The sequence below is a fragment of the Phalacrocorax aristotelis genome, chromosome Z (genome assembly GCF_949628215.1).
Source record: "Phalacrocorax aristotelis chromosome Z, bGulAri2.1, whole genome shotgun sequence".
In the NCBI taxonomy this organism is placed as follows: Eukaryota; Metazoa; Chordata; class Aves; order Suliformes; family Phalacrocoracidae; genus Phalacrocorax; species Phalacrocorax aristotelis.
Window position 1 is genome coordinate 13,189,434 of NC_134311.1, and position 121,728 is coordinate 13,311,161.

Genomic DNA, 121,728 nt, shown 5'->3' on the forward strand with positions numbered 1-121,728 from the left:
AACTCTTGTCAGTACTGACATAGAGGTACAGCCATATGAGCATTAAAATATCATCAGAAAAGCATTTGTCTTCTGACAGCATCTGCAGTTCCTGTGTGTATGGCAGGGGTGGAGGCAAACATTGCTTGTTGGCAGATTGGAGAGAGATCAGTGCAAGGCCATGGAGATGGTCAGTGGGGCTGGAGCACCTGATGTACGGAGAAGAGATGGAGGCAACCAGGCTTCACCAGTCTGGAGAAGAGGTGACTCAGGGAAGACCTAATTGCGGATGTCCACTGCCCCACAACTGGTTACCAACCTCCTCTCAGAAGTGCATAGGGATGTCCTGTCTTAAAAAGTCCCTTGTCATAAGGGACGAAAGGGACACATTACAGCATGGGAAATTCTGGTTGCACATAAGGGGAAAAACTCCTTCCCACAAGAGTGGTGCAGCCCTGGGACAGGGCCAAGAGAGATGGTGGGGTCTCCACTGTTGGACATGTTCAAAACTTAGCTGGATAAGGCCCTGACCAACCTGACCCCACTTTGAAGTCAGCTGAGCTTGGAGAGGGGGTTTGAAGACCTCTGGATGGACCTCCCCACCTGAAGGTTTCTGTGATTCTGTATGCAAAGCCTGCAGCTCCCAGTCATGTGTTAGCCATGTCTTAAAAATTAAGTTCTGAGTAATCCTGAGGATTATTTATGTGACTCTGGGACTTACTCACATGAGTTCCAACCATAGGACTTGGTCTTAATTGAAGAGCTAAACGTAAGTCAGCAGCCCAACAGGATTATTTAGCCTGGAAGAGTATCTGGCAGATAGGCACACATGCTTTGCATCCATTCTCTCTCAGATGTTGCTCTGATATAGCATTTTCTCCAATGATGTGTAGCTACATAGGAGAATGATTCAAATAGGCAGGCAATTATCCATGTGTCCCTGGTAGGAAAAAAGGTCATCTGCCAAACCCAAACTGCCATTTTTGAGTGCCTTCAGGTCTATTTGCAGTGTGTTTCAGTTTTGTTTCACTTCTGTCTGGCTAGAGAAGTTCTAGAAATGAAGTTTTACATCCTTGACATCCTGTTGATCTCTGTGTTATCCAAATGTGTGGAGGCAGCCACAGGAATCCCTAGTTCACCTTTACCAAGGACTCAGTGCTTTGTGATTTCTTGGGAGTGGGTCTTCTCAGCTCCTCTGTGACTGGTTGATCTGCCTCAGCTCTTATGGAGCAGGAAAGCCACTTTAATTTTAAGCAAAGCTGGTTCCACTCACTCTTACTCATTCACAGATTTCCCCTACCCGCTCACATCAATATGCTCACAGACAGAGAGAGCTGTATACCCAAGCAGTCTGGCCAAGACCACTTGGGGTGACATAGTGGATGAGGGATGCCAGGTATCAAGTTCTCATCCGGCCTCCTGGGCCCCTCTTCATTGATGATGGTAAGCCGTTTTTTGGGCAGGTCTTGTGTACTCTCTAGGTTCCAAGGGTTATTACAGAATGATCATTTTGCCTCAGACCTCTGCTTACTTCAGCATCATTTCTCCTTGGTTTGGGTTTCTTGAGGTATCGGAAGGAGGAAAGGCAAAAGTGTGTCCTGGGATCTTGTGGCCATCCTGCTGTTGTCAGACCATATGGTCTCCTGTTGGTAAGTCACCACCTAATCTCAGCACAGGTCTCCTAGGCATGGCATAAGGAGCTGCATTCAGTCAAAACAAATTCTCCATCTCAACTCTAGTCCTGCTACAAGAGTCCTGTGAAATGTAATTCATGGAGCTCAGAAAAATTTAGATTGGAAGGCATCTCTGGAGGTCCCTAATCCAACCACCTGATCCAAGCAGGTTGGACCACAAAGCTAGACCAGGTTATCTCCAAGAACGGAGATCCCACCACTTCTCTGGGCCTTGTTCCCAGGGCTGCACCATTGTTCTGGGAAGTTTTGTCTATTTTCTCAAAACTTGTCTTGGACTGGATGTCCCAAAATTGGACTTAATTCTGGGTCCTGCCCGATGAATGCCTTGTAGTGGTGGAGAAGCCCTTCCCTCCACTGGCTTGCAGGGACCACCCAGGCCCTGGTCAGCCACCGAAGCCACAGGGCCCCTAGCTGATCCTTGTGTCCCTTGCTGTTCACCAGGACCACAGAACTGCTCTCCAGCCCACGGGTCTCATCCTGCACTACTGCTGGGCTCCTCGCAGCCAGGGGCAGGACACAGCATTTGCCCAGGCTGTGCTCCGGGGGGTTCCTGGCAGGCCATTTCTTCAGCCTGCTGAGGCCCCTCTGAAGGGCTGCACTCCCCTCCAGCTGCTCTCTCAGTGTGGTACCATCCTCAGTGCCCTACATCCCTTCTTATGGGTTGTTGATAAAGATGTTAAAAAATATCAGCCTGGTATTGACCCCTGAGAAATGGCACTTGTAACTGCCTGACAGCTACATTTTGAAGGATGGACCACTATCCTTGAACCTGATGGTCCATCCAGTTTTCCATCCAATTTGCAATTCACTTGTAAAATCCATAATTTCATCAGTTTAGCTGCAAAAGTGATGCTCGAAAACTCAAAAATAGTTCTTGCAAAAAGATTTCCCTTCCTAAACATCATCATTTGCAGACAGAAACCTTTCTTTTTTATCAATTTGATGCTTTCGTGTTGGTCCAACCTTGGAATCAGCATGTCAGTATTGTGCCTGCTGTTCTGAATACCCTGTTATTGTAACAAAGAACACCCATGCATAATTTCATACTGGCACCAGCAAAAAGGTTTTGTCATATGTGAAAACTAGCAGGGAAATCCATCTTTTGTAAACCCCTAGAGTTAGAAAGTTCATGTATTGTTGACCAGACAATAAAACAGATAGCACGAAGGAAATGGACTGACAGTGCCTTGTAAACATAGTTTCACTGATCAGAAAAAAAGGAGTATTGATGCTTTTGTTATCTTGGGACAAAAAAGTGAGCCACTGGAACAAGTTGCATGCAGCAAAGAAACCTGGCTTTATCTGTAGGTTGGGTGTGCTTTAATCTGACATCCTGACAAAGCTGTATTGTGAGTAATACCTAGAGTATGCCTGCCAAAGTTCTGCAGCCAAAGCACGACTTTACCTGTCACTCCAAAAAGGCCCAAACGAATAGCAGGTTGCTAATCCCTAGGGCACCTCATAGCCTGCAGCATCTGGCTGCTACAGTAGGGAGCAGATGATGCTTCCTTTTAGATTACTACAGGTGTGGAGCTCACACACACAAACAGACAAATGTGCGGGTGCTCTTTCCTTGGGGTTTGCTAAAGTTCTGTTATGGAAACTAACATGCTGAAACTCCCAGGGCGCTTGCAGTTCACTGCCCGCCGTAGAGTTTCAGAACAAAAACGGACTCAACCTTCTCTGGATGAACCCACACCTCCATGCATTTCAAAGTTCATTTTGCCATCATGAAGTTTTAGGTGGGAAATTTAGACGTTCTTTTTCTGCATGTTTCTCTAAAGCTCAGGTTTCAGTGCTTTGCTATTTTCTTAAGAAAAAACATTATACTGACAAATGCATGAGTAGCTCATATAACTCGTGAAAGCAGTAAGTTATTAGATCTGAACCAAGAAACGCCTTTTCTAAGTGAAATATATGGTAACTTTTATTTTACTTTACAGGAAATGTATCCAGAATTGTTCTGACAACACAATAAAGCTTAAGAGAAGAGGTTACCTCTGTACCTGGTTCTTTCTGTAGGTCACCATAAAGTTCATACTGGTGCTTATTGGGCAGGGGATCCTCTCGATCAGCATTTCAGAGAATCTTTCCCAGAAGATCCTGACAAGACCCAGCACCACCTTCCTCCTGGAGGGGTCCTTCAACTGGGCTTTTTCTATCAACTTCTCACTTCTGTCACCTTTATTTCCTTAACTAGCTGTTAGCACTCTGTGCACTACGTGAATAGCTAGGTATCTCTGCTAGTAGCTAAAGGCCGTGGATTTCACCTATTTTAAAAGACAACTACATTTAATCATACCTAGACTGACTCCACTGCAAACTAAACAACAAACACAAGCTCTTGCCTGTGGGAACTTTCTGAGTTGTGTCACCATAGATACAGTATTGTTGTACCGTTCTCACTGCCGAGAAAAGCAGATTTCCATTTTGAAGAAGTGTGCACAGACTGATGAAATGATTGGCTCGGTTACTGCATGGGTACAATAGATTTCAAATCTATTGCATAGCGACAGCTGCTGGGAGCTTTCCTGCAATTGCTCTCAGGAAAAAAGTAATTTTAGTGTGGAGTCAAGTTTGGATCTCTTCTTCTTCCACTGCCTGGAATGGCAGGACCGCTTGGATCATTTGCTAACTGTCATGTACAGGACAGAAGAAAAAAGGTGCCTTTCTGGTGTGCTAAGGCACATATTTTAAATGGAGTCATTTTTACTACCAAATCAGTTAAGCATATATGCTATCACAGTGCAAAACATTTCAGTGAAAAGGATGAGGGAGGAACATTGCATCTGTCATCAGGATGGGCCTCCCTGACTTGCTTTCCTCCCCAACCAACCCCACATCTCAGGCGTACAAAAAAATTTGTACCATGTTTTTAGGGTTACAGATTTGAGGTCTGCTGGTTCAGATCCCAGAGGTGCAAGAGGTGTAAAGTTAAGAGTCAGCTGCAGGACACAGACCTTGAGCAGCTTACCCCTACTGAATCAAAAGGTCTCTCTGTTGAATACTTATTTAGTAGACATTAGACAGCAGGGTACAAAGACTTTACTAGTTAGAAGTCACATTCAAACTCCACCCTGAAACCAGAAGCACGCTATGGTGTCATGTGCATGCAGAAGAATACTCAGCTTAGCAAGGAACTGCCGTATCCTGCCCTAACTTCACCTTTCAGGCTGATTTAAGGTGGAGCTCCTGTGGAGTGACTGTGATGTTGAATCTCCAGGTGATAACTGCACTGCTGATGAAAAGCAGTGTCAGCATCTGAAAGCTGTGGCTGTGGTCTCCTGGCCAGTAGGAAGGAGAAGAAAGTCCCACTGGTCTCACTGCTACTCAGTCCTCCAGGAACACCAAGGAACCCAGCTCCTTCACCTGGAGAGAGCTGCAGCTGCAAATGCAGACACCCCTTGGCTACAAAGCAGATATGCTTTATCCCCATCTACCAGGAGCCAGCCAACACCCCTTGTATCGCAGCCAGATTAAGCTTTGACTTGTTTTTCTCTTCTAGGCCCCAAGCTCATCCCTGTGTGGGGAAGAACACTGAACTGCCTTGCCTGTGTTTGGGAGCCATGGTAGAGGTTGGCACAGCTGGTAAAACCTGAGACGGTGCATGCCATGGAGAGTGAAAAGTGAAGTGATAAGGGGAGAGAGGCAGCGGCAGCCTAGAGCTGCTTCACAGTAACTCCCCATGCTAGCAAGCTCCTCCTAACAGACATCCCATCAGCTCCTCCACCCAAGAAAAGGCATGACAAGTCTTCAGTTATGGACCCCTTGCAGACCAGTGGGCTGCAGCTCCTGCTGGTTTCAGCTGAGATGTGGGCTCTCCCACATGCCTGGTGACTAGAAGCAAGGAATTCCTTGCTGGGCATTCAAAAGCAGGAGATGCAAAACCAGATCTTGCTGGCCTTAGTGATCCTGTGTGTGCGAGCTGCTATCAGGGAAGTGATTCATGCAAAAGTGTCCAGAGATCATAGAGGGATCCAGATCCCAGCCAGATTCTGCACTTGGGCTGTGATAACTTTTGGGGGTACATTAACCATACCACATTCAACAGGTTTAATTGTTGTAGTGGAAATATCTCTTTTGCATGTCTTTGGAAGCATTCCTCTCCCCCTCACTGCGTTTTGAAGGCTTGGGTTTCAAGTTCACATCTATCAGAACAGAAAGTAGCAGGATATGCCCTATCATGTCCTGAACACCCTAAGCCAAAAATAAGGGAGCTGCACCCTTTTCCCCCCATCCAGATTCTTTTACATGCACTTAAAATGTGCACATAAAGCTTTATCACACCCAAACCATTTCCGAAGCAAAGATCAGTCACATTAACTACAAGAATTTTGAAGGACTGTAATTCCAGGGCAATTTTACCACTCCCTCTGACAGTCTTTTGTATTCATGATACTATGTATTTCTCATAAACAAAACAGCACAGAACATATCAATCAAATTATCAGCATAGAGAGGATGACTTAGGCAGGCACTTGCAATTTGGTCTGCACTCCTGGTGAGTCCAGAACAGCAGGTAGCCCATCTTACTCCCTAATAGGATCAACACTGATGGAAAAAGTGTTAGCAGCTTTCTGGTGTACCTATAACGCACTTCTCCTATTAACTCAGAGATGCATAAAATAACAGATATTTAAGTTAGATATGTATTTTTAAAAAATAATCTTGGAGTAACTAAACCTATTCTTCATGTAAACTCCAAAGTTCGAGCTGAAACGGTGTTTTCCCTTGAGCAGTCTTCAGGACAGTATGCTAATACAGTTTGTGAGCCTGGAAGTTTTACTCCTCCCTGTTTTTTTCTGCCAGAAAAATGTTTTATTTTGGTGTATCATGGACCATTCCTTAAAATGAGCAATAGCTTTGAGGCTCAGCACTTCTGGAAAGGCTGTTTTGGGTGCCCACAGGATCTCAAGCACCAGGGGATTCAGTTCTTCTTGAATTTTGCAGTCACAATGCAGGTGAGCAATTCCAGGAGCTAAATAGTTGTAACCAAACAGATGGAACTTAGCTTTTGCCTGTTTGTCCTCAGGCATGTAGATGTGAGCACTTTCACAGCAATGAAATTAAGCTGAGACAAAAAGTCACAAAGACCTAGTGATTATTGAATAGTTACAGGCACGAGCCAAGCACTACCTTCCTCTCTGTCTCCAAGCAAAATCTAATAGAAAAAACTCAGTGAATATTTTCTTAGAACACGCCTCCAATGTTGCTAAACACAGGTACCATACCCAGCAACAGAAGCATGTTCCTGGACTGAGAAGTAATCTTCATGTCCAGAAGAGCCCACAAGGCTCTACTGAGGTCCCTCTAATAATGTCATTATAGTATTTCCACCAGACTGCTATGGCAGAAAGGCATGAGGAAATAAATTTCTTGATCCTGTAGCAAACATCGTCTTTGGGGTAAAGCTTTATGGGTATTTGACACTGATCTGGGAAGTTCAATCAAACAGCAGCAAGATTTTCCTTAACTTGCAGAATCCAGAATGCAAAACTCAGAGCAAGAAGCATCAAAGAACAGTTCATGACTCCCCTTTCGCTTTCACCTTTGCCTTTCTCAGTAAGTGATTGGTGTTGCAGGTCAGCCCCTTTCCTGCTGAAGACCTGAGAACTTTGTGTATTGTGTCACCAGCACTGCATATCCATTCTCTCCCCAAGGGGATTTCTGCACCTGGGGAAGGACAGGGATGACACTGATGGTTATGGCCTGACCCTGACTGCAGGCAGAATCACTTGCAAATGATGTCTTCTCACAGGTCTCCCTGTGCGCTGGCGCACCTCTCACAAGTTGAGTGACTCTCAGTGGGGGTCAGTTCATTTTAGCACCTAACCACCAAATATGCTGCAGTGTTGTGGCAGCCAGCACGTGGGGCGTGTGCTGCCACAAGCTCTGTTGGATTTCTCAGAGTCTTACATTGCTCCACACTTTTCTAAAAAACCATGCTTCCATAGATATAGGATTATATGAGGATCTTAGCTTTCAGCTAGAACAACAGCAGTAATGGTGGTAGGGAAAATATGTGACACTTGAACCCAAAGGTCTGGGAAAAAAGGAATTTAACTTTCATTATTCATTAAAAATGTGCTATTACAGGACAACACCTTGCTTTTCAATTTGTTAATACTTCATGGAAGACAATACTGGGCATAATGCCACAATCAGATATGGCTGTGTATGCATTACATTACAAAGTGAAGACACACACCTCCAATTTAACTACAAGCAATTACATTATGTATAAGTGGCCACTCTGCTTGGAAGATGCACAGATGTGGAGTTCACCCTAGATGCCTTTGCTGTTTATTTCTGAAGCCTGCCTATATAGAAATGAACTACCCCAAACACACAAGCATATCTTGACAGGACTGTCTTCTGGGCATCTGATCTGTTCCTGGCATTTTAAAGTCATTCAGAGACACAACACACTGTCAAAGCATAATGAAGCAAAAGAATCAACATGTTATATATTCGTAATACATGAGCTTCTGGGATTTCAGCCATTCCTGAAATCTGTTTAACAAGAACAGATGAGTAATCTGCTATTTTGACTACCGAAAAGCTTGAAAATAACCCAGAAGTCATTAATTTCCAAAAGGTGAAATAAAGGTGCTCCTAAACTCTGCCTGCTTTGTGCAATTCTGGAAAAAGCCTTGGATGCAAGGAAATATACATCAACTTTAATACTGGAGAGCTCAGCAAGATCACTTCCAATCACCTCTGGGGAAATGCAAACTTGCATTGCAGTGTACAGAATTTTGTCAGCTAGCAGCTTACAGGAGCAGCTTCTGGTTTTGGAGGATCACAAGTGATGAGTCAAATCTCTTCGCTATTTTTGTTAGAAAATAATTTTCTGCATTAAAAAAAATCTTTCTGGTAGATGGAAAGAGTGGAGCAGGAAGGCTGTACAAGAGACTTGATCCTTTTTGGGTTTTTTTGTTTCTGCTCTCTTACTTCCCAGTGACAGCTGAATCTTCTGGAACCTTGTCTCTTCCCTGCCTTGTACTACTGCAGAAACAGGAGCAAACAGAAAGCTGTATGAGAAGGCAAGACCCCTCTACAGAGGCTGTTTTAACCTCTTCCAACAAACTGTTTGTCACAACATAGTAAAGCAGAAAGACCATCTTTCCTAGACACAGGTTAAAGAGGCAGCTATGTCTGTGTAAAACCTGTGCCATAAACAAAATGCCTAATATTGGTACAGCATCTGTTGCCTTAACAGAAGGTTGACCACTCAAATGCTTGGGGTGCTCTGCAGCCTCAAGTTGTATTCCTCCAAGGAATACCAGCCCAAGTGAAAGCTGGGAACAAACTCCAGTGCACTGTACCACTGTGCCTATAAAGAGTCAGAGAAACTTGACTGCGTACTCAGAAAAGTATATCCCACACTACAGCAGCTAAAACTAGTGGGAAACAGAAAAATGTAGGTGCAGCTATTTCTTCCCCACAATCTTTCCTAATTAAGTCTAAAAATGTCTGTAAGGTGAGCCCTGCCCCATCTTTCTGAAACCAGTCACTACATGTGCTTGTCAAAAGTACTTCTTGCACTCTGTTCTGTAAATAAATGCCAGCTAGAAATTGCAAGAACATAGAGTGAAATGATGAAAATATCAAATAATACAAAGCCTTTAAGGAATATTTCCAAACACGGGGCAGTGGAAATATGTCAGGCATATTGCACTTCCACTGAGGATTTCTAAAAACAGTATTAGTTCTTGTATGAATCTGTCAGATGGAATAAATTAATCGGGCAAGCAGTATAGCCCTGTGCACCTAGAGGTTTGGACAGGACTCTCAAAATGCATACAGCAAATAATGAGAGCTCTGAGCCAGTCTTGTGCTACTGTACATGAGCATACTCCACTGTCCCCAAGTAATCTAGGCAGTTTCCAGCAGCTGTGAAGACAGGCCATCACTTTCTGCACACTTCTAGACCCGGCAAGAGAAGATGGTGTGAGCACACATCTTGAAAACTGGCGAGCATGGAGCATATCCAAACCTTGCAGAGAGCGACTGTGCTGAGCAGGCTCAGCACATCTGGAGTTTTGAGACAAGTTTTGGGTTTCCCAGGACAGGAGGGATGTTGTTAAACTGAAGAGTTCAAACACAGGCTCACAGAGATGTTGTGGGGAAGAGAGTGCAGGACACTATGGGAAGAAGCAGAGGGAACCAGGCTTGTTCAGCCTGAAGACAAGGATCCAGTGGGATCTGTTTGCAGTCAGCCGTTGCCTGCTTGAGCAAGACAAAAGGCAGAGATAGATTCTTCTCTGAGGTGCACAAGGAAATGGCAAGAGACAACTGGCATTGGTTGCAAGAGGGGAAATTCCAGCTGGATATAAGTAAAAAAATCCTCCCCGTTAGTGGTGCAGACAAGGCCCAGATAAGAGCTGGTGGGACCTATGTCCTGGAAGATATTCTGGGTTTGACAGGACAAGGCCCTGAGCAACCTGGCCTTGCTTTGGTGAGCCCAGCTTTGAGCAGAGCGTCGAACCAGGGGCCTCCACATGTTCCTCTTCTAATCTATACTTTTTCCAATGTTTTTATGACCCTCAGGTGTGGATTTTACAGTTGTTTCATTTAGGGATGTAAGGAGGCTTTCAGCATTTCTGAGCTTCATAGCTTTTGGAGGAATTGAAACAGGGCTTGTTTTACACATCTGTGAACTCACCTGGGTTCTGACTGTCCCTCGTGAGCCACATCTCATGATGGTGGTATCACGGTTTGCCATGAGACTTTCAGAGCCAGAACTTAAAGAGCAATTCTGGACATGAGATACAAGTCTAAAAGACCTCAGCTCACTCTTTCCACTAACAGCACTAAAAAACCTGAGTTGTTTGCCCTCCTCTAATGTTTCCTTAGCTGCAGTCCCTACCTTCTGCAGTGGCCCTCTACACCTCAGTCTGCCACCAGACCCAGAGCCTGTCCTGAGCCACTCTGGCAGCAGGCTCAGCTGGGGCAGGGACAGGGACACGGACCCTCATGTTGCCTCTCACACCGGTGCACCCCATCCCAGTGGCTCATTGGTGGGGCAGGACAGAGGTGCACCGCAGGGCAGTGCCATACCTCCTGGCCCCCTCTCCAGCCCCATTGCTGCAGGGCATCTGCTAACAAACCTGGGCTGAGGAGCTGCTTTGGGCTGCCCAGGGAGTGACAGTGTCTGGGAGAGGGGAGCTGGTGCTGGGAAGACAGTATTTCTCTCAGTCTTTGTAATCCATGCCTTCACCCAGGCCTTTCCCTTTCCCTTCTTTCAGCCCCTCTCATGTATTTCCCTGCCCTGCTGCAGCAGAGGCACCCCCTAAGCTGTTTTCCAAAAAACCAAAGTGCAATCCATCCTTCGGCTTGTTAAGCTTGTTAACTCACTTAACAGCATCACTGAAAGGGGATTGAAAATGAAGGTCTGGAAGGGAAATACTTCTTCCACTCATTTGTAACTGAAGTTTTTTCAACTAAAACTTCAGGCACGTGCTAGTCTCACTCTTCCTTGTTTAATGCAAAGTGAAGAGTTGGAACAAGCTGGTAGGATGAGCTGCAGGAGGCTCAGGGGCACAGCCACTGGCCAGAAAGGTTTGGTTTCATAGGTGTGTTTCTTTGACTTGAAACATTATTATTATTCTGGATGGGTTGACAAAGCAAACAAGCACAATTTCTCCGTAGGCAGTCAGTACGGATGCTGAAAGCAGAGTCCTTTTGCCCATCCCTTCCCTCGACAGCTAGTGCTTTCCTGCAACGTTCCCAGCACAGAGCTCGCCTAACACGTTATTTTGTATGAAGAGTTCAGCCAAATGAACTGTGAAGCAATGAGACAGGCAGAAATGAAACAAGTACAAACCATGCCCACAGCAGCAATCAGGCAGGTTGAGAACTGTCTGCTTCTCCTTCATGGACACCGTGACGAAGACCCGGCTTCACCAGTGCTGTAGAAGGACTCTCATGAAGGTTTTTCTCACCAGGAGCAAAGAGCAGAATATAAAAAAATTAATTATCCTTGTCAGCCCTTCTTCCTTGCTGGCGCAAGCTCCCTCCCTTTTTGGTTTCCAGCTCCGTTCTCTTTGCTGGGCACAGCTGAAGAGCATCATTGCCTGCTTGAGCAGCCAGATGGCACCTGCCCTGGGCCAGTGCTGGACAGTGCCATTCCTGCTGTTTAGAGGGTTGTTGGGGCCCCACAACAGGACTGGCAATACAGACAAGCCTGTTATCAGTATCATTAACTTACTCTTAAGTTTCCCGCATACTGCTGCAAGCTGGGGCACATGGCAGAAGAGCTAAAGATGTCTGGGAGCTGGATCATTTGTGTGGCAACTCTTATGTCTACAGAAGGCACCAAAGCTGTCCTTACCTGGGCAAGGCCATGGAGGCTCCAGATTCTTTTCCCTTTGGTGGCTGCACCCCCTGTGATGCACAGCAGGTTGAGAGGTAGCAGGGAGAGAGGCACTCAGCCAGCTCCAGTGGATACCCCCAGAGGAACACCACAGTGGGCCGTGCTGCTTCTGTGTTATTGCACATTGGTGTAGGTCTGTTCCCCACAGCCCTGCCAGAAACACATCCTAGCTCCTACATGGTGCTCCAAGTGACATGTCACCCAAATATGTATAGACAATCGTACTGTCTGCTTAGTCAGTGTGCTGCTCAGGAATTTGGGCTGGCTTCAGTCATTGAAACAAAAGGTGAAGGAAAAATTATGCCCAAGGCCCAGAAGTGCAGGTGGTCTGGTGGGACAGCTCTGTGATTGGGACCTTACGTGTACTTGAACTTGGCCTGACTTTGAAGGGATGCAGGTGAGGATGGTTACAGAAGTTCCCCAAAGGATCCAGGACCATTCTATGTCATGGAGGCCAACCAGCGCAGCTCTACCCATGTCTGCATGGTTACATCCCCACTGCACCAGATGGCCACATCTAAGCTGCACATCGGGAAATGGTCCCGGGCCTGGGGATTGTTTGGGAGTATCTGAGCTGAAGCAGCAGCAAGGACAGTGATGATCACTGAACTGAAGTCCAGGTCTTGTTTAACTGACCAGCGCAAATATACCTTGGTGTTCTTGTCTTGACACAGCCACTGCATCTTCCTGTCCATTTTCTCAGCAGTGCTGTATACCACAGTGTAAAACATCCATACCCCAAAGAGTATGGCTTCTTCTCCCTTCCTATACAAAAGCTGAAAAAAAGCTGGCAAAGCTGTTACAACACATGGTCAGATACATATCTATACAGATGCAGAGGCTGTATGAATGATATCTCCCTGCACCAGCCAGCTCTCCTCCGCCCCTGGGAGTCTGGATGCCACCTACCCCACTGTTTTTTCTCATGGCAAGTTTCAGAAGCAGCTTTATCCTGCCAGGACTTTGAAAGGAGGTTCACCTCCAGTGACTCTTTGAACAGGAAAACAACCTGATTCCTCCAGTGGGCATGTGTTTGCTGCAAGAAATAACAGGAGAGCACAAGACCTCTGCCCATCTACATTTGTTAAAAGGCTTTCTTGAATATGCAGCAAGAGGAAGAAGTTCTCCTATGTACAAGATCCCCTGCAGGATTTGATGGAAGTTAAAAAAGCAAAGAGATGTTACTTAGGTGAAGATTTGGGTCATGAAGCAGAACTGGGGCATAGGGAAGGACAGATGCCATGGAATTTAAGGCCAAAGCAGCATACATGTCATGTCTTCTCTTATCGCAAGTGATGCAGGTCTCAAGGCATTACAGAGCTGCCCATTGTTGTATGTGTATCTAAAGCATCACTGTCCGTAATCGTTGTGCCTTGAACTGTGTGGACGACTCATGGGCAAGGAGACTAGGAACAATGGTTTAAAAAAATAGTTTGCAAAAATCCATTCTTTGCTGCTCTCTGGGCTATTCTTAAAGCAGCATTTTTGCTTTTGAGCTGTATTTTATGACTTGGAAGGAGAAAATACTCCAACAGCAAGAAAGGATGATTCTGTAAAAAGCACAGGGCATCTCACTAGCATATAATTCCTAGTAGAAATGTAGTAGAAAAGCAGTACAGACTACTGTGTCATCTGTTCTTCTGCTGCCCCCCTGAGTGTCTGTTGCTTCCTTTAGGACAGCCACATCTGCACAAAGAGCAGGTCTTGCTCTGGCTGCTACAAGCCCTGCAAAATAAGCTTCTGATATCTGGGCTGTGCTAGCAAAAATGGGGGCTGACTCTAGGCCAAACCCAGACCCATGTATTTAAAAATGCTGAAAGCAGAATCCTGCCAGCCTTCCCCCATCTACAACCATGAGTGTTTTTCAGCCTGAGCTGAGATTTAACACTCCTCTCCCCAAACACACATACACGCCTCCCATAGCTATTTCCTCTGCAGAAGGCAAATCAGAAAATAAAATAGCTCCATTTCTTCCAGGCATGTCTGAGAAGCTGTTTCCTAATAGTAAAACCAACAGGTTCAGCTGCCTTAATAACTGTGGTATTAGCTTGACCTGAATTGCTTTCAGGGCTTGAGGATTCTGCTGTGACCCTCACACATGAAACTGCTTGCAGGGGAGTGACTCCATTGTTACCTGATGTGGGGCCCCCAGGGTCCATTGCAAGTCACTGCAAGAACCCTCTTCTGCCAGATGTTTCTCCAGCAGCCTCACTTCATGGGTCACATCATCTCTGAAGGGTCTCCTCTGCTTCCTAGTCTTCCTAGTCCCATTGTAGACTTGTGGGTGCCTCTGCCTTAGAGGCCATCACTGAAATGCCCTGTCTTGTCTCAACACCTGGACCTGACACAGCCATTTCCACAGGCAGGATTGGTCTGGATTATGAAAGCAGCCCCAGCAACAAATATGGGAGACATCACCAGATTACATCTGTGGGGCACTTGTGGTACAATATGTGTTCACCTCCCCACAGCAAAAGAGTGAGAGTGAGAGTGAGTTTTAAGTTGCCACCTTGAAACAGTAGCTTTTGGTCATTGTAGACAGAAGAGAAAAAAGGGGAATGAAATAAAAGGAACAGTTTTTCTTCAAAAACGCTCTCATAAGAATACAGTTCTCATCCTTTGAGTGGGGGAAGGGACTGCCTCTGTTTTCAAATGCATCTTGGCAGGCAGCAAATTAGGCAACATAGAAGTGTTTACAACACCACTGGGACCCTTGCTGAAGATGCCTTAAGGACCAGGGCCTGGACAAAGGAGAACGCGACAGTCATGCTGGTAAGATCTTGTCCAGGTCATAATTTTTGCCTACATCACTGAGAAGCCTTCAGGCAACCAGAGAAAACATTATCTAAACAACCAGCAACTGGCCAATTCTCTCCTCCCTGCTAAACATATACAAACATCTCCTTTTAAGTCTCCTCTTTCACACATCTCATACAATGCCACTGGAGTAATACTTAACCTTTATCTCCCTAGCTCAGAAAGGAGATGGAACAATTGGAAAAGGACAGAAAGATATTGAGAGGATGATGAGAGGAAAGGAAGAGCTTCTTCATGAGCGCACTATATCAAGACACATTGGTCTAGAAAAGAGATGACTAGAGTGAAAGTAGATCTCATCAGTGGTGAGAGGCAAGGGGAAGGTCAATAAGCAATAACTACTCATGTGTCTCTCAGTACGAGAACAGAGGCAACAAATGAAACTAGCAGGTGGCAGCTTCATATTCAGCCAGAGGAGGTATTTCTTCTTAATGTATACAATCCAGCTGTGTGACCTATTACCATTACTTATTGTAGATCCAGCAGTTTTGCCTGGCTCAAACCCCCACAAGATGAACTCACAGAAGTGGATGGTCAAAGTAACAGGAGAAGAGAAAAGCCACCAAATCAAATATTGCTGCTGTCAGGAGGAACACACCTGACCCAGCAAATGGGGCCAAACTGTGATGTGGAGTAAGGAGGAGCATGAGGCCCTCTCTTGCGGAAGCCAACAGTGGCAAACCATTCAGAGAGGATTACACCTCCCTGTTGCCCTGCCTCATCCTCATGCATCATTAAATCACTACTATCTTCATTAAAAACTGGCCACAGTGACTTCCAATCAGCATGTTGCCTCATGCCATCTAAAGAAAATGTGCCCTGCCTTCATGCTGCCTGTTGCCAGCTCCTGACCGGAGACTAATGTTTTCTTGATGGTGTTAAAAAGATATTCTTGGCTGAAGCCATTCTGCAAAACATAGTTAATGACTTATATGAAGACAAGTTTGCTTAGTGTGGAAAGGAGACAGCTGAGTGGAATCCTCAGTACAGTCTCCTACTGCCTGAAGGGCATTACAGGAAGACAGAGCAAGACTCCTCTCAGAGGTGCCCTGTGACAGGCCCCAGGGCACAGGTTGCAGGGGGTTGGATATGAGGACAAAACTGTTCCCATGAGAGCAGTGCAGCCCTGGGACAGGCACCAGAGAGGTGGTGGGATCTCTGCCCTTTAAGAGATTGAGCACTCAACCAGATGAGAGCCTGAGCTACCTCACGTAGCATTGTGGTGAGCCCTGCTGGGCGCACAGGGTTGGATTGGAAACTTCCAGAGATGCCTTTTGACATAAATCTTTGTCAGATTCTGGGAACCATATCTCATCCAGTGTAACCAACCTTGCAAGCCAGGACTGATAATCCATGTTTAATGAAACACCTAAGTGTTTTTGACAGAGGAACAACATCCTCCATGCACGATTGAAACACCAACCCACGGACTTCTTGGGTCATTCAGTCCTCAGCCATCAGTTCTCTGACTCACACAGTATCTCTGCACTGCTGCCTGCCCTGCAGTACTGGAAAGGATTTGCATGAGGGAAGAGCTGTACCTGATCAGATCTGAAGTACCTTCAGCCACTTTTCTGACTATCTCATTGAAGGATTGTCTGTAATATCAATTCCCACAAATCACACAGGTGTTGCCTTGTCCATTGTTAAGGGTAGGAAGCTCTCAAGAGTCATTCATAGGATCCTGCATGTAGCAGCCTTCATGTGGTGCCCTCTGGGGAATATGTGAAAGTTTTAAAGAAAACAGAACCCATCTGGTTTGTTTCTAATTACTCTTTAAACTAAAGTATCACCTACCAGCTCTACCCAAGCTCAGTGCCCCATTGAGCCAGGTATGCTAGGCTCTACAGCACCAGCTCCATTGCCCTGAGGAACTGCTGTCCAGGTAGAAAAGGTGGGAACAGGCAATGACACTACACCTGTCGTCCCACGTGGGATCAGGTGGATACTGAAAAATGGTTCACTTTAACCCTAAAGGAGAGAAACAGGCAGCTGCTGTGATTCAGCCCTTCCTAAGACACAAAGTCCAAACCATCTGTAGCAGTCTCCCAAGCATTCCAGTTAATGTTATGGACAGTTTAATGGACCAGCTTAGATGAGAAGCCTGAATTTTTGCATAGCTTCAAGAGGTGAGCAAAATCATTACTCAGAGAGACACTTATTAGAGCTAACAGAAGAGGTACGGTATGCACATGAGAGCTCAGATCTGCAGCCTTAGCTGAATGCCCTCATGAAAATGTCCTTTATCCTCTCAGTAATAACAACAATATTATTTTTCTCTTTCCTACTGTCTCCCCATTCTGTCCGTAATTTGCTCTTCTTGGTGGAAGGGAAGGGAAGGATAAATTTTTGCACTGACAAGATCTGAATAGCATCTTCTGCTAACCTTCACAAAAAGAACATACATCTGACAGAGCTTTGCAGAATCTGGAGGCACTATCCATGTGCTTGTTTACTGACTGAAAAGATAAGCATTAAAAGCAATTCAAAGCATGTTGCTTTTTTTTACCTCACTTATTTCTCCAGTTTCTGGCACATCTCAGGTGTTTACTAAGCAAATTCACAATTGTTTAGCACTGAAATCACTGAGGTGAGCCAGATCTAACTACTCAAGCAGGCAAACTCTAATTCACCTTTGCCTTGTCCCTTTTGCAACCAAAGAACTCAAATCACTTGCTCTATCTGTGCACCGGGAGGGCCCAGAAGTAATAGAAACTGACACAGCAATGTATAGACCGCAGTGGTCAAATGTTATATTGTGAAAGATTCTTTACACGTTGTGGCTGGAGGCAAAATGCCTCAAGCAGAAATTTTACATAGGATTTTTCATCCTGAATCAGACTCTCAGATGGGGTGATGACATAATAATCACTAGTACTTTTGTATAAGGCTCCCATATTTCTACCAGATGATGTCTCAATGCATATGTGTTGCACCAGCAGTTCCACCACGAGCACTATGTACGCACACTGGATTTATGGCTGTGCCCAGGACACCTAGGGCAGGTTGAGCACAAGCAGGTTGACCACAGAAATAATAGATTAAGATTTTGAAGCTTTCAGATCCTTTTGGATTCACTGGTTGTACACAGACAAAATAGGTCTGTGCGTGTGTTGTGTTTTCCTTTCAGGATGTCTGGATATTGACCGCACATTCAGAGAGTTATTGCTGCATTGCACAGCACTACTCTTTCAATAGACTAGCAGACTCTCACAAATACTACTAAACCAGCCCAGATTCTGTATTTTGGCCTAGGCAAAATTTCTGCATGGGAAAAAGGGGACTTGCTCAGGAATCCTGCTTCTAGAGTGACTCCCCAGATACTGAGGTTTCCAAAATCTAAGAAAGGCTACACTTATTTAGCTCATCCCCTTGTCCTCCCTAGCTGGACTATGCATTGCTAATCAACAGCATTACTGTATGAAGGGAGAAAAATTATGCATGACAATCCACTGGGAAGCCACTTTCTATAGAAGTCAGCTTTAATGTAAGGATTCCAAGTGCTTTTAAGATCCTGTGAGCCAGCAGGAGGACACCTGGAGCAGTCTCTGTTTAATTAATTGGTCCCTTGCGTCTGACGGGTGTCCAGAGATTTTTACTAGAAGTCTGCTCCTAATCCTTTATGTGATCTTGTACCATCTCGCTAGCAGCTGTCTTCACCAGTGGTGCTAGATACACCTCTGATAGAGAGCCCACTGAAGAGATATCACTGGGGGCTTGAGGACACTTTAACATGTGCCCACACTTACACATGACTTTTATGCTGACTGAGAGTCACATTAAATACAGAGTACACCACTGTTTGCCCTGGGGAGTGCACAGAAAGGATGCACTTTTCTTAGGTGTTTGCCTTAAAGACCTGTATTTTAATCATTACTAAGGAAGTCTAGGAAACATGCTTCACAAACTACTGCTGAAATGAACAAAAAGTACCAATTTCAGTAAGTGGACATTTTGAAGTAGCGTCAGGTCAGCAGGGGCACCTCTAACATGGCAGAGCAACTCTGCACTGCTCGCCCCAGCACAGACATGGCCGCTCCCGGCAGAGGCACCCTGGAGCCCCCTTGTAAGGATGGGGCAGATCCTTCACTGCACTGCCATGCCGGGTGGCAGTTCTAGCATGCAGGCAAGCCCCTGGGACTTCTGATTCCAGGGGGACATAGCTGTGGTTTGGGTTAATTCAGCAGTACAGCAGCTTTCTCCTCAGTTGCTGTGCCTCTCAGGGCTGCCTCCTTTCAGTTTCACAGAAAGAGAAAAAAGAATCAGCCAGAAGCTGGCTGCTTCATTCAAAACTGCACAGTGTGACTTACAGCGGGAGTAAATCTCATCAGCTTCAGCGACGACAGAGGCAAAATTCCCTCCTCTAGCCTCGATGCTCTTTTGTCAGCAGTGTGAACGCACAGAAAACTGAATGTTGCTACCATTATTTGCACCTATTGTTCTATAAACGACAGATTCAGAGGAACAGGATTTAAAAAAAAAAAAAAAGAGAGGAAACAACCCAAAGGTCTGTCAATTGTGTAAAAAACATTCCTGCACCGCAGGGTGGGTGGTCTGCTTGGAAGTTGTTATGGTGTCAGCACAAACCGCCACAAAAGATTAGTGATGTGTGTGCAAATACAGCAGTCTGATCAGCGCATTTGAAACCAGGTTAGCCAAGTGGCTTACCTGTGTACTGAATCATGTTTAACACATGTACTTCAGTACGTGGCGGTCAAGTGGGAAATGCCGCTCTAACATTGCATCCGCTCTCTGTTAGGAACGTAAGCAGCGTTTTAAAACCAAGATGGATCCACTTTCATTTTACACACAGGGAAACAGAGGCATAAAACTCACCAAAAATGATACATTCTGGGACGTGGAAAACGACATGTCTCTGAAAACAAAGCAGTAAGTTACTTGTCCAGCTTCACTGAATAAATCACTAACAAGATGGAAAGTAAAACCGATTCCTTTTGCAGAAGTTCATCCAGGTCAAAAACTTGATGGCAGTATTTGTAGTACAAACCACTGAAATTCTTTTTCTTTTTGGAAAAGAGCTATCAACTTTTGTAACAAACACAAAACATTTTAGTATATACTTTGTAGGTGTGAGACATAACTAAAGTAAACAAAAATTCTTGTTAATCTTACGGATGTGTTAATGCAAAAAAACCCACAATGCATTGAAGTGAAGCTGTGTTACAGAAGATATTGTCCAGCTTAGTGTCAAGTTAGAGGAAAGCGAATTTGGGTGGGGATTATACAACCAAGCATTATGGCTGATTTTAAATACCTTAGCATGGTTCCAGTTATTACGAATTCACTTAAATTTTTATAGTGTTAAAACGAGTTGTCCCTTTAGCTCTGCGGATGGAAGTCCAACGGCGTTCCTGGAACAATAATAAGAGCACCCTCTAGTGGTCTTTATCACAGATATTAATTAAACCTTTGAAAGTTAGCCGTTAGTGTATCTGCTTTGTCATGCAAACAGGGTACCCGGAAAGTTTATTAAAATATGCACGTGAACACGCTGTATGTTATTCATGCTATGTCTGTCCAACAGACTCAACGGCAAGGTTTTATCTTGTTTATTCACCAAAAATGCTACACGTTTAATAAAAATATTTTTAAACTTTCTGTAGCTTAGGGCAAAATAATTCTTTTATTTGTAGTTTTCAAAATTGCCAAGGAAACCCTCAGGAAGTATACAAAAAAAATGACAGAGCAGTAAGTTTGGTCTCTATACCAGAGACCTTAGTAGAAACTATAACAAAGAATGGAATTAATGTACAGCTGCATAAAGACGAGCTGTTGAGAAGAAAGCAATGTGGCATACGTAAAAGGGAGTAATGATTTACTGATCTTTACAGATCTGTTGCAGTTCTCTGAAGCAATGATGGAACATGTAGACTCCTCGTTTAATCATAACTTTTTAAAGACGCCTAAGTACAGAATTTAGTGTAAGATAATATAGAAATTAGTATCTGATAATCATTAAGCATAAAAAGGAATCAGAAGGTAAGTACTAGGCTGGAATGTATGAGTAACCTACCAGCAGCTTCAGTCTCAAGTTAGCTTTAGTTAGACTAAGCAGGAGTAACAGCATCAGAAACTGTCAAAGGTAAGGGGCAGACGGATTGAGTCTTTCCAGAAGCAAAAGATTAGGAAGAATAGCTTGAATGCCAAGTAGCCAGCAAGCATGCTTTGTCTGCATTTATTTTCCAAGCACACCTCCTAGGCATGTACCACAGCACAAGAATTTGCCATATCATATCAGTATCACACTGGTCTTCATTTAATCATTATACTGCATGATTAAGTTAGTAAGTAAAGTTCTTGTTATCTGTTACTCTGCTTACTGGGTGAGCCCTCTGTGATTTGCCACGTAAACATATGAGTCAAGAGAACTGATGTCCTCTGTGAGGAACTCTGCAACCAGGATCCTGCCTAAGTTAAGATGATTTTATGTTGTATAGACATTTGCTGCAGTGTGTAATTCTGAGTGATCACTTTGGGAAAAGCAAAAAAGCAAGTTTCATCAAGTGAATTAATGAAATTATGAAAGAAAAAAGGGAAAGTGTTTAAATTATCAGGGTATTAGGGCAGAAACTGAGGTTGTACCTCACAGCACTAAAATATTCCAGAAGACCACTCCTATAGACAACAAGGGGGACAGAGTCAGAAAATAAAGAAATTGGGATACATCATCCCAGTGCTTTTGGATCTACCATGACAAATTACATTGCTCAGAGAAGAGATGGAGTGGCTACTGCAGATAAACAGTCCAAGACCATGGATGTTTGAGGCGATTTGTACAGGCACTTTCAGACTTCAGTAGACACCAAGCTAAAAGTTAATGAATCCATGAGATGTTACTGGGGTTTCACCAACTCTGTTTTTCTTGTCTTGTCAGAAAAGCCAAAATAAAAAAATGTAGTTGAAACTCTTAAAAATACCTCAAACATAACCTAGGAAAATGTGCAACATTCAGAACTTCATGCAAATCTGAGGGGAAAAAAAACACAAAACCCGCCAAAACTGGAAAAATAAAAGTGAAAAAATGTGACATGAGGAAGATCCAAACTTTGATAGATCAAAATCCAAGCTGGGTGAGTTTAACACTAACCACGCTGACACACCGTAGAGAGACAGAGCACGTCTAGACTCATGAAAAAGCAATACCTCCCTCCACCATGGGACTGCACTGGTGGTGCATTGGCTGCAACAGCTGGCAGCTATGTGTATCCGGTCTCCAGCCAGAGAAGGGCCACACGCTACACAGGATGCTTTCCTAGACAGGTGAGGATGATTTAACTCAATGGTGAACCATTCCATTGCCTCCAAATTCAAAGAGGATGCTGAAAACAGGGAGGCTTTGACCTCTGTTGTAATTAAAGCTCTGGCTGAGCAAAAACCAAGGAAGTGTAGTCTCCTGCAACAAAAGCGCTGTGTCACTGGATCACTAGATCCCATACTGGGTCAGGAAGACAAAAAAACTTTTTTTCCCTTTTTTAAAAATTTTTCTTCACAAATTACTTCCCAAAGTCCAGGCAATAACTGGACGTACCATGCTCTTCAGCAAAAAAGTTCCAGCAAATACCAAAACTCGGTGTACCTGTAGAACAAAGAAAATCAATTCTGAAAGAGAGCAAACCAATCTCAAAAATAAATTGAAGGATCTGGCTTTACCTTGCTGCTGCTATGCAAGAGTTTGATTTGAACAGATTAACCAGGAACATTTGGATGAAGGGGAAGCAACACTCGAATGTTGCTGACTGGGGCTAAACCACGACAAGTATATGTCTCGAACCTGAAAGAAAGGAGTTAGAGACATCAGGAACTCTTTTAATTTTCCTTCACTCATAAACAGTTTCAGCTAAATTAGGGATGTTAGAACCTTTGGAAGCCATTTTCCCTTGTTCCAAGAGAGAAATCAATTAATGTTGCATGTTAAATTGCTATGGTCACTGCTACTTTCTGGCCTGGCAATGCAGTTTTCCCCTAGGGAAAAAAAAAAAACAAAACCAGAACTAAGACAACAAAATCAACTAGCTGAATGAATCCAGGCAGCAAGTGAAGACCCTGAACAGAAATTACTTTCTGGTCAGGCTGAGAGGATACATTTAGATTATGTTCAAGACTCAAATACTGTGGCCGGCATAGTCCCTCAGAAGCACCTCCCACTGGTCCTGCATTCCGATAATACTTAAGCCATATGTCGACTCTGTATTTCTCTCACAAGTAGGTTGCTGTGAACCTAAAATGCATGGTCCAGACAGAGAGATAAATTCCACATCCTCTTCCTCCTGAGCTTCCGTGCACTGAACTGGCCACAGTTCCTGGTGGCATCTGTCCTGAAGAGCAGGGCAGAGGCCTTAGAGGTGCACGTGGCTAGCGCTGTGAGATGAACTTCTCATCACGTGTTTGGGAATTACATTAGGAAACAAAATTCTGAAAAAAAATCTGATCAAACCTGTGGACAATGGCACAAAAATGTTTTGTGGAGATTGGCAAGTACCAAAAGAGATTAATTTTGCTTAAATCCTGGTAACTGGGACATGATATTTTTGCTACAGCAGACTTTGTCAGCTGTTTTGTGGTTTTCTGTTCCAGCTACTCTGCACACAGGAAGAAGTCAGGCTGACTTGGAAGCAATCATAAAAAGAATATCTTTATGGTATGACTTAAAAAGAAAACATGTATAATACATTGAATGATATAAAGCAGAAATTTTAATAATTTCTTTTAAAGCACTTACAGTCTCAATCTCCTTAAATACTTCAAGAAGACCAGAATTTTATACTTCTCTCCAGTATGCTCAGCCTTTCACCATCAATACAGCTAGATCTCATGTCTTGGAGATTAGTATAACAGATGATGTACCGATTTTCTGTCACAGAAATACCTGAGATCCTCTTAATAGAAAGAAAAAGTGACTAAAGCATTAGACAGTTTCTTAACATTTCTAAGTTGCTACAGGAAAGGCTCTTGCATGGATTAAATAACTGACCAGATAGGAATATTGAGAGGAGGAAAAAATCTGCCAGTACACACATCCCTTTTACGTGACATGCGAATACCCCTAAACATGAAAAGCTCTGCATGTTTGGAAACATGCCCCCCCTCCCAAAAGCTGAAAAGTTTGACTTCATGACAGTTGAGACAGGTCTTCAAACCTATTTCCATAGCATCTCCTCCACCAGCCATTGGTGGAGCAAGAAAAAGCTCCCAGTACCATAGTTTCAGAGAAAAAAAAAAAAAGGTAGTTTCCTACTTTGCAACAATGTTTTTATTCTTTGTATTGAAGATATCAAATCGTCAAAGGCCACGCTGCTGCAGTTACAGCACATATTTGTTGTTTTGCCACAGTTTCCCATTCTTTATGTGCATGGAAGAGAGATGATTTTCCTGGTAAAATAGAGAAAGGATTTCTCTTTCTGGGTTGCCAGTCAACAACAAAAGTGTGCAGTCAGCTTTGTGGTGATCTCTGAAACAGTGAAAACCAGCATTTTTTCATCATGCCTTGACATTTTCCTGTTCACAGATGTGAAACCAGTGTTTTCCATTGATATTAAAAGCAAACATATTAAAGTCCTATTCAGTAAAAGTAATAAAACAGAAAAGTCATGTACAATGCTAGCAAATAAAAGAGATTTACATTGTAATTTCACATTCTGTCATCTTCTGTAACAAGAAAATAATAACAAACTTGCATTAAGATCTCCTGTTAGGGAAGAATGCCAATTTTTGTCTTTAAACATTTGCACTTCAATTCTTGCTTACCTGTTCTTTTCAGATCTGTTGCTCAAGCATTCAACACTTTACATGTTTCCTCCATTATCTACCAGTTCAACTGAGATTATATAGATCACCTGGAAGATGATAAATGGAGTGTGAAGATGGGTCACATTACTATGAAAATCCCCTCCTACAGGTAGTGAGCAAATGAGAAAATCTCAAAGAGAGATGACAAACTTAATTTACTCTCCGTGTCCCATTCTGTCCAACAGGATGATTCACTGCTTATCTCTGATCCGTGAGCTATGGCATAGGTGAATTCGGAAAGAGAACATACAGATCCAAGCAGGTGCACTCTCTGGTTTTAACAAGTTCCCTTCATTTTTCATAGGTCACATGCTTCTTTTTCACCAAGAAGCAAGCAATACTTCAACATTTATTTATTTAAGGTCACGTAAGAAAAGGGTGTATCAAACTAAAAACCCGATGGAAATATAATCACAGAGGGCATGGCATTTTTTTGTGTTACATCCCTAAGGATGCAATTGAGCTGTTCTCTCCCATAAAAGCATTTGAAGTCATTGGACAAAATCCAATGCCTTAGTCATGCTAAGAGGCAGCAGCCAACAGCCTGCGTGTATTGGCTGGTCAGTTGCTGGCTACAGAATTCAAATATGGCTAAAATTGATGCTACCACCTGAACGGCTAAACAGAGGGAGAGGGAGAGGGAGAGGGAGAGGGGGGAGGGGGAGGGAGAGGGAGAGGGAGAGGAAGGGGGAGGGGGAGGGAGAGGGAGAGGGAGAGGAAGGGGGAGGGGGAGGGGGAGGAAGAGGGGGAGGGGACGGGGCAGGGGAGAGGGAGAGGGAGAGGGGGGGAGGGGGAGGGAAGGGGGAGAGAGGGAGAGGGGGAGGGGGAGGGGGCAGGGTAGAGGGAGAGGGAGGGGGAGGGAGAGGAAGGGGGAGGGGGAGAGGGAGAGGAGGGCGACTGGTAGAGGGATTTTTCTCCACAGCCACTCCCTTCAGAAGACAAACCCATAGAAAAGTAAAACTTTGTTACATCTGTCTCTCATGGAATGAATACTTTTACTGAGCAGGACAAAAAGGTGTTTTGGCTGTAGGTATGCAACTGCAAGGTAACTGTATGCAGATTGCTATTAAGACTTTTGGACACATAGAAGTAAGTATATCGTGAAGCAAAATGGAAAGACATGGCACAGCACCTGCTTCGTAAGGAACTTCTGGTACAGATGAACACTGAATCTGGTTTGAAAGACCCCCATGTCACAGGCTTGCTGTTGTGTGGCTCCAGGTGTATAAGCATCAGTTACAGCATGATTCTCCGTGAATACAGAGGAAGAGGTGTCCTGCCTCAGATGAAGAACCTGTTCAGTCCAACATCCTGTTTCCACCACAGGCCACAGGCAAACATCAAGGGAAGAGGAAAAACAAGGCAAAGATATGATATCTCCTCTGAAACAGTCCTATAGCCTTCAACTGCTTTCAGTGCTGGGAATTTCCTGAGCCTGAGGGGCTGTTTGTTCACCAACTCTCAGCATAGCCCTCTTCCAAATACTTGGCCAATCTCCCCTGCACCCCAGAGAAACACCCTGTACCAAGTGTGCCATTCAGAAAGGCACTGCGCACATCCTCCCCCGTGTGACCATGTGGAGAACCATCTCCTCTTGCTTGTTTAGAGCCTGGCTCCCACTGCCACAAATTTGATGGTTTGTACTTAAGATGTCTATTGCTGTCCACCCTCTCCAAATTACTTAGGATGTGACAGGCCTCAGGCATATCCTCCCTAAGTAACCTCTTTTGAGTGAAAACTCTGAGCCTACTCAATTGTTCCTTTCAAGGGACATGAAGCCAGACAGCTGAGTGTCATTCTTATCCTTTTCCAGTTCTAGTATTTCCTTTCCAAGAAGCAGGAAACTCAGCCGGGCACAGTGCTCACGGTGCGAGCTCACCACAGATTTGTGGAGTGCCATAAATATGCCCCCTGTTTTGTCCTCCGTCCCTTTCCTTAAAATGAGCCTTGCACTTCCAAACATCAAGCTGGTGTTTATGCAGGCCACACATACTCAAAGTCTCACTCCTGAGTGGCAGCAACCAATTCAGACATTGCTATTGTTCATGTAAAGTCAGGACTAGGTTTCTGCACCTACCTCATCTTGCATTTGTCTGCCCCACATTTAATCTACTTTTTTACTGGCTACTCACCCACAATTCTTTAGGGATGACCCTCACCCCTGCAAACTTAAAAACATTTTGTATAGTCAGCAAACATTCTTATCTCACTGCTCACCCTTTTCTCCAAGGGAGTAATGAGTTGACAAGCACTGCCTAGCTGCCTCCCTGCACTCAGCTCCTCACTGACACTGTTCTCTGTGGCTATGAAATAATGCATGTCTACACTTGCCAATTAATGACAGCTACTTTTTAATACATGGCTACCAGCAGCCAAGTAATATCAAGTATTACTTGGCATACGGTACACAAAGAACTATCTGAAACACAGATACCATTAGCATTGTTAACTCACATACACCCATTAAGCCATGTGTGTTTTAAACATGAGTATTATCATATAAGATAGTTTGTAACCCCTTGCTAAGGCATAACTAATAGTTCTATTACCTTCTCATGACTGTGAAAATTAGGACCACTGTATCTGATTCATCCTGGTCAGAAGCAGAGCTGTAGAGAATATTCTGCTGTGAGTGCCCAGTCAGATTGGGCTCGAGAAAAAGAAAAAAAAAAACCTCTAGTATGTGTTTCTAAAACAGTTTCACTAGCTGCATTGCACGGACAGTTGTGGCCTACAGCCAATTTTGTTTGAGTGCTTTGCCTCTGAATTTGCTTTTGTTTATATCTTCTGATTTCCTTTTAACCCTAATTCCAGTTTGGTTGCATAACAATGTCCTCCTGCCCTTAAACCCCTTACACCGGGTCCCAGACTTGGCCACTTTAACGCAGTTTTGGTTTGTGAATGACACAGGACTATTTGTTAACCTCCAGGCACAACTCAAAAGTTCACTCTTCCCTAAATTTCTACTCCCACAGACCAAGGGAGAAAAGAGTGACATCAGAATAAAATAAGGAATCCAAACAGACCTGTGTTTGCTTTTTGAGCAAACAATTCCACTTCTAAGCCATCTAGTAAACACTTTGCTTCAAACTACTTTTATTTTACTTATTTGTAATATATTTATTTGCCTCTCTGTAAGTCCACCGCCAGTCAGTCCAACGGAGAGAGTAATGAGGCTGGCGAAATGTATGCTCATACGGTACCATTCCATAAGCTGCTTCCTGCAAGCCAGGATTACAACTCACATTTTCATCTATTAAATAGCTTGTGTTATAGACCCTTCTCCTTGTCGGCGAAAGGTATTTGGACACGTTCGTTGTGGCACTTTTCCAACTTTATACAAACACTGAAAAGCAATCTTGCTGAAAGCGGACAGTTTAGTATGACTTGGCTATTAATTTTTAAGGAAGAGATTCTGTGATCTGTGACGAGAGAAGCATTTTAACTGATGGGAGGAACCATCTACCACTCATGCAAATATCTGAACCACTTAAAATGTCTTCATCTGCGTTTAAATATATGTGTGTGTGTATATATATACACACAGAGATGTATAAAAAAAAATTTCCCAGAAGCAGGACGTTCTTTTCACAGCATTTACAGCACACTCTGCTGGCTATCGTTGAAAGTTAATACCAAGCACGGACGACATGCAAAAAAAGAAATAAAATGTTTTTCGACACAGCAGAAACAGAGTCTATGCAGGTAATTACCGAATTACCGTGGGTATTTAGGACTGGAATGGAGAGGCAATGGGGATACATTCTGAGGGCAGGGGGGAGGGTTAGCAGGAAATTCGTGTAAGTTTTGTGGGAGAGAGACCTTTGGGGAAGGAAGACTTTTTTCTGCGCCGTAAGGTCATACCAATTCGGTATGGAGGCTGAAAGCAACCCCTCTACCAGCGTCTTCACTTCTGTTGCTTCAAGGACAGGGCAGGCACTGCCTAATGGAAAGGCGAGGATCACCGGCTATTCAGTATTAAGCTGGCTTTATATGAAAGTGGCTTAGAGCCACATTTGCATGACAAAGCCTTTTACGTGTATCTCATCAACAAGGAAGGCTATGGGGCTCCATTTATTCTCCCTTCGCTCTCGCGCGTGGATCACGCGCTACCAGTGAAGGCAGCAAGTTGGTGGTGGGGGGAATTTTGCTCGGAAAGCAAACGTGCTCACACACCGACCGTGGTTTGTGTCACCCGGGGCTGTGAACGGCCACGGTGCTGCTGGTGGTGAGGAATCATTTTCTTGGCGGAAACGTGGTGGCGGCTGTTTCGCAGGCCGGCCGAGGCGGGGTACGGATGATTCCCCCCCCCGCCGGCACTGCTCCCCCTTTACTGCTTGGGTGCAAGCGGGTCGGCGCAGCAGGACCGTGCCTTTCCCGGGTGGGAGGCACCCAGAGGGGTGCCCAGGTACCCTCGCCCGCCCGGGAAGGGTACAAGAACCACGTTGTAAAACCACCCCGCAGTGCTCTGGCAGGGCCAGGTTGCGGAAACGGCACCGCGTGGGGCCGCGTCTCCCCTGGACAAAAGGGGCATTTGCTGGGTGACGCTGTGAAGGAATTCCTGCTGCCGCGCGGGGTGGTGGGTTGGGTTTTATTCTTTGGGGGGAGGGGGTTCTTTTTTTTTTTATTTTTTCCACAGGGTTGCTCAAGACCGAAGGGGAGGTTTGGTGCAGAAAGCGCTCGAAACGCGGCACACGCGGCTCAGCGCGGAAATCGCAGGGTCATCGCCTCCCCTCCCCCCACCCCCCCGCCCCACCAGGATCATATCCCCGCTCCCAGCCCCACCGCGCCGGGACAACCCCCCCTCCCCCGACCTCCCCCCATCCCCACCGGCGGCCGTGCCCCCCCCCGCGGTGCGGGCGGCGCCCCCCGCCCACCGTGGCCGGGCGCCACGCAGCCCCCGCCCCCCCCCCCCCGTTCCGCTCCCCCCCCCCCGCTCCCCGCCGTTTCCCGGCACCCCAAGCGCGGCGGCGAGGCGGGGAGGCGAGGCGGCGGGTGCGCGCATGCGAGGGGGGCCTCGCCCCTCTCGCCCCCTCCCCCGCCTCCCTCTCTACGCAGGCGCAGTGCGGCGGCGGCGAGGCGAGGGGAAGGGCGAGTCGCCACTGCTGGAGCGGGGGGGATCCGCGGGGCTCCGCTGCTCCGCCGCCGCCATGGCGGGCGCGGCCCCGGCCCCGGCCCCGGCCCCCGCCCCGACTGAGGAGAAGGAGAAGGAGAAGGAGAAGGAGAAGGAGGAGGAGGAGGAGGAGGAGGAGGAGGAGGAGACGGAGGAGAAGAAGGAGGAGGAAGAAGGAGGAGAGGAGGAAGAAAAGGCTTCGTCCGCGGCGAGCAGACGGCTGCCTCTCTCGTCGGCGGCGCTGTCGAGGATCGAGAGGAACCGACAGCGGGCGCTGGCACTGCGGCAGGCGCGGCTGGCGGCCCGGCCCTACCCTGCCGCAGGTCGGATGGCGGCGGCGGTGGCGGCGGGGCCCGGCCGCGACGGGCGGCGCCCCGCGCCCTTTCTTTTTTTTCGGGAAGGGGGTCGGGGGGTGCGCCGCGCTGCCGTTGGGCGCGAGGCGGGGGGGGAAGGGGGAGCGGGAAAGCCGGGGGGGGGGGGGGGGAAGCTGGCGCCGCGGCGCGCGAGAGGGCCCCCCCCCCTCCCCCCACGTGCGGGGGGGGGGAGGGGGGGGCCCTCGCGCGGGCGCGAGCGAGCGCGGCGCGGCCCCCCGCCTCGCGCCGCGGGGGAGAGAGCACGCGCCCGTTCGCGCGCCCCCTGGCGGCGGCGGCGGTAACGCGGCGTCTCGTTTGTCTTGTGCAGGCGGCGTGCGGGCGCGCGGCCCCCCCAAGGTCGTCGATACGGGAGGGGGCTTCTTCCTGGAGGAGGAGGAGGAGGTGGCGGCGGAGGAAGAGCCCGGCGCCGCCGAGAAGATCGTGCATCCCCCCGGTAACGAGAAAAAAAAAGCAAAAAAAACCCCACCCCAATTCCCCTCCAAAAAAAAAAAAAAATCCCTGAAGCCCCCGGTGGCGGGAGCGGCGGCGGGCGGGGCGCGGGGGGCGGCGCCGCGCGGAGCGGGGGGGGGGGGAGGGCAGGAAGGCGCGGGGGCGACAGCGAGCCCGGCCCGGCCCGGCGGCGGGGCGGGAGGCAGGCATAGGCGCCTTTTTTTTTTTTTTTTTTTTTCCCGGGCTTTTTTTTCCCCCCCTTTCTTCCTCCCCCCTCCCCCACCCCCCTCCCCCACCCCCTCCTCCTCCTCCTAACGCGTCTTTCTGGATGTGCTCGATTTCTGGCGCGTCCGATTCTTTCAGCATTAAAGAGGCTAGCAAATACGCGGTAATTAAAAATGGAAGAATTTTAAGCCTCGGAAGTGGGACACAGTCAGTGCCCTTGGGTATATCCGCTTTTTTCTTTTTTTGTTTTCTCTCTTTCCCCGATAAACGTTATTTACACGATTTCTTTCGGGAATTTGAATTTTAAAACGAAAATAAGCGTTTTAATCGGCGTGGCTTCGTCGGTTCTGGGAATTTCGAGGTTGATACCGTTAATGCCAAGATTAGAGCACTGCTGCAGTGCCAGCTTTTGTCGTTATAAAACGTACTGACGCCAAGTTGCTGATCGTTTGGTGGAGGATTTCGACATATTGGCTTGTGATATTCTCCCTCCAAAAAGCAAATGGAGAAGTAAGGATCCCAAAATAGATTCACTTTCTTCTCTGGGATTGCCTTTGTCTTGCTTTGTTCGGCTCTGAATCAGCTGCAGGGCTGTTGGTGCAGTGTATCTCTTTGTTAGATATCGCCACCAGATTTCGTTAAAGAGCGTAAACAACTAGCAGCCCTACTTCTTTTTGGGGGCTAATGTTTAAATTAATGTTTAAACTAAGCAGATCTGGGGTGCCTTTGTGCTGGGGCTATTTTTGCTGTGTAATTCATAATGTCATTGTGTTAATAAAATGTCGTTATGTTCGGGAGTACTGCCTTAAATGATGAAATGTGACGTGAGAGCATGGCTATGTGGAGTACCGAGCATCCCACTGTCGCTAGCAGGACTGAGTTGGCATAAAATGTCGTCTTTGCTAGATCGAGCCTGCTATAAATGCAAACGCAATTAAAAATGTATGGTGCTGCATGTCAAGCATTAATCTTCTGTTTCAGATATTGTTAATGTTCTGCAGCATTACCTCACTTTTAGCTTATGAAACTGTATAAAAATGTTGATTTTCTGCTAGAATTACAATGTTACTGTTAAAGGACTATTCCCTATAGCTGCGTTACCTGAATCGGTGTTTCTTGGTGTCACATGGAACATAAAGCAGATGGCGATGACGTTGGAGGTGATCTACCCGGCGAGGATGCGGCCAGAAGTGATGGCCGGCAGTGGGATGAGTCTGGGCTTGGAGCAGTGCTGAGAGGGCTTGGGGAGAGGATTGTAGTGGAGCTCCATCCCCATTCCACTCCTAGCAGCTCTCTGGCCATCCACCTCCATGTCTGCCGGCTGCAGTGGACCCAGAGCCTTGCCAACCACCTCAGGCCTCCGTTGAGCTCATTTAGGGAGAGGCAGGTGTGGCTGAGCCTGGAAAAAAACAGGAGCAGAGCTGAGAGGACTATGATGCCAGTGCAGCTCCTGTATGCTTCCTGCTCTAGCCACCCTCTTCGAACCGCATGCCCTTCCCTGCTTCCTCCTGTCCCTGCCCGCACGTCCTCTTAAATCAGGATGTAGCTCTGAGGGCCGGGACGGAGGAAGCTGTAGGAGGGGATATGAAGCACTTTATGGGGAAACGTGGAGAATTTTTTTTTTTTTTAAACAATGGCTAAGTCGAAACAAATGTGTGCATTTGAATGTTGAAATCCAATACTTAATGCAGTGAACCTTCTAGCAAGAACAGAAATATAAAAGCAGAGATGGGTTGCGTGATAACGGGTTTGAATTTGTACTGTATCTTTGTGGAAAACTTAATAGAGGAGCGAAACTAGTCTGTAACAAATACTATGAGAACTCTAATGTAAATTTTAGTAAAATTGATTGTCATACCAATTCCAGATGCTTGTTTTTAACGTGGTAGTTCCTTAAAAAAAATTTCTTTCCATTAGCACCTGTCCTAGAATTTGACTATCTCATCTGTGGAGACTGTGGCAAAGAATTCATGGATTCCTACCTTATGCAGCACTTTGATTGGGCAACATGTGATAATTGCAGGTACTACAAATCAGGAGAGGGAAGCTTTATTTTATGTGAAGATTGCTGGCTATAATTTAGTTAATTACAATCATTCTGTTTAATTAAAAAAGCTGTCAGCAAAGAGACATTTTTCAGTAGCATGAGAGTTTACTGAAAAAGTAAATGGAAGTTGAGTGGTAATCTCTGTATTTTCCGTTACGGAAGCAAAGAACAGTGGCATTGTCTGGTGAGCCTGACTTGGGGTAGGGGACGTCAGTAGATTTTTACGTAACATTCCGGAAACATGTCTTGAGAGCAGTTGGGGTGTTAGTCAGCGTGGAATTGGGTGTCTGGTTGCAGACTAGAGCTATTCGATGGAACACAGAGTACCTGCTGTCTGGAGTGGGGCGGGGATCCAGGAGTGTTTGCTGAATTACCCCAGTGAAGTTAGTACTTTGGCCGAGCGAGTGGGCCGGCGGTGTGGCAGCAAAGGGCAGAACCCTTGCGGCAGGCTACCGGCTGACCTGCAGGCTAAGCAGGAGTTTGACCTTGAGAGGAAGGCAGTCTCTACACTCTTACCTTTAACACAGAAAATGCTCCGAAAGCCATCAAAATAACCAGGGCAATGAAACCAGCTCTGGAGCAGCCAGCCACCCCTAAGAGCGAGGGTGAATGGGTGGTGGGGGAGGGAAAGCTCACAGCTAGGAGTTAGAATCTTGAGAGCTTCCTGGCTTGCCCCAGGGAGCAGCCGGGGGCGTGCACATGCTGTAGGGCGTTCACAGTCTTCAGGGGCAAAGTGCTGTCTCGGGGAGGCAAGGTGGGTGGAAAAAAGGGTGTTACGGAGAAGGCTTGAGCCTTCATGGTTTTTCTAAGTAGCTCTTGCAGCTGAACGTTTGGAGCTCCTTGGCATGTTAGCTTTTACTGTGAACTTTGAATTGTAGTAAAGCTGCATTTGCAGCAGTACTTCCTTGATGGTGGTTGTTAGCACTTGCTGTTTGGCAGATCGTTCCAGCTCAAGTAATTCAAGTTACACTTCAGTCAGGATTGCGTAAATGTAATTTTTTTTTTTATTAACTTATGAAGGCTGCTGTGGTTACACAGTTTTTCGTTATCTGGTAAAAGTTACAGTTTTTCAAGGTCTTTACTTTGCGGTTTGTCTGCCTACTGCCTTGCATTTAGAAATAAGTGCTCTGTCGGTTGCTAATCTGTTTCTGGGATCTGGAAGCATATGGAGTGTGTATATTCTCAGGTGATCTGACCTATCTCACATTACACATTCTTTCTGTCTTGACCATGTGTCAGGCTTGTACTTTTGTCCTCTTTAGTTGCATCTGGGTTAGGTGAATACCTAAAATGACGCATACTCCTTTTAAGTTTCAGTTACTCCCTCTTCTAAGAATATAGAAGAAAAGCCCTTCTAGAAAAACAGGCTTTTCAGCCTGTGTTTGCTCAAATGGGAGAATTTTTAAACTTAACTTCAGTAAACCTGTCTCAAAGTTTAGCTAGATAGAGTCCAAAGCTACTTGCATGCATTAAAGACTGGGAGGATGAGGGCTGCCTGTATTTCAGGAATGTTAGAAGCGATGGGGACTTAGATGTTAATAATGTGGTTTTTCAGGTCTAGCTTTCTCATAGTTGTTTTACATCTTCCAGAGATGCTGAAGATAAACATAAGCTTATAACAAGGACAGAAGCAAAAGAACAGTATCTTCTTAAAGACTGTGACCTAGACAAGAGGGAACCAGTGCTCAGATTCATTGTGAAGAAAAACCCTCATAATTCACGGTGGGGTGACATGAAACTTTATTTAAAACTACAGGTATAGAAACTGTTAGCGTATTTCAGACCTCTTTTTACCTTCATAGAACTTCGGTAGCCAAAGTGGTGTGACTTTGGTTCTGATCTCTGAACGATTTTTGTCAAGTATGTTATGCATAGCTGTGTAAATTTTCTGTGTAGTTAGAGAGCTGTAGTCCAAATTAATTAAAATATCTGTGTTTAAGAGCATTTAAAAGATATTCATGGACCATGACCCCAGTGGTTTGCCCAATTACAGGTCACAAAGTGCATGGCCTTTCAGCGCTTCTCTGAAACGTGTGGGGCAGATGCTGCTGTGCGTGGCCCTTTGTAGCTGTGGCCTTGTGTTCGCAGCTCTGCCCTCAGAGGCAGCAGGAAAAGCAAGTAGGTTTTCCAGGGCTTTTGTCATTTCTTGTTTGCTACTTTTATAGGAATGCTGCTGCTTTTGTGGAATATGCACAAAATGAGAGCCGGGTTTGACTTCACTGAGTATTGTTAGATCTAGCTGATACTAAAGATCAGTGTTATCTCTTTCTGTGAAAGGAATGCCATGTTTGCTGGTCAGGAGCAGAGAACAGATGGGGGGCAGAAGCAAGATTGGGTTGACTTGTGTGTGTGTAGGGAAAAAATTAAATTAGCGAGTTAGAATGGTTCATTTTTATTGATTCAGGGATAAAAAGAAACACCTTTATGTCCATCCTGTAGGTAATCAAGCGTTCTCTTGAAGTCTGGGGTAGTGAAGAATCATTGCAAGAAGCAAGGGACCTCCGCCGTGACAGCCGGGAGAAGATGAAGCAGAAGAAGTTTGATAAGAAAGTCAAAGGTAAAGGGTTAAACTTGGATACTGCAGTTACCTAAAGTACAGTATGGTCCTGTTTGAATTTGTTGCCGCATCTGATTGAAGTATTCAGAAAATCTTCAGTGTGGCAAAATGGAGGTTTTCAGGAGCTGTGTGGGTAAGCCTGGAGCAGTCTGGTCTGACCTCACAGCTGACTTATTTTGGGCAGAGGGTTGGACTGGAGATCTGAGGTCCCTTCCAACCTGAACTGCCCCGTTGTCCTATGGGCGTGATGTAAGTGACAGAAATCAGTTATGACAGTTTATGATGGTGTTTCTTAAACTTTTTGGTATGACCCAGAATGTGCCATAGATTGTTCCCGATACTTTTCCTGACTTGGAGAGGAACACAGATTTTTGTGGCAGTGGGTTATAATTCTGTTGTCCATGTGCCTTTGGGTGGGGTAACCGTAAATGGAGGTAGAAAATGTGTTTTCCCACTGTTCACAGTATTCCCAGCTGCTCTTGCTACTGCTCGTTTTTCTTGTTTTTTTCCTGATAAATTAGGACAGTGTTCAATGTGTAGAACTTTTGGAAAACACCTCCAGCACAGACATGCTAGTAATTTTAAAACAGACTGTATGGTTGTTTCTTGGCGAGAGCTGTGGCTTACCAAGCTGTCTGTGCTGCCCAAGCATCCGTGCTTCACTTCAGGTCAGCATTCAGAGGGGCAGTAAACTGAAGCTGGGTGTCCCAGGGTTGTCTGGAGGAGGCAGAACATGAGGCTTGAGCTGATAACCCCTGCCTTGGCCATTTTGGTGTGCACCGCACAGGAGGACTGGCAGCACCCTGTAGCTGAGATGCCAGAGTTCAGTGCAAGTACAGGCCTTAACGTGATGAAGTTTGTGGCCTCAATGGCTTGGCTCAAAGCGTGACTAGGTTTGCTGTTTGGTATGCTTGCCACCCACTTGCAACATTGGGATAATATCTTGGGCTGAACTGCCAGCCTGTGCTCTCTTGAAAACGCGCTGACTTCACTGCGGCTGCTGCAGAGGCAACTCACGTTATTGGGCGTAAAGCTTAGAGAATGCCAAGTCATTTGGGAGGTTTACTGTGACCTGAATGAAAAGTACTCTCTCTTGGTCATGTAAAACAATGAGGTGTTTTATAAAAACTTTCTCTCTGCATTCCACCTACCCCCTTTAGATACCTTTGAATGGCTTTGTGAAAAAAGGCAGTGGGCAACGCATACTTAGTCCAGATGGAGAATCTTCTCCTGTGAGATTGCACGTCTGTGTGGTTCTTACCCTTTAAATTATGCAAACAAGGTGAAGATTGCAGGGCAAGTCAAAGCTTGTTCTTGCAACAGCAGGTTCTCACTAAAAATGTGTGGAAGACTGGCCATAAGCAGATTGATGTCTGTAGTCCTCAGAAAGGGGTTTAGCTTGAGTTTTGTTCACCATGATTTAAGATCTATTAAAATCTTAAAATTTTTCTTTTATTATTTCTTATCAGAACTCCGCCGTGCTGTGAGGAGTAGTTTGTGGAAGAAAGCAGCTAGTATCCATGAACATGAGTATGGACCAGAAGAAAACATTGATGAAGATACATATAAAAAGACCTGTACTGTATGTGGCCATGAATTAACTTATGAGAAGATGTAGCGCTTATCTGGTTTTTTTTATTTCATTATCTTTTAAAAGGTATTCTGTAATAAAGTGAAATAAATGGTAATTATGAACAAGCTGTTGTCATATTTGGTGAAGAATGATGTTCCTTGGTTGTAAGAAACTCTGCAGAACAATAAGCTTTGGCTTTTAAGCTAGATCTTAGGGTAGAATATAATGCATTTTTAACAGTTCAGGCCAGAAGGTAAGTTGGTAGCATTCTGCTTCATCCACTGATGAAATGGAGGTGAACTCGCCCCTACTTGTCTGCTTTCCTTAAAGGGAAGTTGCTGTTATTGGTCATGGGTGGGCAGATAGAACCCTTCTGGAGGTTGGAGGCTGCGTCATGAAGCAGGTTTTCCTGCTTGGACTGAGACAATTGTGTCTCAAAAAGAGAGCTACGTGCTCCTGGGGAGGGTCCTTACATGTGCCCTCCAGTGCCATTTCTCCCAAGTTTTGGCCCAGAGACCAAAGTGACTTACACCACCACCTCAACGTTTTCATTTACAAATTTCTAAAAAATACCTGTCCTTGGGGGTGGGGCAAAGTAGCCCCTCTCCCCAGGGTAGATTTAAGTGTGCCCAAATGACATCTACTTTCAGTGGAGGATGGATTTACTTTAAAGTTCCAATTTCAACTCTGCTTCTTAGAGGTGTTGGGGAAATGGCTGAAGGAAGGTGCTTGAGGCAGCAGCTCTGCCTGTTTGCCATCAGTAATAGGGCAGAGCTTAAAGTATGGAGAGCCTTAGGGGAGTGTGGGCTGTGTAGAACTGAAATGTGACAGGAGAGGTGTCTGGGAGGGTGGATGACTGTTCCGCTCACAGCCCTTCAGTTCTCCAGCACTCTCCCATGGCCACAGCCCCCCTGGCCTACCCTCCCACCAAGCACAGAGGGCTCAGGGCACGTGGTGTTGGCTGGAAGGCATAGTCTTGGCAGAGGTTTTGGATCCAGTTGTCCAGGTTGTGGTTCTGACCTGGTGGTATCTTGGGTCCCAAAGCTTCCCCTCCCAGGCAGCTGGGTGGTGCATCAGCCACTGTGTATCACTTACCTGCAGGCAGGCTGCGGCAGCCACCCCTCTGAGCACAGTGGGCACACCCTACCTCGCCACTGCCCAGAGGACAGGAGCTGGCAAGGGAGAGGGAGAATTTCCACACCAGCTGCCTCGCAGCACGCATGCGTGCCTCGCTTGGCTGTGCAGGTGGAGGCAGCGTGTTAGCTCAGCCCGCAGCGCAAGGCAGCAAAGGCTTGTGTTAGTCAGGGCAGCAGCAACAGTGCAGGGGAAATGAAACTGCTCCAAACCTGACTGCTCTACCACTGGCACAGCCCTGACATGACTGCTTTGGTTCAGTGGCCGCCAAAATAGGTAGGACAAACACTCACAGTAGTAACCTGCTTCACCTTCATTTATTTTTGCCTTTAATTGTGCATCTTTTTCCAACCACATCACATTTCTACAGCATCTTTACACTATCTGCCACCTCAGGCTTCAGCAGTTCCACGTTTCTCCAGTTAACTGCTGGTATCGCTACGCGAGCGTCTCATTCTCTTCCCTACAGCTCCAACCAGTCTCCCAGTCAAGTCAGGTGTACGCCACGTACAACGAGGGGAAGGTTTCCAACAGACCCAAGAAATGTAATCAAAACCCACACGCACCACGGAAGTCCAATCAATTTTCAAAGACATTGCTATTTGGTTTTAAATCGTAGGATTATTACACTCAGGCATTTGCAACTGTATCCCCAGCACCTCTATTTGTCAAGGCTCAGAGGAAGTTACACGTTTCCAAGTTTTAACTGCGTTATCAGTTTTACACAAGTCACATTTATAGCCAGATCCCCACCATCAGTTAATATCAGAACTCTGATATTGATACGAGCCAGTGAAAAAAAACTATTAAAATTCAATTAAAACCTCTACAGTATTAAATGTTTCTTAAAAAATAAAAAAAAAAATCAACAAACTAAACCAACTATTTGATTCTCAAGAGCATTAACAGTGAAAGATTTGAAGCAGAACTCTGCGCATAACTGACAAAATCCTTGCATAAAGCAAATTTACAACAATTAACAGTATACCCTGAAAGAATGGAGGGATCAGTCAAACCAGAAAGGGTAAGCAGAGAAAGCAGAAGTAACAGATCTAAGTCTATGAGGATATATCGGATTGCTACAGGCCACACACAAACTTAGGTCAACACTCAAAGTATAAAGTTCCATTTTTAACCCTCCTCTCTTGATCAGGAGGTCAATTGGTCAACGTATGGATGAAATGCATTACTAGGTCTAACACTTGAAAAAATAGTTTGTACAGGAACAAAATTACCCAAAGCTCATCACTTCCTAAGCTTAAACCAAATACCACTGTGTATAAAGTTCTTTAAACATTTATCTGCAAAATGAAGAGACCATAAAGAGCCTGGAAATACACTGCACACTGACAGACCTGAGCACTGAAGGCAGTGTCTTTGCCACTCATCGCTGCTTATCTTAACACAGACCACTCCGGTTTGGCGTTTATGTACGTAATGTTATTTGTGTAACTCAAAACTAAGGCTACTCTATTTTCAGGTTGTGTTTTCCCAGTCTAAATCTCCCGTGAGATATTAGTTAATTGAGCACTGAAATGCTTTCTGAAGACATGGGAGCCACATGCTGTTGTCATATTTTAAAGCAAGGGAAGGGTAGCAGATGCAGCCACCGCAAAGCAGTTGTTACTAAGTCAGATGAGGTGAGGGCACCGGGTTCCTCCACCATCACTAGCAAAAGATCTCTGGCATCGCTGCAGGCCTGCAGGTCCAGCCCAGCACAAGCTCAGCAACCCAGCTAGCTACAGGCTGAAATAAAGGAACAAGCTGAGCACTGCCCTGCCCTCTCTCCTGGCATCCGGGGCGGGAGCTCCCACACCCTGGTAAAGTTTGCAGCACGCCAGTCAAAAGTTCGTTCCACTCCCACTCTTGCTTACTGTCCCCATTTACCACTGAAGATTACTGCCAGGAGCAGCTCATGATTCTTCAACTATACTGCAAAAAGGATTGCATTTTTCAGAAGTTGTCCATGAAGTTCCTCTACCGATTGTTTATAGCTACTGTTGTAAGACACTAGACAATACATTTTTTTTTTAAAAAAAGCATATTTCAATTGTATTACAACCATGTTCTTTCAAAATGTGAAAACCTAGCTGGCTTGGTAATAAATCCATATGCTCTATGCTACTTTAAAAGCTTAACTCAAATGTTTCGCATGCCCAAAGTTCAGACACTTTTCCTGTGCCATACTAGAGAGCTTACCACACCGTTCACTGAAAAGGTGCATTCCCTTTCATACTCACAAAACACTATGAACTGTTTCTCATTTCTGCAATTCCTTTGATTTAAGGGCCAGGCAGAGGTAACAAATTCTCCTGTTTGGGGTTTTTTGTTTGTTTTTTGCCTGATTTTTATTTTATATGAACAACAGGGGAGAAACCAAAAATACCGTCATGAAGTCAAGAGTCAAACCAAATTAAAATACAATGAAAATAATTAATACTTTACTTTGTGGCTATCCCCTATCAGTCATATCTTGTAAGGCTTATGATGCTTACACAGTTTGCCCTTGGTTAGAGTACTGTACTGTTTTACATAGGAGCACATGAAAGCCAGTTTTAGTCAAAAATTTCTTCCATCCCCATGTCAAGTTCTCCCATTAAAAAATAAAAAAAATTAAATTTATTGAAGTCCTGCAGACAAGACTCTGCCTGTGAATAATCCTCAGGCCTGCAGAGCACAGAACTGCTGAAACACAGCCAGTATGTGGTGGTCCAGTTCAGCTGTAAACAGGAGGTTCTCTAGGGTCACCATGTACTGCTGGATTATCTGGTGGTGCTGGCAGATAAAAAACAAAAACAAAACCATAAATCTTTATTGGTTTATCTTTATATAAGAACAGGCAGAGAAGTCAAGACATGGAAGAATCACAGGTCAAATGCTTTGATCAAACTTGTCAAGCACATCTCATTTCCACAACACAGTGGCCACTGACAAGAAAAGCCACTACTGGCTGCAAAAAGGAAGCATGTGCTGAAATCCCATCTTGAGAAGCACTGTGATCCCTGTAGCTCTCCACTCCTGGACCCTGAGTTGTGTGCAGGATACCATGCAGCTGCAGAGATATCCTAGAAGAATCATGACACTTGCTTTCCTCTGAAGCCACATCTACTACCAGGAGAGAGTTCAGCCCAGGGCAGAATTGTACCACCACTCCCATTCTTCAACACATCTTCTGCTCACACAGGTATAATTTTCTATTACTATCTCTTTCATCCAGCCACCTGTGCTTGTAACCTGATTTACTACTGAGCCAAGAATTCAAAAATTATTTTTAATAGGTATTTATGCATCTTGTTAAAAAGAATTCTGCAGTATTTTAATCCACTTATTTAAAAGACATCTATTTTAGTATTCTCGTTCACTCACAAGTTTGCCCTTGCTATAAACAGACAATTAAGGGGAGCTCAGCAAAGTTCCTAATCACATCTCGGTATTTTTTTGCAGTATGCTTACAGTGCAGGAATTAACCAGGGACCAGTTACTCCACCAGTCTGTGGCAGAGATGTGGCCCCAACCAGAGTTATGCCCCAGCCCCACACTAGCCGTCAGAGAAGCCATGCTGCTACCACCTACTGCTGCTCCCAAGGTGTGCTCAGTCCTCCAGCCACAAAGCTTCTCTATCCAGCATGTCCCTGCCCACAGCCTTCCAAACCGAGACACGAAACTTACCTGTAGGAAGATCTGCTGCAACCTCTCTATACAGCTCTTGTACCAAGGTGTAAATACATCAATTCCACCAGTTTCACAGCGCACTAAGTGCTCAGTTAACAACATAATGAAACGCTGCAGGAGAGGAAAACACAATACTTTTTCAGTCTCGTCAAATGAAAGCAGGATCCTAACCTCAGATGAGAGGATCTAGCGGACAGAAGCCTTGAACAGCAATGTGAGAATAATTATTTTGTTTGGCAAACACTGAATTTAGTAAGCAAATAAAATCCAGTTACCTTCTGGTTGTTCAGGAAACTGTATGCTAGCAGAACTCTGCTGTTCCTGAGCACTTGAAACTGAACAGAACCTGCTCAGAAGGAACCTTTGCAGTGGGATGACCTAGACTGACTCTAACCGATAGCAAACCCACCAACCCTTTCCCGCCGTCCAAGAGGATGTCTGAAATACAGGTGCCCCTGAAAGCTCATAAATCCAGTCACTTTAAAACCTGAAAGTGAGGAGAGACTTTGCCCATCGTTACCTGGAATATAACAAGGAAGAGATTCTTTTGCTCGCTCTGGGCTGACTCTACTTTCTCCTGCAAGCGCTCTATCTGCTCCTCTAGCGGTCCATCTTCCCGATCGCTGCTTCGGTCATCGTCGTCGTCATCATCATCACTGTCTCGCTGTAAGTGACAACACCACAAGGGTAACTAACAACCTGGCTACCTGTGGGTACTGTTAATGCCCTCTGGTTCCGCACATGAAAAGGCCTGCAGAGCAACTAAAGAGCAGCAACGGAAGCTGCTCTGTAGCTTGGCAAGTATTTTGAAGGACATTTACTTTGAACATAGGTCAGGAAAGAAATTTTGAATGAAAAATGCCAATATAGGAAAGCCCCGGGGGGAGGGGGACACACACACTAACACAAAACCCCACAAGGTTCCAGAGAAACCAGTGCAAGCTTAAAGGTTTTTTACTAGCTTTTTTTTAGTAAAAACACATTAAAAAGTAATACCCCCGCTGACTTTATCATTACCAGATAATAAACCACTTTTTTTTTTTTAAAAAAAAAAAACCAGTGTAGATTTTTAAAAATTGTATCCACTGCAGCAGGGCAGGTAATTAATTCAGCGAACAATTCTGAAACCTCATGGCCAAAAAAAATAAAGCACTTCTGTACAAGAACTCAGGTGAATCTGGCTGGTTAGCACAAAAGGAAGACTAGAGACTGTAGCCCATGGTGTTAAAGTGGGGACTCCCTATATTCACGATCAAAACGGATGCTCTCAGACTAGAACAGATCAGCAAGGAAACCAAACTCCTAACTAGGAACACTGCGGGTCCTCATTGCCTCAAAACTGAAACAAAACAACACAGCAACCACCAAAACCACAAAATACCCGTAAGTACTAGTCTTGAGAGCTCAGGTAATGAAGTCTTACACAAGACTAGAATGTATACAGGAGGAAAGGCAGGATCTGATGGATTACGGTACGCTCAAATACAGATGTTGCTTCAGTCTCATAGGATTGATTCTGTGCCAAAATTACCCAAAAATTAACAGCTCAAAACTTCAAATATTTGTGAAAGGAGCATGTGCAGCTTGTGACAAATATAGGGCCATGTGTTAACTCACCTACCACATAACAAATGAAACTCACAATTGGAACGTAGTTACAGCTCTGAATGAGCATAAAAAATAAAAATGATTTACCAAAGCAAGTGAGAATTTAATTTTATTCTCTCTATAGGAATTTGCTTCTTCCCCATCTACATGTTTCCTGAACTCAAAATGCTAAAGGACCAACAGAACTTAAGAGAAATCATGTAAGCCTTGGACTCATTCTGTAGTAAGGCAATCCACTTCCTGATGGGGACACCAAAATTTGACAGCTTACTTCCTCTAAAAGGAATGGTCATGCAGCAGAGCAACAGCCTGCAGAACTACTCACTGTTGCATCCAAATGTTTCTTCCTGGCACAATACTCATTTAAAGTACCCGGTAATAAAGAACTGCAGCAAGAGACAAGTACAGAAATGAAAACACTGGTATATTTGTTTAGAGACGCCAGAGATGCTCTTTGCCTCACAGTAAGATCAATGACTGCATCTAGGTCTTCAATAATCACAGGCATTTATTAACTGCTGATCAATGTAAATTGAGGATGTAAGCAACTTGGATGGCTGTTGCTGGGAATGAAGGAAACAAGATGAAGGGGCTGGGATGAACTGACACTGGCAAACAGTGAGGTATTTGTGATCTCTCAACAGAAGCTTCTGGAAAAATGACTGACTTGTGCAGGTTTCTTCAAAAACCATCAGCAGCCTCTGTGCCATGTGCCAGATTCTGACATGGACTTTGACCAAAGTTTTGGAGCTAGACTACATACAAAGAGTGAAATACTCTCTTGCTCTCTGCAACTCTCAACATGTTCATAAGCCCCACCTTTTGCAGCTGCCACAGAAGACACTCTCACACCCTATTCTACTGTCCCACTCAGGACAACTGAACACAACAGCAGCTGCTTGCTGGTCAGTTTGTTGTATATAGTAACCCAGATCATGCAGAGGTGTTCTGAAAAATAAGCTGGAAGAAGGAAGTGACAGATGCCAGTGTCAGAATCCAGCAGCATCCATCAGAAGAACAGTAACAGCCAAATTTTCAATAGCAAATAGCTGTTTCCGTGCACTTCTGCATGGAAGCCACAAGAGTACTCTTTAACAGAACTTACTGTAAATAATTCGTAACTTTTCTTATTGTTATATAATCAGGTAATCGGAATTCAGATTGGAAGGCAAGTGGAAGACATACTCATATTGGAAGAGAAAACTGTGAGAGAGAGCTTGAACAGAACAAACACATATGAATTCCCTTAAAAGATTTTACTGAATTCTTCGGTTATAGCTACCATTAGAAAGGTAGACTGAGAACAGGCATCCAGTTTTTGATGTCTTAGTGCTACAGACAACCACATGTCTGCAGACGTGTTTCCTGATAAATGTATTTGTTCAGACCTTCCCAAAACCAACCACGTGCCAGTCTGACAGCATGCTGGTTTGTATAACTTAGCTTGAAATAATAAAAATTACCAACAAATTACTCACTCTTTTGTGCTGCCTGGCCAGTCTTGCCTTAGTCTCCTCCAGTTCTTTGTGAATCTTCAGAACATGCTTATTCATCTTACGAATTGTGGAATGTAAGATCTCCCAGATATAAAACCTAGGAAAGACATAAAGCTCAAAACACTACATTACATGCTAGTCCAAGATATAAAACTATATATTGTTTCTTACAGAAAAAAATTCTCTGGGAGAATTAAAAGAAAAACAACTTAATATCATCTAAGACACCTACTAGAGTGAGCAAACACTTGGCATATAGGAAAGCATACCTGTAATGTAATAAAGCTTAACAACCATTTCTACCCTTTTTTTTTGCAGTACGTTTACAAACCAGCATTGTATTTCTTACTCTTACTGCAAGACTACCAACCTCAAATTGACTTCTCAGACCAAACACTTCTCCTGTTCTCAGTAAGCAATGCATCAATAGTGGCACAAGTTACACACCTCAAGCAAAGACCAGCACCACACTAAGCCAGCAACTATTTAACACACAGCAACAGACTTTGTCAAGAAATAGTTCCAGTGTTGTTCTGCTTTGGCAGGCTTAGAGACTACTTGCAAAATGACATACTAGCAACATTCTTGCACTGCCATGTAAACATTCATACCTCAACTCAGAAAGAAAAATGTTGAAGTACATATTTTGTAGAAGGAGCAAAAGCTTAATTGTACCTTTTGCTTCCACTGCGCAGTTTTCATAGATTAAACTATGTACTGGCCACTTAAAATAGTAATTCAGAGACAAATAACAACTCAAGACAAATTCTTGTTACCTAGTAAAATCATGTGCAAGCTCTGAAGAGAAGATCCAATTTGCTACTGCAGCACAGTCAACAATTTGTGTCCGAATCATCTTGTCCACAAGCACAGCAATCATCTATATTTTGTGAAAGACATGTTAGTAATTCAAAATAAGAAAAGGGCTTGCACACACAATGTGTAAAGTATTCTAGCCTCAGATAAAACCATAGATGGTTTGGTGCAACTCTTCGTTAGTGATATTACTGGGTAATTTCACATACTTTAGGAAGCTGGGTAGTCTAGTCTAAAACTGCTCAAATTAGGGTTTCTATATTGATTACATAAAGTATTTTGATTTTGTTTAACAATGTTTTTTACTTCTTGTGAAAGTGATGTGTCACTCTTTGTTAACATATATACTTCCATACAAAAGCAAAATATACAAGCAGCATAGCTGGAAGTGAGGCCTTAGAGACACAAGTCCTAGTATTTGACATCAAAGTGCTCAAACCAGAGCATATACACCTGTTGGATCACCATAATGAAGGAGCTACTGTTAGCTTACTCTCCTTGAAATGCAACAGTCTTCAAACATGACAGTAAGCTCTTCTCCACAGGAACTATTCATTTCAGGACAGAGCTAGTGCTGTGTAGTCAATGGAGGTGCCTACTTGCTAAAGGCACTGCCATGATTCTTGGGGGGCGTTGCAAGCAATCTAGCAGGCAACTGCAGAGAGGAGTTACTGACTGAAGCAGTTGCAAGCTGTTCAGAAAAAAGGCTTATCTTAGTTCCTCCTGTGCTTGAATGCCACAGTATCTAAGAACTACAGCCTGCACTGTATTTATCCTTACAACCACCCATTGTCAAATAAGGAAGTGCAACAAAGCTCCTTTTAAGGAAGGAAAATTAAAATAACTGAATGAATCATACAGAAGATTCAGCACTGAACTTTCAAGTCCCAGGATAGCATCCTATGCTCTATTTGTCTTTCTGTATTGCCAGGAAGAATTTCTGATTACTGAGGCTGATCTTCCAAGAAACACAGACCTAGGGCTTTGGGAAAAACATTTAATCTCTATGTTAAAGTTTCTCTTTATGAAGTCACCACCACAACCTTACTTATAGGTCCAGGGACTGCTGACTCCTATTGCTAAATCACTACCTGCAGCATAGATCGCTCATTAGCACAATCTGCCTTCCGAATACTGCTGATAGACTGAACCAAATCAAAGGGCATTCCCATAGATGTGGTAGTAGGGCAAGCGGCATGAAAACAGACTCTGGACAAGTTTCCTGCTGTCCAGGAACATTTCTTCTGTGTGCTTAGGAGGCTGGGGACTCAGGAAAAAGAAGTGCTTGGCCAGAAGCAAAAGACTAATGGCAATAATGCAAGAGAGGAAAATTTAAGTTCCATGATCAAGTAGAACCACAGACCTCCATAACTTTTGCACTTGATATTTTTAAAGCATCTGAATTTATTAATAAAAATCTAACATGACTGTTTAGCTTGGGTTTGAAACTTCCATCTCAGTTCAGTCATGCTGCAATACAAAGGCATGGAGAGGAAGAGGATACGGATATTAGACTGCAGTAATGTAATTTCTTCTGATCCAGTAAAATGGCAGTAAGAAGTAGGTCAGACTGTAATCGTCACATTTTCAAGGCCAGTAATTTGGGTAGGAAGTTTAATATATTAAAAAATCTTGCTTTTTGGATGTTTTTACTCTACTTAGAAGAGAGATGACATCTTGCATAGGTATCTTCTAGGTGTCCAGCTTTTCCCCTAGGGAATGGGCCACAGGTCCAGTAGCAGATGCAAGGATTACCTCTCGTTCTCAGTGGCATCGCTTCTGAAAGTCTTGCCTATTCAGCTGTGAGGTACAGTTCACTTTCAAGCACAACAAAGTGCAACACAAATACACCAGTAAGGAATACGTGAAATAATTAATGCAGACAAATTCAGCTAGAGTTCCTTATCGATTTCTATTTATAGAAGAATGACAGCTGAGGGAGAAAACAACTGCTGTGAAGAAACCGAACAGCTTAAACAACAGAAGCATTTTTCATAGGTCTTTCAGGGTGTTATTTCCTCTGGCTCAAGAATGAACATAATCATGGCACTGTCAGACTGATCTGTTCTGAATAGCCACTGACTGCAAGCTCTACTCAGTCTGCCCACACCCAACAGTGACTCCAACATGAGCTTTGTGGAATAACTGTATGGCTTTCACTAGCAATTGAAAAAAAAAAAAAAAAAAAGCCCCCAAACCCCCCAGGTTTCTCCATTTCTAAGAATGTTGCTTTTGATGAGATCTACACCTTATTTCAATTTTCACATGTACACTGCTTCCCAATTTTGAGCAGAAACATGATTTTAGCAAAAGTTTTTTCTCTTGTATGACAAACAGCATAGTATGAATCTGAGTCAGAATGACAGCCTTTGTCTTTCCACAATGAACTCTGAGGAAGAGGAGGCCTCACTGATGGTATATATTTTATGTCCAGCCTTCATTTTAGGCACTTATAACAACAGTAAATACAATTTAAACCTTCCTTCAAATATGTTAACAACAGACAAGTTATTTTTTAATTATATAAAGCAAACTGTAATGTCTTTTATTAAATATGACCTCTGTGAGTTGAAGCTCACAAAGATACTTGACATTGCAACCTCTCACCTGTGGATGATTCTTCCAAACCTCATATACAACCCTCAGAACATGGAGTTTCCCCTCATCACTTTCAGCAAGCGTTTTGAAGACTTCATGAAACCTTTTAATAGATACAAGTAGTCAGTGGTAGGGTTGGGATCAAGTCAAAAGAGCAGCAGACACAAGGCCAGTGGTTTATATTGTCCAAAAGAAAATTTTGTGACTGTGCAGCAATACTCGAACAACTATTCCCTGGAATACATAACCATCCTGAGCTAAAACAGGCTACAAAGGCATGACAGCTCCTCAAAGCAACTTAAATCTTAGTGGTGAACCTACTCCCTGAAGCTGGGCTACATTTCTTATACTCTTAAAAGCAGGAGGCACTTTCATGCTTCGTGCTGATCTATACACAGCTGGAGCAAAATTTGCTGCCTTTGGAGCCTTAGACCTTCTTCCTCTGGATATGTGTTCCCATAACTTTAGACACTTACCCAATCTGCCTCTTTTTAAAGGAAATGCTGCTAAAAGCCTCTATTTTAGCAGAGTTATGCTGACTGCTACACACCATTCACAACCCAGCTTATTGTAATAGAATGACAAAGCATAAGAGGCTCTTTTTGATCTCATGGCTACCACCGTTGGTGTGCAGCAGTAAAAATACCATGGCTCTAAGTATTCACATCACCCTGCCTCTTGTACTACTGCTTGCAGGTGACTACCTACAGCTTCTTATCAACATTGCCTCTATAAAGCTCCCAGGTGCTTGTTTTTGTAACAGCTTTATATATATTTAAGGAAGATAAAAAATAACTCATTAAGATGCATGTGACTACCTTTCATGTATCAAGACCACTTAAGAGCAGCTCCAAAGTACACAGAATTAAAAATTAGTTTATTTTATCTCATTTTGCTAAAAAGGTGCAGTAAATTCTTTAAAACTTAAAGCATATCTTTAAGGGATGCACTCTGAAGTATTTTACAATGGATTTTACTGTGCTTTGGTAGATAAAAGAAGTCTGTACCAGTCTGCTTTGAAGTTTCTTTTTTTCTTTTTCTTTCATTTTTTATACAGACGCAACTGTTCTAGAGTCATAATCATAGTCCAAGATATTGTGGTGGGAGCTACCCAGTCATTCAAATGTAAGGAGAACCCCCTTGTTCCTCACCATAATCACCAAATCTGTAACTCTAAAATGGAGTAATGTTCCAAACCTGTCTCATTTGTCTGATGTACATCACATGGCTGTAATGTACAAATTTCTGTTAATTCCATTCACATATATAACCTAGCATTTACACCACCATTCCTTCAGTAAGTAGTGTCATTAGTTCTCCTAACCATATTGCATTGTGGAACACCTAAACCATTGCTGAAGCTCCCAGTCCAGTTCTTTTATCATGCATTCCACTGTCAGAACAAAATAGTTCTGTAAGCCCCAAAATAATGCACATATTAGACTTACTTGGCCAGGGCACTGAAGGAGTGGCTGAAAGACTTTGCAGCTAGATGGAGCAGAGTTTGAACAAAGACTTCTATTTTCAGAGGGTTGAAGGTAAATCCTTCATCTGCAAGTTATTTAAAATTGAAACTATAAGTACTTCAAGTAGAGTATGTAAGCTACTCATAAAACTGTAGAGATAACTTATGGTTTTAACTCATTTCACAAAAGAGCTTCATCAACAGGGGTTTTCAAGGCTGAGCAGGGAGCTACTAAAGACTTCCCAAAATGTGCAGACCTTCAGGCTCCCATTTTGCCATGGGGAAAACATGCAGAAAGAATTCCAGGTCACTGAAGAAGTTATCAGAAACACAGCCACGCTACCAACACACAACAACACTGATGGACGGCAGCAGAGAAAGGCAGCAAAGGAAACTGCAGAGTTATGCATCAAGCTGAAGGCCTAGCAGGCCATAAAGGCAGGAGAGTGGAAGGTAAGGATGATTAGGGTACACCGGTTGACTATTTATAACATGGGAGAAGGGTCCAGCAAGCATGTATAGCAAACATGGGTGCTAGGAGTGAATGGTGCCAAGTCCCCTCCTGTAGCTGCAGCTACCTGCAGCTGAAGACAGGCAGGAGGGAGAGCACTCATTACTGTGTGGTGCCTAAAGCAAATTAGTAAACATGTTGGTGAATCCCAGGACAAAAAACAGATCATTGCTGCTCTCTGCTTGTATAACAGAACACTTGCAAATATTACAGAAATACTGAAGCTGACCCCACTGTAAAGATCACTTCTTAATTCTTCATCTCGCATTCCTTCTCACCCCCTAAAACACGCAGGCTTTAGGAACCAATGCTCTCTGTGGCTGTGAAGCTAAAAAGAATGAGTGGAGTCCTATCGTGAGTTTGTTTTATGGAAGGCTATTGCCAGCATGCCAGCTATCTTATCTGTTGTGGGACAGCACCGAGGGAGGGAAGCTCCCACACTGGGCACGCGCCCGTAATCTCAAGCATGAAGATAACAGCACAAACTGCACTCTGTTGCTGAAGGCAAAGGAAATGTTAGATTCTTTATGCTACCTCTGTCAATAATCACACGAAAACACATCTCAAGCACCAGGTTAACTCTGTTACGAAAAACAGGCCTGTCTCTGCATGCAAGATGCTTACAACAAACCCTAACAATGGTGTATTATTTCCACTTACTGATAAAGCAACTATTAGAAGGAAAAGCATACAGTTCTGTTAACCACCACACCCATAGCTCCAAAGGATGGCAGATCAGTCTACACACAAAAATTACAGCCTGCCAAAGCCTAACAGCATGTATCTTACCATCATCATCATCCTGGTTTGGATTAGGCACGTCTTTTAAAATACTGAAGATTTCATCATTACTGGCCTTATTTTTAATTGCGATTGTTAAACAGAGTGCCACAGTATATCCAGGAAGAGACCCTAAACAAAAGCAAAGAGGTCAAAAATACATAAGAAGGCAAGTGAGTATTTTTAACATCAGTTTGCCTCTCAGAGAAACAAGTACACTTCCCAGCAACACCTTAAACTAGCTGTTTCCAACATCATTGTCCACACTACTATTCCATTAAACTTCTCAACACATTTCATGTTCTTAACATTATATTCAAAACTTAGAGTAGAACCTTCAGAGCTGAGGTCAGGTAATCACTCTCCTGTCTAAAGCTCTACTTCAGCATCCACCAATTTCTTGAAAATACAATACTTCCTTGGTTTTCCTCACTCTATCTTTGATGATGACTTTTACGCTTAGGATTGTGTTTATTTTGCATAATAAAAGGAATAACAAGGTATTTCTCTACCTCAATCTTCACATCATCTGCTGCCTCCATATGCTTCATTAAACAAAGTTTACTGGCAATATCTTCTATTGTTTCAAGAAGTTCAAAAAATAAACCCCATATGACTTCATATGCTGACTTTTGCTTAGCATTGCGCTCAAACAGGGGAAATTGGAAAATTTATCTATTTTAGACTTCTGGCAAACAATGATGCACAGCACCACAACCACCTCAGCAAGAGGAACTTCATGTATTTGGATTTTCTTTTCTTCATAAAGTAACAAACGTGATTATATTACAGAGATCCAGGCTTAATATATATTAACTGCTCACATGAAACACATTTAGCCATATGAAAATCACGGGTACTTATTTCAGCTGTATTCTTTTTTATGAAGACAACTGATATTCCAGTCAATCTAGTGTGCTTCCTTGCTCTGATACACTATTTTCTTTACCTTGACCCCTCAGTAACTTTAATACTTACTATTACTTTCATCTCCATATTTGTAAATACACACTGGATTAGCAGGGCTGAGGACAGAAAAACTTGCAGGAACAATGTCTATTATTCGCTGATGGTAGGAGAGTCTGGAAATAACAAGTTTCACAGCAGTAGAATTAAAATGGGAATAACACCAGGGCTAATTCTAAAGTGACTGCTTTATAATGGTTTTCCTGTATTTAACTTTCATAGAACAAAAATCAGGATGTTTATGCAACAGAATGATAGTTTCTGCTAGGTAGTAAGAGCTAAGTAAACCAAACTTACTAGCACGTGCTTTCTGTTTGAACTCTTTGATGCTAGAGTTTCATCCTCACACAATTAATTTAGCCTGTGAAAAGATTTAGGGGCTGTCTGGTAGGATGTTTTATGCAAAAGCCTAAGATGTGCTGCAGAAAACTAGTAAGACATTGGTATTCAAAGCAGAAAAAATATTAAACTGGATGTCTTCATTTTACTTTCCAGCTTATTTCACTCCCACTAAGGCTTAATTTTGCTAACACAGTTTTCAGTGAAATGTAAGAGTGCCACCAGAAAAATGGCATGTGTTTCGCAGCACAATACTTTCACACTTCCTATACTGAACTCACCCAAAAATGGATGAATGTTTTCCTGTAGGATACTGAATAACACAGGCTGTTTTAACATTTTGCTCCTTCTCTTTCCTATATCCCTCTGTCTCAACTATTTTAAGTTCAGTCCTGACTGTGTACTATTGTTGTAGGGTTTGGGGTTTTTGTTTGGAAGGTTGTTTGTGTATGTGTTTTATAGTCAATGAACATCAGAGGCACCTAGAAGTATCAAGATTAGATTATCAGTTTTTAGTAGTACTAATGATCTGTTACCGCCATTTCTATGAATGCTGAATACTTTCCAAGAATATTGCCTAAGGTCTATTTCTTTCCATGCCTATGATGAAGCATGTCTTTTTGTAACTACATGTGTGCATACCTAGGACAGATCTGCTCCACTTGTTTCTCCCTCTATCTAAAGTAGTACCCTAAGTGTCCTAAAATAGGTAAACCAGATTAAAATCATATGAACAACAGACTCATTTCTTAACTCAAACTGAATTGTAAGAACAGACACGCCTAAGACAAGAGTCAGGTTGAAAGGAAGCTGATAGTACCTAGAAGAACAAACTTTGCCTTGAATGCAACTATCAAAGATCTTAACTTACCGCATGCACTTTTCCAAAACCTCTCTCACAAATTTGGGCTTGGGCTTTTCAAGGTCCTGAGTAAGGCAATCTGACCTATCAAATGATAGAATGCAATAGCTTTTAGCAAAAGAATTTGTGCTTTAGTCTCTTCTTGGCTTGGTCTAATAGGTACAAACCAATCATGGTCTAAGGACAACTGAGTGCTTGTCACTTAGTTTTACAGTGTAGGCAGTTTTAAGACAATGAGGTAAGTTTATCACCATTTCCTTATTGGCCATTAGCATTCTTGGAATCTCACCTCTGCGGGATATATTATCAAGTAGCTTCCCTTCCCCCACCAGATTAAAAATAATTTGTGTTTACAGTTAGCTGGCTTTCCCTTTCCTTAGGAAAGGAACCTTGTGGGATTTCATAGTCTGCTCCTCCCTCACAGGAATTTTTGAACTTCTGGCTGATTTCAAACACATTTCAGATGAAGAGATATCTCAAACACAGTCACTTGCCAGATGTGTGAAAAATGGCAGCTTGTGAGAGAAACCCACAGAAGTGTTACCATCAAGGAACATCCAAGCAAAGACAAATCAGCTCTTTGAAGACTGCTGCCTGGTCAGTCAACATGGACATATACAAGGATAGCCAGCAAGCACTTAACTCCACATGAGGACAACACAAGAAACTTAAGTAAAGCCAAAAAAATGTATCACAAGAAGGGCTGCACTCCTCTCCACAAGGACACTGGGACAGATCAGCTATGGAAAGCATCTATTGTAGCAGGCTGTGGAAGTTACTGTAGGGAGGACTTCACCCCAAGGTGATCTCTCTTGCTACATGGGTGTCTGGAATAGAAAGCTCAGGGGAACCTGTGGCAAGACGTTGATGGAATCCAGGGACCTCCTGCTAGAGATGCAAGTTCAAGGTTTGGCATAGTAAGAACGGATGGCAGGGCCAGCTTTGACGTAATTTCAGGTGCTAGGATTTGGCAGGAGGGAAACAGATCACATGGTCTGAAGGGTAAAGGTTATAATGAAAGGTTTAGGGTAGGACAGAGAGCAAGATTACTGAATGAGTAATACAGGATACAAAGAGTCAGGGCAAATCATTAGAAGTAATTTGGGAGCCATTTTGGAAAATTTGCTAGCAGCTGATTGAGGGTGCGGTACAAATTAAGGAAATTGGATTTTGTCTTCCCCTACTTATGGAATACTAACACTCATTTGAGATTTATCGCAAAGTTCACCAGGGACAATACAGTGACTAAAGAGATCATCAAGATAATCTACCACTGAGTGGTGGTGAACAGATTAGGAAAGATCTCTGAAGAGCTGGAGGAAAGCAATTAACAGGGCCACTATGCTGTGACACTTCCTGGATAAGTCTGACATTTTAAAGTTTTTTACACTACAAGGTTCAGATCAAAAGGAAGAGAAACTTACCAGTCTTCCCAGCTCCAACGGAACTGAAAGTTGCTCAAGTGGTGAGAAAACCAGTTAATAAATCTTCATTAAAAAGAAAAGAAAGCTCCATTAAATGCCAGAAGTGCAGGAAAACTTTCAGTGGAAATTTTGTTATAAATGCATTCTACTTTACAAAGACAAGCTAAAACTCTAAAGCTATTACAGTGTTAAACAGGCACTCACGTTGACAGATACAAAACACTGAGTTCGGAGAGTCAGAAAGAAGCCTTTATGGACAGACAGCCTGTCATGCTCTGTTGCTTCATACAATGAGATGACCCATTAAACTAACAATTAAAATGTAAACTTACTGTGAATATGCAACTTTCCCATTTTTGACGGGTAATTAACAGCTCTCCTACACAACCCAGACTTCACTGAAAGGGCAAAATCACCAACACTCTCCTCCTCTGGCTGGCACATACACCATGAACTCCACTCCCAGACCACTAAGAAGCAGGCATAGTACTAGACAACAGAGTACAAGGCAGCTACAAACAGCTTTAAACATGTAAAAGTTGTCACCAATCTTAACTGTCCTGTACAGACAGACAGTGTTGTGACCTCTGGGGGAGTGGTTCTGGGAGGGAGAGGCAAGCAGTCAGTCCTCCACCTTCTCTTTAAATTACTCAAAGCCAGAGCCCAGAAAACATTTTGAATAGCACCAAGAAGTTTTAACAAGGATTTCTGACTACTCTTTCCATAGCCTCTTCATTCTTCCTGTACGTTGGACATTGAGGAACATTTTTCACTGTCTCCAAAACACATTTACCTGTCCACACATGTTGTATTCATTGTATCCAAACGCATGTAGAGCATTTCTGTGGCTTGTGCAAGCTGGAAGTTTCTTATTAAGGTTAACAGAAGAACACTAGATAAGTCAGAAGTTATTCCTTTCAATCTGTGAACAGAATGTCATCAACCTTTTATTGTGAAAGCTCCCTGGGTCTACTCCAAAATCAGGTAAATCACAGTAAGTCCACAGTGGAAAAAATGAAGTATATAGCGAGTTCTACTCTTTAGTACCAGTCTGTCTTTCTTCCATTATTGCAATGAGACTGTTGGCTTCTTCCACAGAAAGCCAGAATTCACATCATGCAACAAGGAAAACCGCACTGATATGAAGAGATATCAGCCTCCTTATGGAGTACTTCTGTAATCTCACCAGTCTAGCTTTGTGGGCTGCTGTTGATGCTTTGCCACAATCTTTTATTATCACTGAAGGCTTGAGAAAGCATGTCTGCACTGACTTTACCCAACAAGGGCTTTATCTTTCTTACAGTGTCCCTATTAACACTAAAAACTTTCTGCATGGGTGACCACACAATTCTAAAACAGACTTAGCTCTAATCATTGAGATTATGTTATTTGCAAACAGTGACTGGTATCATGAAGTAGAACAAAAATTTGGGCATGACATTACCAGTGGATAGACATCTGTTAACTGCCCTCCATTCCCACAGTCTGTAGAGCTTGATCTAAAATGATTATCTAACATGATCTAAAATGGCAGCAAAGAAGGGGCAATGTAATAGCCAGAATTAGCTGGGAGTCATGCTTCCTTCCTCGGCATTTAGTCACCCTGTCTGAGCTGACAGATGATTACTGACCTTTTGAATGCTCCTAGTGGGAGCACTGAGTGGGAACTCAGGCAAGTTCCTTTAAATCATATGCTACGCTTCCTACTGAAAAAAAAAGGTAGGAGCACTCAGAGTTGTTAGAAGAAAAGATCAAGTCTGTCACTTCCTTTCCTTCTCAGCCTTTAATGTGTCTGTGACCATGCCACGCATTGTCCAGACCTAAACAGGCTGCAGTGACAAGCAGTAGTATTGCATTTTATCCCCTCACCAAGACAGCCTTTCTTGGGAAGGTCAGAGGAAGTACCAGAATACTGTCCAGAAAGCTGAAGAGTCTTACCCACTTGGCAAATCTAGACCTGGGCCAAGTGGGCTGTGCTACTCTTTCATGTCATGTGAGTGTTATAGGCAAAGTTTCATGCAGCTGCTGTAAAATATTAGTGCAGTATTTATTGCTAACCCATCACCTACAGACAAACAAAATAAAGACCATATTTTGTAAGTGCTCTCCAGCAGCACAGAAAGGATACAACTTGTGGTAAAGAGCCAGGCTGAAGCTTGCACAGTTCAATCAGCAGTGTTGTGTACATGACTTCAATGTGTGGTGGAGATGGAAGCTGGAACAATTCTGCAAATATTACCTGTAGGAGAGGAAGGCACCACATCAGAGCACAGTGATGTGGCCTGCATAACCCTCAGCTTCACAACAGTGGCCATCAATTAAAAAAATTACATGCCCAAAATGGTCCATATTATTCTGTCAAATGCACATTCCAGGAAAAAGAGAGAGAAACCTAAAAAGGTAGCAGCAACCCTACACTGTACTGATACAGCCCACTTCAACTGCCTTTATCAATTAATACTAGCACAATGCCAGCATTACACGTCTATTATGTCTAACAAATACACCACCTAACTGTGGAAATGGCCACAGTTATATTATAACCTACTGCAGTGCTTGACATGATCTGAGAAATGCAAAATCAACTGGTCCTGTTAAATAATAAACAGAAATACTAAACGTAGTACATGAAGCCTAAGTGTTTTGTATGAAAGACTATTTGCATTAAAATTGTATAACTTTTCTGTTGCGTCCTCCTATACAAAAACTTACATAAATAAAGCCACAACTTTCAACTGAAAATTGTAACCAGCATTCCATACAACAAAAATATATGCTCAGTACCCTCTGGAAGAGAGTCCTTCTAAGCAAACTGAAATCAGTCCTGCGGTCAGCATTCCTGTTTTTATTTTCAAGTTTGCCTATAATAACAGCACGTCAATCTTTAAGGGCTACATAAAGATAATCATTGTACAACATTCATCTCTGAGTTTCTGTTTACTTTGCATGCCATTCTCAACTAGTTTAAATTACATCAAAGGAATCAGGAAACTTTGATTGATTATGGCCGGTCAGTTTCCACTTTAACTTTAAACTTCTGAATAAACAGAGAAGAATTGAAGCTTATATGAGTAAGCTTTAGAAAATCTTCTTACTAGTGTAAGAAATCAACATCCATTTATAGACTCCACAAACAGCACATGAAAACACATCAACTAGAAGTTGTTATTCTAAGGAAGGACTTGAAAGCATGAAGAGACTATAAGAGCTGGAAAACTTTTCCGTGACAGTATAATTTGGACACACTGTTAAGACAGATAATGGCAAAAAGGCAGGGGGACCGTCTTAGGTAGAAAACTGCTCCTTTTCTCAAGATAGGAAATAACAACTGGATGATGTGTCATTGTCTGTTTGAGATACTGCATCAAACTATATTTGTGATATTGATCACATGTTCAGTATCAAACGTTCAGATTAAGTGTTTCAAACTGGCACACCATACTTTAAAAACGACAGGGCCACAAGAAAGATCAGGACACCGATCATCTGAATGTCTGACCTTTGTCGAGGATGAAGTTGTACCAAAAGCTGTAGGAGCACAACAGAGCATAGCAGTCTAACAACTCAGTGATGCTGCCCAGACATTCTGTTTACAGCTATTAGAAATATCTAGATACATGTCTATAAGAAGCTACTGATGAGAAAGGTGCCACATTTAAGTGTTCCACACAGGTTCCAGGTAGCATGGAGCATTCTGTGCTCGGCCTGACGAACTACAACATGGTGCCACACGGACCTCAAAAGTAGGCATACTTGGGAAGGTACCAACAAACACTTTCAGACTACATTTGCTCCTGCCTAACTGTTATGTTCTGAACCTTAAGTAACACTTTCCTTTATTTGTTAGGCCGTTTCATTTCTACAGTTTTGTGACTTACTGAAAAAGTTAGTGAAATTTCACAGATTAAACTGTTAAACTGCTGCTGAAAGCAACATATCACCAACTTCACTGTTAAGAGAGACCTTACAAGGGAGCAGTAGTAAGGAGAATGAAAGGAAGACTGAAAAAAGCATGCTATGCCTTAAAAACTCTGGGGCTTTATTAAAAGTAAACAGTCATAGACAAGTGATGAAGTTAATAATCTAAAATAACTCAAAATTGCAAGAAAAAGGAAATTATGACAGTAATAGTCAAAGAATTTGTACATCAAGCTTGCACTTCTTCCCAGTAATTTCATCTATGCAAACCTGCTATTTTCACATCCTCTAAGTTTCTGAATCAAAGAATTTCCAGGGCTTTTAGGTAACTTATGTAATCAGGAATTGCAGTAACTATTTGTTGGCATTTACGTACAGCTCAGCATAAAGCACCCAGCCATATACAGCACCTGAAGATACTGAAGATAAAATCACTGAAGATACTTCAACGTTAAGGCAGAAAATTGTTGCTGATTTTAAGATTCCTCTGTTCTGAATTCAGAGTACAAAAAGAACAAGCTGACCAAAAGTATTGTAACTTTACAGCATATAGAACATCAGGCATTTTGATGCCAAGAGGAATTCTCCATCCCACTTTTACTAAGATAAATCTACAAAAGATTATTTCCTATTATGATTAGCTCTGAAATTCCTCCTTATAGTTACTTCTTCATAAAATCTTTATATGACAAGTTGCCATTACTACTGAAATATCTTAATCCCTTTCAACGGAAATTAATGAAGTTTTATACAGCTCTGCATCTTGAAAACAGACCCTTGAAAGGAGGCAGCAAAAGAAAAGCTATGCTGCTCTTCTGATACACATTATGGTTATTCAAAATTCTCCAATATGGAGGATGCCCTGGAGGAAACACACCACAATTTCACTGCAAGTTCTTTTCAGGGCCAGTAGAACAAAATCATCTAGAATATTCAAACATATAGCCATGCAGAATGGCTGAGTCCAGCTGCAGATCATTTAGTCAAAAGCCCCTTGCACAAGGCAAGGTCATCTAGAACAGGCTGCCAGGGCTGTGCCCTGGTAGGTTTTGAACTTCTCCAAGGGTAGAGACTCCACAACTTCTCTGGGCAAACGCTTCCCGTGTTTAATAACCTTTGCAATGAAAAAATATTTTTTTCATGTTTAGATGGAGTTTCTTGTATTTCAATGTGTCCCATATCCTCTTGCATTTTAATTCAATTTTTTTTTAAACTACAAGTGACTCAAATGTAGCCATCCCTTAGACTGTGTGATACATTAGAAGCATCATATGTAGAACTTTAAAAGTTTGACAAATGCCTTAACCTGGATTACTAGGGCACTAAGAAATTTTGGTACTTGACCAAAACTCCCATGCACCAAGTTAAAATGACAACAAAAAGCATATCACTCAATTGTATATAATCTGCTCATTTAATAGCCAATGATTGAATTCAGCAAGGTTCTGGCTGACTCCCAAATCAAACTGTAATTTAACGGACCTACCATGGAACTAACTGGAACACGTTACTCATGAAATAACAGCACTACCAAAGACGTTGTCTACAAAATCCATACCTCTACTATGTGGTAGTTCAAGGGGATCTTGTTATTTCCTGGATAGCTCAACAGCTGTGCAGCACTGCAAAACCACAGATACATTTAGTTCAGAACATAACACAGCAGATGTGATGTGAAGATCAAGGAACAAAGTTACAGAAAATGCTTCATTCTGGGCAAGAGTTCACATGAAAGCAGCAGAAAGAAATTAACAATCCTTTGAAAGTCTGCCCATCAATCCATAGAATACTCAAAACAGAAACAGCACAAGAACACATCAGCATTGCCTAAACTACGATTTGTAACGATGTACGTTATCTCTATGTAGTTACATCACTTGAACACTATACTGCTACGCAAAAAAGGTTTGCTTAAATAGTCGTCGTGATCTGTAATTCTGGCATGCACATATTAAAAGGGAAAAATAAAACCAACCCTAACAACAGATGTTCAGAATGACTTGAAAGCACAATTAAAACTAATGGGTTATATAAGAGACTCCCAGGCTTCAAATGCTTCAACTTTTAATCAGCTCGTTATCACCTACCATTATTACAATGAAAACAACCGCTACTTCCTTGATCTCATTTCTACCTCCCTGGCAAATCTTGTATATCCCTCTAGTCTTTTACTTCCCTCTGAGAATTAACAAAGGCTATCCCTGTAACTGCAACAACCCTGAATTTCTAGTTTCTGCTGAATCAAACAGCTGCAACCAAAAAAATTTATCACATGCCATTACCAAAAACATTGTTTCTGCCCATTTTCTGCATACTATACAAAGTGTGGTGGTTTTCATTTGGAAGCCTGACACCTGTGGTAAACCATCTAGGTTATCAGTTACCCACATCAGATATTGCTTAGGCAGAAATGCAGAAAAGTACCCCAACTGCTTCCTGGCACGGCTGAAGTCAAACTAATGAAACATGCTGGCCCTGCAATGACTCCCCAGTGCAAGATCAATTATCTCTGACATGTAATCCTGAAGAGAAGAACACAACAAGGAAGAGTAGGAAGCAGAAGTGTGTTCATAAAACTAGTGCACAGACAGCTGCAGATGAACCAGCTCAAGGCTCACTGTACCCCAACAAATCAGCTGCTTCAAAATCCTACAAAGCATAACACAACCACACTCTCCACACTGCTCCCATGAAGAATAAGGTGTGCCTGCATATCTTCTGCAGCACATCGCGTATTATTAAGGAATTCCCTTCCCAAGAAGCCTGCATCATACAGACTCTTCATTATCTGGATATTACAGACCCATGGTATTCCACACAACAATTTTAATATAGTTAAATGTAGTAAATCAAGTTTCATCAAGTGCTCTGGGAAATGTTTAATACTGAGCTCTTGTCTGACCAGTGCAGGACTCTCTATATCCCTGATGGTACCAAAGCCACGGTAGCATAATAAAAGCGCCAGGGCACCATAGCGCTAAGCTCTTCCTACCAAGTCTTTCTCTCTTTCCAGTGGGATTTGATGATGCAGTGAAGGTTCTCTTCTATTACAAATCGTTCAACAGAGTGGCTGCCAGGCATGACAGGGCCCTGGTAAGAAAAAATGAAGACTCATGAAAGATCATTGCTAATGCTACAGGTAGCAAGCCATCCTACATACATTTACAGGTGGAAAAACAGTCAAAATTCCACACAGACTGAGGTGTCTATATAGACACTTTTGTCTATATATCTATTGTTGACCAATGCTGGTGGCAGACTTTTGAGACAGATGGATCTTTCACTCACCCCAATTAAGCACTCCTTTGTTCCACAATATGCATCAACAAATCTTAACAGATGAGTAAACAACAGTCTAAACATTACAATAAATACCTAGCCTGCAAAAAGACTTAAGTTACCAACTTTATAGAAGAAAAGTCTAACTCTGTGAATGTAGTTTTCTAGAGACATTACAGAATTCAATCAACACTGTCATTCTAAATGAAAGCATCACAACATCTCACGCCCTAAATTCTGCTCCTCACAGACTTGCTTTGTATGGTAACTTGGTCACCTACTTCGTTTCTGCAGAGGTACCAAAACAGAATTGTTGCTGGTCTTCAAACCACTCACTGTCTTGTGAGAGGGGACATCACATTTTGACCAATATTGCCTCAGGAACCTAACTGTGATATCTGCTCACCATTCCCCACAGCAATCACATACCTCAGGGTCATCTGTGTAGTCAAACATCCTAAAAATAACCCTTGGCATCGGGTACACTGAATCTTCAGTATGAGGCGGAGGGGTGAAGGGAGGCAGATTGTGTTGCAGCGCTTCACAAAGAATGCTATCAAAAGCCAAGTAGGGCCTCAGAATGTGTCGTTCTTGCCAACGGTCTTTTTTCAACTTCTGAATCTGAGACCAAAGGCAGTCTAAATACTGAAAGAAAAAGGTGAGAGATGTCAGATGCACTGAATCCCATAACAAAGCTGGCAGCTCCCTGAACTGTCAGAAATGTATTTCTTAAATTCCATATTCCGTTCAGAAAAAAGTTTCTTAAACTGCTGATGCAGTAAACCAAGAAATAATTTAAGTAGTCTAAACTCCAGAGCTGCTTCTAATTCCATACAATATTGTGTTAGTAAAATTTAACTGCTGGAAGGTTTTTAAACACCAACAGACAGCCCAGGAGTCGGACCGCAATGGCCATCCTTTGAATCTGCCAGTGAAACTATAGCAGTGAACATTACTGCAGTCACTGCTCACTGGTGGTACTAAAACAGACATAATATCAATGTTAAAATTGGAAAGACATTCTGTAGGACTGCCATGCTGTTCCCAGAGCAATCAAAACTACCAGTTACTGCATATTCAAGACAAACAATACTATCAAACATTAAATACCTTTGCCATGGTTTTCAACTGAATTGTGAGTCCCAGCATTCTCCCAGAGACAGCTCAGACACCTGTGCAACTGGCAATAGGCTTGCTTTGTTTAATTGCTAAAAGCAGTCCAAGAACTTTGGAGGCCTGTGGCCTTACTGAACACAAGTTTCAAGTTATAACCAGTGCAAGAAATGTCTTTGTATGAAAGTGCTTTGCATTTGCTGAAGTTATCACACTACAAAATGGGAACAAAACTACTAACAACTAGCCCCTGAAGTGAACAACCATGTTTATGGTACTCTGGGTAACACATAGTCTCAAACACACTCTGTAAATCTCTCCTCTATTTTGCTAAATAAGAAAATGCAGATATCAGGCAGGCAAAATACTCACATTGACAAATCAATTGTCAGACAGCCTGTCTCCCCAAATTATGATTAAAAAGACAATTGTTAAGGCTGTGATTCAATCAGAAAAGTGAACAAAATGGAAGATGGCCATTTTCCAAAACTTCCCAGAAGATCAATTTAGATCTCACTTCTAACAAAGTTTGTCCTCAAAGTTAAGGGAAAGAAAAAAATCCAAGAATATCCAAAAAGTCAGATTCCATCCCAAACTAGCCAGACGCTCCCTCTCCCCTCCAGTATTTTTGGCTTAATTGTGAAAGATGGCATGGTAACTGCTGCATACAGTTTCTACATACTTGTTTTGCACTTCCTAGAACTGAGAAAGCAAAGCCACTACAAAGGTTTCTTTCTTGCAGAGGGAAAACACTAAGGGATAAGTAAGGAATCACATCTTGCTTCTCACAAAGGTCCTTTTAACATGAAGCCCTGTAACTGCAATTCCAAAGCAAATACTACAATTTACAATTATTCCTCACTTCATAACATTTCCCCAGGGGCCTGTCAGCAAACAACAAAACAGTCTCCTACTCACCCCATACAACCTTATATTTAGATCTAAGATTTAGAACAGAATTCCTCACGTAGAACTTGTTACAATTAATGACAAACAGGAGACAATTCAAAGCATTAAAACTTTCAGAGGTGCTTTTTAGTTCCATTATAAAAGAACACTTTAGTTAAAAATCGTTTTTCAAGTTTTCTGAAATAATGCAATGTAAGGTCCACTCACCTCTTCTTGTGGATGTGGCTTATCAGCAGTCCAAACTTGAAGCATGGGTACATGAATCTTCTGGCGGCGCCTGTTTACACAGGAAAGAAAACCTGACTTTTGAAAGACTGATTTAGGGCAGGAGTTTTTTCTCTTGTTGCAAGTGTGCTACCTATTGAATCTCTTCAGCTGGCAAGTCTACAGCATATAAAAACCAGGTTTGTGATTACTTAAAATATCTCTATTACCCTATCTTGACAACGTTAACCTGAAGCACCGAGACAGCAAGCAGTCACACTGCAGAGCACTAAAGCAACAACCTATCAGTATTCACATCACACTTACAACTGCAGCTGCTCCAGCATGAGCAGAACAAGACCTTCAAGATACCCTAGTACTAGTCAAGACAATAAAACTTTTCACATTCAAAAATCTCTCCACCTATTCTATTTTCAGGGTTTTTTTCCCCACTGAATGGTTCAGACCTAAACTTTAGTATACATTTAAGTGAGCAATAATCAAAGCTATTAATCCGTACTTGAATAAATACCAAAAGAGTATATTTAATGAGTTACAACTTACTTTAAATAGCTTTCTGTCTGAGACAAGAGACGATCCATTTCAGCATCCTTTTTCTCATACAATTCCTTTCCAACCCAAGGCAAAGATGACAGAAATGCAAACATATACCAGTCACATCGTACCTATAGGAAAGAAATATACCAAAATCTAAGTACACAAGTAAGCTCCACAAGATTTTGTACACACACCTCATTTTAATTTAAATTAAAACATTAGCAAAACTATTAGCTTGGGAGGATATAAAGACCAGCAGCTAAAAACTGGATTGGCAAGCCATGAAAAAGATACATTCTTGCTTGAAATGTACCATTTTTAACTTGAACCGTGACAAGCCGACTTAAAATACGGTATGGCTTTCACAGTCCTTCTGCAGATTATTGACATAGCAGAACAAGGCAGGCACCGTGTACTTGCCAAAGTAAAGTAAAATTAATTCACTTCAGCTACCTCACTATAAAGGACCATGCTTTCTTCTTGTATCCGTGTGTTCTCCAGTTGCTATAGGCTCCTTTTACTCATGCTAAAGAAACTGCACAACAGTCCTTTTAGCTTGCTATCTCTAAAACCTCCCTGTTCCAAGCATAAGTACAGAAGCAATGGTACAGAAAAATTGTGAAAACAGTGCTAGAGGAGCATACAGATCTTTTGCTTACTTGGGGTACATCTTCTTCCTGTGTCACACTAACAAAGTTCTCAAACATAGCTACCATCGAAGGTGCAGCTATTACATGACAATTCACAAGATCAGACAGAAATCGAACCTAAAAAAAGACCCAAAAAATTGTTTTAAATGAATACTTTTTAAACTGACTTCACAAGAACAAATAAATGTTACTTCAATGACTAAAACAAAAAACCATCAATAAAAGTACAATATTCATTCAGTACTACGAAGGCAAAAATACTGCACACTGTACAGACCTGCTGTGCAACCCTGGAAAACAAGTACCATAAACACTGCCTAATATATCATTCATTATAATGTCTGCAGTCTATTTCACTGCAATAACATTGCAAGGATAATATTCCTAATTAACCAGTATGCATTCAAAGGCATGCAAACCGATACCACAGAAAAGAAACCTTCTGCTTCTATCTACCGTAGATAGTATCAAATCACTAAAATTACAGAAGTGGAAGGAAAAAGCGTGGAAGGGAAAAGCCTTCTAAAGAGCTGACAAGGGATTGATCCATGGCTTCATGAATCCAGATGTGCATCAGGAAACAGAAGTGCTGAATCTGTATGCCATTATATATGATCAATTTCTACAGTTATCTATTCATAAATACAGATAGTTACACAGAGACAGCCTACGTAAAAACTGTTGGCATTTTCAGGCTTCAGAAATGCGACAGACTGATGATGTGCTGGGAATCAAGTGGCTTTATTTGCCTGGCAGAAAAAAAAAAATCTCCATGGCAGGAATATATCCTTGATTTGGCTGCACTCTAGTAAGTAATCCAGACTGGCAGAAGTGGGAATTTAAGTAGAAAACATCTGGGGCAGAGCAGTGCCTTTTTTTCTTTTCCCCTCTCCCCTCTCTTTTGATTTGTATCCTGCCTTCAGACTTAAACAAGGCCCTAGTAGGACCCAAGCTCTTCCAGTATCCCCACAATCTTAACAGACAACACAGGTTGAAATTCTGACAATTAAAATCTCGCTTTTTTTTTTTTGAAGGCTCATTTTTTCTTAAGGGCACATTTATAAACAGTAGTCCAAAAAACCAACAGAGGTATTTTCATCTGAAGGCAGATCATTGGGAAGAAGTTTTGGGAAAGCAGGCAGTTCCGTACTCAAAGAGCAACTAAATTAGAGAAAAGTACCAAACTCTTACTTTCCAGATAGTCATTGCTCTGAACAGTTTTTGAAAAGGCTTTGACAAAGCTGAGGAAAGATTTCCACTGCCACTCCCTTAGTTGTTACTCTCACAAGTCATCTGCCTACAAGCATGACCAGAGAAGGTGAAGCTGAAGACAAGAGACAGCACATTCAGACTTCCGATGAGGACTGTATTAGCAAAAGCGTCCCACAGCTGAACAGCAGTCTCTTGACAAAGTACATAGAAATACTAGGATCTTAGTTTTCACCAGTGGGCTTCAAAAGAAGCTGAGGAGCTTGGCACTGTGCTTTGAAATCAGACACTGCTGAAGTCCTAATACCTTTTTTGCAGACAAAATCTGTAAGCCGCAAGAGCTGAGCAAATGGTTTCAAAGACAGCCCTTAAAACCTCCTGCTTGGCCTTCATCCCTCATTTGAAGAATGAACACATATGCCTGATAACAGCCATCAAACAGCTTTTAAGAACCAGACTGTTCAGTTTCTTTTCAGTTTTTTTTCCATGTGATCCACAAGAACATCATACATCTCTGAACACAGTAAAGTGCACTACTTTCATCTATCTCTTACATTTGACTGTAGAACAGGCAGGGGAAGCACCTCTGTTTACTGCAGATTAATTTGTCACTGGGAAAATATACACTTGGTAGTCAATTTTGCAGCTGTAATATGATTCCTCTCCCCTGAGGAAGGAAATACTTCTCACACAACGCACATTTCCTATTGGTATACCTACAGTGCCCTGCACACTGATGCTAGGAAAGACTGCAATACATACTGAAAGGCCCAGCTTTTTTTGAACAAAAAGGTGACAGGAAGAGGAGAGAAAAAGGATGAGGAAAAATATAAAATAAATCAAACAAAAACCCACTTACTAAATGCACAGCTTCGTTATACATATTGACTTTCAGACATTCTTTCAGCTGACGAATCATGGCTTCTACAAATTCCCCACCAAAATTGTAGTTCCTGGCATTCAGCAACCCAACTAGTGTTGTGTAAACAGTAAGCTTTTCTGGTAACAGACGTGCACTGACACAGAAAAAGAAACACAGAGTTAGTTGTCTATTTGTCATGCGCCAATTGGCAACTGCATAGTATCTTAGAATCTGCTTATTGTAAATTAAATTTGTCTCACGACGAAATAAGAGAAAAGTGCTAGCATGGTCTTACAATTCTATCTCCTGGTTATTGTTTTAGAGACAATCTTTTTTTTTTTTAACTGGAGACATTTAGAAAGGCACCACTTTCAAGTACATTTAAGGTATTTGCTTTTTATTTGTATCTAATTGCTGAGTATTCCAGAGGGTTGGCCAAATAATATAAGTGACAGAATTTATACAAGGATGTAAGAAGTTGTTTTAAGTTCGCAATTTAGAAATTATGTTATTATGCAGCATCAGCAAGATTATACAAGAGGTGTACACATTTTAGGCTATTAATTTTGCTTCCAAGTGTTTCAAGTCAAAGTAACTGATTTTAGAGCATAGCACGGGGAAGGCCACATCCTGCTCTGAAGAATTCATTTTCTTCAATCAGTTCTGTATGCAAGTAAGCTAACTCTATGCTTGCAGAAGTGTCTTACTGCTACAGGGGGGAAAAAACGTGCAGTTTACCTTTTATTAACAAACATTGCTACAAAACAGATTTAAAGTGTCTGCAAAACCACAGCATAAGCTAGGGCTAGAATACTCTCCCTCTTCACCACACCCCTCTCTCCTACTACCACAGACCCTACACAACCCCTGCTCAGTGACCCTGACACAGGGCACCTCTGCTCCTGCCCTTTGCTAGGGAGAGGAAGGAGACCTGTCAGCCACCGCAGAACTTGCTGTCAGCTCCTCGTGTTCCCAGCTCCTCTCCTCTAGAGGATGGGCTTATGAAGACATGAGCACCTCACTGCCAGAGAAGAGGAACAGGCAATGAGAAAACAGCACAGATAACAAGACTAAATAAGTGTTAACAGCCAACAGCTTTGGTGCTCTTGAGCATTTCATTGGGAAACAGAATATTGCCCAGCATTACTGGGTTCTCTTTGCTGCTAAAGAGCAGCTCTGCCATTTTTTTTATCTGCTTTAAGCCTTTGTACACATTTCAAGCCAAAGTAATGTAAAGGGGTATTTTCCTTGAATTACACCTAGTACATAATAAGCTTATTCCTCTATTTCTTTTGTTTGCAGTAAAACAAACTCTACACTATAACGGCACTCAGGAACTAAAGCCATTTGTGGCATTTAAACTACCATAAATGCTTAAACTTATGCACAGAGAAGAAAGTGCCTCCCCAATCACCCGCATACATACACAGTACAGAGTATTCTTAGTATCTTGCTTTTGTAATTTGGTAGATCAGCTTCCAAAACGCCAGCTAGGCCCTCCAAGTTGCTCTCCAAAGATGAATTACTCTAAAATTAAAAAAAAATATTAAAAAGTTTCATCATCAACCAGGTAATATTGACAAGCCACTGAGGAAGTCAGGTGACAGTATTAATTTATGTCACCTCCTTTTCAGAGCAATGATACAGTTCCATTAGCAGTAAAGAACCGCTTCTGCTTGCCTGAAAGAAGGAGCAACTACTCCTCAGAAGAGCTGCATCCGATCACACACCTGCCCTGCAAAGAACTCCAGTGTTCCCCTGGGATGCAAGATCTAATACTGCCACATGGAAACCTCAGTAAGGCGACTGAGCAGTATGTTAGTTATACAGCATTGAAGGGATCGCCTTCATGACTTTTTTTTGCCGCACATAAAGTCAGTGTACCTTATCTTTTTTTCTCCCCTTCCTATCAGCCTCAACTCCTGCCAGGACACACGCCACAGGCAAACCAAGTCAACCCCTCCACATCCTCAGCAGCCTGGAACGAGCAACAATCTGCAGAGGCAAAGCGATAACTGCTCCCACGCCGCTTATCGTCTCGCGGAAAACACAACACAGATATGTGAACACTTGCCTCCCTCGGCATGCGGTTTTGCAAAAGCCGACAACTTCCCAGCTGTCTAATTAAAAAAAAACAACGGTTTTTTTGGGGGGTGGTTCCTACGGTGAATCCGATAACAGATGACACACAGAAAGAGGGCTCCCACCCCCCAACTTGACTTCCGCGCGGCCGGGGCGGGTGGCCGCCTACCTTTTCTCCCACCCTGCAGATAAGCGACTCGAGCCTCTCCTCGATCTCCGACGGCTCAGACGTCCTCCGCCTCTTGTGCGGCTGCCCTGCTTCAACATAGTGAGCGCACCGTTACCGCCGGTCAGCGCCACCACCCCCATCCCGCCCAGAGCCCCCTCCTGCCCCGGGATGGCCCACCGCGGCCCCGCCACCGCCACCGCCGGCCCCGGAGGGAGAGAGGGAGAGCAGGCTACCCCGCGGCGCTCACCGTCGCTGTCATCGCTGTGCCGCCGTCGCGACATGGCGGGAGACGGGGAGGGGAGCACCAAGCCGGGCGCCTCACGCGGGCCTGAGGGGAGCGCGCTCCTTCCACACACCGCTTCCGGCCCGCCGCGCCTCCGCTTCCGGGATAGAGGGCGCACGGGCGCAGCGCCTCTCTACTCGCTGCTCTATGGTACGAGAGCCTCACTGGAGGACTTCCGGGAGAGCTGGGGCCTGGCGAGGCCGGACTAGCGCCAGGAGGAAACCGGGTGTTTCCCGGGCGGTGGGGCCACGCCCCCTCCCGGCTCCACCCCAGGCGGAGATGCTGCCGGGCGAGGTGCCGCCGGCTGGCCCGGGGTCCTTGCGGGGTAGCGCTGTCGCCGCTGCCGAGGTGGTCGCCGCCAGGAAGCAACGCGCCTTCGCCCGGAGGAAGGTGGGCGGGCGGCGGCCCGGGGCACCCGGTTCTGCCGAGGCGCGGCCGGTGGGAGCCGTCGCCCTGTGTTGGAGGGGAGGGGGCCGGCGCTCCCCTGTGCAGGGCGGCGGCGGGCCCCGGGGTGGGTCCTGGGCAGGGGGGCTTCCGGGCGGCGGTGGCGGCGGCGGGAGCGCTGGTAACGGGCGGCGCTTGCGGTACGTTTCAGGCCTTCTCCCTGTTCGTCAAAGCGAAGGAGGTGCCGGCGGAGGCACGGGTTGCGGCCGGCGGAGAGGGCGCGCGGTGGCGGTGCTGCCGGCAGGCCTTCGAGGAGCTCTCCGGTATCCACAGGCATGTCGCTCTGCAGCACGGTGGGGACGTGGGGCAGCTGGCGGGGCCGGCAGCGCAGCTGTCAGCGACCGAAGTGAGGCCCTCCGGCGTCCCGGATGGAGCAGGCAGCACCGACGGGCGAAACGGACACTCCGGTAACTGTTCTGAGATTGTCTGTGCGCTCCCGGACACGAGCCACGTTAGCTATGACGACCTGACAAGGTAAGAAAGACCCTCAGCAGTCTGGTGCCGGGAGCGCCGTGTTGGGCTGCTTACACTTCACACAATCTTCTGCCAGTACTACTTTTTATGAAGTTCAGTGTCATGACACTTCAAGATACAGAGTCCTCCCTGATACTCCTTTAGAACTTCAGGTACCTTCCTGATACACTTCTTTAGATCAACAGGTATAGGTACCTTCCAGGAGCCGCTTGGTTTATTTGAACTCCTTTCACAACTGCTCACACCTGTGCAAAACATGCAAATTACTGCTGTGGTGAGAAAGAAGTAGATATGCTGCTTTTTTGGTTTTTTTTGATGGTAAAGGTTGTAACTTGGGAGGATTGAACTATCGGAACTGTATCATCCTGCATTGTTAAAGCAGACCTGTTCAGGTGTTACTCGACGACTTACATCTATAGGTAAGGAAGGTCTGTAACAGAACAGAATAGAACAGCAAGGAATGCCCTGCACAGGCCCCTTTTCTCTGCTCATTTACATGCCTTAAGGGACCGTTAGTTATGAATAAGTAGGTTCACGAGAATGTTTCCAACGCTGGGAGAGTTCTGAGTGCTGCTCAGAATGCAGGCACACAAAACCTCACTGAAAATTTGGGCTCTTAAAACTTGGATAGCTCAAGGACTTGAATTTTCAGCCTGCAAGTTCATCAGATTGAGCATTTAACGGGACGCTTATGTGCATAGGAAACGGCAGTTCTTGTGTCCTGTGTCTTGAGAGGCACCTGAGTAGAGCACATATAGGCCACTGGCAGAGATATCCCATGCAGCACAGATGAGTTCATTTTGTAACCGGGCCCAAGAACTATGAAAATGGAAGATTTTTTTAGTTCATGTTCTTTCTCTCTGAAATAAATCAAACCCAGCAGTGCTAATACCTCCAAAGCTTGTAGTTCTGTTTTTGTTTTCTCCTTGCATCTGCCAGAATAAAATTGTCTGCTATTTCAATGGTTACTGCTAATAGTATATATTTGTGCTTTCAACCCTAACATCCTTCTATTTGTTCATCTTTGCCATGCTATGGACAGCAAGGTGGGAGAAGTACTTCTGTATTACTGTTACTGTGAGGTGAAAGATCCAGAGAAACTATGTTCTTGGCAAAAGGCTCTGTGCCAGCATCTGCATCTCACTGGAAAGGTAAGGTTTCAAGTAGTGGCTGTATTCCTAACAAAAAAAATCATCTTTGCTTAGTGCAGAGCGATGGGGCATGTGGAGAGCCAAGTGTTTTGCACCAGAAGGTGCTAGTCTGTTATGATCCCATTAAGAAAGGCACTCAGGCTCTGTGAAGTATCATTTAAAATGCTACATAAGAGCTAACACTACAATGAAAAAGAAAATACTACAGTTAATTTCATATCCCTTTTCATGCTGGGAATCCTGAGGTGTGCAGCATTGAGCAAGCCTCTGATCCATGCCACAGCACACTGTGCGGACCCTGTCCTCGCAAGGGTCGTCCCATTTCCACCATTTGAACTGTTACAGATTATTCTTTTTAAAGGAAAACAAATCTTTTCTTCACTCCTACTGTCTGTCATGCTTTTAGCTGGGGTAGAGTTAATTTTCTTCACTGTAGCTGGCACAGTGCTGTGTTTTGGGCTTAGTATGAAAACAATGTTGAGATAACACACAGATGTTTTGGTTGTTGCTGGGCAGTGCTTGTACTAGTCAAGGACTCTTCCAGCTTCCCATGCTCTGCGGGGTGCACAAGAAGCTGGGAGGGGAGGGGGCACAGCCAAGAGAGCAGAGTCAAGCTGGCCAAAGGGATATTCCATATCATGTAACGTCATGCCCAGTGTGTTACCTGGGAGGGGCTGGCCGGGGGAAGGGGGCAGCAATCGTGGCCTGGGGACCGGCAGCATTGGTCAGTGGGTGGTGAGTGGTTGTATCATTTGTTTTGGCTTTTTTCCCTTTTTCCCTTTTTATTATCATTATTGTTATTATTATTATTATCATTATTATTATTATTTTATCTTAATTATTAAATTGTTCTTATCTCAACCCACAAGTTTTTTGCTTTTGCTTTTGCTCTTCTGGTTCTCTCCCCCATCCCACAGAGGTGGGGGGAGTTCAGTTGTTCGACTGGGGCTGAACCACAACAATCCTTTTTGGCGCCCAACCTGGGGCCCAAAGGCTTGAGATAATAACAGTTGCCGGTCACAGCATAGACTCTGTTCTCAATATTAGTTTATCCGATTGGCACCATGCTCTTGATTTGGTGTGTCTGTTAAAGATTGGTGTTGTTTTTTGTGGTCTGCTGTGCTCTGCTGTCATTAGTGATGTTTTGCTTGGGAGAGTTGTTTTTAAAAACATTGGCCTTGAGTTTTATTTGGTATTTGAATTTATATTGAAGCTGTTACTCTGTGTCGGATACCACCTCATGGATACAATTAGCAATTATGCCTCCTCCTCTGAGAGTTGTTTTTTTTTATGGAGGAAATACAGAATGGCACCTTAGCTACGATCTTCTATAATGCCTGCTCCTTCATTACAACAACTTTTCAGTATCTTGAACATCCTTGGGTAGTTAAGATGTATCAGTTGATATTGCTTTGGCAGACTGTTCCAGCTCTATCTAAGGTTAATAAGCAATTTAAGAATATCATCCAGAGATCTGCCCCAAGGCTCAATGGCTACGGGTGCCAGGGTATGTGGGGTAGTATGGGCAAGTGCCTAAGACGGTGGGCACGACCAGTGTTGTGGGACTTCACTCCTGAACAAGTGCAGAATCCTGAAGGATTAGTAGAATATTTGGAGGAAGTATGTTGTCAGGCTGGCAATCCCAGAGAGATACAAATCACTGCAATGTGCTGGGGCCTGGCCCATGGCTATCGAGCCCTGTTTAACACAATTCAGAACCCCCAAGGGAAAGAGAAGGCCTCTGGATCTAAAGAGACAAAGACAAGGAAAGCGACAAGCACTGCAGCCACTCAAACCCCCACGACAGATGCTGCGGCTACTCCAACCCCGGTGACAAGCACTGTGGCCAGTCAAACCCCCTGGATAGACGCTGCAGCTGCCCCAACCCCGGTGTCAAGCGTTGCAGCTGAATCAGAGGATCCACCAATGCCAGTATCAGTTGCCCCCATACACAAGAAGAAATCCTGGAAGAGGAAGTCAACTCCTTTAGAAAGAGAGGATGAAATAGCAGGGCCATCACGAGGAGAGGAGAAGGAAGACGACGAACTCGTACAAGAAGCCTGCTATACTCCAACTGAAGAAGAGTGAGAGAGCAGCTGCGTGGTGTTTAGTTGCTGACGGGCTGAACCATGACACTGTCAAACAGAAAGGATATTCACACGAGGACTTTTTGATGCACTTTTAGGTAATGGCTAAGACACGCAGGTGGCAACATAACTGGTATCAACAGGGAGCTGCATGTAGGCATCTCTGATAGGATTATCGGGCTGGATTTATCTTGCGGCCAAAGGTGCTGTGCAGCACGACACAGCCTGAAGGCCAAGCTGGAGGTCCAGCGCTGTGCAGTATGGGTATGGGCTTGCTGTGGTTAACTGTTAGGTGTATCACTAATCCTCAGAGTGCAATAGTCTTCCAGTCAGAATCACTATGCCAAGTTGTAATCCGTACTGGCAGGAATGAAACGAGAGCCACCAACACCTCAGATCGCACTGTAGGATAGCAGTGCTCGTTCCTGCACAGTTGTTATTCGTTTCTTTTCTGGCAGACTAGACCAAGGAGGTGGGTTGGCTCATCCAGCTGGTCTCTTGAGGCTGTGGGCAAAGGTGAATTTTAGCCTCACAAAGCTGATGTCCTTAGGCTATCTGTGGGGAGAAGGATTTTTCAAGAGGGCGACTCAGAGCAGGAGACTACTTTCATCTTTGACTTGTCTTCCTAAGTAGCTTCTTTTTCTCTGCCAATGGTAGACACCTTTCCTGTCTACATCAGCACAGGTCTGGGTGTAAAATGTCCTCACTTGTTCACTTCTTCAACTATCTTGTTTGGTGGTTGGTATTTTTCCTAATTTTTTTTCTGTCTCCAAGACAGGTACGGCATGTGCCTTCTGAACCGGTTGGGGCTTTTTCCTTGCTTCTTATAATCAATCTTTTTTGTTTTTTTTTTCATCACTTCAGAGTTTTTGTTAATTTGTCAGTGCTGGAGATAAAATGAGTCACAATGAAATTTAATATTCATGCAATATAATGAATATTCACATTTTCCTTTTAGCTGTGTGAGTCATTGGGCACAATCCCACTGTTCTTGCTGAGGCAGACTTCCAGTGGGAATTGTAATGCTGACTGCAGGATTAGCCTGTTAACCAGTTAGCGTTTCTGTTTATTGCACAAACTTCTCTGCCTTGATGTCATTCTTTTGAAATGGCTCAAAAGTGATTATTGGGGTTTTATTCCTATTGTAATTACTGTTGTCTTTATGTTCAACTTCAATGTAACCATCTTTTCCTTCATTCCTTGGTAGTCTCTGTTCTGGACATACTCTGTCTGCCTTTTGTCACCCAGCTGTATTTTTCTAATTTCACTGTGATCTGTGTTTACTGTTACCAAGCCTTAGCCCCAGATTCTCCTCTTGCCTTCTAGGTACGAGTTGCGTCAGAAGGGATTAATGGGACAGTTGGTGGAAGCAAAGTAGCTACCAATCTCTATATTGAAGTTATGCTTTCCCAGCCTCTGTTCAAAGACATTTTGTGTCAAGAGGACTTCAAGGTATGACAAAATAATTTCTACGTAGATGTTGTTAATGGATGACATTTAATTTTTGAGAAATGAGTACACTGCTTCTTGATAGTATTATTTTTGCTCTGGTGGTTCTGCCAAGGGTTCCTAACCTTACTTTGTTTAGATATCTATGCCGTGGCAGAGGTATAGGTGCAGCTATGGGTGCACCTGCAAAGCCCCCCATACAAGTGAATGAGGGGGTGTGCTTCAGCCCCACGATTCTTCAACTTGACTGTGAAAGGCATCACAGTGTACACTTACCCAAGCAAAGTATAGCCACGCTTTCTTCTTCACCTTGATTTGAGATCCTTGCCTAGAAGCCTACTGGTTTAGGTTCATGCAGGATTTGGTGTCCTTATAGGTGCACTGTCAGTTCCATGAATTGGGTGTCTTCTAAAGAAAATACACAGGCAGAGTCAAGAGGTTTCTCCCTACACCTGTTAGTCCCTGACTAGAGGGAGAGTGAGGTGCTAACTTCTGCTTGAGCCTGAGCGTATGTGTGATTGCTGTCTTCAGATGGGGGTGGCAGCTCTGGCTGCCACCGTACGGCATTCTGGCAGGCTTTTGCTGCCCCAGCACTGTAGGTACTGGTTTCTCTGTGAGGAAGGAAAGCTGCTGCTTATATAGCATTTTTCTTTTCCACATGGTTTTATTTGCACAGATTACTATTTTATTTTTCCCATATGTAAATAAATCAAAGTTGTTAGTGAAACTTGTGAAACTCAAATCCCATGTAGAGTGGCAGTGCTTGATTCAGTCTGTGCTTTTTAACTGTCTGTGGTGCTTGGCTGAACTTCGACAGTAAAGGTGACCTGTTAGTTACAGTCATGTGTAGATGCAAAAACAGAACAGGGATGGAATTTTACCAGGACCTTGGCAAAACCTCCAACCCTGCATGATCTCTTTGGGCACCAACATTCATGCATTAGTACATGATGGTATTTTCTGTCTCACAGTTCCTCTGCATGCTGTATACCCAAGTAAGTGGGGGTTTCAGGTCCTTGTGCCGTGAAGACAGGGGCACAGAGAAGTGAGAATTGTGCTTGGGGCTATGAAAATACTCAGTGGCCACTGTAGTTGCTGCAGACTGATTTCTGTAAAAGCTGGGACAGTGCTGCACAGCACTGCACTTTTGTCTGAGCATTTATATGCTTGATAGTGCCTAAGCCATGTTTGAGGCTTAGCCCTGCAGAAATTCTCACTTTGTGTTGCCTGCTGTGAGGGTGCCTACCAAAAAGGGCTTTCCAAGACCTCCAAAGCGGAAGTCCTTTGCTTGGGTTTGGGGTGGGTGGGAGGGTGTGTGGGTGTTAAACCTCCCCTCTTAACAAAACTTGAGCCTGGCTGACCTCCCATGTCTCTTTCACGCCCACGAACCACTGCAGTTTCTATCACCCATGTCGCCGCATCATGACTAGAGGCCTAGCTGTGCTTGTGTTGGGTGTCAGAGGGGCTGAAGAGAACTGCAGGGCCCAGAGGTGTCAGCATGATCTGCTGCTGGAGGAGGTTATTTCATATTCCTGTCGGGGTCAGCATGGTCTGTAGGGGCCTTGACTTTCTCATGATAGGTGCGAGTGACTTGGTTTCTAAGATCTGTTCTCCTTCCCACTCCTTGATGACTCTGCAATTCATGCCAAATGGTGGCTGTCTCACTTCAGAGTAGTCATTGGGACTGCGACCCCTGTCTGCCAGGTCGTGGTAGGGCTCCACTGCCTAAATCTCAGGATTTAGAGTGTGGATTTCAGCAGGAGAGATGTTTCTTTCCTTCAGACACTGAAACATTTTCATATTATCATGAGTTGTAGAAATTAAAGTGAGTGGGAAGTTTTGATCTTGACACCTAGCAAATTTTGGTGGATTGTTTTTGTGTTTAATTTCCTAGAGCAGTGCAGGAGGAGCTCACTGTTTCCCAGACCTTCGAGTTGGAGTATTCAAAGAAATTGTACCTATGGGCATTGATCCAAAGATATTGTCTTATAAAGAAACTGGTAAGTTGATTTAATGAAAAGTAAAGCCTCTCACACAACTGAGAGGTAAGTGAAGAAAGTTCCTTCATCAGAAACAGGACACAGGAGAAGTAGATATGGAAATTTATTTCTAACTGGTAGTCAGAAGTTATCAACACAGGGAATTTGCTGGTCCAGGTTTTGCTTTGCGAAGTGTTTAGCTGCCTCAGAAAACTTTAGAATTAACTTTCTGTTTTGTGGGAAACAGTAGTAGTTCAAATGACATCAAGCAGTTACCTTGTTTTGGGGTAGGGACACACCTTGTGCTTTATAGAATCACAGAATGTCCTGAGTTTGAAGGGACCCACAAGGATCATCGAGTGCAACATTTAGTCAGGGAGTAAGTCATTGGATACCTGCTAAAGGCAGACATAAAGTGAAACTACATATGATGGTTAGGAAAGACATTTCAATGCATGTATGTATTCGTATTTGTTCTAAATATTCTGTAGGTGTTTGAGACTGCTCAGAAGTGATACCATATAAAGAGCTCCATTGCTCTCTCTGTGCAGTTAGGTTGCAGTAAGAACCAAACCGTATAGGAAGAGCTTTCCATGGAGTCTTCTGGTAGATTGAGTGAATTCTTACACTGTGGATGCTGAGAGCTGTTTTTTGTTGTTGTTGGGTTTTTTTAATTTTTTAATAAAAATGCTAGAATCCTGCTGAAGCTTACAGTTGAGTATATACATGTTCCTATGTTAGGCACTGCTGACTTGGCTTTACTTGTGTTGAAGTTAACAGCCATGCTCCTGTGTTTTACACTAAAGCAGCGTCAAGTTCTGTATCAGGTTCAAACCACTCCCCTAACACAGGCTGCATTCTTTTTCTGCTACCTGTAGCTACTTAGTATGGATTATGCCCAATAAGATGTTACTGGCTATACATCTGCTACAAGGACATTTACGTAGGTGGTAAGCTGGAGCACAGCAAATCGCAATTAACGGTAGTTTGGGGCTTTTTCTTTTGACCACGAGGTTTTGGTGGTGGTAAATTTCTACAGCATCTTCTTGTGGTTTTGGCAGAGGAATATTATTTTTCTCCCTATTTTTTGGCAGTGTGTGGGATGTATGTTTGTATATATTTTTTTTTTCTTTTTTTCCTCCTATCTTACAGCATTTTATGGAGATGGTTCCCATTACTCTGTCAGGTTGCTTGTAGGTTTATTCTTTTAATAAGGTACAGTATTTTGGTGGGTGAGGTTTTTTGTTTTTCAGTAAGTTGGGAATCCTAAGTCCGGAGCAACCTGAAAGCTGAGAAATTTTATGTGAAAGTAATACATGCTTATGGAAATTTTCCCTTTTATCAACAGAAAAGAGTTTAATTGAAAAAATAGCATTTCTGTACACTTCTGCACCTCCAAATGTCATGAAAGATGAGCAAAGGGAAGGGAAACATCTCTCACTTTTTCAACTGTAAGAGTTGCCAGGGCGACATAACAAAGATCATAGAGACAGGCGCCTGTCTGCTGCTTCTGCTGTCATATGGAACAGCGTTGTGTTTTCTTTCATTTGGCAATAGGAAGCCAAACATGGATAAACTTGGCTGGTTGAGTTGGGATGGAAAGTCTGTGAACCATCACAGAAAATTTTTGTGTGGAGAATCTGGACCAACATGATCATGCATAACGTTGTCTTGTAGTTCTGCTTCTCACTTCTTTCTTCCCCCCCCCCTTTTTTTTTTTTTTTGTTAAAGGAATCCATTTATCCCCTCAGGAATTTCACAGAGAAGTAGAACAGTTTTTGTCTCAGGCCAGTCAAGGACAAAGCAATACCATCTTGCTGGACTGTAGGAACTTCTATGAAAGTAAAATAGTAAGTGTTGTTTGCTTGCTTCTTGCAGTGTATTACAGGTGCTGGGGGGAAGCATTTCACATTGTGAGAGTGTAACCTTGCAAGAGATTCCATATTCCAGATTGACTATAGTATGTACAAAGTTCAATTTAGTAATGAATATTAGAAACAAGCAGCAGAGGACCTGCTCAGCAACTCAGCGTGGAGCCTGCCCAGCTAAGGGCTTATACAGCTTGGGGCAGGAAGAAGACAAAGTGGTCCATACAACATTAGCAGTGAATACTATATACTTTGAAGTAAATATAGCATAATTTGTAAGGATGTTTCCCAGCATTTTTGCCTTGTCCAATATGTCAAAAAGAATAGGGGCATCCTGCTGTCACATCCACTAGCCCTCCTGCGCTGTTGTGGCTCATCATCTCTCTGACAGTTCTCTTCTGCTTAGCTTCCTCTTTTTTGTTTGGATGATGAGACATGTTGTGTCTGGGATCCTCTTACAGATTTTAACAGGTATTTTGATGCATAAATGCAGCTGAGGAACTGCCTAAAGCAGCTGCTGCAAGCTGAGTGTTCTGGCGCAAAGGTTTGTTACTTCCTCTAGTTTGAGGCACAGACCTTATCACGTAAGACTGCTTGTAACCAGTTGCATGGCCATCTGTTGTGACTGCAGGGACAATTCCAGGGCTGTCTGGCTCCAGATATCAGGAAGTTCAGCTATTTTCCGAGCTATGTAGATGAAAACCTGGAGCTTTTTCAAGACAAGCGTGTCCTGATGTACTGCACAGGAGGGATTCGTTGTGAAAAAGGCTCTGCTTACCTAAGGAGCAAGGTGAGATGTCATTCTGAGGGCACAAGTATTGGGGAGGTGAAACTGCTTTAAGGGCAGCTGTCTTTTCTTTTGCCGGTAGATTCTTATTGAGAACAAACTGCTCAATGAGCAGCTGGGGAGATGAGTGTCTCTGATGCACACTTGCCTCATGCTGTCTGTCAAGTATGTGTGTAGTTTAATGCAGCTCAGGGTGATCTGCATGGACTAGTGTCACTGCAGTTATTGCTCTGTGAAAATAATTATATAATCCGTTTTCTGAGAAGATGTAGTTGTAAGTCTGCCCTGCCCATTGTAGCTGTTTTTAGAAGGGCTTGAAAGCATTCTGCAGCATTTCCACAATCTCTGTTTAGGTTATATTTTTGTTGTCATTACTGCACAGCTTGGGCATTTCAAAGTGGTGAAAATCAGCCAGCCAGTGCTTTCCCAGTGTTGTGGAATTAAATCTATCATACTGCATTGTTCTAATTGTGCTTTTCATCCCACTCTTCTCCTGGATCCTTCCCTCAAGGAGCAGGGGAACAGCACCAAATATGTTCTCCAGAGATTTAAACCTTGATTTTTTTTCTCAGCACCAACGTGAACCCTGAGAAATTCTGCTGCTGCTAACAGCTGGCTGTATAAAAACAGAATAAGTGGCGGTTCACAGGGGTTCTGAAACGTATGATCTCTGATGCAGCAAATCTGCCTCAGCTGAGGAGGTTACCAGCCTTTTTTTGACTGTAACATTAAACGCACATTTGGGCTCATGTCAGCAAGCCAGCATTGTGGAGCTTCCCAGTAATCCCTGGTGGTGCTGCTGAGAGTTATGTGTGCATATAGTGCCATCTGATGGTCACTGAGAAGCTCCTGCTTTTTGTTGACCCTGACGTTTACATTTGCTTTGGGAACTCTGACATCCCACCAGTGCTGCTTGTCTCCTTCAGCTTTTCTGCTAATATGCTTTAAACAGGCAGTGTGCAGAGAAGTTTACCAGCTAAAAGGTGGCATTCACAAGTACCTGGAAGAGTTTCCAAATGGATTCTACAGGGGGAAGCTGTTTGTGTTTGATGATCGTTACGCCATTTGTTCCAATGAAGATATCATCTCAGGTAGGACTAGAAAATATAAGTCCAGAAGGCTGGGAAGCTATTGCCATCATTTCCAGAGGGATGCGCAGCATAGGGGTACTCAAACTGCTCTGTGTAGTTCTTCCTAATACTCACTTTGATCTTTTAGTGCCATCACTTTCCATGATGATCATTAACTTTAACACATAAAACAGAAATGAGAGAAAAAGGGGGTCACTAAATGGAGTTCCCTAAAACTGGAGGAGTAAAAGGAAGCATCCTCTGCAGGACAGCTGCTGTTATGAGCCATCTGCAGCCATGGAAATGTATGTCAGGCACTAGTGGTGGTGTTACCCACTTGTTGCCCACGGTGCTGATCAGTCTGTGGTTGGCCAAGTGACTGGAGGGTTAAGTAGTTCTCTTTGTCAGCTGTTCTCTGCTCCAGTAATACAGAACATCAGTGCAGGCTGCCAGGCATTGGGAGAGTGGTGGCACAAAGCTCTACAGTACTTTATTTCCATGCTTTAAAAGTTTCTGTAGCCTGTAGAATTTCAGTGACCTCTAGCTGAAGTTGTTAAGAACATTGCCTGTCTTCTGGCTGGGGTTGCTCTTCAGATATTGCAAATGAAGTACCTGTTTTCTTCTTCTCAGTTGCCAGGTACAAATAGATGGAATTACCTTTTTTAGGAAGCAGTGCTGGTTTTTCTCTGAGCGTGTAACTTCTTGAGCATAACCTCCCATTCCTCCTCTGTAATTACCTTATACATCTTGAAGGTGCCTGGCTTGGTGTAGAAACAACATACTCTGGATACATCACTGCCATCCCTACAGAAGTTTCAAGGGGAAATGCTGGGGTAGGCACCTTCTTGATGGTTCAGCTAAACTGGGCTGTAGCTTTCAGTTAAAGGGTTAAAACCTGTCTGATGTTGTGGAAGGACTCTACCAGGACGGCAAATGATACCCCATTTGCACAAGCTATTGCTTTTAGATGAAAGGAAGTTCCCATTCCCCAGCAGGCAACTTTCCTGTGTACTGACTTAATTACTACCAGCATATCCTCCTTCTTCTCTTGGCAGTAAGAATCTTTTAATCTGTCTAATAGGAACTAGAGGAAGCACTAGTGAGCATTTTTTCCTTTTCGTGAGAGACAGTTGTCCTAAGTTTTTTACATCAAAACCAAAAATTAAAAAAATAACTAGATTCTAGAAAATCAAGCTAAAGCAGGAATTAAAAAACTGGAAGACAATAGATAGCCACTCGAATGAGAGATAGCAGCCCCCTGGTGCCATGGAGAACACTCAGCAAGGGGACAGATGGGGCAATGTGGGTGTTAACTTCTTTTCCTCCTCCCTCCAGCATGCAGATACTGTGGGACACTGTGGGACCAGTATAAACTTTGTTCCAGCCAGCACTGCCGGCAGCTTGTCCTGACATGTCCAAGTTGTCGCAACAAAGGTCTTACAGCTTGCTGTCCTGTTTGTCAAGAGAAAGAGCTCAAGGTGACTTCAAGAGCTTCAGGACAGACACTTAAAGAGGAATGTGAATGTACAAGGAGACGGCCAAGGGTACCTATTGAATATGTCTCGCAAAGGGCGCTGGACGCAGGAAAAGATTAAGCTGTTTCATTAGCTAATCTGACACAAGCTAATGCAAAGGGCTTCTGTGACCAGATCTCTATCTGTTATTCAGTTAGGTTTGGAAAACATGAAAATGCATTGGCTTGGAAAGTCTTGTTTGTACACTGCCTTTAAGCCTAGAGTACGCCCTGAAAACCATCTATTACTTGACCATAAATTACCAGAGTGCCCAACCCATCACCAGCACTACAGGATTCCTCTCCCTGAGTACAATCTTGTAGCATGGCCTCTACCAAGGGGATTTTGGAGCAGAGTATGTGTGATGGGACACACCTGCTCACAATTCAAAAGAAACTGAAAGGACATAAGAACAATTCCATTCTTTTCCTCCTGCATGGAGATGGATCTCTCCGACCTCTCCATTGATCATGCATTTGCTTCAATAGCTAGTGCTAGGGTGTGAAAACAGCAGATGTATCAGATGGGTGTGTCTACACGACTGGATTAGAGCTGAAGAGATTTTCCATGTACATGCCATCTGCCTGCATTTCTTGCTTTATACCAGTGAGAAACAAAATTGTCTGAAGGCAGGTAAGGACCCCTCTTGTATCTGTGGGCCTTTGCTCCAGTTACTGCCTGCCCAGCTGTACTTGTGTGTGTGACCTGTAGGACAAACAGCAAAAGTAATCCTCGTTCCAATGCTCTGTCTCCCTGGGAACTGTTGTTTCCCACAACTTGTCAGTACATGAAATGTCCAGGGCTCAGCTCTGCTTGCACTGGAAAAAAACAGCTTGAAGCGTGTTGAAACAGAGACACACAGAGAGGGGAGCACAGAGACTGTCAAAATACCAGCATTATGGGACTGGAAGTGATGGAGACAGGGGTGCAGAAATGTCAGTAACAGCTATTAGGAGGTTGCAGGATCCTTTATCCAAGTTAAATAATTCAAGATTTGGGGCGCATTTGTGCTTTGTAAACATGGGTTGAGTTTTTCAAAAGCTGTGAGATATTTAGGTGATTTCCACCTCCAATTACTGGAGAAATAGTCTTTCAGTTTGAAGGGATCCACAGCATATGATCTCAAAATACTTCGCCTGCTGCTTTGTGTGCCTGATGCGGCAGAATGTACAGAAAGGTTCTATCAATACTGTAGAAGATGTGTCTTGACTGAAAAACGTCTTTGAAACTTACTGTCATTCTTGGTACTAAATAGTAGTTAGTCATTAGGAGATCAAAATCATTTACTGGTTTGTTGGGGGTTTTTTTTACTGGCAACTGCTTTTAAAAGCAAGAAAACAGTTTACTCAGGTTTCTGCACTGGCTTAAGGACAGTTAGGGCAATGTTATTTTCATCCAGATTGTAACACTCTCCCACAGTGTTATGAATTTAGCAAGGCCTCATTGTTGGCTTGAGTAGCAACTTAGACGTGGGCGTTTGTTCCATTAAAGCCATGGCAAGCATTTCTTCTAACTTCCAGTATTGCTACCATGAAACCAACAGTTCAGCAACTGTCTTCATGACTGTTCCTTTCAAGAAGCAAAACTTGACACTTATGAATGTCTCCTTTGGGAATCTTTCTAGGATGGTATTTCATAGTAAACCTGTGCACAATCCAATCTGGAGAAGAAATTGGAAAATTCCCATCAGTGCCCATCTTCAGCAGAAGTTGAAGCAGTACCCATGGTCCCCTGGCATCTTGCCTCCCAAACTTTATTGGCCAGTTAACCTCTTATGCTTTTGAGGACTGGAATATTTGTGGAAAAACACGCAAGATCTACTTGCAGGCCTGGTCTAGAGTGCTGATGGGAGTGCCCCAACTTGCATTTATGCTCTCTTCATCTATTAGGCTAAAAAGAACACAGTTTTATAATTCAGTCTTATCAGCAAGTCTGGAACACTAATCTATTTGGAAGGCTTTTTCTATATCACTTATCAGTACAGAATGGCAACAATCTCTATTTTATATATAAACTTTGGGAACTCCTATGATGATAAATAACCTTTAATACTTCCATTGTAATTTTTTACGTACTGCACAAATACACTTCATCTTTTTGTTGGAGGTGCTTAATTCTGCAGAAGTAAATGCTGAAACCTAGCTAGTTGTCTGCCACATGGTAGACCTGCGTACCAGGTACAATTCTGCTGAGAGTTCCTGGCAGCTGGAGATTCTACCTCAAATGCAGAGGGGAACTATGGAGCCTCTGGTCCTTGCTGCACTAAGGCAAGAGAGAAGAAGGCTTTGAGTTGTACAGGTGGGGCCCTGTAAAGCCAGGTTTCCTCTGTGGCAGAGAGGGGAGGAAGCGTAAGAGACATCCTTAGCCTCCTTCTTGCCAGTTAGCCCATGAGTCACTTCTGTATCCTGGCTTCTGGATTAATTTTGTGAGATTAATACAAATAAGGGCTTGCCATGTGAAATGCTGTGTGCTGGGATCCAGGCATCTCAGTGGTAATGCACATTAGCTCCAGGAGAGGTGAGAGTTAAGCAGCATTGGCTGTGACTGCCAGATGCTGCAGTCAGCAAGATGGCTTTTTCCTCTTTTCCTGGAGAGCTGCTGGGACAAACAGTGATCCATTTGTTCCTAAATATCACCATTTTGTAGCTCCATTGCTGCTCAGCTTGATGCTTCCCAGCACAGCTGTCTCTGCTGTACAGCTCACAGCCCTCACCCACATCTTTCAGCAAAGCAACTCTGTAAGGATCAGCTAAGGAACCCAGAGTGATCCTGCCAGTTTAGTATACGTGTGGGCTGCATGGTTAATTTGGATGCTGCTACAGTGAAACACAGGACAAAGTTCTTGCCTTTTTTTTAATTTTTATTTTATGGGCTATTTTTTTCATTCAGGAAAAAAATGCTGGTTTAGTATCCACAATAGCACTCCCTGTTCTGCAGATGCATCTCCTTGCATGTCTGGTTTCTTAGCACCATCAGGATTTTCCAGGATGAGATTCATTTATGTTCTTCTGAAGCCAGTGGAAGAGCTGAGCCTGTGCCATGCAAATCTGAGTGGATGGCTCAGCTGAAACTGTGCGGCTCTGGTTTGATTATTTAATTCATGTTTTTTTTAAGCCTTTGCCACATGCATATGGAAGCAAGGGGCTGTGTGCCAATTTTTTGTGTTTTTTTTTTTCTTAAATATGTTTTCAAGTATTTTTCTTCATTATTTTCATTTTCTGATATGGAACTTGCAGGGCAGGGGTGGGGAGAAGCTGTAGTGAAGCATTTGATTTGACAGCACTGCTACATCTACTAAGATTTGAAGGACAACAAATATATTTCCCACATTGCTGGAAGTGTAGTATTTCTCTGCTTTGTTGGTCAGAGCAAAATTGTGGGTGGTATTTGCGCACAAGCTCTGAAGAAATCTGTGGGACTTCTGCTGGAATATGTGTAAAAGGCTGAAAAACTTCACTCTTAACAGATGTGTACAGACAGATTTCTAGCAAGTGAGAACATTTTCTAGGGCACGTTGTCAGAAGACCATGAATAAAAGGCTTCAGTACAGCAACGCTTCTGCTGGGAGACTCTTCCTGCTGAGCAGGACCCCACCCATGTTAATAGTGGGAGTTTTGGACGGGATAGTGCTGGGTCCAATTCTCTGCATGTCTGGGAGCTACGTAAGCCCATGGGGAATTCCTCCCAGGCTAGATGATGGGTAGTACACTGTGTGACAAAAAGCTGTCAGACTGTATGCAGTGTATGGCTAAGTTGGAGTATTTCACTTAGCAACTTTTATAGGGCACAACATTTATTGTTGCATTTATGCAGACATTAGGGACGGCAATAAAAGAAAAACCCTAGCAGAACAAAATTTAATTAATGGACATGGTCATCTAGATGAAACAGCAAAAAAAAAGAATTTTACTTGTTTCCAGTGAATATCTAGACACGCATTTTCAACCTTAGGAAACGGAAGGGAGTGGGGATTAGAAGAGAGGGCTCTGGTTTGCCGATTAGTTTGGCCACCTCTGTGGGGTTAGCATTTGTGTCACATATCTTAAGGTAACTATTTTCTTCAGACATACGTAGGATAGAAAGATATTAACCCATCCTAAACCGCTTAATTTTTGAGGCTGTGTTTTATAATTGGTGGCCTTAAGTTCAGCTTAATCAGGGGGCGGAGATCAATTTTTTCTAACAAACATAGTATTGCATTTGAAACAGCATCTCCAACTAATTGACTCAGCAAATGTCGGTAAAAAGTTGTAATTCACAATTCTTGAAATTAGCCATGTTTCCAGGTAGTAGAAGTGCTTGTTAAACTTGTTGCTCCTCTATAGTTGAGAGCAATTTGGAAAAAAAAAATTAAAAGTATTTTTTTAATGCTTCCATAATTTGTGTGGAACAGTTGTATCTTTCACTCATGCATACCACATCCTAACTGTATGAAACATTGTGCAGGAAGTTTATAGAAAAATTAGGTCCCAGGTTAATTAAGAGTCACTTTTACGCTGGGATGTACTCTAAACGATTGCATAAAATGGGCAGGTTGTTACTGGCTTGAATAGTTTCCAACTCTACAGAAAACACCAACAGTCCTACTGGATAAAATCTTCAACTACAGCCACTAGTTAATTTAAATTCTTAGTGCATAAAACAGAACCGAGGCACCACAAATACTCTGTCAAGGCACTTATTGCCTTTAGATTTCCACGGCATAGCACAGATCACTGAGAATGACCTCCATAGCCAGGAACTACACTCCAGTTCTGCACTTGGGAAAAATAGGCCCGTTCAACTCTGCAAGTCTTCTCTTCCTCACTGAAAAAGAAGAGGAAGAGGAGTCAGTCATGGTGACAGGAAGATGTGGATGGCAGGCTTGGCTTACCCGCTGTGGAAAGGAGCTGAGACACGTACATTCTGCCAGGAAAGCAACAGGGTAGCATCAGCTTCTGAATTCCCGCTTTAAGCGGCAGGCATAGCCTTACACAGTTTAAAATCAAGGAAGGTAAGATGAGGTTTCTCTTGTATTAATTTTTAAGGCCAGAAGCTACTTTCAGCCTTACCTTCCTTGTTCTACAGTCAATCGGATTTCCCACAGTTTGTAATCTGACTTTGGCCAAGGCATCATCTCATGCTGACTGTTGTAAAGACAGCAGGAGACAGATGACACAATTCTTCCTTTGCTAGGTTTTCTCAGTTGCCCTTTCAAATTAAAAAAAAAAAAAAATCTAATTTCTTATCTTAAGCCTTTAACTTCCAGCCCTCTGATCATGGTTAACATGGTCAAAGCAGTCTCATATCTACTCTTAAAGTTGATTTAACGGTCTGACAGCCACACTCTTGACTTTTCAAATGTGTGCGAGGAAAAAAATAAAGGTATAAAGAGGATGCAGAAGTTAGCTCATGAGGATGAACGTAAAAGCTTCCATAGCTGGTTCATAAAGAGCAGCTTAGAGAGCAGAAGCTTTAGGACCAAAACCAAGTTCTGGTAGCATCAGGTGATGGTAGGCAAGAGCACTGGAGTGGAGCACAAGCAGAGAGCTATTGCTGACAGGGAGGAAAATAAAGTTCTTCTATACTTATACGTTGTCCAGGTGTACTGCTGGATGCTATTGCCAGAGACCATCAGACCGATGAATACGAGCTGCAAACAAGAACCAAATCAGACAAAAAAATGTAGATCTTAATGGTCAAAGTGGTGAAATGGACAACTGTTACATGAAAGGCAAATTGTGAATTCCTCCCCTTAACAGCAGGACCAATTAAAACACCAGATTTAGATCTTCCAGCGGATTACTTTGAATGCCAGGTGCTGCATGGTCATTAAAAACCTTGCCCTGTTCCAAAGGACAGAAAATAGCAAGCCTTTCCTGGTGCAGCTCTCTAGTGACCAGGAATGCAGCCACAGGCAGAATAAATATTCAGTGAACTGTAATATTGAGTGAGTGTTCTGTGTGGTCCCTGAAGAACTGACACATACCTCTATGCCTGGGTGTGCTTCCTAGGAGCATGGTACTGGCTGAAGCAAGATGGTTGTTTTTTTTTTTTTTCTTTTTAAAAATGCAACGTATTTATCAGCTGTCTAAATATGGCAGCCACTTAAAGCTGTTTTTCTGTGCTTTTTAAACTTGAAGCTGGTTCATGAAGGGACAGAAGACCATACACAGATTAAAATATGTGGTTCCAGTTGTCCACTATTTCTTCACAGCTGGCATTTATAAGCCAGGTAATTTCTCAGAGCTTGCCTGTCAGCCCTTGCTTTCTAGATGTGGCTGGCAGAAGCCAGCAGCGCTGGTGGCAGGGATTGTCCCTAGGAGCCCCTAGCCCAGCCTTCTGCTCACTGCAGGGCTCTGCCTAGCACTGGGTCAGGGCAGCTGGTGGCTCTGTCCCTCCAAATCTTGCAAACTCCCACCCTTCCGGGGAAGGAGTTCTTCCTAATGTACAAAAAGGACAATCTGTGAACTTTTGTTTATTCCTCCCAGATATACTGCCTGCCACTGCGGAGCAGGAGTTTGGCACTGTCGTGTTTGTAACCGCCCTGCCTTTGCAGTTAGGAGCCACTGAGTACAGTGTGGCTGGTACATTTGCTGCATTCAGTACTGCTCTCCTGGCCGATTTCCAGTGCTCTACAGCAGCTTGTAGTCAAGCAATGGAAGGCCTCTGCCACATGCATCAGCTATAATGGCAGTTTGCAGACTTGCCCACATTTTGCTTCACAAGCACTTCTGACCATTTCATTGAGAGTACAAAGATAACTCAAAGCCATGTGGCTCCCCACCTCTCCCTAGAAACACTTCCAGTTTGTTTTGCTGAAGGAGATGGGCTGAGTCCCACTGCTGCCAAAGTTCAGCTCCACTACTTTTCATCTCCACGTTAAGGTGGGAACGAAGCTGGAGGAAGACAAGCAGTTGGCAGGAATCACAAGTGCTGGCAGCTCATAATCCATGTGCCATATGCTGTATCACGTGCCGTACCGAAGCACATTAGCAGCTCTCACTCCTTCCCAACAAGACCAACTGTTACTGCCAAAAACGCTACCTCTTCTGGGCGTTTTAGTTGGCCAGAGTCTCCAGGTTTGGACCACAACTCATTGCCTGGGCAACAGCAGCTGCATTAGGGAACAAGTCAGTGAAGGCTGCTTTCCTCCTTAGGGGCAAAGCATCATCCAGCCATTCAAGAGGTAGTTTCTAATTCAAGCACATCCACTGGACCCTTCAAGTGAGCAGTTCTGCCCTTTACCACTAGGAATCACCCAAAGGCAGAGGGAGGAACCTTCACCTGCTCCCTGGCTTGCAGTCAGCCCGACTCACCTAGATCATTGTTATTCATCATGGCATTGGAGGCACGGAGCCGGGGACCTTGCTGAGTGAAATGGTACCCGAACTTGAGCAGGGAGGTGTTTTTTTCCAACATGTCCGCGATTTCCATCTCTACTTTGTTGCCCAAGGGCTGGCTCTTTTGAAAACAGAAAACAGAAAAGCAATCTGGTCAGGTCAGAGGGTGATTCAGAATGAGCAGTTAGATCTGCCATCTCTACCCCTTCCCTCCTTCTTTGGACCTGTTGGCCTATCTGCCATTTCTGACTTGGAGTTGCTGAAACAAACCACTGGCCTGTTCCTCGTACAACCAAGTTGTTCTGACTCCTCCAGCAGACATTCCTACAAGTCCTCTTGCCCAAAGACTTTATTTCTTGGACAGATTTGCAGCTAAGAGACATCTGGAGAAACTATGGTTTTGAACTCTCAGTCACTTGTCCCTGAACTTCTCATAGTTCAGCCACTTCATTACTATCCCCTGGGTTCCTGAGGGAGCTAAATTTGCCATAGCATCTGTACCAGTGCACACTCCAGGCTCTCCTTCTCTTTCCCTTGCATTGTAGAAAAAAAATTCAGTTTTACTAAATAGACATTATTATTTAAGTCCCCGCAATAGCTCGGAGCAAGGTGTGATATTGGACAGGGGCATCACCACTTTCCAGGACATCACCAGGAACATGGAAAGCTGCTTGCACTACCACAGCCTTTGTTAATTACTGTAGGTAGAAGCAGATACTGCCCAGGAACTGCAGCAGAAACAAGGGGCTGAAGCCTGGCAGTGCCAGGGCTCCAACGCAGGCTGGCAGTGGTGGCTGGGTGCTCTCCTCCACCCTCACCAGCTACTCAGTTTCATGCAACCAGGACATATTCACTTGATCAGAGCTCCCGCTTGCGCACGCTTTACCTGGTTGTCGATGCGCAGTTCTATGAGCGATGTGTTGCCCTGGAGCGCTTCCACAACAGCCAGGATCCCTGACCCAGAAATGAAGTTTGATTCCACATTCAGGCTTTTCAGCGTGTTATTGACCTTCAGCATTTCTGCCAGTGCCTGTGGGCAGAGGAGGGTGGGAAGAGCTGGCAGATAGACAGGCAGGGGCGGAGCACCCCAGAGGAGCAGGGGTTCAACTCCCCTCGCCTCCAGAGGACACCAGGAGGACCCTGTGTGCCAAGCGGTTTCACTGCCACCAGGTGGGTGAGCTCTGTGTGGGGCAAAGGGGGTTCCCCCCTGTTCCAGGAGGATTCTTGAACATGAACATGCTGGAGGCCACAGCAAAACCTCATAAGGAGAAACACTTAGGGCCAGCCCAAAAGGTGAAGATCCACACCTGTGGCTGCCCTGTGACAGCTTCAGCTGTCCCTCTTCTAAAGCCAGCATGGTGATGGCAGGGATGCCATTGGCCCTGCGTCCTACCTGACCAGCTCCCTGCCTGCACTGCTCCTTCTGAGTGGGGCTGAGATGCTTCACATCACAGCAGGCAGAGAGAGGAGCATCTGTCTTGAACAAGGGATTCTCCATGACCAAGATGTCCTCCCAAGTGGCATCATAACCTTATTAATCACTTTTGCTTCCCTCAGTGGGTAAGACCCAAAGTGGGCTGCCATACTCCCAATGCCCCCGACCTAATCTGGCGATCTCATTTCATAAAATGCATGGGAGGACCTGTCTATGTCATGAAACTGGAGGAAGAGAAAGTGATGTCCAAGCAGCAGGGTTGACCTGCACCCACTCATACAGCATGTGGCTCCACAGCTCCCCTAGGCCTGCACAACGAAAAACTGGTTCGAGAGGTGCTGGAGGAGTACGCAAGGATACAGTCTGAAAGGTAGCATGAGGGCCAGTGAGAACAGCTCAGCACCTCTCTTCATCCCTGCTGATATTTAAGACTGCTTGCAGAAGCCAGAAAGACCCTTTTCCCACTCTACTCAGCACTTGTCAGGCCACATCTGGAGTCCTGTGTACAGCTCTGGTCCCCGCTATACAAAAACAATGTGCACAGGCTAGACGGGGTCCAGAGAAGGGCCACCAAGATGATCAGAGGACTGGGAAGGCTGCCATGCGAGGATAGGCTGGGAGAGCTGGGTTTGTTCAGCCTTGAGAAAAGGAGGCTCAGAGGGGATCTCATCACCATGTACCAGTACTTAAGGGGTAGCTACAAAGAAGATGGAGGCTCCCTTTTTACAAGGAGTCACATGGAGAGGACAAGGGGGAATGGACACAAGTTGCTCTTGGGGAGATTCTGACAGGACATGAGGGAAATTTTTCACAGAACAGTCACCATTGGAATAATCTCCCCAGGGAAGTGGTCGGCTCAGCCACATTGGACACTTTTAAGATGCTGGGCCATCTTGTCTAGACTGTGCTCGTCCTAGAAAGGTTGAACTAGATGATCCCTGAGGTCCCTTCCAGCCTGGGATTCTGTGAGTCTGTGATTCTTTATCACCCACAGAGACCACACATAAGAAATGCAGAATCATGCTTCTGCACAGGTCTGCACAAAGGAATATATGAAAGAGAGCCGGCGCAGACATGTGCAAGTGTGTGCCCACACCAGTGTACGGCTTTGTACCATCAGAAACAAACAGGGTGGCCCTGATATAGGATAAATTGAGAGAGACAAACTGGTTTTACAAAATGCCCCTAGGAAGTCAGTTCTTGGCTCCCGCTCCTTTTCCGGGAGATCCCTGAGGACAAATACGAGACCGAATGGGATTAAAGGATTGTGTCCTGAAATCTCCGCAGCTGAAAAAGGAAGTGAAGGAACCAAAGCCTATCTGTTGCTGGCTTTCGCTAGTGCTCCTGAAACTGAAGCATCCGCACCAAACGCCAGAGGTGCAGAACGTACTAAACACAACATAAGGTGCAAAAGCAGTCAGTAGCTCCAAAAATACCTTTCCCAAGAACAGCTCCTGTCACAACTTTATGACAGTGAGCTGACAGTACTTACGAAAGCAACAGGATCATTGCTCCGTGTCCCAACTATACTGAACTTTTTCACGTAGGTGTTACTTTTCAGTGCTTCCGCAAAAGCTTTTAAAGTTGGTATGGGAATATTCTGTGAAGAGAAATGCAGAAAACCTGTGTTATGCCATCATCTATATGAAGGAATATGCAATACATTTAAATGATACTTTAAATTTCTTATCAAGGTCAAATCACCAAATACACTGAAGTAGTTTAGGAAGGGGTCGATAAATGTTTTTACAAGTTCTCTTGCTATAACCAGCATGGCCTAAGGAGCATGGCAATGTCTTCATCCTGTTTCCCACTCTGCTGACAGCTCTTGGCCTCGATTTGAAGATACAATGTCTCTGACTTTTAATTTAATTGCCCAGAAACGTAACTACTTATGAATGCAGGCATTGTGGGGATGTATGTAACTAGGATCCATGAGCCTACAAGGCACTACTCCTGCACTTTTTAATAAGAATGACAACACTGAGCAACATTCATGTCACATTCAGGAAAATTTCCACCTATGGGGCCTGATGCAAAAAGACTTGAAATGATCTATCTCCTTGTAGTAGAAACCACAGACACCTCTGACTGCTTGATACAACATCTTTCAGGCTAATATTTGCCATGCTAGGTCTCAGCCCAGAAAATAAATCCATGCTGCTTATTCTGAGTTCCTATAAAATGAGCATTTTTCATGGATCAAACACTTTAGATACCCTTTCAGGTGCACAAATTTTAACCTGTCTAAAATTTTAAGCAGTATCCGCAGTGTGGACTTCTTGCCACACCATTTGGATCCCACCATGTGAAATCATCTATAGTCAAAGCCATCTGCAGAACCATAATGCAGAGCCCAGCAGCTTACTATCTCCACTGCCACTCCCCAGTTCTCCAACCTGTGTCCCAAAGCCATGAGTCCAACTCACAAAAAAAGTGCCTGCCTGCCAGATTCTCGGCCTGGTGTCCTTCAGGGATGTTCAGGGACACTAGCCAGAATCAAATACATGAAAGCAGAAATCTTTTTGTTACAGAACGATGCAGGTGGCATGGCACAAGTGTTTTTAATGTGCACATGCAATTAAATGCATTCTTGCTATCTGAATATGTCATCATTCAACAGACCCTATGCGTGCGAGTCCTGGAGTCAGGGAGGACAGAAGGAAACTGTATTTTTCAGTATGTGTAAGCGTCCCAGACGCAACATAAGAAGTGGTGCTGTTTCCTGATTTGTTTTCTACAAGAAGTAAAGAAATCCTGCAGAGGGGATGGGTGGGAGATGGACAGGGCTACCTGGAGGAAGGGAGGTTTCTTCATATTTTCAGGGCAAGTTTCAGGATTATGAAGCCATTTATCTTACATAAACAGCCCCTCCACCAAATGTGCCTGACTAAACCACTAAAGCAACCTAGAATGTCTTTAACCAGACAGGCTGGAGACGTGGCTCCCAAACTACCCTCAATGTAGCTCCACTCTTCCTGGCATCTACAGGAGTCCACCTGCTGCCAGCCCCACACCATTGTCCCACAGTAGGTAACAACCCCTACTGCCCAGAATGGAGATGGGAAGCACTGGTGTTTCTTATCTGGCTACATGCAGTGTTACCGTATTACTCTGTGCAGCAGAGCAGGCTTGGTCTCTGCCTTCTGTGTATCAAATGTTTGGTCCTGTTATTAAGAAAGGAGAATAGAAAGAAGCAAAAACCATAATATTGTTAAGGTTGACTTCCTCAAGGTCAGGGTCATTGCTTTGTATTCGTTTCAGAGTTTCCTCCACATCCGTTGAGTTTGGTTCCTCATCAGGAACCGGTTTGTACTGCGTGGGCTTAATCACACCTGCAAGTGAAAAGCAAGAAATGTGAAACCAAAAGCACCATGAATAGCAGCATGTTTTCTTTGGTGTGTTTCTCCTCTTCCAGAAGCAGTGCTGGGAGAGGGAAGCATGACCTGACAAACAGATGCAAGATGAAAGACCCAACAAGCACTCGCAACTCCACCCGTGCTCGCATGCATCCAGAAACACTGCTTGGTGGTGGGGCCAATCAGCATAGGACAGCCTGTGCCTGCTGCTACCTGCTCTCAGGGTCCAAACTGGGTGAAGAAAGGCACACCACCTGTGTGGAGCTGTTCCCTGGGCTGTGGTAGCTCCCAGACAGTGCCAGGGCAGCAGCTGAGACCATGCTGGCTCGCACAGGACAAGGATGCACCAGAGATGGCCCCAGCAATCACAGACTGCTCTGATAGGCATGGCTACAATCTTCAGGCTAAAAATAATTCCCGTTTTGCCTCTGCTAGCAGCTTCAAAGCCAAACACTGCAGCCTGCTAACACTCTAAATCACTTACTATTGAGCCCTTCTTTGTTCACAATGGTGCTGCTCCCCAGTGCCTCATAGTACTGCTGGTTACTCATCAAGGTGTGCATGCCAAGGATGGCTACAGAAGAGAAAAGGAGAACATAACTTGAGTTATTGCAGGCTCCAAACCTAGGAAGATGCATACATGCCGTGCTCTGCAGGATGGCGTTCCGTAGCGCATTACTTTTCCCTGTGCAAGCACAGAACAACACACAAAGGGGACCCAGCCCCTCAGCTGTCAAAATACACAACAGGGCTCAAATGTGGTCCCTTGTGTATTCCAATGTAGCATGATTCTCCTGGCTCAGTCGAAATGCAGAAAGAGACGGTATGAACAAAATTCAAAGCCTGTAAGAGCCTAAAAGCCAAACTTCTGCCAATTTATGCATCTCAGGCTCATGACTGCAAAACCAATATGCAAATGTCCATTGAAACATGCCCAGGGGGATCTGCTGACATTCTTGCCAGCTGCAACTGAGCAGAGGGAAGCCAATGGTTTAGAAGCATTTGGGCAAAGATTGGTTATAAAAAAATAACGCTGCTGCTTACAGAAAGTTCAGGTTTGAAACTAAACTTTTTTTAATCAACTTTTGTTTAAAAAACAACTGTACGACTTTCTAAAGAAAAATGCAGACACGTGAATACTTGTTAGACACATTTGAACAAATCTGGACCTCTGGATGGGCACAGTGGTTAAAATAAATAAAGGACAAATCTCTCACTAAAATTCAAGCATGCCACCACAAAGGCAGTTTGCTTTCCCAGGAGCTGCCCTCTTATGCTTGGTTAGCACCAGTCCATCACCATTTGCTCAGTGCTTTGGCCAAGAAGGGCTAGCATTTGCAGGAGAAGGCTATCCCTGAGGCCCATCTCATGAATGGCATCTGTTAAGGTGACAGCTCACTCTGACCCCAGGTCTGGATTGCACAGGCAGGGCAGCCTGCAGCAAAGGGTGTCAACCAACACCACTGTCCACTTCCCCCCCACCCCGCCCTCACCCCGCCCCAGCACATTCCCGGTTGGATTGCACAGAGCCAAGCAGACTCTGTCTAAAAGTCTGAGCGAGGTTGGGCACTGTGAGCTTCCCTTTTTGTAGTTTAGTCAGCCCTTTCCTCTGCCATGTACTCACAGCTGAAATTTTCAGAGTGCAACACAGCTCGGAAAAGTAATTTGCAGGCTCAACAAACTGGGGACACACATACACACTAAACACAGCTTACTCTGACAATGAAATTTCTCCACCAGCCAGGACTACGAATACCTGGCTTTAGACAGAGGGAAGGATCTGCTGTTATGACCACGTGTGGTTTCTTGGGGCTAGAGTTTGTGGTGGTAGACAAGAGGGACCCACTGTTTGTAAGTCTGGTGCTTATTGTGTATTATCCAAAGGAACTCAAGCAGAATGAAGGCATCCCGTTTCTGCCTCTCCCAGCTGACCAAAAGCACGGGAGCCCTTCCAGGACTTGTTGGGAGCCACCCACAAGAGCTGTCCTACTGGCCTTGCCAAGGAAGGAAACCAATACACCACGGCTGACAACAAGCCCTGCTAAACAGACAGGAGCTGTTTCACAGCCTTAGCAAACTTGGAAACGCAACGCTGTCACTGTCAATATTGAGATTTCAGCACAGCTTGTATCGCATCAGTTCTCCTGCTGCCACTTGAAGTGTATTCTCCCAACAATTGCAGAACAAGCTGCCCCGAACAGCATTTCTCTGTGAAAATAATCGCTGCACAGATCTGGAGCTTAGCAAGACAGATTTGATAGGATAGGGCTTTATAGGAGTCTAGGAGTACAAAAAGCAAAACCCAGAGATGCAATGCTTGGCCAGGGTACATATGTTGGAAGCCTAAGTGCAGAAACACATTTCTAAGCCAGAATACGATATTGTTATGTAGAAGATGTCTAGTTGGTGTGGTTATTCTACAGGCTCTCTTACAGACTTCTGGCAAGGAGCATACTGTTGTGGAGTGTGGAAGTCTGAAGGAGACAGAACCGGAAGAAGCAGCCAGTAGCACTGAAATATTCATCAAGTGCGAGACCAGCAGGGGACACGTGAGCTCAGTAAAGCACCAAAGGGGTGTTCATATGCTCCTTTGGCCAAGGTATAATCCTATCCCAGCCACAAAGCTAAGTCCATGCTACTGGCTTCAGCAAGATGCCAACACTGCCATCTCTAAGGTGGCAGAGCAATGAGGCTTGCAGGGGGCCGGCTCCACTCAGACAACACTGCCTGAAAAGCAGCAATGGGACACTGCTTGAACTTACCTAGCACAGAGGCGTAAAACTTTAAATATACACTTCTTCTTTAACAAAGAAAGAAATCTGGTCAAAACTGACAGCATTCAGATAAATGGCAAAAAACTCAGTAGTTTCATTTCCCACAGATAAACGAACAGAAAGAAACTAGTACTTGAACAACCTGAACCCCCAATTCACATGAAACTATTTTACCAGCAATGTCACAGAGCTCTGCATCAGAGGCATTCGCAAGGGCTTCCTCCAGTTCTGGCTCCAGAGTCACACTTTCCAAAACAGGATCCATCGTCTTCTGCTTGGGTATCCAAGCTTTTCCTATAAATGCAAAGTGAGGTCACTCTCAGTATAGAGTAGCACCTGTTTCACAAATAGCCATGCAGATGCATTTCTGTGGGGTGAGATTTGCACAGTGGAAAGGACAGAGGGGGCACAAGGACCTAGAGAAAAATCAGAGGAGGCACTGAATCCCTTCCCGTTAGCTTGGTCTGGGTCCTATGATGTGAGCCAGGAGGCACCTGCCAGACACCTCCAACTGTGAAGCTGGACTCTTTCACCAACACAAAGGGCTGGATCTACAAAAGCCCAGTAGTTCAGTTGTACAGGATGACTACTGTTCAATGCACAGCACTCAGAAAGCCATGCACAGCCTGACCCTGCAGGACTTTACTTCTTTGAAGTCTGCATAAAAGGGATGGAGATTTGCCAGCGCTCACATGGACTGAGAGGCCAGTGGCCCAGATCCAGCACTGTGCAGGATTGGTCCTGCCACTGAGACAGCTCCTGCTGCTAACTCCAAATGCACAGTGGTAGGGCAGATGGCACATTAGTCAAAAGAGGGTGGAAATGAGGTGGTGGAGGGGGTCTGGCAGCAGGCAGGGATAGCAGCCTGTCATCCAGAGAGCACATGGGATGGAGGGAGCAGCAGGCTTGGGGCAGCTGGTCTGGCTCAACATTGCTGCAGAGGACAGTAGGGAAGGGGGGGAGAGACACAGAGGGCATGCCAGATGGAGGCCTCCATGCTCTATCTCCCGGGACAGCAACAGGCCAAGGAACAGGCCTTTCCCTACAAGTCAGAGGTGCAAAGCAGGAGGTACAGCTGGTAATGCAAAGCTGCCACCTCAGCTGCTTGCTTGTGGCCTTTTCCTAATGGGGGCTGCCCACGTGGACAAGGGGCTGTGCAGTGAGTGACACAGCTCCAGCCCAGCTCTGAATGCCATGGGCTCCCTGGCACTCCCCTATCCCATTGCCTAGGATGATCACTGGGCAAGCTGTGACCCTTTCTCTGCTGGAGCTGGCTGCATCCCAGGGAGGTGTGGGACAGTGGATGGGGTTCATGGCACTGCATGGCTGCTCCCAGCTCCTAACTGCTCGCACTGCCAATGGGCGGGCAGATATCTTTGCAGAGACTGAATGGGTCAGGCCTGAGATTTCAGAACAGGGCATCCACCTGCAACCACCCCCGCCATCAAAGAAAGGAGAGAGGCTTGCGGTGTTTTAACATATCACAGCAGGGAGCAGTCTGTTGGGCAAACCCAGCACTTCTGTGGGACAGGAGGAGGTGGAGGAGGGATCCCAGAACACTTCAGACCAGTCCCCTCCCCTGAAATAGTCCAGGATCACTGTAGAGAGATACTAAGTGCAAAGCTCTCGGCCTGGCATGCCAGCCAGGACTATTTTTGTCCCCCGCTGTGAAACCAGAGTCAGCAGCACCAAAGGGGAGAAACAGGGATGTGCAGAAACAGAAGGGGCTAAATTTAGCCTCAAGGAAGAAGCAACTGCACTTTGGGCTCCCCTGGTACAAAGTGGAGGCTGTTATAAACAGCCTTTTGCAAAACAGCCCATCTCCTGCTTGCACGCTGCTGCCCTGATGAAGAGGACAGGAGTCTGCCTCCCAAGACACAGCTGCTCTCACAAAAACAGGCAGAGCATCATGTGTGCCTGCACAGCCAGGCACCTACTGGGTACTCTGCAGCAAAATGTCTGGGGAGGGCTGGCCCCCTCAGCTCTGGCTTGGGGAGACCCAGAGCCGTTGTCCCACAAGACACACAGCTCGGCAAACTGTACACACCACCTGATCGGTTCAGAAGGGAATAGGAAAAAGAGGGCAAACTTAATTCTGCTGTCACACAGTAACTCCTTTTGACATTTCAGTGTCATCAAAACTTCTGGGTTTTAATTTTAGAATGTTTCATATCCCAGTCATGCTTTATTACAAGTTTGAACTTTAAATTAAATGGTGCATGCAAACACAGCATTGTATATCATAATACAGCATGTATGCACACACCAACTCCTACTCTGTCCAGCAGCACAGCCAGGGAAAGCACCTCCCATGGCAAACTAGTAAATCACCCTCCAAACTACAAACGTGGTGATTTATTTCCAGCTCTGCCACAACTGTGAATATATGATTTACCATCTTTGGCTCACAGTCAATGTGTTACAAGTGAAAATATGTTTAATGTGTTTGAGATCACATCAGATTGAAATATGATTAGCTCAGACCACAAGCTGAAGACCAAAATGCATGATATACTTCCATCTCCTGTGGAGCACTGCTACTACCTGCTGGGCTAGCCAGGTGGGTAGCCAGCACTGGGCTGGTGTATGTCTGATGTTGCTAAATCTTGATAGCACTGAATTTACCCTTTTGATTTACTTCTTTCAAGGAGAACTCTTCTTTTTTCTTTGCTAAAAATACCACCTCAAGTTTTATTAAATAGATTTAACACAAGCTCTTTCTGAGAGAGGCATGTGGATCAGTAAGGAGGCACCTTTGAGAAAGACCTCAGCTGGGAAACATGCTCACACGCCCACATTTCCCTGCGCTTCTTTTTTGATGTGGGGCAACCAGTAGTGCAAACAGCTGCGAACCAGATATTCTGTTGCACGGGGACCATGGTACAGAGGGAGACACAACAGCAGAAGAAAGCTGCTGAGAAGCTCCTGGAACCCAGAGGCAAGGACTGACTGGACCATGTCCTATGTCAGATGATATTCAGAGCGCTAATAGAAGCAGGAGAGTCCTTTGGATAATGGGACATGTCCCAGGAGAACAGGAAAAAAATGCCAAAGGGAGATGATAGAGAAGAGGCAGAGCAAACCCCTTGCTCACAGGCCCAAGGGCCTCACAGAGCAGGGGTGCAGCAGCCAGTGCAGGGCACAGTGCAGGCAGACAGGAATATGCAAGCTGCAGGAGACTGGGGAATGAGGCTGCGGTTGTCAAGAGATGAGGAAGACTAGAGAGGAACTGCTAGGATCATCACAGCTGAGGGGAGCTGTGGAGTTTCTCTACACCAAGATGAAGTTCGGAGTGTAGGGATGGAGCATGAAGGGCAATGATGAAAGACAGCACAGTCTGCAGAGCTCACAGGAGGACAGGGCAGAGGAAGAACAAGAGGACAGAAGATGGTGTCTTCCCCAGAGCTTGATACAGCTGCAGTGGGATGGGGACAGAAAGAGGCCGCACAGTGATACAGCCTCTATCCATCACTTAACAACATACCAGGTGGTACCCAAATCAGCAAGGGTACGGACCTCTTGGGCACACCCAGCATATTAGCCAGCGTCGGCTGGGGCTAGACAGCAGAGACAGCACATCCACCACCCCAGTGGTGTCAAAATGAAGTTGTGCTTAGCAACGTGAGTCAGACACAACCCTTCTCCTGTGCATCCACTGATGTGCCTTCATCGTGATGCACTCAGATGGGTGCAAAGGATGACCATACCTCTCTTTTCACCCGTGAAAGGAACCAAGTCTTCTCTGTCTTTAACATCCTTCGCTTGCTTTTCTAGGTGGGCCATGAGTTCCTCCCTTTTGAATGGGCCAGTTGGTGGCTTTTGCGTTTGATCCCGCTGCCTGAGCCCTGCTGGCAGCAATGCGTTCTAGGCACAGATGAGAGAAACACAGGTTATCTGTGCAGGCCACGATCCCCATCCAGCAAACACTCTTCCCCTCCGCTTTCCTCATTGCACTGTCTTTCTTCCACATTGCTGGACAATTTGCTTCTCCTCGTGTCAAAGGTTATCTCTATCCAACCCCACTAATTTCCACATCACCTAAGACAGATGATGCTCCTACCCCCCTCCAATTTCAAATGCTGGCTCCACTACAAGATCTTCATGCTGCCAAGTGGTGTTCCTCTACAACAGCAGGTCCAGCCCCTTCTCTGGGGGCTCTCAGCCGTCACCTCCTGCTCCTCCTGGCCTCTTCCCACACTCTCACCATTTCTACTGCCTCTTCACAACAGTCACAGCGCCAGAGCCAAGCTACTAAACTCAACCCATATTCTCCTCCCTACATGTGTCTGAAAGAGTGCCCACAGGCCCCACATGTCCCAACAAGAATAAGTTCAGGGAAATCCCATGGTCTTTCACAGGGCAGAGCAGATGGCTGCAGTGGTCTCTTCTGCCTTTCATGATCCATCACAAAACTACGGGCAGGGTCTCGCAGAGAAGGTCACTCCATTGCAAAATAAAACCCTTGCAAAGATCAGCCCTTTTTTGAACTGCCTCCTCATTATTCAGTCACATTAGCCACCACGGGAAGTTGCTTTGTGCCTGACACATATGGCACGTAAGCACCTGCTTATATTTAAATATAGAACAGCCTTAATGCAGTAAGACTATTCCCAGATTTGACACTAAGCATGTTCTTTAAAGCTTTGCTGGATAGAAGTTAACATTTACTTTTCAGGACAGCCAAAGGCGATTTTGAACAACACACAAATTTTTCCATGCCCACCTAATAAAAGTAATTCATTATAATTTAAATCTGCATCAGTGAAAAGCCTGGGAAGAAAAATGACTAATAGGAAGCAACTAGACTCAGGCCACCTTGGATGACAACAGAATAGAACTGTGCTAATGCACAAGCAGGGAGGCATAGGAAACAGCTTGCTTCCTCAGGCTTCATGCCTGAGGTCATGACAGGTCACCATGCAATCTTCATGCTTTAACACCTGTACTCAGGCTACACCTGTACAGACAGATGTTAGTGATTATTTTAGCTTTCTGCAATTTTCACAGAATGCTGCCTGACTCTGTGTCTTCTGAGGCAGCTGTGACCAACCCATTAGCTCATACGCATAATCCCAGGAGCTAGCCTGCCACCTCTTAATTATTTTCCCATGTTGCAATTAAAAATACTGATGATGCAATCTACACTGCCCATCATTTCCCCCAGAAACACTAACTGCGTGTTGCAGGAACAATTTCTCACTTGGCAAGTGATGAGTGCCCAGCCTCATCATCTAACGTTGCCATAACCCAGAGGCCTGCCAGTTGGCTCTGCACATCCCCTGCTAGGGCCACAGGACAACACTGCCTCCAAAAAGCTTTCACTACTGGCCTCCAGAAGGCCCAGCATTTGCATATGTGCAGCTCCTACTGATGATGGGAGGTTGCTAAAAAAAATTTGTCCAATTTTGCAAAACTCTGGGATTTAGATTTCTGCCCAAATGAAGGAAAATATAGACCGTTTGAAGTTTGCTATGAAAAAAACCCCAAACAACCCACAAAACCCAAAACATTCCCTCCAAGGTGGCCTAATCAGAAGCAGAGATCCAGTTTCTGCAGGTTTACTGTCCTGCACCAGCAGTGGCTCTCAGTGGTGCTACAAATCACAGTGCTCATCACACCCAAGCCTGCATGCCAGGGAAAGGGCAGGGGAATATCACAAAAAAACAAAGTCCCAAATGTAGCCCATGCTTGCAACGGCAAAATTGCTACTGCTTATCTGTGGACTGTCTCTTCCATCCTTGGACTGAGTACAGGCTCTGCAAAGGATCCCACTTAAATACAGGTTACTAATGCAGCCAATTCCTCCACATCTACTGAGATTTACCACCTAGCACATCTCCTGTAAAAATGACTTACATCAGGATCCAGCTCTTCCAGTTCATTCTCTAACTTCCTGAGCTCCTCCTCTGTCAGAGCTCCAAGGATCTTGTCTTCATCCAGGTCTCGGTATTTTTCTAACTCCTTTCTATAAGACATCTTAGAGGCGTCTCGTGAATCTCACTTTTATGCCGAAACAGGACCTGAAATGAAAACAAGAAGCGTAACACTGAATACATGAAACAGGACACTGCAGCCCGGCTGGCCTGGGAATGCTGAATACCAGAGAGTTGCAGAAGATTTATGCTTAAGGCATGGCTGACTTCAAAGCCAGGTCAGATTGCTCAGGGCCCCCCCGTCCCTACCCTACATGCAAGTAACAGCCCATAGTCATGAGCGTGGCACAATTTCAGTAGCACATTGCCCTGCCTCAGACTTACAGGGCAGCACTGAGAAGTACTTTGTACAGGACCCTGGCTAGAGATGTCTTTCTCCAAGCAATGTTAGATGTTAACCAAGTGTCCTAGGCATTTATTTCCTTGAAGGGCAATAAACCATAAACATAAACTCTGCAGCTCTCGTGCCCTTACAAGCCCCCAGTAACACCTCCCTGCACATGGCACTCCAGACAAAGTTGCCACCAGGTGGGAAGACAGATTTGTAGCATCATTGAGCCCTGCAAACCTCCACAAGGCTACAGTGCATGGCACTTTTTCCCATGTTTTAAAGCCACAAGGAGATCAGGAAGTATTATCTACTCGTGTTCAGGAGGCTGCCAGTTAAATATGATGTTTAGTGACCCACCTTCCCTGACACAATATGTGTTTGCTCTGCTGCAAGCTAAGCAGATGACCTGAGTGTTGCTGCACATCTAAACCAACCCTTCAAGAAGAGAAGTGGGAGTAACATGCTAAATGACCTATCCAGATAATCTCTGCTGTCCCAGGGGTTTGTCCCATGTCTCCTAATATAAAATGCCATACAAAATCACATGCACATAACTGGACCTCTGCCAGCTCTAGAAGACTGTAGTAGTCCTCCTGTGAAGGTCAACTTGTTCAAAATATGCAGGTGGGTTAAAAATACACTCACTACAACAGACACGAGTGAATCCAACTTTGCTTTTTTGCTGAAAGTTTCCTTCTGTTCCACAGCACTTTACATTTTTTTGTCTCAATTTTTGCAGAGAATATTGAACCCTAGATAATTTAAAGTGACTTTCCCTATGGTTTAAATAAAGTTTTGCTATTCTCTCAAGTGGAATTTACATTAATATAACAGCAAGACCCGTGCATTTTTCAAGGAGCCAAACATTGTTTGAGTTTCTATAAATGGCCTCTTTTCAGCTTCTGCGGAGCATAAGAGCCCTTCTCTGAGTCATATTTCTCCAGCTTTGCTCATCCTCTCAGGGCAGGTCATGCTCTTATGATCGCTCTTCATTAGTGGAGAAGTCTCTTTATACAACTTATAATGCAGCTGCTGTTACAGATAGGAAAATTATCTTTAGCTTGGTCACAAAAGGGCACATCAACGCACACATGGCTTGACAGCAAGCCCTTAAATTTAGAGCCGTCATCTGGTCAGACGTTTGGTTTCCCACTGGTGTGATGGCAATTCCTGCATCACTCGCATTCCTGCCACTCACCACTTAGAGGAAGAGCGCCAGGAGACAGTGCCTCCTTGATGGGAGGAACAGCCGCCCAGGCTCCCACAGCTGGGAGCTGAGAGGATGAAAGTCAGCTTTTCGTCAGGCTGGTTTGCTCCGCGCAGCAACAGTCAACCTGCAGGCACCAGGGCTGAGGGCAGCGGGAGGGTGAAGGAGGAAGCACTGGCTCTGGGGCTTGGTGGGTTTGGCTAAGCAAGGCAGTGGGGAGCCCAGCACTCCTGCACTTTACCAGTCCCCTGCGGCAGTAAGAGCAAGGCTCCTTGAGCTGTGAGACTGACGTGCAGCAGCCACACAACCATGCACTGGTCCGGCAAGGAGCCACATCCAGCAGCTCAGCCCCAGTAGGACTGCCCTTCTGGTCAGCATAGAAAAAAAGCAGAGCCTTTATCACCATTACCCATGAACCAATGCTTGTTGTTACAGCAATTATTATTACTTTGATGCGGGAGATCTAGAAAAGCAGCCTGGACCTGGATCTGGAGATGTGCTGTGACACTGTGACCTTAGATTGAAGTGCACAAACCATGACTAGTCTGTATTTCACATTCAATTTTTAGTTTTGACTACTCTGCTGTGGAAGGAGCTGGAGCTAAGAGCAGGCAGGAAGGCAGAAGATAAAGCACCCCAGGGTGCTCAGTTCCCTGTAATGGCTTAAAATACCCACACCTGCCATGCAATCTCTGTCTTGGCTGCTTGGGGACGTCTACTCCCAGAGGCAGCCTCAGACCCTTCCTAGCAATCAGGGGTAGCCTGCAAGCAGTGGCTCAGCTGGGACCGGCGTGCAGTCTCGGCAGGGCTGACCTTGTCGCCTCCCACCAGAAGGATGGAGACTGTCAGCGCCGAGAGGCGAAAGGCAGGACAGACATCGGATGTCAGTGCACAAAGGCAACACTCTGGAAAGCGCTCCAGGTTTCAAAGGATCTTGCAGAGATGTGACGTTGGGGCTGCATATAGCAAAGGCTTTGAAGGTTCAGGACAGGTGCAGAGCATACTGAAACACAGCTGAAATCCCCACAGGGAGAATTTCGTTTGCTACGAACCCCAAGCATAGCTGCTGGGAGGGGGCAGTGCCCTCGCAGCCTTGCTGGTGCAGCCGGATGGTGCCAACAACTCAGCACAGCTCCCAAGGAGCGCTAACTGTGCCCATAGCTGCAGGACATTTTGCACTGCTCCCCAGCCCGCCAAACAAGCGGGTTTAGTGTTTCATCCTCCAGCACAGCCTCCAGGACCAGTATGTTCACTAGCTGTCCCTTATCTCCACATCCCAGCCCTCTTCTACCCTATCTTGCTAATGAGTGCTGGGAGAAAAAGCAAATAGCCTGTCTGCTGTAAAAGGCAAGAGGGCTTTGCACTGCCAAAAATAAGAAAGGTAAATTCTGCCTAAGCACAATTATTTTCATTTATACAATGTGCTGAAACAGCCACCTCCACAAAGAGCTCTCTCTGACCCATGCTAGGGTTCAAGCATGGTTTAACACAGGCCCCCCCTGTACCTGCACCCCCAAAAAATAACAAGATCCTCTAACACAACTGCAGTATTATATTCAAATTTTAAATGCACACACTTCTGGACATTCAGGAAAGACTTAACCCTAATTCACCACAAATCTGTTCCACCAAATCTCTTCTCTCTTCTTTGCTTTGGTGTTTACTGCTAAGGCTGGCCCTCAGGCATCTCAGCCCCCAGAGAAGAGAGGACAAACCTGGAGAAAGGAAGAATTCCCCTTGGTTGAGAGGGATCACCTATGCAAACTAGATCCTCACAAATCCATGGGCCCCGATGGGATGCACCCACGAGTGCTGAGGGAGCTGGCGGATGTTCTTGCTGAGCCACTCTCCATCATCTTTGAAAGGTCGTGGAGGACAGGAGAGGTGCCCGAGGACTGGAGGGTGGCCAATCTCACTCCAGTCTTCAAAAAGGGCAAGAAGGAGGACCTGGGGAACTATAGGCCAGTCAGCCTCACCTCCATCCCTGGAAAGGTGATGAAGCAGTTCATCCTGGAGGTCATCTCCAGGTATGTAGAGGACAAGAAGGTTATCAGAAGTAGTCAACATGGATTCACCAAGGGAAGATCACGCTTGAGCAACCTGACAGCCTTCTATGATGGCATGGCTGGCTGGGTCGATGAAGGGAGAGCAGTGGATGTTGTTTACCTCAACTTCAGCAAAGCCTTTGACACTGTCTCCCATAGCATCCTCACAGGCAAGCTAAGGAAGTGTGGGTTGGATGAGTGGACAGTGAGGTGGACAGAGAGCTGGCTGAACGGCAGAGCTCAGAAGGTCATGATCAACGGGGCAGAATGTGGGTGGAGGCCCGTAACTAGTGGTGTTCCCCAGGGGTCTGTGCTGGGTCCAGTCCTGTTCAACATATTCATCAATGACCTGGACGATGGGATAGAGTGTAACCTCAGCAAGTTTGCTCATGGTACCAAGCTGGGAGGAGGGGCTGATACAGCAGAAGGCTGTGCTGCCATCCAACGAGACCTGGACAGGCTGGAGAGCTGGGCCCAGGGGAACCTCGTGAAATTCAACAAGAGCAAGTGCAAGGTCCTGCACCTGGGGAGGAACAACCCCATGCACCGGTGCAGGCTGGGGGCTGAACTACTGGAAAGCGGCTCTGCTGAGAAGGACTGGGATTGCTGGTGGACAGCAAGGTGACCGTGAGCCAGTGATGTGCCCTTGTGGCCAAGAAGGCCAACAGTATCCTGGGCTGCATTAAAAGGAGTGTGTCCAGCAGGTCAAGGGAGGTTATCCTCCCCCTCTGCTCTGCCCTAGTGAGGCCACATTTGGGGTACTGTGTCCAGTTTTGGGCCCCCCAGTTTAAGAAGGATGCGGAACTGCTTGAGCAAGTCCAGTGGAGAGCTGCAAAGATGATCAGGGGACTGAAGCATCTCCCTTATGAGGAAAGGCTGAGAGACTTGGGTTTGTTTAGCCTGGAAAAGAGAAGACTGAGGTGGGATCTCATCAATACCTATAAATATCTAAAGGGTGGGTGTCAGGACGATGGGACTGGACTCTTTCTAATGGTGCCCAGTGACAGGCCAAGGGGCAATGGGCACAAGTTGGAACATAGGAGGTTCCACCTCAATATGAGAAAAAAATTCTTTCCTGTGAGGGTGCCAGAGCAGGGGCACAGGCTGCCCAGGGAGGCTGTGGAGTCCCTTCCCTGGAGACATTTGAAACCCGCCTGGATGCGTTCCTGTGCCCCCTGCTCTAGGTGTGCCTGCTCAAGCAGGGGGGTTGGTTGAGATGATCTCCAGAGGTCCCTTCCAGCCCCTGCCATTCTGTGACTCCGTGATTCTCAATGTCTTCCTACAATGGCAGTTTTGATTTCATGCTATTTTTCATTAAACCTACCAATACACTTTGCATTCAATCAACAAAGGCAGCAGCACAACGAAATATATATGTAATATACAGAAGCTGCACAGACTGACTCTATTACAACTTGAAGTCCTCAAAAATTTGAAATTCATATGACTAGCAAGATATTAGCTCTCACTGTCCAAAGTATTCAGCAGACACATTAGAAGACAGGCCAAACACTTGCACTTTGTAAGTCCGAAGGGCACAGAAGTTGGCATGCATGAAGACCAATAAAAAGTTTCAAGGAGAAAAATTAAATCAGATAGTAGCTGAACACACACCATAGGTCATCTACAGGGAAGACTGATCCTATCATGAATATAGGGAAACAAAACCAAACAAAAAGGCAACATTTGTGATTATGAGGGGGATGGAACAGTTTCTTTCTGAAAATAGCCGAACAAACAAATACTGCAGAACAAGTAAAAATTAAAACCACCCCATATGACACTGGAAATACTCCTTTCACTGTTCTGCACTGGTACGGCCCCCTTACAGTGCTGTGCCCTTTTTGGGGCACCAAAACCTGAGAGCAGCACTGATGTCCTCACAGTGGAGACCCAGGGAATGTGACCCACGCAGGACCACTGTGCCCTATGCAGCAACGGGCTCGGGCTGCAGCAGGCTGCTCGGGGAGGCTGTGGAGCAGCACTTGTACCGCTGAGTTGGATGACCCTGCGGGTCATCCCTCAGTGCTCTGACAGCCCCAGGAAAAAGAACAAATGGGAAAGCAGAATGGGATAAAGTGACAGAAAGAGCAGTGAGCAAGACAAATTCGAAGAAAACACAAAAATGTCATAGAGAAAACACAGAGACTGGTTTCCCCTGGGTGCTGTGTAGTGCAGTGCGATGGCGGCCTTGCACACGCTCATGTTGCAAAGCCCAGCCTCTAACTGCACAACTCCCATGTGCACAGCATGCTAACAGCAGGAAATTACAGAAAGCCCTTTTGTCTTCATACATACACAGGGAGAAAGAGAAACTAACTTCAATGAAGATACAAGGCTTTTCGGTGATAAATTCTGTTATCAGTCCAATCTGATCCTGATTTCAGCATTTCGTGGCAGGCTGCAGCACACGGCTGTCACTTCCACAGCCAGGGACTGCAGCACGTGGGAGGGTTTGGTGCATCCCGAGTCACCAGTAACACTGAATCACCAGCAAAAGGCAGAGGCCAACGAGAGCCACGGCTGAAGAAATGAACATTCCCCCCCACCAAACAACCCTCAAATCTACCAGGAAACTTTTTCATTGATTTGAAATAAGAAAGAAGACCAAGGTCTTGTTTTCTGAGATAAGAGGTTGGCCATCAAGTGTCACCAGCATAGGTACTGATGATTCTTGGAAAAAATTGCCAATTTTGAAGGCAGAAAGTTATTCAGGATGAAAGCTGTTTTTAAGCAGCACCGGACGCAGGAGTTAACCTCGTGAGGGATAGTCTGGCTTGAGATCAGTTCCTATTTGACTCATACAGGGAAGTGATTGATGAGATTTTTTCATAGCTTAAGTATAAACCTGAGTCAAAGTTCAGCGCTATTACTTTTACAGTATAAAAATAATAAACCAATGTCCACCAACACCTCTGTAGTTGCTACAATTTCTTTTTTATTTTCTTTGGCTTTTAGCATAACTTTAAAGATAAATACCAGCGCTTTTTTAAAGAAACTATACATACCTCAAGTGACCATTTCCTACAAAATCAAGACGAGTTAAGCACTTTCTGTGCATACACTTAGACCTCAGTGAATCATCCTGGTGTAAATCCAAGATGCATGCTGTGCAGATGAGAGGAGCAAATCAGCTCCAGTTGGTTTCCTAAATAAAGACCATATTTTTATGTGGCTTCTCAGTCCTCTGATAAAGCTTAAAGCCATTAGGTATCTCTGATGAAATCTCATACAGGCTTCAAACCTTGTCAAGCTGCACATGCATGAGAAGGATCCATTAGCACAGATGTAAAGTGGAGCAAGCCCAGGCATCTCCTTTGGCTAACAGTCAGGGGATGAAGGAGAGAGCCAGGGCATTTGCAGAGATGTCTAGAGGAAGGGAGGGTACCAGGAGCACTTGGAAAAGGGTGAGGCATTACAAGTGGTAGAGCTGGGGCAGACACAGTGGGGTTGTAGGGATGAAGGACATCTATCCACCAAAAAGTGAGTTTCTGCTGGTCCTGTAGCTCACAGGATGGCTTGCAAATCCTGGGCTTGCATCCCAGCATAGCTGGATGCTGGTGTGCAACAGCCCAACTCCACAGCTGCCCTGCTGTTTGAGTCACTGAGCACCCCAACATCACCAGTTCCCAGGAGTTTCAAGAAGGGACAAACAAATTAGGGCCAGATCCAGTAACAACAAAGGGAAAGGTGCGTATCAGGTCCTTCTGAGACCACATCTAAAAACATGAGCCTATGCAAATTTTGCAAAAACCAGTAGCAAAGCAGAGTGGAGCACAGGAAGAGCTGGATCTGTCCCCAGAGTCGTCACACAGCATCCGAAGTCTTGACCACTGGATGCCTCCGGCCACTAGTTACCCTGGTCATGAGAGAGTTAAATGCAGGTGTGCCAGAAGAGGAATGCTGTCCTCCCAGCACACAGGTACAAATGTCACACCTAAAGCCAGCAGTGCTTTCTCAGGCAGACACAACCAGAGCCCAGCAGTGGCCTTGCAGGTGACCACATGCCCTGTAGCTGCGATACAGGAAATGAGGTATTTGCCCCATTTCAAGTGAACATACTTTGTTCTTGCTAAATGTCAAGTCTTTGGCTCGAAGAAATGAAAGGAAGATAAATATCTAAAGCCAGTCCTTTTAAGGGAATGGTCTCCTGCATTTGTAGATTCTTTTTTAGGCTGATCTGATTTTCTCAGCCAGAGAGGAAAGCACCTTTTTAGCAAGCCACAAACACAGACCCAGGCTGCAGTGTCAAGCGCTGTTGGTCTGCTTGGGCTATGTATCACCACCTTGAATGTACAAGATGCTGAAACATCTTGTTAAAGCTACAAGAGACTTCCCATAGACTTGCAGTCCAAGCTGCACTAGAAAGCATCTAGCCAGTAGGTCCACAGAGGTGGGTAGTCCCCTCTGCCTGGCACCACTGAGGCTGCAGCTGGATGCTGCACCCAGTTTGATGTCCCCCAATAAAGTCTTGACAAGCTGAAGAGACTCCAGTGCAGGGCCATCAGGATGAGCAGGAAGCTGGGACACAGAAGATGTGAGGAGAAGCAGACGGAAGCGGACTTCTTCAGGGGAGAACTCCTTGCTGCAAGACTGGTGCAGCCCTTGGACAGGGACCAGAGTTGGTGGGATCTCTGTCCTGGAATATTTGATGCTCAACTGGACAAGGTCCTGGGCAACCTAATCTAGCTCTGAGGCTGGCCCTGCTCAGAGGAGGGCACTGGACTGACAACTTCCAGAGGTCCCTTCCCATGTAAACTTTCTGTGACAGTCTCAGAAGAATGCACAGGTCTTTCCAGCTGCCCAAGTTCTTCCTCTGAATGCCAGGAGGTTACACGGGATGGGAATTGGGCTCCCAGCTGACACCTTACATTTCACAAAAACTTGTTTTCTGCACTCAATTTGTCCCACTGAAGTAAAGTCCTCACTGCTGCGATTCAAGTTTGAATTCTGATTCTGGTTCAACACAAGGGGGTTTTGCTGCCTTCCCCTGAAACAAACTGTTCAAACCACCATGAGCTCAGACATGGCTGAAGGACACCTTGGCTAAGTCCCTTGCTTCTGTGGCGCAAGAGTGAGTCACTCAGCCTCCAGGAGACCATCACAGCATCTTGCTTTGCAGCTTTATCATGCTGAGAAGCCTTTGTTCAGCCTGCAGAGTAGCCAAGCATCATCTTGAATGATTCTCCATAAAACAGAGCATACGAGGTAGCTGATGTTCCCAGCCCCTGATCAGTAAGCAGTGCACATCAGGCGTACCTTCACACCTCAGGCTTTCCACAGCAGAGCTGGGCAATGCCAGGACATTCATCCCCTGGATGAGAAGAATGGACAGAGAAAAGACAGGGGGTGCTGCAGACAGTGAGAAGCTCTGTCACATCAGATGCTGAAAGCAGAGCCCAAGCACCCACCCTCACTGCTCCAAGGCAAGCCAGCCATCAACTAGAGAGACTGAGCCCCTCAGCCTTTCAGCTTCCAAGAGGCCCATGCCTAATGAAATCCAATCGGGAATCTTCAGGAAGCTCAGACTTCTCCAAGGAAGATCTGGATTTCCTGGGGTTCGATAAACTCCTCACAACCAGCAGCTGTTAACCTAACACACACTGAAATTTGTATTTGAAAAGAAACTTCTGGAAGGAGGCATTTTGGATCTATCAAAGAACATCATGACTTCTGCCTCCCTAAATGACATACTGGCCATGCAAAACACGTAATGCTATCTGGATTTATCATCAACACCCAGGACCCAACAGTAGTGAAGTTCAATACACCATAGTCAACACTTACTGATGATGCTACTGCATCCCCATGGGGATCCTCATGCTGGAGCTGGCACTTCCATCCTTGAACTTGACAGATCCACAGCAAATGGCTTCTTGTCCAAGGTCATGCACACACTAGGGAAAGCTCCCTGTGCTCGACCGAAGTGACCTCTCCCTTCATCCACTGGTGCTGAGGGAAGTCTTATGCTGGCTGCACCTTCCTCTCCCCTTGTGCGCCAGGAGATGCAGCTCACCTTGTTCCTAACCCCATACTCAGAAACTGGCTGTATCTCCTGGCCCTCCTCTCCTCACCACTCCTGCAGCCAGCAAACCACACAACTCAATACTGGCTCTTACCAAGTAGTCTTTCTTATCAGGGCCACCCAGCAAATAGCCTCGATGTTTGGTGACCAGGCAACACATAATGGGGTCGAACTCTGCCAAAGCCCAAATACAAACCATTCCAGCTGTATCGCCCCTTTACATATTTTTAAGGCATGCATTTGTAAACACAGTTATGTGTTATCCTATTTGGGGTGAGGTTCTCTCATGCACCTGGCATGTACCTAATTGCTTAATTAATAATCCCTATGAAAAGTGAGTGGGCACATTTGAGTCATTAGTGACACTATGCACTCAGTTCCTGCTCTGTAACCTGAACCCCTCCACTTGGAAAGTTCACAGCCAGCCCAATCTGCTCAGAAAAGGTATCCAGGGTTTCTTGCCTGAACTTCCGCTAGTCCTCAGGTGGACTCCTGCTTCTCTGGCACACTCAGGTTGCAGGGAGCAGCTGAACCTGATGGATGTCACGTGAACACAGGAGCAGAAAGGCTCCTGCCTTGCACTGAGCAGTGCCTCAGGCCCTTCAACAGGTGATAGCGATGTTCTGTAACACAGAGACCCTGACAGACTGCCTCAGCAAAGCACAGTGAGCTGCTAGTAACACACCCACATCTGCATGTTCCTGATCCCACCCAGCTGCTAGTGCGGCCGGGGAAGTTAAATGCTCCATCAACGTGCAGCTAATAAGCTGTAGATAGGTTGATGCTTGAATACCAGAGCAAAATGAGGACTGTTCCAGCAGCACCAGTGCAAAATGAGGACTGTTCCAGCAGCAATCACCACGTGGTGTACACTGTGCATCAAATCTGAATGAGACATTTAACAGAGATGGGACCCTCACACAATCCTCCAAGGCCTGAAAAAACAAAGAGACCACCTCCAGCTGGGAGAGCTACTAAACTGCACAGGCCTGGAACAGGGTAAAGTGCTGGGGAAGCATCGCTGTAGCCTTGCTTCCATGCTTCTCCCAGGGCATCTGCTAGTGGTTGCTGCCAGCCAGAGTATCCTGGACTGGACAGACTTTGGTCTGACCCAGGGCAGCCTCTGGTATGTGTTTAGCTCATTCACCATGAACAAATAGGAACAACTCCCTCCTAGGGTGGTGATGCATCTCTGAGACAGGGCACCAGGGAGGTGGGCTCTCCATTTTTGGGGGTTTCTAGACATAGGCCATACAAAGCCACAACCTCCCTGGCTGAGGAGAGATCTGCTGTAAGCTGGGGATGGACTAGAGAACTGCTCAGCCACTGGCAGTGCTGGAGTCCTGTGACAAAAAACATGTGGCTGTTTAGCACATGGAGCCATGGAACACAAATTTTATCTCCTGTTTCTTCCAAGGGTCTGGTAGTTTTACAAAGTAAATATGTTTTAAGTACAAGTCCCTGCCTGGAACAGAGAAGTGATGACAAGAGTCTTCCTAGCTCATGATTTGCAAATGGCTGTCAGCTATAGAGGAAAAAATCAGAAACCAGATACCAGCCTCCTCCCCTTGAGCTCTGCCAGGATTTCACAAAAACTCCACATGCCTGGAAAACAGTGAAGCAGCAAACAGAAAAGTAAAACAATTCATCTGCAAACACTACATTCAGTAGCACATTGCTCTGGGGGATGGAATTACACATCCAGCAACAGGGGACAGATGCTTCTTACAAAATGATCATTCGGGATCTCTTGAAAAGGTAAACCAACCTCTCCTTTGGGTGAAACAAAGTAAAACATGGGCAAAGGAAATCAATAATCAGATAGAACAGGCTGTCTCTGCATCTGTTTGACTTTCCCAAATACACTAAGCAGGAGGGGAGGCAGCAATATATTCCCAATATTATGGAAAAACATATTATCTGGAGAAAAGCCAGGAGACCATCAGAGCTGAGAAATGTGTGGCAAAAAGAAGAAGAGGAGTCAGGCTGGAAAACCAAGTAATGCTGAAAGGGGGGGGGGGGAAGAGAGCCCTGAGAGGAGGAAAACAGAGACCTTGAAATTAGCAGCAGTGAGCATACAATGTAGTGTGCTTGTTGGGATACCCAAATGCATGTACATTAGGGCAGCAGGGACAAAGGCTGTTAAGAGACAACAGTGCAGACTCTTCTACACAGCTGGAAAAGGCATTTGGCTCTGGCCACTGCGGTGCCAGCAAGACAGTGCTTGGCTTTAATGTTGTAGCCACACTCCTCCTTCCAAGAAGACAAAAGATGAAGGGCTCACTGCCATAACCTCAAGTAGTGCCTGCATGCTCAAAAAGTTGCCCAGTATTTGTGCTGTCCAGCTAGTCTGAGAGAAGGTGCCACCTCTCGGCACAAATCTTGTGTCTTTGGTGAGAAACGAGGAATTAATTCTTCACGCCTGCCTCAGCTGCCAGATCATGCATGAGGAAGGGATTTTGTATGCACCTAAAAATAAACTGGGCCATGTGGCTGAGCACCTTCCTGGCACAAGGCCCAATACACAAGGAAAGATGTAAAGCAACTAGAGAGAGGACCTCTGCCTAGGGGTTGGGCAGCCAGTCCAGAGGGGGACAGTGGGCATCGGGTTCTGCCCAACAAACCACCCAGGACCATTTCAAAAGCAGAAGCACGTCAGGATGGCATGTGAGCGGGGGCAGAAGCAGTGCCCAGCTGAGCCAAGGAAAGTTATCTTTGAGATAGGCAGCATCTTTCCAGCAAGGCAGTGACTGATTCAAGCCGGACAAAGGGTGGCCGTGGAAAATAGACCACAAGGACTCAAGAAGTCTTTTCCCCCGCCAATTTCTGCTTCTCCCGTACAAATGCAGTGCAGCTTTCTATGATCCATCCGCTGGAGAACCGTTTCCTGGCAGAGCTCCCAGGGTTACAAACGCAACAGCAGCAAAAAAGCAAGTACCGGCGCCCTCGGCAGCCGGCTGAGCGCGGCGCAGGGCCCGCTCCCCCGCCACCCCCCCCGCCCGCGCCCCGCCGCGGACACGCGTGTGCACCGCCGGCTGCCGGCCCCGCGCCTTCCCCGCGGGCTGCCGGGCACGGCCTCCCGGCAGCCAGGCAGCAAACCCGCATGCAGGCAGCGATGCAGGCAGTCACCCCTGCGCACTGCGGGACGGAGGCGGCCGCTATTTATGTCGAGCCGATGCCGCCCGGTGCCGGCCAAATGTTCTACCCAGATAAGGGCCGGGCCGGGCCGGGCCGGGCCCGCCACCCGCTTACCGCACCCGTGAGCCGAGCCGAGCCTGAGCCGAGCCGAGCCGAGCCGAGCCCGGGCGGTGCGTCCTACCCGCGCCGGCTCCGCCGCTGCGGGGGGCGGGGGTCCGGACCCGGCCTCGGCCCTGGCCCCGTCCCGGCCGTCACTCAGCGGGGGCCGGCCCCGTCGCCCCTCCCGGCCGGGAGCGGCCATGCCCGGCTTGGCCCCCGCCCCGGGTCCCGCGTTTGGTCTGTGCTTTCCCGCAGGCGGGAGGGCAAACCCTCACCGACCGTCCCCGGCGTGCGGCGGAGACTGCCGGGTCTGCGCGGGCGGCCGCCCCCCAGCAGCGAGGGCAGCATTCCCTCCCAAAAGGACTCTCCTGCTGTTACGGATTTAGGCACACTGCAGCCTGCCTTTTGTCCCTTGGCGTCCTCCTCCAGAGTGCCAAGCCAGCCGCCTCGGCAAACTACCTTTTGGGAAGCCCCGTAAGGTGTGCATGCCTCGGGTCACGGGGGCACACGCTGCCGCGAAGCACCCTGACGTGGAGACTGCAAAAACGGCTTCCCCGGGAAGGTTGGTGCAGTCCGGGGGGAGTCTCAAACCTCGGCCAGACCAAGCCACCCTGGCCTCTGGCAGGACACAACCCCACTAGCCATGCCAGTGGCGCTTTGCAGGTGCAAGCGCAAAAGCAGCTTTGCCACAAACGCCATCGGTATCAGTGCACCTACTAAATCTGTGTCTTATTTTACTCCCTGTCACTTTGCCCCATACATCCAGTGACAGCCATCTCCTAAAGCAGCTCCAAGCCTGCCATCAGCCCAGAGAGCTGCCTTCCAACCTTGTGGTGCCAACAGCGTTCATAACGCTGCTGCTAAATCTCCTTTCCCCTATCTCACCTTCGAGTCACCATAAAGCCCCATGGATTTGTCCTATAATCTTTTTTAACAAATCTCCCACAAAGTATCAGCCCCAAGCTCCTCCTCATCTCTGCTGTCTGGTCTCCACCAGCAGCCACAGCCAAGAGCGGAGAGGGCCCCGGGTGTATTGGAGGAGGGCAGTCCACCTGAATACTTCCCCAGCCCCACACTTCCCAGCCATGCCCTTCATCTCAAAATGGCCCCAAGTCAACATGATGGTACCTTCATGCAGCTGTCCTGGCTGGCACTGAGGTCCTGTGTCCCATGGCATTTGGAGCAAGATCTGTGGTTATGCCTGGAAATAGCGCTTACAGCTCAGCCAAACACAGGATACAAATGGGGAGACTGCCAAGCAGCAGACTCAGTGTACGCCTCGTGGAGGTAAGCAGGATTATGGCACAAGTCACTGGCATCATCCCAGCTGCTGGCAGGAGTGAAAAGGGCACTTAGAGCGACCCAAGTCACCCACTGACAGGCCCAAAGGCCTGAATTACTGCAGGCTGAAGAAGCCTGATGGATACCAGATCAGACAAACCTGGATGCCAGTATTGATACCACCTGCTTACCAACTGCCTTCCTCAAGGGTGTGCAAGCTGCGAGACCTTGGGTAGGGATCCACTGGCACTACCAAGCTTCACTACAAGCCCATGTTGGCTTTATGCTCTGAAAGACACTTAATTTTTATCCCATCTGGCTGCTGTCAGATCTAGCTTTGTGAGCATCACAAGCTAGCTCAAGGAGTGCTACAGTCCCCTTAGAATGCACTCAGCCTGTCTCCACCAGGCAAGACATTAACCCAGCTCCTCAGCACATTAATTTTCAGTGTAAGTATCAGTGACGCTTCTTTTTCAGCTGTCTGCCATGACACTCTGCAGTAGCGCCTGCTGCAAGTAATGCACCTTGCAGCACCGTTCACAAGACAGAAAGTATCACTAACTCCAACTACACCTAAGCCCCTCTCCAAAACTGCTCTCAGGGAAACGGCTCAGGATGCCTGAAGCATGTCCACTCAGGTCACAAGCTCCTCCTGCCCCAGCCAAGTTCTAACTTCACAGGGCAGGACAATTATCCTGTTCAAGACTTCCAGTGTGAAATTATCAGCAATGAACAAAAGAACACAAAAGGAAGGTCTCAGGCATTATGAAGGTTTGAAGTGAGTTTTTTTTTCACTGTATGATTTTTCTTCACTTTTCTTGTCTAACACAATCAGCACATGGGAATCTAGGCTCTCAAAGGTTTGCCTGAGGTGCAGCAACTGTGAGAACAAAGGATGACTGTGCTGAAAACGCAGAGACAAAATGCTTTGCAACACAAGTCTCCCCTATTGGGGAAAGAGTAGTCCAGGAGTGGAAACGTTGGAGGTGGGAACTCATTTTGGGATGGTAAGGAGGGTTCTTGCATTTCTCTGACAAAACAGAGTTCCTCAAAACAATCTGGGGTGAACATACTGGGAGAGTAGAACAGGTAAACTAACTTTGTATGCTTAACAAAATACAGCTGAGATGGAATAAGCAGAAAAGAGGTGGTTTGAAAGTGCTTATTGTTCACAGCCTTGGGAAAGTAAGAGATCTGCTTTGTTTTTTTTAATTGTTATAGTGTCATCTGTTTCCCCTAGGTAATGAATGTTCATTTTCTGGTTTACAAAATTCACGGTGATCCTCAAAACATGTCTAAAAATGTCAGATTCCCTTTTTCTGGCTGGAAGGTTATCCCGGGTGGGGTCCCAAGAATTACACTCTCCATCTCTATGTCCCAAGGGAGGATCAGATGGGCTTCTGCAGATACATCCTACCTGGTTTTGGCATTTATAATGAAACTGGAGTCCCAGTTTCATTTCCAGGCTTTCCCCCTCTCTTTAGAAAAATCACCTAACACCTAACCTGAACTTACCTGTCTGCAGTTAAAGCCCTTACGTGTCCTATTTTCCCTACGTATAAAACCAGATTCTTTATCAGTGAAAATTTCTGAAAGCATTCCCCTCCTTAGCCTTTTCCTATCCAGACTAACTACAAATCCTTCTAATTAAGACAGGTTTTCTAGGCTTCTGTTGTTCTTGCTTTCGTCTGGATTCTCTGTAATTAATCCACATCTTTCTTGTAGGAAAGTGCCCAGAACTGCATGCAGCATTCCAGTGGAGGCATTTCTAATAACCATCAGAATGGAAAGATCACATGAAACAGCAACTCCACCGCCTACTCGATTCAGACAGAGGCTGCGGAAGCGCCCCTGGTGAGGTGTCGTGCATTCACAAAAGCAGAGAAACCATTCACAACAAACCCCAAACAGAGACCGCTGAAAAACTGAAGTTGAAGTGAATTAACTACTTAGACCCAGCAGGCAGGTCTAATGCCTCCTAGGGACTGCAGACTAACTACTAATTATGCTAACTACTTCATGGATCAGGAACTTCAAGAAACTTAAAGTGTTCAATATTGTGTACAGCCAACACCTTCTGCATGTTTTTCAAAGCCACAGCAATAAATGTACTCAAACAGCACTAGCAGGTCAGCTAGCAAATGTACCAGAGGATCTTACAGGCTGGTCAGTGGGGTAAAAAAAGTAACATTAAAAGCAGGAGTAAAACCGTAGCTCTGTAACCAAAATCCTGGACAGTGAAAGAAGACAGTAGGTAAATAACTAAGTAACTTATAAGTAACTAAGTACCTGTAGCATAATGGACTTGTAATGGAGCTACTGCAGACAGGGGCGGCACTGTATAGCGGGTGTGAAGGCGGGGAGACATCTCAGTGCAGCCTCTGGATGTGGTGTATGGACTGAACACAGCATTGTGTAAATAACTGGGTTGGGTATATGTTCAGTGCTTGCCTAAAATGATTAACCACATGGAAAGTGGTGCTCTTGGGTTTGCTGATCAACTGGACTGCACTCTGTTGTACCAACACACCAAGCAGACTACGCCAACTCCTGCACTGAGCTGTGCAAATGCATGAGATCACATGAATATTGTCCTTCCTTCTGATTTGGGCTTTTTATACTCTGGAGCAGCCACTGACAACCAAGGGGAGGGTGAGGCATACTCCAGAAGTAGCAGACAACAAGCTCAAGAAGCATGTTGAGTCTCTTGAGCATCTGCCAGGCTCTTTCCCCTAATAGTAAAAGTGTAGAATCTCAAAGCCTGCTCCACCATTTCATAGGTGCATATCAATTACTGGCCAACAGCAGATCCCCAAGCCTCAAAGGATGCAAACACAGCACAGGCATTTCTCACACAACCAGGCAAACTGCAAAACAGTTCCAGCAAAACGCCCTATGCCATTACAATGATGAACTAACTGGCCATCAAACTCTGCAAGGGTGCGGACAAAGGTGATATATTCTCTTAGAGACACAGGAAAACTCTCACTCTATGAAGGAGCTCAGGAAAGTGCTTGTCTCATCCTAATTGCTTGCCTCATCTGCACCACTCAAGAGCTTCAGGCTCAGAAGCAGTCCTACACAGAAGGAAACTTCTTCATGGAAGTTCATCCTTACAGCAGTTTGCCATCGCATTGATTCCTTCACCTGCATTCTTCACCTTCTCTGCAGTGGCAGCTGAAGAATAAATTGATTAATATTGAAAAATATTATTATCTTGGGCATGAATGTAACTTCTCTCTCAGCAAGTACACTTGTGTGTCTCACCTCAGCATACTTAAATATGGACAGGACCATGTTAAGTAGCATTTTGCATTAGATTAGCAGTGTGTTAGTACAGTCCAGGCAGAGAGATGCTCACCAGACTTCCAAGAGGACTCCCTGCTGCTTAGCTCAGACCTCCTCCAGAACTACACCAGAATTAAGAGAGTGCAAATATAAGTCTTACATGCTTCAACAGCTTGTTTACTCAGAATATTTGCATGCATTTTCTTTCTCCCATCCTAATGTTACATATGCACTGCACCTTTCTGTCCAGTCTCCTTTACCCGTGCAGACAGCATGCTGGCAGAATTTCTTAGCTCAGCTTGTGTATTACTAGAAAGATTATACAGCTATACACAGCAGAGAAATTCCTTCTGCTGGCATTTACTGTGTAAAGCTTTAATACTGTGTTTAACAGTCTTAAGGGACTATGGCAGGCAACCTTAAATCTAGGCAGCAGACTATGAAATATGTCTACACCTCCTCTAACCAGGGGAGGCTTCTTCTAAGGCCAGAAATAAAGTAGCCTCTAGAGTAGGCCCAAAATACTGCGTTCAGAAGACTTAAAGCACCTATCCATGTGCTTACAGGATGTTGCTTGTTCCTGTCTCCAGGGGGCAGCAGTCCTTGAAAGTTTGTCAGAAGCACACATGAAAACGAGCTATTGAAAAAGAGGGAAAGGAATGCCTTGAATTTAACAACCGGTCGGGGGAGGGGGACAAGGAGGGGAGTGGAGAATTCAGAAAAGTGGTATCTTTGCAAAAGAACAGCAAGCAGACTAGTAAGCACACA

The 121,728-nt window shown here is 44.9% G+C and overlaps 4 protein-coding genes and 1 long non-coding RNA gene across 14 annotated transcripts; 2 read left to right on the top strand and 3 right to left on the bottom strand.

The window, feature by feature from the left end:
• Positions 1-23,533: 23,533 nt before the first annotated feature.
• Positions 23,534-26,802, bottom strand: LOC142050189 (uncharacterized). Its single transcript, XR_012657938.1, has 4 exons — positions 26,753-26,802; positions 25,808-25,986; positions 24,634-24,722; positions 23,534-24,337 (listed from the first exon to the last, which is right to left on the bottom strand). It is a non-coding gene; the product is annotated as an uncharacterized LOC142050189 (long non-coding RNA).
• A 2,841-nt stretch (positions 26,803-29,643) lies between these two features.
• On the top strand, positions 29,644-37,128 carry XPA (XPA, DNA damage recognition and repair factor). 4 transcript variants are annotated; one of them, XR_012657940.1, is made up of 7 exons: positions 29,644-30,111; positions 30,470-30,595; positions 32,734-32,839; positions 34,454-34,619; positions 34,857-34,981; positions 35,303-35,420; positions 36,890-37,128. XR_012657940.1 is itself a non-coding variant. In XM_075078596.1 (7 exons), exons 1-7 carry the CDS (start codon positions 29,679-29,681, stop codon positions 37,036-37,038), a joined length of 1,059 nt encoding a protein of 352 aa, XP_074934697.1. In that variant the 5' UTR covers positions 29,655-29,678; the 3' UTR covers positions 37,039-37,128. The 4 variants fall into 4 exon arrangements, 2 of the variants coding, with proteins under 2 accessions (XP_074934696.1, XP_074934697.1); XR_012657939.1 differs by having other exon boundaries at positions 29,645-30,111; positions 34,454-34,585; XM_075078596.1 differs by lacking the exon at positions 34,857-34,981 and having other exon boundaries at positions 29,655-29,883; positions 29,923-30,111.
• A 1,297-nt stretch (positions 37,129-38,425) lies between these two features.
• NCBP1 (nuclear cap binding protein subunit 1) lies at positions 38,426-70,022 on the bottom strand. 2 transcript variants are annotated; one of them, XM_075078594.1, is made up of 23 exons: positions 69,865-70,021; positions 69,618-69,703; positions 68,793-68,893; positions 67,364-67,520; positions 65,305-65,412; positions 64,652-64,773; positions 64,091-64,160; positions 62,291-62,506; positions 61,575-61,672; positions 60,141-60,204; positions 56,793-56,903; positions 55,458-55,522; positions 54,665-54,727; positions 53,250-53,324; positions 52,052-52,155; positions 51,083-51,205; positions 49,766-49,868; positions 48,327-48,420; positions 45,680-45,783; positions 44,886-45,000; positions 42,320-42,463; positions 41,797-41,910; positions 38,426-40,902 (listed from the first exon to the last, which is right to left on the bottom strand). In XM_075078594.1, exons 1-23 carry the CDS (start codon positions 69,896-69,898, stop codon positions 40,789-40,791), a joined length of 2,385 nt encoding a protein of 794 aa, XP_074934695.1. In that variant the 5' UTR covers positions 69,899-70,021; the 3' UTR covers positions 38,426-40,788. The 2 variants fall into 2 exon arrangements, with proteins under 2 accessions (XP_074934695.1, XP_074934694.1); XM_075078593.1 differs by lacking the exon at positions 38,426-40,902 and adding an exon at positions 40,926-41,192 and having other exon boundaries at positions 69,865-70,022.
• Positions 70,023-70,049: 27 nt separating this feature from the next.
• Positions 70,050-87,102, top strand: TSTD2 (thiosulfate sulfurtransferase like domain containing 2). 2 transcript variants are annotated; one of them, XM_075078599.1, is made up of 10 exons: positions 70,050-70,290; positions 70,496-70,818; positions 71,861-71,969; positions 75,383-75,508; positions 77,400-77,505; positions 79,216-79,334; positions 79,984-80,142; positions 81,092-81,230; positions 81,963-82,042; positions 82,545-82,769. In XM_075078599.1, the coding sequence occupies exons 1-10, from the start codon at positions 70,180-70,182 to the stop codon at positions 82,617-82,619; spliced, it is 1,347 nt and encodes a 448-aa protein (XP_074934700.1). In that variant the 5' UTR covers positions 70,050-70,179; the 3' UTR covers positions 82,620-82,769. The 2 variants fall into 2 exon arrangements, with proteins under 2 accessions (XP_074934700.1, XP_074934699.1); XM_075078598.1 differs by lacking the exon at positions 81,963-82,042 and having other exon boundaries at positions 70,054-70,290; positions 82,545-87,102.
• On the bottom strand, positions 86,496-116,562 carry TMOD1 (tropomodulin 1). 5 transcript variants are annotated; one of them, XM_075078604.1, is made up of 11 exons: positions 116,407-116,506; positions 103,470-103,633; positions 101,321-101,477; positions 97,788-97,907; positions 95,324-95,413; positions 94,685-94,815; positions 92,973-93,080; positions 90,932-91,075; positions 90,022-90,166; positions 88,297-88,355; positions 86,496-87,529 (listed from the first exon to the last, which is right to left on the bottom strand). In XM_075078604.1, exons 2-10 carry the CDS (start codon positions 103,587-103,589, stop codon positions 88,321-88,323), a joined length of 1,050 nt encoding a protein of 349 aa, XP_074934705.1. In that variant the 5' UTR covers positions 103,590-103,633; positions 116,407-116,506; the 3' UTR covers positions 86,496-87,529; positions 88,297-88,320. The 5 variants fall into 5 exon arrangements, with proteins under 5 accessions (XP_074934705.1, XP_074934704.1, XP_074934702.1 ...); XM_075078603.1 differs by having other exon boundaries at positions 88,291-88,355; XM_075078601.1 differs by lacking the exon at positions 88,297-88,355 and having other exon boundaries at positions 116,474-116,562.
• Between the last annotated feature and the right edge of the window lie 5,166 nt (positions 116,563-121,728).

Coding starts and splice junctions, on each gene's coding strand:
- XPA (XM_075078595.1), top strand. CDS start 29,679: ATGCGAGGGGGGCCTCGCCCCTCTCGCCCCCTCCCCCGCCTCCCTCTC. Junction 30,596..32,733: donor GAAGATCGTGCATCCCCCCG/GTAACGAGAAAA, acceptor TCTTTCCATTAG/CACCTGTCCTAGAATTTGAC. Junction 32,840..34,453: donor GCAACATGTGATAATTGCAG/GTACTACAAATC, acceptor TACATCTTCCAG/AGATGCTGAAGATAAACATA.
- NCBP1 (XM_075078593.1), bottom strand. CDS start 69,898: ATGTCGCGACGGCGGCACAGCGATGACAGCGACG. Junction 48,421..49,765: donor TCCTTCAGTGCCCTGGCCAA/GTAAGTCTAATA, acceptor ATCTATTAAAAG/GTTTCATGAAGTCTTCAAAA. Junction 42,464..44,885: donor TGGCCAGGCAGCACAAAAGA/GTGAGTAATTTG, acceptor TGTCACTTACAG/CGAGACAGTGATGATGATGA.
- TSTD2 (XM_075078598.1), top strand. CDS start 70,180: ATGCTGCCGGGCGAGGTGCCGCCGGCTGGCCCGGGGTCCTTGCGGGGT. Junction 70,819..71,860: donor AGCTATGACGACCTGACAAG/GTAAGAAAGACC, acceptor TGCTATGGACAG/CAAGGTGGGAGAAGTACTTC. Junction 75,509..77,399: donor TGTGTCAAGAGGACTTCAAG/GTATGACAAAAT, acceptor TTAATTTCCTAG/AGCAGTGCAGGAGGAGCTCA.
- TMOD1 (XM_075078601.1), bottom strand. CDS start 103,589: ATGTCTTATAGAAAGGAGTTAGAAAAATACCGAGACCTGGATGAAGAC. Junction 94,816..95,323: donor GAACAAAGAAGGGCTCAATA/GTAAGTGATTTA, acceptor TTTCACTTGCAG/GTGTGATTAAGCCCACGCAG. Junction 91,076..92,972: donor GCAATGATCCTGTTGCTTTC/GTAAGTACTGTC, acceptor CTCTGCCCACAG/GCACTGGCAGAAATGCTGAA.